We start from the raw sequence: 127,439 nt of genomic DNA on the forward strand, positions 1-127,439 counted from the left end.
TCTTGGCTGTGTAGGGCAATGGAATGGCCTAAAAGACTGGGGACAGGTTTTGAAATTGCTTTTACATTCATACTGTATGTTTTCGCAGAAAGCCAAATCTCCCGCCATTCACCCCTAGAAGTTGACCTGTCCTCAAATGATTGCTGGTGTGGAAATGCATATATTTGTAAGATTATGTCTGTCGTAGACTTCCTGGATTAGTCTGTTTCAGCCATTCCATGACTATTTTGAATACAGGACAAAGCACCTTCTCACGTGATGGTTTCATGGGTTATGAACATAATTGCCATTGTAAATAGACTTGAAGAACAGGAAGTAGATAAAGAAAGTTCTTAGTGGCTGAGACCAGGTCATTGCTAACCAACCCCTGTCCTCTCACTAACCATTCCCTGGGGACTATTACTTACAGAGAGTAGCAGCACGTGATTGGTTCATGCTGATGTGTGTGGGGCAATGTGTCGTTTCTGCATCCAAGCTTTAGGAAACAAACACGCCCTTCCTGCCCCCTTCTGTACCTGAGAGTGGTGCCCATGTGACCCTGAGGCAGATGTGGTGGTTGGCCTTGATGTTCTACTTGATGGGACTTAGAATCACCATGGAAACACATCTGAGCATGCTGGTGAGGGATTGTCTAGATTATGATAAACGTGGTGGGAAGAAACCACCGACGTATGGGTGGAACCATCTCACAGCTGGGACCTCAGATCCAGTACAAAAGGGGAAAGTGCACTGAGACCACTAGCAATCTGCTCCCTGACTGTGGATGCCAAGAAACCAGACCCCTCAGCTGCTGCCAACTAACTTCCCTGCGTCCTCACCGGGATGAACTGTGTACCCTTGAACTGAACTAACATAGGACTTTCTCCCGGCGGCTTTGGTCAGGGTGTTTTATCACTGGAAGAACAAAAGGCAGCAGGGCAGCAGGAGCAAGGACACATCTCTTGAGACTGAGTTCACAGAAGGAAATCTCACAAGGGGGGAACACCAGCCCTTCTGTTGTGTTAGACCACTAGGGTTGTGTGTGTTACAGCGGTTAGCCCTCGCAACTAGTAAAACGTGGGAAGGTAGTTTTGAAAGACCTGTATCTATGAAATCTTTTATTAGGATTCAACCCTCATGCTTGAAATCTTGGGTTCAACCTCCAGCACAAATTTTTTAAAAAGTTAATTATTTATTTAACGACTTCATTTTTGAGACAAGGTCTCCCTGTGAGCCCTAGCTGACCTGGAACTCAAAAATGTAGATCAGATTGACCTTGAACTCTTAGAGATCCACCTGCCTCTGCCTCCCCTAAAGGTGGGCGCCATCACTGCCCGGCAGTTATATTTCTAACAATGCATATAGTAAGGTACCTAGTGGCTCACAACAGTTAACCCAGCACTCTGGAGACAAGAGCAGGAAGACTGTTGAGTTCCAACTCCACAACAGGGCTGTGCCTCAAAAGAACAAAAAAATAAAAAAATAAAAAAATACACTAAAAATATTTAAAGATAAGATCAAGCAACTTCTCGATTTTGTTTTAAAATGTTCCCGCCTACTAAAAAAGAAGACATGGAGGTTGTCTTCATTAGTTTTTTATGGCTGTGATAAACATCATGACCCAAAAAACTTGGAGAGGAAAGGGTTTATTTCAGCTTGAAGTTGTAGTCCATCACGATAAACAGGTCAAGAACTCAGGGTGGGAACCTGCAGACAGGAGCTGATGCAGAGGCCATGGAGGGACTCTACTTACTGGCTTGCTCCCAGAGCTTTCTTAGCTATCTTTGTATAACATCCTAGGCCCACATGACTAGGGATGGCATGACCCACAGGGCTAGAACCCTTCCACATCAATCATCAATCAGTAAAATACCCACACAAACCTGTCTACTGGCCAATCTATGGAGGCGTTTTCTCCATAATGGCTCCTTGTCCAGATAACTCTAGCTTATGTCAAGTTTACAAAATCTAGCCAGGACAGAGGTGGAGGGATAGAGAAGTAGGGCTGACTCTGGGAGGAGTTGGGGTGAGCGGTGGAAAGAGAATATGCTCAAAATACATTGTATGACTTTTCAAAGAATTAAAATGTTGTACTGAAAAAGAAAAGCAAATGTGCCCATTTAAAAAAAATAGGTGCAGGAAAAGTAAAAACATGGGGCAACATTGACGATTGTTGAGTGCTGTACTCATGATTTAAAATTTTCATAGGAATTTAAAATGGAGAGGCAGGTAGTAAAACTATTGGAGTGGCATTGTTCAGGGATGAGATAAATAGCTGCCACGTGCTCACACAGTTTGCCCTTTCTTGAGGCCTGTATTCTTGAATTTTGGCTTGGTTGCTTCCTTCTCCTCCTTCTCCCTCGTTCTCCCTCCTCCTTCTCCTCCCTCCCCCTCCTTTTCCTCCTCCTCCTTCTGCCTTCTCCCCCTTCCTCTTCTTCCCTCCTTCTTGTTCTTTTCTTATGAAGAACAAACTCAGTATCTGAATTAAACCAGCTAGACTAGATTCTCAGGATATTTAATTGTTTAAGGCTGGGCTAACTGTCTTGAAAAGCTAAATTCATCTGTGTAAATATATTTGTGGCAACTTTTCTTTTGCTTGAGCTATACTAAAATAACACAGAGGAACCTTGTGCAAACATTCATGGGGCACTATCATGGATCATGAAAAATAAGAAATGGTGCCTCAAAGAAACAAAAGAGGAAAATTGAATTCAGACAACCAGGATTTGACATCGACACTTCTCAGCTAAAACAAACTGGTCTAATTAACCTCTATGAATACCTCTGTTAAGCAAAACATGTTTGCATGAGCTCCAGGAAGTGCTTTGTCAACTCTAATGCATCTGTCATACCAAGATGAAATAGCAAAGCGAGTGAGCAGTAGGGAAGTGTGGCATGCACATCTGTAATCCTCCAACTCAGGAGATGGAAGGAGGACAGTGGAGTTGAGGCCGGCCTGGGATACATCACAGGAACATCTTGTCTCAGAAATAAGTAAATGAATAGAGAAAGAACACGTAACAAAGTTGCCAGAATGACTCATGCACTGAAGGGTGGAGAAAATAAGAATGGCCACTCTGACATCAGTGAGGAGGTCCTGGGAATATAATAGTGACTTCATGGACACCTCTGTGGTGTGAGCTTCAGGAAGCATGCCCCTCAGGCTCTCACAAAGGTATCAAAATTTGCCACAAAGGAGATGGGCGCTTCAGATATGTGTATTGATAACAGGTGTGACAAAGCTGTTTGGGTCAAACAATGTGGACTGCTCCATGTCTTTTCTGAGAGCATTTGTCTCACAAACATCATGGTGATGATTTAACAAACAAGTTCTGTGCTTTAGGAACCTATGTACCTGTCCCCCATGTTCAAAACTGAACAGTCGATGGGATGAGAACTCCTTAATGTCAACTAAAACCACAAAACACCAAACAACAATGACAAAACAAACAAAGCTAAAGCCACCCTGAATGAATGTTGGAAAGGTGACAAAATTTCATTTCATACAGGTAAAGAATTGTTCACATTTGATTTTTTAAAAAAATCTTTTAGATTCACTTGTTTTATGTGTATGAGTGTTTGCCTGATGACATGTATGAATATGCGCCACACGTATTCCTGGTGCCTGTGGAAGTCAGAAGAAGATGTAGGACCTCTAGAAGTGGAGGTATTGATGATTGACATCTACTGTGTGAGTGCTAGGACCACCCCACGGGCCTCTGCAAGAACATCAAGTGCTCTTAACAACTCACTCCACTGTCCATGTAGTTTAGACACAAAATTTCTGTTAAAATAATTTGAGGATTTTGAAAATTACTCTTTGCTGCCTGATTCTTTCTTGTTTGTCCTGGTCTCTAGCAACCCAGGCTGGCCTGGTACTCACTGTGTAACCAAGCATGGCCTTGGACTTCTGATCCTCCCACCTCTACCTCCCAGGTGTTAGAATTATGAATTATGGTGCTGGAAGTCCCTTATTCTTAATATAACAAGTTAGTTTCTTTGCTGACTTTTTTTTTTTGAGGCAATGTTTCTTTTTGTAACAGCCCTGGCTGTCCTGGAACTCACTTTGTAGCCCAGGCTGGCATCATAGAGATCCACCTGTCCCTGCCTCCCAAGTACTGGGATTTAAGGTAAGTACCACCACAACCGGCTCTCTTTGTTTACTTTAATTTTGTTGGGGAAGTCTTATGCTAATAAAGCACTGTCTGGCCAATAGGAATCTAGATAGGTGGGGCTAGGAGTCGAGGAGGATTCTGGGAAGGGGAAACACAAGAGAGTTCGAGATGTAACCGCCATTGGGGTAGGAAGCCTGGAACCTCCCCGGTAAGAAACATACTTAGATTAACAATTATGGGGTAATTACTTAAGGCAGAGCTAGCCAGTAAGAGACAAACAAGGCCAACAGCTTCGTAATTAATATAGCCTCCTGTGTGTTTATTTGGGACTCATGCGGATCTAGAACCAGGCTGGCGCGGCAGAGCCCAGGCGACTGGCGGGGGGATAAACCAAAGCGGCTAGCAAAAGAAAAAGCTTCTCTTAACAAATTTTAGCACAAAATACAGTTTTATGTCTTAAAAAAATTGAAGATAAATTGAGTCCCACACTGAGAAGCCCTAGGTCATGTTAACTGTTCTATGAACTGCTTTGTATTGTAATTTAAGAAAAGTGGCATGTGGCGATCCCAGTCAGGTGAGCTTGGGTCTCGGGGGGGGGGGGGGGTACACTCCCCATCCTCTGCCCCACATCCATCCCCTCGATCTTCTGGGGCCTCTCCTGGCATCCAGAAGACCCGCCCACACAGGAAAGACATAAGCATTTCCAGGCCCCAAACTCCAGCGATCCCAGCTTCAGGTGAACTTGGGTCTCCGGGGGGACACTCCCCATCCTCTGCCCCTACACCCATCCCCTCGATCTTCCGGGGCGCTCCTGGCATCCAGAAGACCCGCCCACACAGGAAAGACATCAGCCCTTCCAGGCCCCAAATTCCTGCAATCCCAGCTTCAGAACCCAAACTCCGGCAATCCCAGCTTTAGCCCTTCCAGGCCCCAACCTCTGGCGACCCCAGCTTCAGCTTAAGCTTCAGTGTCAGCATTTCCAGCTTCAGTGTCAGGAAGGAAGGAGACCAGTGGAGAAAGAAAGACCCCATCAGCACCCACTGGAAGAAGAGATGGGAAGAAGACAGAATAAGAGCTCATTCAGCAATCAAAAGACCAACATGACTCCACCAAAATCTAGGGAACCAACGCCAGCAAGACCTGAAAAGCACCACATAGATGAAGCAGAGGAGACAGACCTTAAAAATCATTTTATGAAGATGATAGAGACCCTCAAAGAAGAAACGAGGAAATCCCTTAAAGAAATAGAAGAAAAAACAAAAAAAAAATCCATGAAATGGGGGAAAATTCAAGAAATAAACAAATATCTCAAGGAATCTAAAGAGTACCAAGAAAAAACAACCAAACAAATGAAGGAAACAACTCAAACAGTTGAAGGATTGAAAGCTGAACGAGGGGATGCTGGAAATGGAAAAGCTGGGTAAACGATCAGGAACTACAGATGCAAGTATCACCAATAGAATACAAGAGATAGAAGAGATAATCTCAGGTTTTGAAGACTCATTAGAGGATATACAGTCGTCAACCAAAGAAAATCTCAAAACCAACAAATCCCTAACACAAAATATCCAGGAAATATGGGACACTGTGAAGAAGCCAAACATAAAAATAGGTATAGAAGAAAGTGAAGAAATACAGCTCAAAGGTACAGAAAACATATTCAACAAAATCATAGAAGAAAACTTCCCTAACCTAAAGAAGGATATACCTATGAAAATACAAGAATCTTACATAACACCAAATAGGCTGGACTAGAAAAAGAAGTCACCTCGCCATATAATAATCAAAACATCAAACCTACAGAATAAAGAGAAAATATTAAGAGCAGCTAAAGAAAAAGGCCAAGTAACATATAAAGGCAGACCTATCCGAATTACACCTGAATTCTCAGTGGAAACAATGAAAGCCAGAAGATCCTGGACAGATGTCCTACAAACGCTAAGGGAACAAGGATGCCAGCACAGACTACTATATCCAGCAAAGCTTTCAATTACTATAGATGGAGAAAACAAAATATTCCATGACAAAGCCAGATTTAAACAATACGTATCCATGAATCCAGCTCTACAGAAAGTGCTAGAAGGAAAACCTAGATCCAAGGAAGATAACTACATTCACAAAGACACAGGCAATATATAATTCCACTTTACAAAACACCAAAAGTAAAAGGGGGGAGAAACTACACAAAATAACTTCACTAACAATAAATCAAGCACAAACAAGAATCATCAATCAATGGTCATTGATATCCCTCAATGTCAACGGCCTCAACTTTCCTATAAAAAGACACAGACTAGCAGAATGGATACGAAGACAGAACCCATCCTTCTGCTACATACAAGAAACAGATCTCAACATCAAAGACAGACAGATCTCAGAGTAAAGGGTTGGGAAAAGATTTTCCAATTAAATGGACCCAAGAAACAAGCAGGTGTAGCAATCCTAATATCTAACAAACTAGACTTCAAATTAAAATCAATCAAAAGAGATGAAGAAGGACATTTCATAATCATCAAAGGAAAAGTCCAACAAGATGAAGTCTCAATTTTAAACATCTATGTCCCAAATACAAAGGCACCTACATTTGTGAAAGAAACATTACTAAAGCTCAAATAGCACATAAAATCTCACACACTAATAGTAGGAGACTTCAACACTCCACTCTCACTGCTAGACAGGACCTCCAGACAGAAACTTAACACAGAAACAAAGAACTAATAGAAGTTATGACCCAACTGGGTTTAACAGACATCTATAGAACATTCCACCCAAACACAAAGGGATATACCTTCTTCTTGGCACCACATGGAACCTTCTCTAAAATTGACCACATAATAGGAAACATTGCTAATCTCCACAGATACAAAAAAATTGGAATAACCCCCTGTATCTTATCAGACCACCATACATTAAAATTAGAATTCAACAATAACACAAATCGCAGAAACCCTACAAACTCATGGAAATTTAACAATGCACAATTGCACCATCCCTGGGTAAAGGAAGAAATAAAAAAAGAAATTAAAGACTTCCTGGAATTCAATGAGAATGAAGACACAACATACACAAACTTATGGGACACTTTGAAAGCAGTGCTGAGAGGAAAGTTTATAGCACTAAGTGCCCACATGAAGAAACTGGAGAACAGTCATACTAGAGAATTAATAGCACAGCTGAATGTTCTAGAACAAAAAGAAGCAAACTCACCCAGGAGGATCAGATGCCAGGAAATAATCAAATTGCAGGCTGAAATCAATCAATTAGAAACCAGGAAAACATTGAGAAGAATCAATGAAACAGAGTTGGTTCTTTGAGAAAATCAACAAAATAGACAAACCTCTGTCCAAACTAACCAAAAGACAGAGAACACGCTAATTGACAAAATCAGAAATGAAAAAGGGGACATAACAATGGACTCTGAGGAAATCCAGAGAATCATCAGGGCATACTTTGAAAATCTGTACTCCACAAAATTTGAAAATTTAAAGGAAATGGACAATTTCCTGGATAGATATCACTTGCCAAAACTAAATCAAGAGCAGATAAATAATCTAAACAGATCTATAACCCTTAATGAATTAGAAGCAGTCATCAAAAGTTTCCCAAACAAGAAAAGCCCAGGCCTAGATGGCTTCAGTGCTGAATTCTACCAGAAATTCAAAGAAGAGCTAATTCCAATACTCCTCAAAGTATTCCACACAATTGAAGCAGGAGGCTCACTGCCAAACTCTTTTTACAAGGCTAAAATTACCTTGATACCCAAGCCACACAAAGACACAACTAAGAAAGAGTACTATAGACCAATTTCCCCTTATGAACATCGATGCAAAAATACTCAATAAAATACTAGCAAACTGGATTCAAGAACACATCAGAAAAATCATCCACCATGATCAAGTAGGCTTCATCCCAGGAATGCAGGGATGGTTCAACATTAGAAAATCTATCAATGTAATCCACCATATAAACAAACCACATGATCATCTCACTAGATGCTGAAAAAGCCTTTGACAAAATCCAGCACCCCTTCATGATAAAGGTCCTAGAGAGATCAGGGATAACAGGAACATACCTGAATATAATAAAAGCAATATACAGTAAACCAATAGCTAACATCAAACTAAATGGAGAGAAACTATATGCCACTCCTTTAAAATCAGGAACAAGCTGGGCGTTGGTGGCGCACGCCTTTAATCCCAGCACTCGGGAGGCAGAGGCAGACGGATCTCTGTAAGTTCGAGACCAGCCTGGACTACCAAGCAAGTTCCAGGACAGCCTCCAAAGCCACAGAGAAACCCTATCTCAAAAAAACCAAATAAAATAAAATAAAATAAATAAAATCAGGAACAAGACAAGGCTGTCCACTCTCTCCATATCTCTTCAATATTGTACTTGAAGTTCTAGCTACAGCAATAAGACAACAAAAGGAGATCAAGGGGATACAAATAGGAAAAGAAGAAATCAAGCTTTCACTATTTGCAGATGATATGATAGTTTACATAAGTGACTCCAAAAACTCTGCAAGGGAGCTCCTAGAGCTGATAAACACCTTCAGCAAAGTGGCAGGTAAACTCAAAAAAATCAGTGGCCCTATTATATACAGACGATGAAGTGACTGAGAAAGAAATCAGAGAAACCTCACCCTTTACAATAGCCATAAACAGCATCAAATACCTGGGGATAATGTTAACCAAGGAAGTGAAAGACCTGTATATCAAGAACTTTGAGTCTTTAAAGAAAGAAATCAAAGAGGATACCAGAAAACGGAAAGATCTCCCATGCTCTTGGATTGGTAGGATCAACATAATAAAAATGTCAATCTTGCCAAAAGCAGTCTACAGATTCAATGCAATCCCTATCAAAATTCCGGCACAATTCTTCACAGACCTGGAAAGAACATTAATCAACTTTATATGGAAAAACAAAAGTCCCAGGATAGCCAAAACAACCCTATACAATAAAGGAACTTCAGGAGGCATCACCATACCTGACTTCAAGCTCTATTATAGAGCTATAGTCCTGAAAACAGCTTGGTATTAGCACAAAAATAGGCAGGTAGACCAATGGAACCGAGTTGAAAACCCTGATTTTAACCCACACACCTATGAACACTTGATTTTTGACAAAGAAGCTAAAATTATACAATGGAAAAAGAAAGCATCTTCAATAAATGGTGCTGGCATAACTGGGTACTGGTATGCAGAAGATTAGAGATAGATCCATGTTTATCGCCTTGTACAAAACTTAAGTCCAAATGGATCAAAGATCTCAACATAAATCCAGCCACACTGAAACTTTTAGAAGAGAAAGTGGGAGATACTCTTCAATGAGTTGGTACAGGAGACCACTTCCTGAACATAACACCAGTGGCACAGACACTGAGATCGACAATTAACAAATGAGACCTCCTGAAACTAAAAAGCTTCTGTAAGGCAAAGGACACAGTCAAAAAGACAAAAAGGCAGGCCACAGAATGGGAAAAGATATTCACTGACCCCACACCTGACAGAGGGCTAATCTCCAAAATTTACAAAGAACTCAAGAAACAAGTCTCCAAAACACCAAGGGATCCAATCAAAAGATGGGGTACAGAACTAAACAGAGAATTCTCAATAGAGGAGGCTAAAATGGCCAAGAGACACTTAAGAAAGTGCTCAACATCCTTAGCCATCAGGGAAATGCAAATCAAAACAACTCTGAGATATCATCTTACTCCTGTCAGAATGGCTAAAATCAAAAACACCGAAGACAATTTATGCTGGAGAGGATGTGGAGAGAGGGGAACACTCCTCCACTGCTGGTGGGAGTGCCAACTCATACAGCCACTTTGGAAAGCAGTATGGAGATTCCTCAGGAAAATGGGAATCAATCTACCACAAGACCCAGCAATTCCACTCTTAGGCATATATCCAAAAGAGGCATCTGCTCCACTATGTTCATAGCAGCATTATTTGTAATAGCCAGAACCTGGAAGCAACCTAGATGCCCCTCAACTGAACAGTGGATAGAGAAAATGTGGTACATTTACACAATGGAGTATTACTCAGCAGAAAAAACAATGGAATCTTGAAATTCACAGGTAAATGGATAGCACAGGAAGAAACCATCCTGAGTGAGGTAATCCAGTCACAAAAAGACAAACATGGTATGTATTCACTCATATATGGATTTTAGATGTGGATCAGGATAGTGCCAGTCTGCACTTCCACTGACAGAGAGTCTGTGAAACAGGAAAGAACCTAAAAGATATGCATGGTACCCAAGAGAAGAGAAATGAAGCAAGATCCTCTGAACAGATGGGGAACATGGCGAGGGGTGGGGGGGGGGGGAGTGGGAGCTGGGAAATAGAGAGGTGGAGAAGAGGAAGAGAGAGTAGGTCATGGGGGAACAGGAAGGTTGGGGGGGTAGGATAGCGGGGAAGAGGGAATCATAGGTTAGAAGACAGATCAAGCACTATTGTGAGCTCTAGTGATCTAAAGGGATGACACCAATTGGCAAGCTAAGCAATAGTGAAGAGACCACCTCGAATGCCCATTCCTGATAACGAACTTGATGTCTATAACCATCCGGGAGCCTTCATCCAGTGACTGATGGAAGCAGAGGAAAACACCCACAGTTAGACACTGAGCTGAACCCAAGGAACCCAGCGACAGAGAGAGAGGAGCGATGAGCAAATTGGCAAAGAATGGGCTGGCAAAACCACCAGAGACAGCTGATCAGCTCTGTCCCTCATCCTCCCTTGCACTCCCTCTCCAGAGCTGCATCAACTACATGGTCTCAGGGTGGACCACCTTCCTCCTTAGAGCAGCACAGTGGCCTTTTTTTATTTTTTAATCCAGATGCATAAATACAAAAGTGACCTTGTTGCCCAGGCTAGTCATTGTAGTTCACAGCACCTCACTTCTAAAATGAGAGAAGTGGGCCTAAATTAGCTCCAAGATAATTGCTAACTCTTAAAGTCAACATCATGGAGAGGGGAGTATTTTATCTCCTAAAAACATAGTTTTAAAGCCATGTCTCTGTCAATTATAAAATACTTTATATTGAAAATGTCTAATGAGGAACTAGCCAGAAATGAGATCTAATCATAAGACACCCACAGGGCTCTAAGAATATAAGGTGTGGCTTCCCCTCCGCAGGTACTGCATCTAAATGCTAGGCACTGAGTCCAGTAACTAATTAGCATTTGAAGTGGGCTGCTGGGATTCCCCAGAAGGTAATTTCCCAGTGCTCAGTGTCTGGCCAATTAGAAGACGGCACTCCAAAGGACACGTGACCCCTGCTGGGTACAGTACTTCAGAGACCAGGACTACCTCCACAGTTGACTGGAGGAAACTGGCCAATGAGTCAAGCAGGGTGGTGTATACCTGCAGTCCTGTACTAGGGGGATGGAGGCTGAAAATTTACTATACCGAGGAGAGGCTGGGCTGCATATTAAGACACTGTCTCAGAGAAAGGGAAAGTCACATATGAAATAGAATTTGGTCTTTATTTTTGAATTCTTTTATTTATTGTGCATGTGTACATGCCTGCATGGTGCAGGGATGGAGCCAGAGGACAACTCTTGAGAACCAATTCTGTCCTTTTACCTCGTGGGTCCTAACTCATGTGGTCATATTTGGGTAGCCTTCACCACTGAAGTATATTTCTGGCTCTGTTTGTTTGTTTATGTGTTTCTTTGCGCATGTGTGCACAAGAGCAGGTGTGTGGAGGCCTGAGTTCACCCGGGCTGTAGTCCTTCCTTCAGCGCTGCATGTTTTCCTTGTTTGCTTATGCAGCTCTTTTTCTCTAGCCTGGAGAGGCTAGGCTGGCTGGTCATTGAGTCTTAGGGACCAATCTGTCTCCTTCCCCTCAGCACCAGGATTACAAGCATGGTGCCACTATACCAGACTTAAAAAGAAAAATTTAAACATGGCACTCGGCGATCAAACTCTGGCAACAAAGCTGTGTCTCCTGAACCCTGGCTTACCCTTTCCAAGGGGCTTTCTAACCTGTGTGGTTATTGGGAGGAGATGGTGGGAGTGACCAACTGCTGGAATTTCAGTTGTGCAAGACAAGTAAGCTGTAGAGATGTGCTGTATGACATCCTATCTACAGTCAAACAATAGCGTATTGTACAGTTAAGATTTTGTTCAGAGAGTAGAACACATATTAAGAGTTCTTCCAACAATAAAATATGCTTTTCAAAAATTATTAATTTGAGAGTTAAGTATGGTGGCACAGGCCTACAAGCCCAGCCCCGGAGAGGTAGCTGCAAGACCATCTTTGGCTATGTAGTAAGCTTGAGGCCAGCCTGGACTACATGACACCCTGTCTTAAGTAAGTAAAGTAAGACAAAGCCAAGAGAAGGGAAGAAAGGAGCTGAACATGGTAGAGACACATGCATCACCTCCATTATTTTCCCAGATACTGTGTGGTGCTGTTGTGTTGTCATCGCCAGCAGCAGTTTAGGAATGAAGAGACACAGCCTCCCAAAATTTCCACCACCACAGGGTACCAAAGGCTGGATAACAAGCCTTTAACACATGGGCTCCAGGTGGTCCTTTTAGATCCAAAGTGTAGCAGGACTTTCTCGGTAGAGCCAGTAATGAGTAAGACCACTCTTCAGGAGCTGGAGAGATGGCGAAGTAGTTAAGAGGGCACTCTGCTCTTCTACAGGACCTGAATTCATTTCCAAGCACCTGTGTCAAGTGGCTCACAGTTGCCTGTAACTCTAGCTCCAGAGGATCCAATGTCCTCTGCTGTGGAATATTAGTTGAAGATATGTATTGTTTATGCTGTGGAATAGTTGTTTAATGATGCAAAGATGTGTTACATTCCTTTATATTGCATTTGTTTAACTCTGTGAAGCTGTGTTACTTTGTCTGTCTAAAACACTTGAAGGTCTAGTAAAGAGCTGAAGAGTCACTATAGGTAGGCAGGAGAGATAAATAGGTAGGGTTGCCAGGCAGAGAGAAGAAATAGGAGGAGAAGGGGGAGAGCAAGAAAAAGGGAAAGTATTCTTAATTATTAACCCATTTCTGTTAAACTATGCATTGCCATGAGGCTGTGGTTTACCCATAAGCTGGCATGTTACTCCTTCGGCAGCTACATGGCTTCTCTCTCAGGGTCAATCTTGTTATATGTATATTTCTACTCTTGTTTAGGTATTGTGTTTATACAGCTCATTTAAAAATGTAATATATAATCAAATACAGATTATATAGTCACTTATAATAGTCAAAACTTATAATTATGTTAATTAGATTTTCTAGATATACAGAGGTATACTTCAAATGGATAAGTATTCTTCAAAACCTTTCAAAGACCTACAGAAACTCTGGCTACAGAAAAGAGAGGAGGACATCAGGGGCCAGCCACCTAGCCACACAACCAGCCATGGAGTAAGAAGGAAAGAAAGGTATAAAGAATAGAGAAAGATAAAAGTCCAGAGGCAAAAAGTAGATGGGATAATTTAAGTTAAGAAAAGCTGGCTAGAAATAAACCAAGCCTTATAAGGCTGGGCATTCATAACTAAGAAAAAGTCTCTGTGCATTTAATTCGGAGCTGGGTGGCAGGCCCCCCAAAAAGCAAAGAGTTAAGGAAAAACCAAAACCAAACTAAAGAAACTACAGCCCTCTTCTGGACTGTAGTCCATAAATGGCATGCTTACAAAGAGACACATGCCTCGGGAGGCAGAGGCAGGCGGATCACTGTGAGTTCAAGACCAGCCTGGTCTACCGAGCGAGTTCCAGGACAGCCTCCAAAGCCACAGGGAAACCCTGTCTCGAGAAAACAAACAAACAAACAAACAAACAAAACAACAACAACAAAAACAAAACAAAACAAAAAAACAAAGAGACACACGCTTAAATCTTAAAAAAACAAAAAACCACATTTTCAGAGATTGTCCTAGTTGCTTTCTGTTCTGTGATAAAACATTGATCAAAGCTGACTTGGAAGGAAAGAGTTTATTTCAAATCTGTAGATTACTGTCTATCATCAAGAGAAGCCAGAGCAGAGGAAGAACTCAAGCAGGAACCTGGAGGCAGGAACCACAGAGGACCACTGCTCGCTGGATTGTTCAACCTCCTTTCTTATCTAGCCCAGATCCATTTGCCTCCTATATCAACAAGCAGCTAAGAAAATGCCTCTCTGACTTGATCACAGGCCAATTTGAGCTTGGGCAATTCATTACCTGAGTTTCCCACTTCCCTGGTGACTCTAGATGGGGCAGAGGCATGGGGGTCTCTCCGGAACATGAAACAGGCTCTTGGCATTGCCGTTGACATTAGAGAATGCAACTGAGCGGCTTTGAAAATAACACAAATGAAACAAAACCAATAATGATTGTTTATCAAGAGGGCAGGGGGAAAAGGCTACAGAAGCTTATGGCATAGCCTGTGCGATGTAAGCTCATTAGTTTTGTATACTGAGGATGGACACCTCTTTGGTCGTCAATCACACCTCACAAGGTGATTTGTAAAAGCCAGAACATCCTTGAAAGCAGCAGGGCTGTGATTCTCACTTGCCTCTGCTTTGAAGGGCTTTTTCCCAGCTCTGGAGTTGTTGAAATTCTTAAGAAGTTAGTTGATGTTTAAAGTTATCCCATGGCAAATTTCACACAGATCCCTTGGCATCTGCTGATACTTTGAACAAAACAATGGTGTAATGAGGAGTTTATCATCTGCAAGGTTCCATTGCAAACAGAGTATCAAGACTGCAGATCATTTGTCACCATGATTTATAAACCTTTCTCTAAACATCCCCCAGCTTCTTCCCCAGCCCAGGAGCATTCTTCCTTCTCGGGAGGGAGGCACGTTTAGAGGACCTGCTAGCTGTCTGTGCCTTGACATATGCAGTCCCTGCTGCCTAGAATGTCATTTCATTGTTCAAGTATGCTGAGATCTCCCCTCCACCTGATTTCTAAGCACTCTGTCTAGTAGATGGTGATGGGCATTCATGGATTTGTCCTCTAATCTCTGTTGGCTTTTATCATCTGTAACAGGGACTCTGCCTTAGTCTGTTTTCTGTTGCTATAACAGAACTCCAGAAAGCAGTTTATAAAGACAAGAGGTTTACTTTTGACTCTCCAGGTTCTGAAAGACTGCAAAGTGTGTGACCAGGCAACCATGTCTGGTGAGAGCTGTGTGTTATTTTTATCATAGCCCCTTTCACTTTGTAACTAATCCAATCCTGTGAGAACAAGAACTCACTTTTAGGAGAAAAGTAGCAATCCCTTTAAATGACCTCCACTCGATACTGTTGCTTTGTGGCCTAAGTCTTGACATGAATTTTGGTGGAGAACCCGCCTTCAAGCTACTGCAGAGCCAACAGTCTGCTTTGTAAAGGCAGCTTGTTAGAGCTGAGCCTCCGGCCTCCAGAGTGCCCAAGTATCATTATCCGGTAATAACTGAGACCATACGAAGCCTCAAGAATTTGCTGTTTTTCTAGCTTCTGAGCTATAACAAATCTCTCTTCTCACGCACTGGAAATCCTGATCAGGCCTGGGATGACACACCTGTGGAGTGCTTGCCCAGCAAGCACAAGGCTCTGGGCGTGACGCCTGTTGTTTGCTTTCTATGGTTGTAATAAAGCATTGACTACAAAGGTTATTTATTTATCTTTCAGTTTACAGGTTAGAGACCGTCACTGAGGGAAGTCAAAGCAGAAATCTTGAGGCAAGAACTAACCCAGAAGCCGGGCTTTGGTGGTGCACGCCTTTAATCCCAGCACTCCGGAAGCCGAGGCAGGCGGATCTCTGTGAGTTCGAGGTCAGCCTGGTCTACAGAGTGAGTTCCAGGACAGCCTCCAAAACAATACAGAGAAACCCTGTCTCGAAAAACCAAAAAAAAAAAAAAAAAAAAAAAGGACTAACCCAGAGCCGGCCAGGGGTGTGGCATGCCATCTGCAAAGTGGCCTAAGATGGTGGATGCTATTTTCTGAGCCATAAAGGCTATGGCCTACATACAACCATCAAGGACATTTTTGTAAGGGACAGTGTTACTTTATAACATTTAAGGCTGAACCTACACACTTGGTTCTGTCCTTTTATATATAGTCCTTTTGGAGAATAATCTCAAAATTAGATTTTTCTCGTGGAACCAAGCATAACCATATTGATTAAAGAGGCACACATATAATATATATATAATATAAAATATATTATAAAAACAAAAATATATGCTTTACTGAGCATTTCATACACGCATATGGTGTGTTTTGATCACATCCAACCCCCATTCTTTCCTCTAGTTCCTTGTTGTCCTCTTGAGCATTTTCCCCCTTCCAACTCCAACTTCATGTTTGTCCCCCTCCCCCTGAGCCACCACCCCTGCAGCACTCTGAGTCCACTTAGCTCTGTCTGTGCATAGATTAAAGCCATCTACTGAAGTGTAGGAGCCTTTCAGGGGCATCCTTGAAGAAAGCTGACTCTCTCTTCCCCAGCTGCCATTCATTGCCAATAGTTTTCAGGTGGGGATGGGACTTCATGAGACCTTCCCTTGTTCATGCCTGGATTTTGTATGGCTTGTGAATGCTGTCATTGTGAGTTTGTGTGTACAATGGCCCTATGGTGTCCAGTCAATATTGTTTCACCACAGATATTCACTCCTTCTGATTCTTTTTTTTTTTTTTTTTTTTTTTGGTTTTTTGAGACAGGGTTTCTCTGTGGCTTTGGAGGCTGTCCTGGAACTAGCTCTTGTAGACCAGGCTGGCCTCGAACTCACAGAGATCCGCCTGCCTCTGCCTCCCAAGTGCTGGGATTAAAGGTGTGCGCCACCAACGCCCGGCCCTTCTGACTCTTATAACTTTTTTACTACCTCCTCCTCAATGATCCCTGAGCCTTGAGAAGGGTATGATATAGACGTTCCATTTAGAGATGAACACTTGGGAAGAAAGGTATGATGTAGACATCCCATTTAGAGATGAATGCTCCACAGAGGCTTACTCTCTGCACCTTGACCAATGTCATCTACTACAAAAAGAGGGTTCTCTGATCAAGTTTGAGAGCTGCTCTAATCTTTTCCTATCCTTTTACCCTAAAGTGGTGTCTGTTTTTGATGGTGAGGTGTGTTTTTTGAAGGCGTCAATGAGGTGAATCCAGTCTTCTGGTCTTGTCTCTTTATTGGGTGGGATTGAGACCATTAATATTAAGAGTATTGAACAATGTGAATTAATGTCTGTTGTTTTCTTTTTTTGGTGCTCTTCTATATCTGTTTTGATTAATTGTATAATTTTCACTTATTTCTGTGAACAATTGGATGTTTTTAATCCTTCTCTTCAAACTGAAGTGTCGCTTCCAGTATTCTCTATAGAGCTGTCTTAGTGGTCATAAAATTCCTTAATCTGTTTTCATCGTGGAAAGTTTGATTTTTTTCCTTAAATTTTAATATTTGAGGACATGTGGAAGGTGGGATATAGCATGAATAATATAAGCCCAGATATTGGGGTTCAAGCTGAAGTTCAGAAAAGCAAAGCAGCCAAGCCACCAAAAGCTCTCACCTCTACCAATGCTCAGACAGAAGGGGTAATCCTCTGAAACTCTGTTTTTGCATCTCCAGACTGCTCTGCTCTCCACCAAGCCTCAGAATCGTAAACTGTTCCCAACTTCACTACTCCTCAGATCCACTCAGACTGCCCTGAGTTCCTGTCTTCTCCCAACTTACATTCCTCTCTCTGCCTGTCTCCTAGTGCTGGGATTAAAGGCCTGGGCCTGTTACTCTTTTAGATTGGTTCACTCTCATGTAGCCCTGGGTGGCTTTGTACTCACAGAGATCCATCTGCCTTTATCTCCTGAGTCCTGGGATTAAAGGTGTGTGCCACCAACCCCGACTTCTACAGCTAACTAGTATGGCTGCTGGAATTAAAAGTGTGTATCACCACTGCCTGTCTCTATGGCTGTGCCTAGCTTTGCATTTTGATCTCCAGTGGGTTTATTAAATCATAAACAATGTATCACCACAGTGGGGTAGATGTTATTCTAGGAGTTTCTTTTCTGGTCATATTTGGATTTTTGTAGGCCTCTTATACCTTTAGGTTTAGAAATTTTTCTCCTAGGAAAATATTCTCTGTGCCTTCATTATGTTTCTCTCTCTCTCTCTGTCTGTCTGTCTCCCCCTCCCCTCCCTCCCTCCCTCTCTCAACTTCAACGTTAGTTCTCTTCATGGTTTCACAGAGCTCTCTCACATTCTATACATCTATATTTTCAAAATGTTGTCATTTTGTTGACCTTTACTGAGTGAACCAATGACTTTACTTTGTCTTCCATCCCCACTGGACATTACCTGTTTTGTTTTTGTTTTTGTTTTTTTGGTTTTTACGAGACAGGGTTTCTCTGTATTGTTTCGGAGGCTATGGGTCCAGCCCTGCCTCGAACTCACAGAGACCCGCCTGCCTCTGCCTCCCAAGTGCTGGGATTAAAGGCGTGCGCCACCACCGCCCGGCGCGCATTACCTGTTTTCTACATTATCCATTCTCTTGGCTTATTGACACTTTCATTTCTAGCATCATTTCACTTTGGGCTTTCTTTAGCAAGTCTATCTCTTTGTTCATTTCTTTTTTTCACATCTTGAATTGGCTTCCTGATTTTATTCAGCTATTTTCTTTTGTTCTCAGAGTGCATTCATGTCTTATTTGAATTGTTTGAACATACTTATCAGTCTTTTGTGTTGTTTGTCTAGAAGTTCTCCTATGCCATTTTTTTGGGGGGTGGTTCTAGGCGGGGTTTCTCTGACTTTGGAGGCTGCCCTGGAACTAGCTCTGTAGACCAGGCTGGTCTCGAACTCACAGAGATCCATCTGCCTCTGCCTCCTGAATGCTGGGATTAAAGGCGTGCACTCCACTGCCCAGCTTCTCCCATGTTATTTTCATTAGGTGCCATTACTATAGGATTAGTGTTGTCTAATTTAAAAAAAAAAAAAGGATTAGTGTTGTGGTAGAGTCATGTTGTTTCAAACCCTTCTCTGGGACTTGCCCAGCTGGCGTTAGTTTCTTGGTTAAATTATTATCTTTCTCCTTTTAATCAAGCCTCTCTCCTTTTTAAAAAAATAATTTTATATTTATATATTTTGCATATCTAGGTGTTTTGCTTACATGCATGCCTGGTGCACACATCGATCAGAAAATGGCATCGGATTACCTGAATGATCTGCTGTAAGAACAAGTGCTCTTAACCACTGAGCCATCTCCCCAGCCCTCCCCACCCCCATCTCTGTTTTTCTTTCAGTGGTGGTGTTTTCAAGGTTTGGTAAAGGATAAGGACTTAGTAGAGTTGACTATTGGTTTTCCTCTGGGAGACAGGTATTTAGGGATGGAGGCATTATCTGAGGTCTCCATCCAAGGGTGAGTTACAATCCTGCATCAGCTCAGGTCTCCTACCTGGGTCTGCAGCTCTTGGTGTGGTTTGTGGAACTTTCCACATGTCTGTGGGCCTGCATGTTTTACCCACAGTTAAATCTTGTCCATACCCCAGGTCTGCAGATTTGGCTGAGATTACTGTGAGATATAGAACTGTCCATCTACGATGGGCCTCGCCCAAAGTCAAACCCACCCTATCATTGGCTCTGCACTTCTTCAGTATGTGGAACTCTGTAAGCACCAACAGACCTTACCCTTGTTTAGGACTGGTCCCCTAATTACAAACAATTCTTCAAATGTTACAAAATAACTATTTTAAAATCACATTGATTTATTTTCTTATTGTGTGTGGGTGTATATGTTTGTATACATGCTGGAGTGCCACACTGTACCTGTAGAGGTGAAAGGACTATTTACAGGAGTTGGCTCTACCTTTGTGGGCTTGGGATCAATAATTTTTTAAAAATTAATTTTTGTTTTTGTTTTTCGAGACAGGGTTTCTCTGTGGCTTTGGAGGCTGTCCTGGAACTAGCTCTTGTAGACCAGGCTGACCTCGAACTCACAGAGATCCGCCTGCCTCTGCCTCCCAAGTGCTGGGATTAAAGGCGTGCGCCACCAACGCCCGGCAATTTTTGTTATTTTTTTTTTTAAAAGATTTATTTATTATGAACACAACACCCTGCCCCCGTGTACGTCTACACGCCAGCAGAGGGCACCAGATCTCATTACAGATGGTTGTGAGCCACCATGTGGTTGCTGGGAATTGAACTCATGACCTCTGGAAGAGCAGTCAGTGCTCTTAACCTCTGAGCCATCTCTCCAGCTCCAATTTTGTTATTTTTAAGTGTGTATGTATATTTATTGTGACTCATTGAACACTTTTTGAAATATTTAAAACCTTTGATAGATAATTCAAATTAATTTTTCAAAGTGAAATGTCTTCGTGCATTTTGGTAAATAACTTTTGCTGCTTCCTCCACCACACTCAAACATTAAATTATGTCTTCAAAACTTTGAAAGTCCAAATGAGTTAAGCATTTGTGCTTATGGAGAGTTTAATTTTCAGTTACGGGAAAAGATCATTTCTTTCATACCTTGATAACCATCAATTTATTTCTCAGAAAAAGAAACAATCTTAATAAAAGCTTATTTCAAATTGAAGGGGTTTTCATGTTTGTGGTATGTAGGTGTACAGAGGCTAAGATCAACACTGGGTGTTTTCCTCTATTGTTCTCCATAGTATCATCATCATGTTATTATTATTTTACAGTTTATCAACTTTATGGAGATATGAGCGGTTCTGAGGCTTACTGACTACCAGTCCCCAGCTCCTGTGACATATCTGGTTTCAGAGGAATAAGGCAGAGAGTGAGAGAACATGTATGTGTGCATACACTGTACACACACGCACGCGCACACACACACGGGGCGGAAGGAGAGAAGGGAAACAGAAAATGTTGGTTATGACATAATTAATTGGCAGTCAAAATGGACAGTGCTGAAATTGATGGATTTGGGGATTAAAAGCAAAATATGTAGGCATTTTCTCATAAAATATGGAGAGAAATGTTGCTATTGCAGAGATCTTAACACGCTGAGTGACCCTTTCTGGCAACACCTCTGAGGAGCGCACAGAATGTTGCAGTCCTGTCAGAGAGCTCACGCCGCCGCCAATCTGAAGCTTGGCTTGGGGCTGGAGGAGCAGGGACAGCTGGCTTGTGATGGCTTGGTCGCTCTTTAGAATCTTTACAAGCAGAGTGATTGAAAAGGGGGCGGGGTCTCCAGGGCAACCAATGACTTCGTTAAAGTCTGTGTGGAAAGAACATCTTGCTCCTTCGATAGGATCACTGACAAGGCCGTTGCTTCTAGAGTTGTTTTCCAGCTCTGCTTTGCAGAGATGCTCAAAGAATCAAATGAGGCTGTATAAGAAAGAGCTTTGAGAACTCCAGCCCCTATCAGGGTGAGCTGGGAAAGAGAGTTGCTATCTGCAGACACCAGGTCTTAAATTCCAGTGTCTACTATGGAGTGATGGGCTCTTTCTACACTCTATTTGTTAAACAATGGAACCTATGCTGCACATGGGCTTGCGCCTTTGATCCCAGCACTTGGGAGGCAGAGACAGACCAATGTTTGCGTTTGAAGCTAACCTGGATTACATCGTGAGTTTCAGGCAAGGCATTGCTACATAATGAAACCCTGCCTTAAACAAACAAACAAGAGTGTAACCTATGTTGTGCAAATTTTCTCTGATGCGCTCCAAGAAAGCACATTTTAGTTAACAAAAAGATGTATTCTATAAATGATCTTTTCTGAAGCACACTGGTCATCTTTACATCCTGCACCAGACCTGTGGGGATAGTGAATGTAGTCTGTCCCAGCCACACTGAATATTGGTAACTAAAAGTTCTAATGTAACCTAGGAGTTAGCCACTGTCATTTCTTCATACTCACTAGTATTTCACCACCTTTGCAGGTTTGACAACTGCCAAAGGATACTTTGTTTATTTCTGCCTCTATGGTATCTAGAATGCAGGGCAGTATTCTAACCCATGCTATGAGTAATATAGGGACAATAATTTCTTTTCTCCCAGCCCTAACTTTCTGTTAATGTCTTATGCTCTTATTAAATAATTAAGCCAAAATCTTGACTCCTTTTAAAAAGAGGAACAGATGGTTGAGGTGTGTTTACCCTTTGCCCATTCCATTTCTCTCTAACAGCTTTGAAAGATTCAACTGCACGGATTCAATCTATTTCTTGTAGATTTTGCCCTGTCAGATGCAAAAGTGGAAAAAGAAAATATCACTGCCCGCGAATTCCCATTTCATAGGAAACTGCAGCTTTCAGCTTTCTCTCTCTTCCGCTTGCTTTAAATGCAACCAAGAAGAGCACTCCTGCACCCCCTGGTGTTAGCTTTGCCTGTCCCCCAGCTAGCTTGAGCTGGTTTCTGTATCAGAACACTCAAAGCAGCTTCAGCTAGAACACATTAACCTAACTGGGCCTCACCTTACTTCACACATTCTCGACTTGCAGGCAGGGGGCCAGCATAAGGAATTCTCTCAAATGAAGAAGTCTAGAAACTTAGCAGGGACTAGTAGAGAGGGGAAACAGCTCCTTCACTATGAGCCGCCTGTCTGTAGAGTGTGGAGGAAGCACTGTTTAATGTGTGTGGAAGGACTGTTTCAGGAAAGGAAGGGCAGTGAAGAGAATGACCTAGCCCAGCACTTGGGTTACCGATGAAGGTTAACTGAAAACAACCCGATTCTGCCGTGCTTGCATCTTCCTTTGGGTGTGTCACAGTTTTCTTTGACTTTGGTTTCTCCTCACAGCTATTCATGAGTCAGGAGAAATTGGGGCTGGAGAGATGGCTCTTGTTGCACTTGCCAAGTGTCCAAGTTCAGTTCCCGGCACCCATACAATGGCTCATATTGTGACTACAGACCCAGGGTAGCCCATGCCCTCTTTTGACCTCCACAGGCACCCGGCATACACATGGGGTACAGACATGCACTCTGGCAAAACATCCATGCACATAAAAGAGAAACACATACATTTTAAAAATTGCTTTAAGGACTCAGGAGAAAGTGAACAGTAGAAGTCTATGGTCTTAGAGTTCAAAACAGTCAACCAAGTGTGAGATGGGTGGATTCCTTTGGGAGGGTGAGGGGAAAGTTTGATTCAGGCCTCTACTCTGGACTTGAAGATGCCATCTTTTCTGTGTCTACATTTCATCTTCTCTTTATAAATGTCACTGTGTCCAAATTTATTCTTTTTGTAAAGATACCAGTTACACTGGATTTGGGCCCATCCTAATAATCTTATTTTAACTTTATTACCTCTGTAAAGAACCTATTCCCAAATAAGGTTACATTCAGAGGTACTTGACATTCGGACTTCAACATATGAATCTGGGGGAAGGGTGATACCATTAATCCGTTCCTCTAATCTCATGGGTGATCTAAAACGATGAGTGTGCAGTAGTTGCGCCCAGAAAACTGCAGACAGTCCTATTGGCTGCATTGGCTTCTTATCTGGGGAAAAAGCAGTGGCAAGTACCAAGATGACAGCATCCCCAAATGTGGGCAGACCTGAGACCTCCTAACTTCGTCAAGGACAAAATTATAGCAGTGTCTTTCTAGGGTAGGGCAACACTTTATTCCACAAACAAGAGAACATATTCTGTGGGCCTGGCAGGAGTTGGTTTATAGCCAGGGAAAGGCTGGAGGAAGCAGGAAAAAAATACAAGCGGACAAAGAGCAAACAGGCCATTGTAAAGCTGAATTCCTTCTAAGGCAACAGGAGCACACTGACTGATTGACAATGGGTTCTACTCTCAGTGAGGAGTAAGCAGAGGAATGTTCTTGATTGATGCCAAGGCCTTCTGGGAAATTGGGCTGTTAGCTCTCTAATCCTGGTGTCTAGGGAGCCGGGGTGAACAATTTAGAATGTGAGTGAGTGACACTGTTTGGGTTTTCTGTCTGGTCTGCTTGGACCCAGTATGGGAAGCCCATCCCCAAACAACAGCTCTTTTAATATTCATTGAACAATACACAGTCTAATCTGGAACCCACTATGTAGCCACTGGAGAGGAGGATTTCTGATCCTTCTGCTTCTACCTCCCAAATGTTGGGACACAGACCTGTTCCACTACATCCACAAATATGATAGAATTTAATTCTACTAATTTCTCTGGGTTTTCCTGTGTTTATAGGAAACCACATATTAAAATCACATATAAAATCTTGCCATATGAATAAAATCTCAAAACTCATTTTATGAAAAACTGTGTTTAAATTGTATTATTATTATGAATTATTTTGGTGAGACTGGCTCTCCCTATACAGCTCAGGCTGACTTGATGATTGTCCTGTCTCAACCTTCTTCTAGGGTCTCGGTCAGACACTGCATTCAAGGATCCTTTATAGTCTTAGTGTCTTCATATTCCTTATTAACATTCCTTTTTGCATTTTAGCAAATCATACAGACACACCTAACAAGTTTAGCAAGTTACACCCATATTTCTATCATAGCCTAGACTAGTTATGGGGGTGCTTATTCTCTGTGGTCCTCCTTAGCCCCTGGTGGAGCCGGGGTCACTGTATGGCAGTGCAGGCCCTGCAGGATGTGTGTGAGCAACCACATGATGGCAGCCTGTGGAAAGAAGAAAGGGTTAGGAAGGCTTTTGAGAACATTGTTTTAGAAACCTGCATGAATGAAGAAGAAAGCCCAATACCCAAACCCCTGGCTCAAGACAACTATTTTGTGTTTTGTTTTGGGGGACAGCGTCTCACGTAGCTCAGGCTGGCCTCAAATTTGCAATGTAGATGAGGCTGGCTTTGGTTCTTGACCCTGCTGCTTCCACCTCCAAGTGCCGAGATGACAGAATTGTGCCACAAAGTACAACAGCTCTTCCAGAAGCAGGAGACAGAGGTTAAGCAACCAGGTCTCAGGTGTTTTTACATCTTTAATTGAGAATCAAATGATTGGACTGATAGTTATTTCAAGTGGAATGGTTTTGGTAATCAGTATGGGCATATCTGGTGAACTATAAGGAAAATTCATGAAAACGTAAGATGTCCTCTGATATTAATATGCAGCAGCTATGCATCATGATCTGATTGCACTCTGACGACACAAAGTGTCCTAGGTGCATTTAGATACGTGCTATGGGTTTTGAACTAATTAAGATATTACAATAATGAGTTTTATACAAGCTCTTTGCTTTATGTCATCTTTGGCTGAAGATTTTTGTTTGTTTCAGACAGGGTCTCACATATTCCCATGCTGGCAACAAACTTGCTATGCAGCTCAGGAAAACTTTGAACTTCTTTCTGCCCTTCTTCTGCCTCCCAAGTGCTGGGATTACAGGAGGGTGTGAAGCATGTTCTTTGACAGAACGGAGCCTTTCTTGGCTCTTGATAAGCGTAACTCAGGGGGTTGGGGTGCCAGTGATCAGTCACCAAGGCCATCCAGAGGCTGTGGCTTCCCAGCTTCACACCCCAAAATGAGAAAGCACAGACATGGAGTGATCAGAGAAACTGATGTATTAAGGGAAAGAGAGGAAAGTGTCTGAAAACGGGAGGAATTAGGGATGGAGAGATGCTGCTCTGCCCAGCACCTTTTATGGGTCTTCTGGCTGGAATTGGATGAGGAGACGGAGGAAATCTTTACTGGGATTGTTCATTTGGGGGGGACATGGAAGCTCAGCCAGGGAGGTATCTATACATGCTCCCTAGGCCTGAGGGGTCTAACGGTGAGTGGTCACTTTGGATCCTCCATGGGCCTTACTGCTTAAGAGGAGCTAGCTCATCACCACCTGATGTATGTAGAACTGGATACCCAACCCAGGACTTTGTACAAACTAGGCAAGCACTCTATCAACTGTGTCTGAGCCCAGGTCTGTCTGTCTGTCTGTCTCCCTCCTTCCCTCCCTCTCCTCTCCTTTTTCAGTTATCAAGCAACTTAGCCTAGTGCTCAGGAGGCTAAGGTAGGAAGTTGGAGAACTCTGCTATGAGTTATGAAGTGACATGGGAGGGAGGGAGGGAGGGAGGGAGGGAGGGAGGAATGAAAGGGGGGGTGGGAGATTTGGGGTCTGGTTTCTATTGGTGAACCTCTTTCGTTCCCCTCAACAACAGACTGAGAATTGATGACCAGGTTTTCAAAGGGAAGACCAGTGTGCTTAAGGAGAGAAGGAACACCAGGCAGTTAGGAACTATAGCTACCCAGTGATGAAGTTTAAAAACTGCAAGCCCATCAGGAACCAGTATTCCACAAACTTTCCCAATCTTGTGACATGCCCATTTTCCCTGCCCCTAGACTTTCCAGGTCAGTGAGTATCCAAGTGGATTGTTTTTCATTGTAAATACCTTAAAAATTAAAACTTACTTAGGAAAGGCTATAGGTGAGCTTCCTTTGTCTCCAGACAAGGAAATCAACTTCCTCCAATCAGCATTGATGCTTTTCAAAATACTAATTTTTTGATGACTATTTCATTTAGGGACATGGTCGTGAAAGGGAATGGGCATCCATGATTAAAACGGCCTCAGTTACATTTGATTGTGTGGGCACCAGAGCACAGAATTCAATTTTGGAGTCCTGAGGCATATTTCATGTCTTGTTTTATAGCAGTTATGGATACTTGCTGTCTCTCTGTGTGGGCCCTGGATATGTCATCATTAGCACCCTAAGAAGCAAGTGACAGTGTGCCCATTTTATAAACGAAGAAAGCAGAACATAAATGCATTCTAGAACTCACCCCAGACGGGTAGTTCCGTAACTTTCTGTGCTAAAGTATCCCCACTAGAACGCTTTTGTTAATATGTAAATTCTGACCAGTAAACAAAGTATGGAGATAGCCGTTCTACTTTTACTTTTAAAAACCTTTGAGACGGGATCTCTTGTAGCCCAACCTAGCATCACAACCTCTGTTAGCTGAGGGTGGCTTGAACTCATAATCCTCCTGCCTTCATCTCTTTACTGCTAGGACTGTAGGTATCACATCCAATGTAGGATGAGTGCCAGTGTTTGAAGTGGCCAGAGGCATTAGATCTCCTGGAGCTGTAGTTACAGGCAGTTCTGAATCACCTGACATGGTGCTAAGAACCCACCGTGGGCCCTCTGCACTGCTGACCCATCTCTCTGGCCCCTGATGCTGTGTTTTAATCAGCTCCTATGTAAAAGTCAACACTATTGTTGCGTGGACCACACATTGAATAGAAAGGTCCTATATCATGTGTCCTAGGGTCTCAATTCTACCTTATTTTATAGATGTGTGTGTATTTTCAATAGCATTAATATAATACTTCACTAATATAATTCATGTTTTTTTATAAAGCTTAAAGTACATATGCATTTAATTTTATCCAATTCTGTCTCATTTTTCTTGGTATTTACAGGTTATGTTGATTCATCTTTTGTTGTTGGTTTTAACTGTTCGTTTCAGATGGGCTTTCATATAGCCCAGGCTGGTCTTAAATTTGCTGTATAGTTGAGGCTGGCTTTAAATTAACTCCTGATCCTCCTGCCTCTGCTTCCAAATATTGGGATTCCAGATGTATGCCACAATACTCTGATTTATCTATGCTCCAAATACTTCCTTCGGTAGTGTTTTAGTTAAACATTTACTAAAAAAGAAAGAGCTAGGTATGGAGGCTCACATCAGTAATCCCAGCACTGAGAAGGCAGGTGAGGTCATCATGAGTTCAATGCCCTGCTGGTCTAAATTGTGAATTTGAGGCCATGATGTTGGGCCTAAGAAAGGCTTGGATGCGAGGCCCAGTGTAAGCTCCTGAGCCTGACTTGAGTTTTGGGCTCGGGTGTGAGGCCCAGTGTAACCTCTTGAGCCTGGCTAGAGTTTAGCGACCTGTCTCTAACCTGTAACCTCCACGTGGGGTGACTCAGCCAGATCTGATGCAAGATTGCCCCATGCCTAGCTACCTGCCTACTTGGTGGAATACTATTGGCCCTTAACTCCTCACGTCACCTTACCCCATCCCCTACCTCAGTCCTATATGAGTTCCTGTGTGTTGGAATAAATCGAGATCCTGCTTCGACAGACTCCCGACTCAGTGTGGTTTTTTCTCCCTGGTAACTAATGGGGGGAGGGTCTGAGTCGTCGACACTCACCATCCTGCTCAGCCCCCGGGAAGAGGCCTGCTGGACCGGCCCTTCCCCCTGCTCTACCTGCAGAGAGGACCCTACACCATCCTGGACTACCCAGTCAGACCCTGTTTCAAAGATCGAAAACAAACAAAACCTTACAAGACTTCCACACACCTCAAAGAACAGCCAATTAACCACGTTTCATCCTGTATTGTTGTCTTCGTTCGAGTTTCTATTGCTGCAATGAAAGACAAAAGAGAGTTGTTGAGGAAAGGGTTTGTTTGACTTACACTTCCACATCATAGTCAGTCCATCACCGTGAAGGAAGTCAGGACAGGACCTCAAACAGGGCAGGTTCCTGGAGTGCAGGAGATGATGCAGAGGTCATGCAGGGGTGCTGCTTACTGGCTTGCTTCACATGTTTTGCTCAGTCTGATTTCTTATAGAGCCCAGGACCACCAGTCTAGGGACAGCTCCACCTACAATGGGCTGGGCCCTCCTCAGCCCCTCCCACATCAAATCACTAATTAAGAAAGTGTCTTACAAGGAGTGCTCATGGAGGCATTTTTTTTTAAATTGAAGTTACCTGCTTTCAGATAACTCTAGTTTGTGCGTCAAATTGACATAAGGCTAGTCAACACAATTACGTTGATTAAAATAGCCTGGGGCCAACCAAGACTGCCTTTCACTGTTCAGGTGAGGTAGCTTGCTCGACCTGTTTCTGTCAAGGTCAGGGACAAAAAATTGGAACTGTGACTGGTGTTCAGCATAAAAACTGCTAATAACAAAGTTAGATTTAGGGAAAGGGCTTCGTTGTCTTTCCTACGTTTCCCTTGGTGTCTGTTTCCTATTTTTCTGGGCCTCATCATTGAAGCACGGCTGCTCTGCCTCAGCCATAAATTAAAGGAGCAGAAATCAGGTTAGCCAGTGAAACCTGGGCCCCTGGAGCAGCTGGAAGGAGCCTGAACTGTAGAAAGGACTCCTGGAGGGGCATGCCAGGCCAGAAACAGTCACTGTTCCGGAATAAAGACTGGTGCAGAGTCTAACTACACAGAATGATGTCCTGTGTTCTCGAGGCTTCGGAGAGCAAGATTTCAGGTAAATGACACCCTCCACCTGGTCTCAGCCAAAAGGCCGAGAATCGATGCAAATAGCACACTCAACGTTGACACAGGTCTGCCCTGGAAATTTAGGATTGTGGTTCTCGACCTAAGGATTGAATGGAGGTAAGTGTTTACCTCCAGGACATGTGACAAACCTGGGCCAGGTCTAGGAATGCCATCGATTGTAAACCGCAGGCACACAGAGCCACATTGTTTCCTACAGTGCTCCTGAATGGAGCTTATAGATGGGTATCCGTAAATCTCTGGGAGATGTATTGAAGACAGATTCATTCGAGGTTTTAATAATTACAGAAAGGACCTTCTCAAATATTTTGAAAAATGTTTATATTGGCAGGTTAGTTATTCATAGTAGTGTTTCATTTTGGTATTTTCATACATGTATATAATGTATTTCTAGTATATTCATTGCCTACCCCTTCTTGTCCTCTCCTACTCCCATAATTTGTCTTCCTTTTCCCAACTAACAGTTTCCTTCTGCGTTTGTGTAATGTATGACCCGCAGCTTTTCATTAGATTTGTCTACCAGTGCATGGGTGGGAATGTGCTTGCAGGTAGCTCTGTGCCCTAACCATGACTGAAGAAAATGTTTCTCTCCGATCAAGTTGAGCTGTAATCTTCAGGAAGGGGTGGGACCGTGTGAACCTCTTCCCCTTCCAAGAGAGAGTGTTGACAGGCTGAATTTTTAAAAAACAATCTGTTTTTTTTTATTTTGCATACCAATTCCCATTCCCCCTCCTCTCCTCCTCCCGCTTCCCCCACCCCATCCCCCCATCTACTCCTCAGAGAAGGTGAGGCCTCCTGTGGGTAGGCAACAAACTCTGTCAGACCACTTTGAGACAGGACCAAGGAAGGGCTCCCTTCCCCCCTCCCCTATCTAGGCTGAGCAAGGTATCCCTCCATAGGAAATGGACTCCAAAAAGCCAGTTCGTGCACTAGGGATAAATCCTGGTACCACTGCTAATGACCCCCAAAACTGCCCAAGCCCCTCAACTGTCACCCACATTCAGAAGGCCTAGTTTGGTCTTATGCAGGTCCCCTCACTGTCAGTCCAGAGTCAGAGAGCTCCCACTAGCTTGGGTCAGCAGTTCCTGTGGGTTTCCCCAACATGGTCTTAACCCCTTTGCTCATACTATCATTCTTCCCTCTCTTCGACTGGCCTCCGGGAGCTGGGCCCAGTGTTTAGCTGTGGATCTCTGCGTATGCGTCCATCAGTTGCCGGATGAAGGTTGTATGATGACAATTAATGTAGTCGTACATCTGATGACAGGGGAAGGCCAGCTCAGCCCCCTCCCCACTGTTGCTTACAGTCTCAGCTGGGGTCATCCTTGTGGATTCCTGGAAATTTCCCCAGTGCCAGATTTCTTGAAAATCCCAAGAATGGCTCCTCTATCAAGATAATGCTTTCCTTGCTCTCTGTCCTTCCCCAACTCAACCATCCTGTTGTCTCATGTTTTCCTTCCCCTCCCCTCCCCTCCCCGTCCCCCCTCCCTCCCCACCACACACCAGATTTACTCTGGAGATCTTGTCTATCTCCCCTTCCCAGGGGATCCATGCATGTCTCTCTTAGGGTCCTCCTTGTTACATTGTTTCTCTGTGGTTGTTGACTGTAGGCTGGGTATCTTTTGCTTTATGTCCAATATCCACTTATGAGTGAGTACATACTGTGCTTGTCTTTCTGGGTCTGGATTACCTCACTTAGGATGATTTTTTTTTTCTAGTTCCATTCTCTTGCCTGCAAATTTTAAGATGCTGTTTTTTTTTACTGATAAGTAGTACTCCACTGTGTAAATGTACCACATGTAGAAGACTGCAAATAGATCCATATCCATACATGAAACTCAAGTCCAAATGGATCAAAGGCCTCAACATAAATCTAGCCACACTGAACCTCATAGAAGAGAAAGTAGGAAGTAGCCTTTAATACATTGGCACAGGAGACCACTTCCTAACTATAACACCAGTATCACAGATGCTGACAGGTTGAAATTTTATTTCTATGCTTGTTTATCCATGTAGTTAAAGCTGGCCTCAAACTTGTCATTCTCATGTCTCAGCCTGTGGCTTATTAAGGTAACAGGAATGCCTCAATAGGCTTGGCTTGTGTCAGTATTGTATATAAACACAAATTTGGATTTCCCTAATCAGCCAATTAATGTATTTAAGGTAAACATTAAATTTAGGGAACAAACAAGCAAGTGAAAACTCCTTAAAACTCAGTTAGAATAAGTGACAGCAGACATGTCTTGTTACATTTTTTTCAGTTGTTGGTTGGTTACCAGCAATCACATCTGACACATCAACTTGGCTGAATAGTTATAGGACTATCTTTTGTAGAATTACTGTGTGCTTGGTATTAACGGTCTAGAACTCTCTTAAACTTGGGGCTGGAAAGATGGCTCAGCAATTATGAGAACTGGCTGCTCTTCTAAGGTATTCAGGCTTGATCCCAACCACACACACACACACACACACACACACACACACATACACACACGGTGCCCCATAATTGTCTGTAACTCCACTTCCAGGGGATCTGATGTCCTCTTCTGGCTTCCCTGGATACCAGGCACAGATACACATGCAGACAAAATAAGCACATACACAAAATAAATACCTAGAATTAATCTTTTAAAACTCTTAAAGACTTAATCTAAAAATTACATTATCAACATATCTCTTTACTTATTTTAACTTGCTCATCCTAAAGTATTAAACGTCAAATCTTTAAATATAGTAAAGGCTACCGAGACAGCTCAAAGGGTGAGGCTGCTTGCCACAGAGGCCTCAGATAGTCCTTGATAGCATTTTCTCATGTCTAGAAAAAGCCATCTTTACTTGACCATAGCAGAAATCTTACCTACTCACCTATAGTTATCTATTTATTTGTCTTCATTTTTAAACATTTTACATGTATTTATTTATGGTATATGTCTGGTTGTGGGTTGTCTGTAGAGATCAGAGGACAACTTCGGAAGTCGATTATCCCCTTTTTCTATGTGGGTCCTGGGACTTGATTGCAAGCACCAAGATTTCTGGCGATCAAGTCAAGATGCCATTTTCTCAACAGATGGGAAAATGTAAGTTAGGTCTATCTGAAGCCTCTGTGGTGGCTAGAAATACACTACCAGGACCTTTAAAGATGCCGGTCCAGATTTACAGTGTTCTTCGTGGTTCCATTCCTCTCTCTGAATTTCCCTTCTCTGATCAAATGGCTAGTGGTCACTGTATATCTGATATCCCCCGAAGAAATGAAACCAGGAGGGATTTCAGTGTGTATTTAAAAATTAGGTCTTACCTAATTTTTACACACGCACACAGACACACACACACACACACACACACAGACACACACACCACTACAAGTACCACACAAACATCACCCCCACACCCCCACACTATACTTACATTACAAACAGCACACATACACACAATATACAAAAAAACTCCCAAACAAACAAAAAGCAAAAACGAAAATGACTGCTAAGGTGCTAGAGATGTAGCTCAGTTGGTAGGGCTCCTGCCTAGACTTCTCAAAGCCCTGGGCGCAAACCCCAGCACAATATAAATCAGACATGGCGGTGTGCGCCTGTAATTTCAGTACTTGGCAGGCTGAGTCCAGAGCGGCATGAAAAGCTCAAGGTCATCCTCAGCTATACAGAATTCAAGTCCAGTCTAGGGATGTGTACAGCCCTATCTCAGCAAGACTGCTGAGCAATTCAGGTGACAAGAGCTCTGTCTAAATGAGGTCTGTGACAGACGGGAGGAAGTCTGAACATCTGAGAGACATTTAGGAATTGGGACTTGGAATCGATTGAATGTGGGGGAAGTAAGGAGGGGCTCTGTCAGGAGGGAAAAGATGGCCAACTTAATTTAGGAAATTTTGAGTTTGAGAGGGACGTCAAGGAAGGGTTTGAACTGAATACCCAGAAGGGACATGTTTCTGAAATAGGTACTTCATGTTGTCATCCATTTATGACTAGAGATCCTGGGAGGAAAACATACCAACTCAACAAGAAGGAGGTCAGAGAAGTTTGATGTTGGAAACACTGAGGCTAACAGACATCAGGAGAAGAATGAGGGAAACTGGCGTGAGCTGGAGAGAAGTCCCCATCTGGGATTTGAACGGTACTTTGTGACACTTGTAGTTTTGCGCATATATACACTTTTTATTTAGTGCCTTTTCTTGGCTTCGAGGGGGCATTCGGATGTTATCTGTTGACTAATCATTTACAGTACTGAAGACACAGAAATCAGTGGCGGCTTCCCTGCAGGGGTGACCATGTGGGTTCTGAGAGTCCAACTCAGGTCCCCAGACTTGGTGGCAGTCCATCAGGGTTGTTCCTTCCAAGGAAGGAACGCCCAGCCTGTTATCTGGCCAGAAGGCTGGGAGCAGATGTGATTAATAGCCTGGTGACTTTGGCAGTATCGGTGTTGTGGAGACAACACTGTCGTCTGTCCTGTTGTGTGTGCCCACCGAGGCCCCCCACCCCACCCCCGGTGCCCACCATGGTAAGCTTGTTTTTCCCAGTCAGTCTATAGAACCCATCTTTATAGATGGTGTCATATGCGCTTAACAGAGAGTTTCAATGCAGTCACGGTCCAATCTTTATTTAGCTTACCTTTTTCCTTTATGCATGCTTTGTTGTGCACATAGGATTGAGTTAATTATCACCAGGGATGTTTTCACCAAATTGTGCTGTGCTTAAATATGCCTAAAATAAACTACCGGTGGGGGGGGGGGTCAGACTCCTGAACTTTGAACCAACACTGGTTACTTAGTTGTGTTGAGACAAACTGCCTTCTGCCTCCCACGGATCATTACTCGGCCGGCTGGGGAGGTGGCAGAGACTGCCACAGTTAATGAAATAAAACCTCAAAGGAAACAGAGAAGGAAACACGGTCTCCCCTTCTCTCACACCCCACACTCAACCAGCAGAGATGTCGGTAGTTCAGAATCTGACTCTTGTTCCACAGCTGACACAGCTGCATCATCTCTGCCCTGTGACCCGCATTGTTAACGGCAGTTTCCTAATGGTCGTCCCAATCTCTTCCCGTCTGCCTCTCCTGTGCTCCTACAGAGATGAGAATACTACTGACAAAGCTGGCTGCATTCTGTCAGGTTAGGGATCTGGGCCCCCGTCCCCCATGAGCTTGCAGCCCGTGCGTTTACAGGAGCTGTTTCTTCTCTAGGTCTGAATGAGGGATGGCTTGACTCCAGGCTGCGGGCTGCAGGCAGGCAAGGGACTCTGCTGACTGGAGACAGAGACATCAGTTATTTATCGTGTGGTCTGGCTCAGAACAACACGGTAGTGAGAGTGTGTTGTGTACGTGCGTGTGCGTGTGGGGGTGTGTGCTTGCATGTTTGTGAATGTGAGATTCCCTGTTGCCTTTGGATTCTTTAAACTTCACTAGGAAATTTGTTACTATTCGGAATGTTATGCATGATTTGTTTTCTTTCCTGGTGCTGGGGACTAAACACCGGCCCTTTGGCTGGCTTGGAAAGTGCTCTCCGATGGAGGGAAAGCCCCAGCTCTGCACTTTTTAAAAAACATATTATTGCCCTAATTTCTCCATTCCAATTATAATATAAGACACAATGGGATAGGGAATTGTGTTTATTTTGTTCCTTGTTATATCTGCAATCATTAGCCAACCTGAGCTATACGAGACCTTAACAAACAAACAAATAAATAAATAAATACAAGTTTAAAAATAAACCAGAGTCGAGGAGTTTTAAGAACAGAAATCTAAGGCCAAGGATGGTGACACGTATCTATAATCCCAGCACTTGGAGACTGAGGCAGAAGGATGGTCACAAGCTTGAGGTCACAGCCTAGGCCAAGTAAGATAGGGTGCATGAGGCAATCATGGGCTTCAGAGCGAGACACTGTATCAAACAAAACAAGAAGATGGGCCGGGCGTTGGTGGCGCACGCCTTTAATCCCAGCACTCGGGAGGCAGAGGCAGGCGGATCTCTGTGAGTTCGAGGCCGGGCTGGACCGATAGCCTCCGAAACAATACAGAGAAACCCTGTCTCGAAAAAACCAAAAAAAAAAAAAAAAAAAAAAAACAAGAAGATGTAGCTTAGCATGTGGGGAGATCTGGGTCAATTCTGGGTTCCACATAAAAACCTGATTGGGATGATACAAGGCTGGAGGATCAGAGTTCAAAGCTAGCTTGGGCTACAAGAGACCCTATCTCTAAACAAAAGCAACACTCCCACCCAAACGACCAGATCCATAATAAAAATGAGACATCTATTGTCTGTATAACCCTGAAACACACAGACATACTGTAAAAGCCTGTAGTCTGTTCTTGAAGCAGACTAAGGGGATGGGGGTGGATTATGGGCCACCTCCACTAAACAAACTAATACTGATAGCAACAACGTGCAGAGAGTGTCATGACTGCCTCACACACTCAGACAAGCAGACGGACACAAAATGGCAACATGCTTATATAAATAACCATCAATTTTCAACCGCATCTTTGGGTCCTAGAGTCGGGAGCAGCGCCAATGAGCTGTGTTTTCAGCATAGAAGTGACATCCTTATCTTTCCTGGTAGTGGACCCACACCTGAGAGGGAAGGGGACTGCCTTAGTTACTCTTCTGTTGCTGTGACCAAACACCATGACCAAGGCAACTTATAAAGAAAGCATTTAATTTGGCTCACTGTTTCAGAGGGTTAGAGTCTGTGATGATGGAGCAAAGTTACAGCAGCAGGAGCAGCTGAGAGCTCACATCTTGACCAAATAGGAGGCAGTGAGAGGCTCACTGAAACTGGCAATTCTTTTGAAATCTTAAAGCCTGATACCCTTCCCCTCAACATACCGCCTCCAATAAGGCCATACCGCGAATCCTTCCCAAACAGTTCCACCAGCTGGAGATCAAGTATTCAGACGTTCTCATTCAAACACTATAGTGGTAGAATGGAAGATGGACTCCTTCTCAGAAAGCCAGTTTGGCCCAAGCAGAGTGACTGGCTTGTGAGCTGCCTGCGCTGTGGGAGTGGTCTGAGGACTTGCTGCATTTCCAGGCTGTCCCACAAGATGTATTGCCCAGTATGAACTGACATCATAGAAATGTTTTTCTGCTTCTCTGAAAATAGTAATGGCCTTGCTGATTTGGCTGCTGGACAATGTGACCTTGTAGTCCACTGAGGGGCTTACTTCTCGTGATGGTAAAGGGTCTCTGGGACGTACGGGGTGGCATGTTCAAAATGCTGAATGTCACAGCTGGTGGGGAGTGGAGGGAGTCCTGAGTGAATGCAGTCATAGGCAAACACGTTGAGTGGGCATGGCCATGTCAAGGACCCTAGCCTCAGACCCATGTAAAAGTGGCATAGCCTTCCTCCACCCAGGGGTGAGGCTCAGTGAGGTGGCACAGCCCTCCTCTGGCCCATATGCAGATGTTAATATTATAAAAAATATTCACTACGGTCCCCCTCGCCACTCCCTGCCCCAGGATGTTTATGGCCTGAAGACTGCTTCTCTACAGAGACTGCACTTACTAAGATTATCTAAATCTATTTGCCTCCTTGTTCAGCTGGATATAATAAATGTGCTGAGTTTGGGACATGGGGGGAGGGTGCTGCAGCTTCTCCATCAGAGAGCCCAGTCCACCTGATCCCAGCTTTTCTGTTTGGTATATGTCTGTCCGACCTCAGTCAGGTCTAAGTCTCAAGGATGTTTCAAGAGCTCAAGATTTTAGCACCCCCAATCAAGCCCCTGCTCAAACAAGCACATGAACTCCCTGTTGCTTTTCTTCTTTTGCTTCTGCCTCAATGTTGATCCTATTAGTCAACATCCAAAATTTAGCCGCCCAATCCAGTTACATCATCAAGGAAGAGTGCATGCCAAAGTGACCAAAACTAAGCTAAAAGACTAGAGACCCTGAATGTTTTCCCCCAAAGCCACCTACATAGGAAGTTTGCATTCTTAAATCATAAGCATCTGCTTCCATAGATGGTGCATGCCTGCAATCCCAGCAGCACTTGGGAGGTAGAGGCAGGAGCATAGGAGTTCAAGGTTATCTTTGACTACATAGTAATTCTAGGCCAACCTGGTCTATGTGAGACCCTGTCACCAACCCACCGACCACCCATCTTTGACTGCTTCTTTCAAAGAATGCACTAGTGTGTATCTGAGCTGTATCAATGGTATTTTCCTCCTCCCCTCATTTTGCAGCTCCTGGCCCAGGAGACACTGGTTTCTCTCCTTTTTCCCTGACTGTGTTTCCAGAACTCCTGGTTGCACAGTTCAGCTCAACTTGGATATCACAGTGCCTGGCATTGTGTGTTCTTCTGGTGTCATTCTCCAGGGGCAGATGTAGAGTAAAGGGACCTGCTGCTAAGACACCAACATCTATAGGGTTATAGGTCATTGCAGTAAGCATTCCCCCTTTTAGATAACCAAGACTAATATTCTATTGAAAAGGGTTTACGTTTGAACATTTCTTGGTTGTAGCTCCTTGTTTTTTCAGGGCGTGGTTCCTACCCCTCTAGGGACTAAGGAGAAATGTTATGCAATGACAGGCTCACTTCTGGCTCATAAGGGAAGGAGTCATACTATTTATTTCCTGATTGAGTCTGGTGGAATTATTCCTCAGAGGGAGAATGTGCGTATTCTGAAATGAGACGTGCTGGCAACTTAGAACGAGGCCATCAGATTCAGTACCACGAGGCATATCTAGCATATCTACCTTATGAGCAATTTACATTAACCACATTGTACATGATATTTCTAAAATACATTTGGTTATTACACCTAATTTCACCTGTTTCTTTTAATTTTTTAAGCTGTGTGTGCTAGAGAATTTCAGATCACAAAACAAATAAAAATAAGAACAAAGACCAACGCTCAACCAAACAATGACAGAAAGTAGTTCCTTTTTCAGTGGAGCCTGCTTTCCCTGGGGTCTCTTTTGGAGTCACCCAGGGGCCTGTGTGGTGAAAGGTGAAGAGAAGGCAATGCAGTGGTTTATGTAAGACAGCATCAGGAATTGCTGAGACAGAAAGTCTTATGTGGTAGGGCTGGAGAGATGGAAGGATGGTTTCTTGCAGAAGACATGAGCTTGGGTTGTCTCATGGAGAACAGGCTGGGATCCAACTCATTATGTAGCTGAAGATGACCTTGAACTCCTGATCTTCCGGCCTCCACCTCCCAAATGCTGGAATTTTAAGTGTCTCACCAAGCTTAACAGATTTTGTGGTGTTTTTGCTGGAACCAAACTAATGATCTGAACTTGGAACTTCTCTACTTAGTGGTGAGTTAGGATTGGGAGAAGAGAGGTGAGGTAATGGGACCAGTACCCTTTAACACAGAGAACATGCTGTGTTCTAAGTTAAGACACAGACATCAAGAATTTTATTGAGCTATACAGCATAACACATGTCTTCAGATACTACTACTTGCAGGTTAAGGCAATACAATAGCTTGAGCACAGAAGTTTGAGCCATCCGGTTCACCATAGCAAGACCTTGTCTCTAACAACAGTTGTAATTATCTTCGCAATTCATGTTTAGAACTCTTACTGATAAAATATTCATTAATTTCCAACTTACAAGCAAAGCTATGTTTTAGGGTTCCTGGAAAACTTGAAAAATTGACTTAATTGATCAAAGAAAGATCCCCAGTTGACCAGGATAGGAAGCCAGTTCATGCCACTCTCTAGAAGTCAACCTAAGTAAACACCAGCCAGCAGAGAAAGCCATTTCAGGAACGTGTTCCAGCACAAAGGGAAGTTTAAAGGGAGACTCTAATAAAGTGTCAGCAGCAGAAGCACCTTTGAGAGCGGAGGGAGTGTGTGGTCCAGAGAAGCCCACTGTGGGTGTGGGTTAGCTACACTTGGCTGAGGTCGTAACGGCGGGGCTGTAGGCCTTGCCACTGTAGCTTCTGCACTAATAGGTGAGTCTCTGTTTTAAATGTGACTCTAACAGACCTGTGACAGCATCGTATTCATTGCAACATGAATGAAGACTAGTACGTGCATTCAAGTTTCAGAATCATTGCCCTAGACATTTTGTAATTCCAGTACCTCTCTGGCGAGATAAGGTTAAGAACCAGTTTGAAGATTATTTTCATCTTTCATAGATGCCTGCCACTATCAGTGGTGCAAAAAAACATTTTGGAAGAAAGAGTTCCTTCTGTGTGTTTTAAAAACAGAATTTGTAGTTTCTTTTGACCTCCAAGATAATTTATACAGAGGAGGAACACAGCAAAACATGAGAAACAAAACCCAACCATATCACATCTGTAATCCCAGCTCTTTAGAAGAGGCAAGGGGGGTGTCCCCAGTTCCAAGTCAACCTGCATTACAGTTAGATGCTGCCTTAAAAACCCAAGGGAATGGGGACTGGAGAGATGGCTCAGTGGTTGAGAGCACTTACTGCTCTTGCAGATGACCTTGGTTGGGTTCCCTACCCACACTTGGCAGGTCACAACTGCTTCTCACTCCAGTTTCAGGGAATCCAATGCTTCCTTCTGACTGCTGAGGGTGCTAGGCTCAGGCATGCAGCCAAACACTTATACACATGCCATACAAATAAATCTTTAAAAATTTCCAAGAAAAAAAAAGTGTCATAATGGGAGATGTCATTCTGTAAATCTGTCTGTTGAATAAGGCACTTTTGGCCAATAGGGAAGCAAGATAGGTGGGACTAGGAGTCAAGGAGGATTCTGGGAAAGAGAGGCAGAGACAGACACCATGTAGGCCACTAGAGTAAGAGGTCCGGACCCTTTTCTCTGGTAAGAGAAATATTTAGATTAACAATTATGGGTTAAATACTTAAGTCAGAGCTAGCCAGTAAGAAACCAAGAAGATGGCCAACAGCTTCATAATGAATATAGTGTCCTGTGTGTTATTTGGGGACTGCAACTGTGGCAGGGCCCAGGTGGCTGGTGGGAAAGACTACACTTTAGAGTGTCATCTGTGCACTGGACTTGAAGCTCAATAGGTAGAGTGCTTGCCTGCATGAATGAAACCTTGGTTTTGCTTTTCAGCAATGTATAAACTGGGCTTGGCAATGCCTGCCAGGAGTTACCGGCCCTCAGGAGGTAAAGGCAGGAGGATCAGAAGTTTAAGGTCATCCTTGGCTACATACTGAGTTCGAGGTCAGTCTAGAATATGCAAGACCCTGTCTCCAACAACAACCAGCTTCAGTTTTTTACTGTGACAGGCCATAGTAAAAGCTTTCTGATGTTCTGCTTCTCTCCAAACAATAAAGCTCTGTTTTACAGCTTTTCTGTCCTAGTTTGCTTTCTGTTGGTGTGATAAAACATTCTAACCAAGATCAACTTGCATAGGACAGTGTTTGATACCTTCCTTAATCATAGCACATCATGAAGTTGGCGCAGGAGCTCCAGGCAGGAACCAAAGCAGAGTCCATGAAGGGAGCTGCTTACTGGCTTGTTCAGCTTGCTTTCTTATAGAACCCAGGGCCACCATCTCAGGAGTGGCACTGCCACAGTGGCCTAGCCACCCCACCAACACTCCATCAAGAAAATGCACCACAGTCTTGCCTACAGGCCAGACTTATGGAAGTGTTTTTGCAACTTAGGTTCCCTCTTCCCAGATGATGCCATCTTGTGTCAAGCTGACAAAGAAACCAACAAGCACATTGTCTTTCTATTAGCAGAAACCGATGGTGTCATAAGCCTGTCACATACAGCTTTTAGTCCCCCTATTTTCTCATAGAAAGCACTGAAAATGAAACAGTGCGATCAAAGCAGAGTTGCTCTTCGCCATGGAGGTAGCTCACTGGAAGACATATTCGAAGCACTCACAGGCTTTGTTCCAATTTTTAATGCACACAGAGAGAAAGCCCTGGGGGCAGAGGGTGGGGAGGTAAGATAGAAGAGTCTTTTGTGCTGACTATGCTGCCTTATGCCTGCAATCCAGTGTCTGGGAGATAAAGGATCAGGAGCTCAAGGTTATCTCTAGTTACATGGAGTTTGAGGCCAGCCTGAGCTACATGTGTCCCTAGATTCCTTTGGGAATCTCTGAAAACTCAAGTACTCATTTTACATCATTTGTGAAACTCAACTGTTTTCTGTTTTTCTTGATAATTTTTACTTCTTCTTAAGCCAACTGCTTGTGCATTCAATCCACCCATCAATGTATTTTTTAAAGAAAGCATCTTGCTATTTAGCCCTAGTGGCCTGGAATATTCTATGTGCTTTCCCTGCTTCTGTCTCTCAAGTCCTGGATTGCAGGTATGAGCCATCTTGCTTTCATACTTTCTTTTATATTTTATTTATTTGTGTGTACATGTGGGAGCACCTGTGCTATGGTGCACCTGTGGAGGTCAGAGGGAAATTTTCTGAAGTTAAGCCTCTTTATTCACCATATGGCTCCCCAGGCATCAAACTCAGGTCATTAAGGTAGATGTCTTTACCCAGTGAGCCTGTACTTTTCTCTCTTTCTGTCTGTCTGTCTGTCTGTCTGTCTGTCTTTCTCTCTCTCTCTCTCTTTCTTTCTCTCTTTTAATGTAAATTAGAAACAAGCTTGCTTCACATGTCAATCCCAGCTCTCTCTCCCTCCCCTCCTCCGCCAGTCCCCACCAACCCCCCACCTCTCACCCCATTCCTCCTCTCCTATCCAGGGAGGTTGGGGCCCTCAATGGGGGATCTCCAAAGTCTGTCATATTCAGGGCAGGGGCTAGGCCCTCCTGCATGTGCCCAGAGCCTGTACTTTTCTTGAGTTGGAAGTTTTGTTTCTTGGTGATAGTAAAATTTTATTCATTTATCTTTATTTCTAACACCTTTTTTCTAATTAGTCACAATGAATGTGGATATAATTGCAAAATAGCTAATAAGTAAGTAGCTTGTGCAGTGTTGGCTACTTAACTACGCATGGTTATAAGAATTTTAAATGAACTGCCTAGTATAGTGGTGTACACCTATAATTCCAGCACTTGAGGCAGTGAGAGGCAGGAGGTTTGCTGCATGTTCAAAGGCAATCTTGTCTACATATTGAGTTCAAGGTGAGTGAGTGAAATTAGGTCCACATTTCAACAGCTTCCTAAGCTCAGCACCAGGGCCTATTCTGTTGGACGGTGTAGGTAGATGTCATGAGGTCATTTTCGCCTTAGGTGAAGGTCCTTTTGGACAGACCTGGCACATAAGACCCACATTCAGCAGCCAGAAATAGTGCTGAAGGGTCAGGTTACAAGTAAGTCTCTGACATTCCTAGATGATCCTTCCTGTGTTTCTATTTCCTGTGTTCTTTGAAGAGACTAATGATATTAATATCTGGAAAAGCTGAAGAGTGATTTTAAGACAAATAGGTGATTCATTTCTTAAAAAGTGCTTGTTATAACTCAGAAAAAAAATTTTGGATAGGTTTTTATTATGTAGTTCAAACTGGCTTCCAACCCCGATCCTCCTGGATGGAGCTCCCAAGTACTGGAGTTTATGGGTATGTACCACCATGCCTGGCCATTTGAGAGCGGTTGGTTGTCTAAATATGAGATAATATGGGAGTCATGTTTGCCTGCATTGGGTGTGTATTTTTACTGGCTCTGTGCTGGGTTTTGCTAAGGGATTTTTTTTTCGTGGTGCACACCATTGGGGGGTAATGTTTTTGTACACTGTGAAGATGTGTCTCTGTTTTACCTTATCGCCTAAGGTGTCTTCTGATTGGCTTAATAAAGAGCTGAACGGCCAATAGCTAGGCAGGAGAGGATAGGCTGGACTTCTAGGCAAAGATAGGAACTCTGGGAAGGCATCTGAGAGGTGGGAGATTTACCAGCAAGACTCTGGAATTGGATGTAAGGTACTGAGGACAGGTAATGATCCACATGGGGGAGCACAAATGAACATAAATAGGTTATTTTAAGTTTTAAGAGCTACTTGGGAACAAGTCCAAGCTAATGCCAAACTTTCATACTTATTAAGAAATCTCTGTGTTGTTACTTGGGGGCTGGCGGTCCAAAGAAAGACTACTCACAGGGCACTTTCTGTGTTCCCGCCCTCCTTGGCACCAGTCTCTTTTCTGAGTTGTTTTTTCTTTTCAGACAAGCTTCACAGCATGACTACCCAAGGTTGCCTTTAGCACACGTGTAGGAAAATGGAAAAGTACCACTAATCCCTGAAAGTAGGACAGTGACACCCCCTTCACCCCAGCCTGCCCCCATGTACTCTTGGCAAGTGACTTTCCTGTGTGGTTTATTTCCTGCTCCTTTCCTTCTGTACCCAGTGGAGTTACAATAGTCACAAAGCAGGGGACTCAAGGTTCATAAGTGTGCATACAACCACTGACCATGTTCTGAAGGCATTCCATGAGCCAGAGATGAATAGGATGATGACTTTTTTGTCATGGCAGTGGTTCCTCGTTGAGGCTGCTGCAGCCCGGGTCTTTTCAGAGACCACCAGGCATTGCTGAAAAGAAAGAATTCTGAGATGAGTCAGTAGGAAGCAAAGTTGGAGTTCCTCAGCTGTCGGGGACCTCCGCCATAACCCGGCCATAGCATTATCACGCCCTCCTCATAGAGAAGACGTGACTCCAGGCCACACCTCTTAAGACAGTTCTTAAGCAAGTTCTGAGAAAACAGACTCGCAGCTTATACACCAGTTAAAGGTTAAGCCTAGTGAAAACTACCAAGTCACTCAGGCGTAGGCTTGAGCAATAGAGGATAAGATTGTGAAAGATAGAATTAAAACCTACAGTTGGGTTACCAGGTGACACAGGATGGCCTACCCCTTCCACTGACCTGTGCTCCGCCAGGCTCATCACAACTGCAGTTAACACCCCCATTCCCCCCCCTCACTTCCCACCTATGGTCTTATATGGATCCCTTTGGGATGAAGAAAGGTTGTTGGCTTGACCAGAATCTTGTCTTGCCGTCCGTTTCTGTACCCCCATCCTTCATTTTCTCCTAGGTGTCCCCAGTCTTATGTAGACGGTCCCCTGCCGGCACGGTCACTCAGCAAACAGTTTTAATATAGATTTAATCACAGGCATTAAAGGAGAGAGTGCTGCCTAAGGATAGGGGACATTATTCAGTGTGGGTGCTCGCTTCCCAAGAGTCGCATACTAGTATCATGTCTTGGCACTAGTCATATTATGTCTTGGTGGCTTCATTGCTTAAGGTGATTTTAGGAAACACTTTCCACTTCTGTTTTTTGTTGTTGTTGTTGTTTTGAGGCAGAATCTCTCTTCACTGTGGGCTAAACTGGCCTCACAGGTCCTTCTACCTTAGTCTCTCAAATCCTGGGATTTCAGGAATGAAATTCTTGTCCCTCCTTTCCTCCCTCCCTCCCTCCCTCTCTCCCTCCCTCCCTTTCTTCCACTCTCCCCTTCTTTTTCCTCAGGTGCACTGAATAGGAGTGCAGGGTGGTAGGTTAAAACTACAGGAACGGAAGCAACCCTTGCTAGAGGAGGCCACAAGACACTTAAGACCTCTGTTCAGATTATAAACAAAGGTCGTCATCTTGTAAGTCTTGGGAAATTGTAGGTTTGGCTGGAAAAGGAAGAAGGTTAAACTAAGAATAGGTGTCCGCTCTAGCCGTAAGCACAGTTTATTGCGTCTCATTTTATGTATCTCTACGTAAAGGGTACTGAAAACCAGAGAGATGGCTCAGCAGGCAAAGGCTCTTTTTACCTAGCCTGGAGGCCCGAGTCCAGCTCCTGAATTCACATGGTAGGAGAGAACTGCAGAAAGTAGTCCTCTGATGTCCACATGGACTCTGCGGCACATGCCAGCCCCTACACAGAGAATAAATACACACACAGATGTACAAATTAAAGATTGTCCAGACATGGTGACATGTGCCTATATGTTCAACAACTAGGAAATAGAATTGGGAAGCTTGAAATCTAAGCAGGTGATTGGCTGCTGAGCCATGTCCCCAGCCCAGATTATTTGACTAATGAAGATTTGAAATTACCATCTAGAGGCAACTATGTCAAAATGGTGACATCACCAACATACACTCTTCTGCATTAGCAAGAGAGGCAGGTTTGAGATCTATGGAACTTGTAAAAAAAAGTTCTAGGATTTACTTCAGAGAGAAAAGAGCATCAGGTATTAACATAAGATTCTAGGCTTGAGGGTAGGTGAGACTCTCTGGGTAAGGATGTTTACTGCCAAGTCTGATGGCCTGAATTCAATCCCCAGGTCCTGCAGGGTGGAAAGAGATAATTGACTCCTGATTTCCTTGATTGTACGCTGGCCTCTATATGTGTACCATGGTAGGTATTTGCCCAAACACATATGTGTGTATGTGCACGTGCGTGCATGCACGCACGCCTACACACACACACACTAAAAAAGAATTACAGGTGTGAAATCTATGAAGTTGAGTATGGTAAGCACGCCAGCGTTTTGGAGGAGGTGGAGGCAGAAGGATCAGGCTCACCATTGGCTACTTATGGAATTCAAAGTCAGCCTTGGCTTTCTGTGAGCCTGGTTCAAACAAAACAAAACAAAACAAAACAAAACAAAACAAAACAAAAACCAACCAACTGACCAAACAAGAAACCTAGTAAGAGGTCTCTGTGCTTTTACTATGAAGGCTCTCATGTTGACTCCCAGGTGGGATGGCACATGCTCCCCTTGGTCCTTAGAATGAGTTTAACTAGGTATCTACTTGGTTCTGACACCAACCTTTGGGCTTTTGCCACTCATCACGGTCCATATCAGTGTCCAATTGTTTTAAATGGGTCCTTTTTTTCCCCAAAGGGAAGAACTGGCAAAACGAATTCTGTTGTTTCAAGGTGTGTCAAGGGCAGACTGCTAATCTTCCAGTTCTCTGTTGGCTTCGGGATGAAAACTCATGGGTCCGGGAGGTTGATGTAGCAGGCCTGTTGAGAAACTAGAAATCTCGAACCACCTGTTTTCTTTCTTTCTTGGGCTGTAGATTCGATGACACCAAGGGCAGGAAAACTGATTTAGGAGATCTCACTCAAACTGGCTTAGGTAGGCTCCCATGGTCTCAGTTCCAGTTTTTCTCTGCTCCATGCATCTCACCAAATGTTCTGACAGCTGCTGAACTTTATTCTTTTCCTGCAACCAAACACAAACACTCCCTCGACCCCAAATTAGGGTCTTTTCTACTGTCTAGTACATGGATGTCTCCATTTGACCCGAGCAAAAGTTGCTCAAGTTCCATCATGCCAGAATCTGTCTGAAGCAGATTGCTCACTGGAATTCACATTTTAAAAATTTTTAAATGAGGAGTGTATTATTTGATGAGTCATGTGGGGACTGGGGACATTCTATGGTATTCTAGTCTATTCACTTTTTCTATTACAAAATGTCCTTTGTAGGAGAAAGAAATAGTTGCGATCATTACTGAAAGTGAAAAGAAAGGGATGGAGAGGTGGATAGGCATCGAAGAGAGAATATTGAACATATTGCTCTTGTAGAAGACCTGAGTTTTGCTCCCAGTGCCCACAGCAGGCTGTTCACAACCACTTGTAACTACAGCTCCAGGGGATCCAGTGCCTTCTTCTGTCCTCCAAGGATACCTGCACATACCCCCACACAGACACACATACCACACACAGACATAGATACAGACAGACAAGTTTTAAAATGATAAAAAACAATTCTAAAAGGAGGAAAATAATGAAGCACAAGAGTTAATATTTACTAGACTCCACATGTGGAATATTTTCCTAACCACTTTGTAAGTATTTTAGCCCAGGGTGGTGGGCCACACCTGTGACCTCAGTTCTTTGGAGGGTCAGGAGTTCAGGATCACTCTCAGCTATATAGCTCATTTGAGGCCTGGCCACTCTATGAGACACCAACTGAACACCGATATTTTATCATCTTCTAGTTAAAAAGTCTTATGAGGTAGGTGGTATTATCACCCCCATTTACAGACCTGTGGGCAGGTGTGCAGAGTCACATGATATGCACAAGGCCACAAAACCAGTGGCAAATCAGATCTCACAGTGTAGTCCAGGCCCATGTTTATTTACTTATTTATGTTCTGAGACAGGATTTCATTGTGTAGTCCTGGCTGGCCTGGAGCTTCTGTGTAGACCAGGTTAGCCTCGATTTATAGAGATAGCTTTCTTCTACCTCCTGAGTGGTGAGATTAAGGTATGAGCCATCATGTCCAATCCTTTGTTCTTTGTTCTTGTTTTAAAACATAGGGTCTTACTATATAGTCTTGACTGGTCTAGAAGTCACTATGTATTTGAGGCTGGTCTCAGTTTTGCAGAATCCACTTACCTCTGCTTTATAAATGCTGGGATTACAGGTGTACGTCAGCAAGTCTGGCCCCATGTCTGCCTTTTAGTGTTGACTTAATTGTATGGGGTGCTAATATATCTTTCCTATCAGTTCTGTGTTGCTTAAATAAAGCAATAAAACAACTGAAGGACTTGAAAAGCTTAGGTATAGTCAGACTAAATACATACTCATCTATGACAGTTCTTCACTTTTGTTTTTTTGAGACAGGGTCTCATGTAGCACAGGATGATTTTCAGCTCACTACATACTGGGGATGGTCTTGAATTGATGCCCCTCTTGCCTCTTGCCTCCTAGGTGTGCCCAACCATATCCAATTTTGTGCCATGTATTGTCTTGAATGTTAGACAATTACTCTAACAATGGAGCTACATCCTCAGCCTGGGACATTGACTTTTGACTTTCATAAGATAGTACTTGGTCACAAAACTCGGCATGACTCACCAGTTCATTAGGATTGAAACAGAACTCTTCTTTACTTGCCAGCAGGTGGTGGATTGAGGTCCTATTGTATCTGAAGTCCTTCCCTTCCCTTTGATATAGCTAGAAACAAATTCAAAATGGGAGGAAAGCATGCCATCGGTGAGAATAGCCTGGTAAGCATTTGGTTGGTTCAGAGACACCCCAGGTTCTGTTGCTGCTCTTTGTCCTTGCCCCTTCCTCTAGGCTCCTCCAAGACCATGGTGGCAGAGACTCTGCTTGCATCTGGATGTCCCCAGGCTCCCGTTTAGCTCTTCTGATGCTTTGATCCCTTTTGTCATCAAGGCTTATCTGCCAATGCCTTGAAGAGTAAATCTTTGGTGATTGACTTATGCAAATTATCTGATGACTCCACCTTGTAGCTCAGGGTTCAATTCATTGCTAGGAAGTATGACACAGCATGTTTGTTCTATTCTACATGAGACTTCAGTATCTAATGTTTGCTTTCTCTGGCAATGTGGGGGATGGAACACAAGGCCTCACCCCCACTAAAGAAGTACTCTTCCACCAAGCAGCCTCATCCCTTCCACACAAGCTTCCATGTCAAAGAAAGGACAGAAAAGTTTTCTTGCTCTTTCTCTGCCCTAAACTTACTCTGTTTTCTCAAGGCTGCAGGAGAGCACACTTGCCTGCACCAGCTAAGGGTTAACACACACACACATACACACACATACACACACACACAGTACAGTCTTTCACACAAAGGCTTCACACTGAAGGCCGTTCATGCGAATGTTGTCTGCATGAGAAAGCAGTTGCTTCTAATCAGAGGCAGACTCACAGAAAAGTAAATAAATCAAGTTTAAACTTTACTGACATTTAACTCTCACAGGCAGAGGCCCTTTGGAAGCATATTCAAAATAAGGTATTTTAGTTCCAGTTGGCTGGGATTATTCCCATTTTGACTTCTTCCCAGTCTTACTTGTTCCCACGTCAACTGTCACTGAAAGACTGTGTGTGGGAAGCTGGGCTGGGAAGACATTTAATTAGAATTTATCAGGCACATTGATTTTCTTATCTCTTGACTATAGGATGCCACTGTAACTCTAGCTGATGGACATGCTTCCCCCCCCCCAAACCCCAGGGTCACCATGGCAACTCACGATCTATACTTGACTCAGACTTTTGCCCTGAGCTGCTGTCTCAGTGTTACATATAGTCTAGAATACTCAGACTGCCCAGTGTCAGAAACATGCCCAAGCTGTGGGCTGTATTTAGCAATCAGCATCAGCAATACTGGGACCAAGACAGCTCAGAAAGTAATGAGCCTAGGGACTGGAGTCTGAGTGCCAGAACTCACGTGGTCAAAGGGGAGAACTGACTGCCTCATGTTGTTCTTTGAGAGCCACAGCTTTGCCGAGATATGAGCATTCTCCACAACTACCACAAATAATAATGAAAGAAGTATGTGGGCTGATGGAGAAGTGGTCTGACGTGTGCTTTAGATACAGCTAGTAAAACTCCTTCCCAACGCTGTGTCCGCTGAGCAGCCTGTATCCGAGAATGTGGCGAGTGTCCCAACATTGCCTGTAGCCCTAAAATGTTGTATGAAATTAACTCTAATCACCCACAAAGCTGGAAGGAATGTTTCTTTCCTTTCCTTTTAAGAGGTTTTGGTTTTGATTCGTGTGGATGTGCATGTGTGAGTGCATGGCACATGCGTGCACTTGCTGAGGAAGTCAGAGAGGGCATTGGATTCCCTGGAGCCAGAGTTCCAGGTTCTTGTGAGCTGCGGGACATTGGTACCGAGGGATGGAATCAGGTCCTCTGGAAGACGGGCGTGTGCTTCTCTCTGCTGACTCATCTTCCCTCATCAGAACCTGCCCTCACCTCATCCTTCCCTCATCAGAACCTGCCCTCACCTCATCCTTCCCTCATCAGAACCTGCCCTCACCTCATCTTTCCCTCCACCTTTGTGTGGAGGTCAGAGAGCCACTGGGAGGACTTAGTTTCCCACTTGTATTATGTGGGTTCTAGGAACTGAGGTTAGGTGGCCAGGCTTAGCCACCAGTGCCTTTGCTTGAGGAATCATCTTGGCAGACCACAGCAGGTTTCTTAGAAGTCTCTCTGTACCTCCCTTTAATGAGTTTATTTCAGCATGCCAGTTGTTGTGTCTGCATTGCTGAAGGAGAAAACGGGCTTGTTTTTATTGTTGGGATGTGGGTCTCATTTAGGCCAGGCTGCCCTTGAACTTCTGATGCTTCTGCCTCCACCTCCCGACAGCTGGGATTGTAGGCACGTGACAACATGCCTCCTGTAAATAGGGCCTCCTCGTTGCATTCCTTTCCAGTGTACTATACATAATCAGGGAGTTCACTTTAAATTCATGGGTTCCTTACCATGTCCAATGAAATGTCAAACCAAGTACCAGGTAAAGGGAACAGGTACTGGTATTAATTATTTGCTGTGGACTACAGTAGGAACATTATGTTACTTTATCTATTAAGAAGACAGAGGCACAGGGAGACCCAGCTGATTCATCCAGTGGTTGTTGTTAAGTCTGTCCACTGGATCCACTCAATTGCCGCTACCTCAGTAAACAATTCCTTCAAAACCACAAAAGAAGAAAGATTTGCCATAAATACACTCAGATATTGATGTTTCCTTGGCAACAGGCTAAATTAAAACCAAGTAGTGACTGGATGTGTTAGTTTTGTTCAAGAATAATTGTGGGCTCCGCAGCGCTATCCTAGAAGCCCTTTTCATCCTGTGTGGATTGAAGAGAGGCTCCGTCTATTCTCAGGTGCTGTTGTGTAGCATGGGTCACAGAAAAGCTCCCTTTAAGGCAGAGAAACAGGTGCTCCTTCCTTTATTCCCTCCGCTTTGGCCTCTGGTGCCTGCTCACAGGAAACCAGGCCTAGTGCTCAACCTAGTGCCTGCTTAGTGATTAACACTCAGGCCACCATGACCTAATCAGGGCCTGTTGGGACTGAAGTCCTCGGTTACAGTTTCCCCCAGATTAAATACAGCCTAGAAAGTGCCCCCAGAGCATCGTTAATGGGACAGCAGCAGTGCTCTAGAACCTTCCTATCCTTCGGTGAGGTCAGACCATCACACGACTGCATTCTTGCACAGTCTACTTCTCTGCTTGGTTGCTTGGGCGTGGAAACAAGGTCTCATTCTGTAGCCTGCACTGCCCTTGAACTTCTGTCAGTGCTCTTACTTTAGCCCGCAGCTCAGTGAGATTATAGATGCAAGCCACTCTGGTCAGGTTTTTCTTTTTCTAAAAGGAGTTCTGTGGCTCAGTAGGTAGCGGTGCTGTATGTAGGCGCAATGACCTGAGTTCCATCCCACAAGGCAGGAGAAAACTGACTCCTGAGAGTTGTCTTTTGACCTCCTCTGGCTGGCAGTGGTATGTGTGCACCTACACACACACACACACACACACACACCCCTGGGGTGAATCATAAAGATGAAAGTGGAGCTGGGGACATAAGAATCGGTGGAAGGCTTGCCTAGCACGCAAGGGCAGGCCCTAGGTTCTACCCACAGTACCACTTAGACAATTATGGCACATACTATAACCCAACACTCCGGGTGGAGGGCTTGGCTCCCACTTCCTTTGTGGGAAACTATAACACAGAACTCACAGCTACTGGGATATTACTCATTACAGCTTTACTAATCACGATGCCATCAAGGACAGACATGTCATCTAGGAGCTACTTGGTAGGTAATGTGTAATATAAGTTCCCACCAGTTGAAAATGCACCATTCCACGCTATGAGTGTCGTTGAAAGAGAAAACCACAGCACAGGTAGTTTTCCAGATTTTATTTGCTGTTCTGGAATCAGGCACCAGTATGACCCCAGAATGATCCAGAATGTTCTGCCCCACCACGTAGGCTATATGAAACAAGGAAGTAGACTAAAGGGATAGATGGGCCCTCCCCCCAGATTTTAAAAGATAAAGTTTTTATCTTTTTAAAAAGATATCAGTTTTATCAGTTTTTAAAGATATTTTACCTATGTGTATGTTTGTGGGATAAGTTATTTTACCTATGTGTACGTGTGTGGGTGTGTGCGTGTGCGTGCAGTTGCCTGAGGAGGTCAGAACATCAGATCCTGGAGCTTCAAAAGGCTGTGAGTTGCCTGATATATGTCCTGGGAACTGAACTGTGGTCCCCTGCAAGAGGTATATGAGCTCTTAGCTTCTAAACCTCCTCTCTAGCGTGGAGCATGGCTGTGCTTTTTAAATTCTTACATAAAGAATTAAATTTTGGCTGAATATTTGATAATTTTGCCTATGTGCATGTATCTGCATGTGGATGTGTGCACATGAAAGAAGGTGAAAAAGGAGGCCAGAGGGGTTGGATCCCCTGGAACTGGAGTTACATAGAGCTGTTTGTGAGCTGCCCAACGTGGGTGCAGAGGAATCAAACTTAGGTCTTCTAGAAGCGCCCTTAACTGATAAGCCCTGATTTTATGATTTTGACATTAATACTCAAAATCTCAATTTCATATAAAGGCAGAGTACAAAATGATAAAAGAACATTCAGGGCCATTCTCTTCTGATCCCACACTAAAATTTATGTAAGGATTTGTGTGTGTGTGTGTGTGTGTGTGTGGGTGGGTGAACCCAAGTCAACAAGTCAAATAGAAAAATTTAAAAATGAACAATCTAACACAATTCAATCCCCAGATTTACTAATTTGATACTTGTATGTCTATGAATGATAGGAATGACAGTAAGAAAATGTCTTTATTTGGGGGCTGGTGATTAGGTTTAGTGGGTGAAGGCGCCTGCTGCCAAGCCTGACAGCATGAGTTCAGTCCTTGAGACCAACATGGTAGGAGACAACTGATGCCTGAAAGGAGTCTTCTAACTGCACCTCCCCACCACATGCCGTAGCACACGGCCATAAATACACACACACACCAAATTTACTGGTATCCAATTCTATTTGAGTCACTTATTAACTGTGTGATTTTAGGAATATTACTTATCTTCCCATGAGTGTTGCCACTTCTGCAAAACAAGAAAAGTAGGGTCTTATTTTGCTATAAGGTGTAGAATGTGTCTTTTTTAGCATACTATCTAGAGACCTTGGTAACTGTATCTCTTTTTCAAAATCATTCAATGGCCTTCTATCAAATTAGCAGGATACAGGATGTCAGCCTAGGGCTGTGACCCCCGCCCCCTTCTGTCATTTTGAGAGCTCCTCTTGCCTTCTCAGCTCCCCTGGCTGATGGGAGCTGCTACGGCGGTATCCACAGCCGACTCCTAAGGATGTTGCTGGGATTCAGTACTGTCCAGGTTTTCTGATTCATCAGTGACGAGGACAGGGAGAAAGATGTTCTCTTGCCCAGGGATCATCACACAGGACAGCTTCTAGCCTTCCCTTTTGGTTTTCTTTCTGTCCCTCTTTTTATTTTTTCTTGATAGTGTTATTTCTCCTTTCCACCTCCCCCACCAGAATATATTATAACTACTTGAATAACTCCTTATTTCTAAGGAGTTCTACAGAGGTTTCTTCTGTGTGGGAATCTTTAAAAGAATATCTGACTTCTGCCTACAGGCAGGTTTCAGGTTTCTGAAAAGTAATATGCACAAGAATCAACTAAAAAATGTCTTGAGTGCTCCTTTTGCTGGGGGAGGGTCTCATGTACCTCAGGCTGCCTTTGACTGACATATGTAGCTGAGGATGACCCTCAAGTGCTCCTCCTGCCCAATACCAGGATCAGACGTGTGTACCACCACGCTCAGTTTAACTGATGTAGGAGACTGGGCCTGTGACTTTGTGTATGCCAGGCAATTACTCTACCAACTGAGCTAAATGCCCAGCTAATAAAAGGAACTAGTTAATCTGACATCTGTCATAAAACAGTATTCATCATTATCACCTGGCATGTCTTTCCTGTCCACAAAACAGCTAGAAACAAAAGCATAATAAAAAAACCTAACCTGCATTTTCAGTAATTTAAAATGGGAATTTGTGTTAAAGAAAAGTGCATTAAACACACATGCTGTCTCGCTGGGACAGCATGCTCCTCCCGGACCAGGGTGGGTCTCTATTCTGTGATATCTAGAGAGACAATCGTGATCAAACCTGACAGTCTTGCTTCTGTCTGAAATCTCACTGGCTCCTTCCTGCTTACGGAGCCCAGTAGGAAGGCTTTGTCCAATCTGACTCCTCACCCTTCTCCCACTCCAGCTTCACCCATGCAGCCCAGGATCCAGCATCTCCTACATCCATGGCCTTTGTACCTCACTGCACACCAGACACCCTTTCCTGCAGGGATCTGCACAGGTGCTTTCTCCACGTCCTATCAGGCCTAACTAGCCTTCACCTCTGACCCAGCCCTAGATCTCTCCAGACAACCACTCTTTCCTTTGGAGTTTCATAACTATTTGCGTGTAACAATCACATAGCACTTATTGTACTGGATAATTACATCTTCATGTCGGGCCAGGCATGGAGTTCACACTTGTAAAGCCAGCACAGGAAAGGCTGAGGAAGGAGGATGGTCATGAGTTCAAAGCCAATCGGGGCTATGTACACTGTGAAAGCCTGTCTCAAAAAACAACAAAATCAAAACAAAGCAGAAAGAGACAGAGACAGATAAACAGACACATACACACACAAAGACAGAGACAGAGATACAGAGACAGACAGACAGACACACACACACACACACACATACACATACACACACACACAGACACACACACTGGGATGGGGAGGCAGACAGATTTCCGATTGGCTTTTGAGTGATTTGAAGATGAGGTTATTTGGGAGGCAGAGGCAGGCAGATCTCTGTGAGTTCGAGGCCAGCCTGGTCTACAGAGTGAGTTCCAGGACAGCCTCCAAAACAATGCAGAGAAACCCTGTCTCGAAAAACCAAAAAAAAAAAAAAAAAAAGATGAGGTTATTATATCACCTATGACATCTACAGCCATTGTATCTACCACATAGAAAGTACTGAATGTAGGGCAGCTACATACATGCTTTTGTCTGCATTTTATGTGTTTTTAGACCATATTTTAAGACTATTTTAGACTATACTTTTATTTCTTTATTTTAGTTTTTCTAATTTTTAAAAATTGATGCGCAAAAGTGCGTGCGTGCATGCGTGCGTGTGTGCGTGTGCGTGTGTGTGTGTGTGTGTGTGTGTGTGTGTGTGGTATGCTTGCTTGTGTATATCCATGCATATATGTTGGAGCTTGTAAGTATATGTAAATACATGTGTGGAGGTCTGGATATACCTGGAGAATTTCTTGATTACTATTATATTCATTGGGTCAGATTCTCTGGATTGAATCCAGAGCTTGCTGATATGACTAGTCTAGTCACTGACTTCAGAGACCTCCTAAGATTATAAGGGGCATCCTGACCACTTAGCATTTCTGGGGATCCTGAATCCATGTTTATGTGGTAATTGGTTTATCTACTAGTCCTAATTCTTATAATCTTAAACTTAATTTTTTTTGTTTCTCTGTGTAGCTGTAGCTGTCCTAGAACTAGCTCTTGTGGACCAGGCTGGTCTCAAACTCACAGAGATCCACCTGCCTCTACCTCCTAAGTGCTGGGATTAAAGGAGTGCGCCACCACTGCCCAGCAAATTTAATGTAAATTATGCTTCTCTACATACAATATTATATCTTTTCAAAGATACTTTTAAATTTTAAAATTTCATTTGTTTATTTGTTATATACGTGTGTAGCTATGCAGGTCCATGTGTCATAGCCTGTATGTAGAGGTGAGAGCAATTTTCTTTTCTTCTTTCAACATGTGGGGCCCAGGAGTCAGCCTTGGCAGCAAGTGCCTTTTCCTGCTGAGTCATCTTGCAGGCCCAGTATTTGCATTTTTGAATTAGTTTTTTTTTGGGGGGGGGTGGTTTTGAGACTGGGTTTCTCTGTGGCTTTGGAGGCTGTCCTGGAACTAGCTCTTGTAGACCAGGCTGGTCTTGAACTCACAGAGTTCTGCCTGCCTCTGTTGAATGAATTTTTAAGGTAAGTTCAAGTTCACACTGCGTTTTCTAATTTTGCACATTGGAGAACACATTTAAAATGATCGTTCTCAGTGTACGTCTGTCATCTGAAAGGACAAGGGTCAAGGCTTCTCGGGCCACAGCAAGCCTCTCTGTGGCTGTCAGCTGGTCAGTGGAGCAGCAGTTCACTGTCCCTGCTGGACTCTCAACTGATCTTTTGGACTTGTGAGGGCTCAAGACGTCTAACAGAATGGCTGTAACTATGGTGATGAGATGTGCTGTTTTAACTTCCCAACCAGAAAGATAAGATGCCCTCGCAGTTCTGAGTCTGTGTTTCCCAGTGGAGTGTCTGAGGGGCCAGCCGGGCATTTAAGCTGTAGAGTCAGGCCTTGGGCAGATAATGCCTTTTTCCTTTATCCTGGTGCTTTTAAACGAGAGACAGTGACTGACAGCACATTCAGTAGAACTGCTATCAAGACCATGTAAATGTGTGATGGGGTAAAGCTATTATGGGGCTGCTTGTGAATCTTGAGTGAACTAGTGTGTGTTTGGATTGTATTTTTGTACAAACACGTTAGACATGGTTAGAACAGGTACCTTGAAGATCCAGGGAGCACAGAGAAGGTGTGATGGCCAATGTGTCCCCATCCCTCCCTCTGAAAATTCAACTTGCTGCAGGTTTTCTTTGCAAACACTACAGAAATATTTCTAGAGGGCAAGGCACAGGGGTGGACCTGAAATAAAGCATATATACATGTAATAGCTAACCTTTGATCATAAGGAAACGTTATAAAAAAGTTTACATGCTCTATTACCTTCAAATAACAGTGGAGGGACTATCAAAGTAGCTCGGGAGGAGAGGTGCTTATCACCAAACCTGGAGATTTGAATTCTATCTCCGGAATCCAGTCCGTGGAAGGAGAGAACCAATTCTTGTGACCTGTCCTCTGCCTCCACATGTGTATATGATGCCTGCGCACGAATGCACATACAAATAATAAATGAATGAATGAATAAATAAATAAATGAGTGAATGAATAGATATAAGTAAAAAAAAACAAAAACAAAACAAAAACACCAGGCTTGTCAGGGCTGGTGAGCTGGTTCGGCAGGTAAGGGCACTGTGGCCAAGCCTGATAATGTGGTTCTATCCCCAGAATTCACATGGTGGAAGAAGAGAACTAACTGTAGTAAGTTTTCCTCTGACCTCTACATATACACTGTGGCACGGGTGAACACACACATGAATGAATGAATAAATAAATATAACAAAATTTATAGCAGAGGATGTGGGGAAATCAAATCTTATAAGCCTAGAGATAGCTGCTGTCCATCTCTGAAGGATAAATTCTCTCTAACTTGTTTGTGCCGCTACCCTCTTGCCATGATCTCAAATGTACCCCCTTAGCTCCTCTTCACTCATTTTTGTTGTTGCTTCTAGAGACAGAATCTGCTATCGCCAAGGCTGGCCTCTAATCTGCTAAGTAACCAAGGATGACCTTGATGTCCTGATACTGCATCTCCCAGATGCTAGATTACAGGTGTATACCAGCATGTACCTTCCGTGCTCACTCACTCTCCAGGCTCCTGTGGAGGAACACAGTAGCTTTGTAATTTTGACAACTCTGAGGTTGATGGTAGGGCAGTGGCTTCATGTTCAGCCTGGGTTTGCTTCATCTCTAAGATGTCAAGAAGACAACTGAGACTTTCTCATGCTTTTTTCCTCTTTGCTATTCTTCCTCCCATTTTCCTCCTGGGACACTCAACACACCAAAGAAAACACCCAGAGTAGGCATCTCTAACACACACCTTTTCAAGTGTTTATCAAAAGCTTGACCACATGTTTTTCTAGTACAAATGCTACATGTATCCACATATGGATGTGCTAAAGAAATCCTCCTCTTATTTGAGGTTGTCTTGACCTGAATCTTCGCAATCCCCAGGTTGATGGGTATGACCTCAAGGGAGGATTCCTTTGTGACTGGGCTGGAACAACATAGCAGAATCAAGAAGGCATGAAACTTATTCCATCAGCATAGTCCATGTGGGAAAGGATTGAATAATGCATTCCCAAACCTCTCTCCAAGAGAGACATTATTCAGTTAAGACTTTTCCACGGTGCCATGGACTTGGGAGAGCAAGAGAAGGACAAAAGTGTTATGTTGAGTAGACACAATGGACACAGAGCAGTAGGAGAAGCTTCCAGACTAGGAAGGGATGTATGGGGGAGTCCTTCCTTCTCAGAAAGTTTTTGAGTCTTGGGTTATATTAGACTCTTCTAATTTCCTCTTTCTCTAAATCTTTCAAGCATTCAATGATTTTTGAATTTTTTGCATTTGTATGTGTACATACATTTGTGCAGTTGCATGGGCATACATGTGTGCTTGTGTGTAGAGACAAGAGGCTAATGTTGGATGACTTGCACAATCTTTCTCCACCTGATTTTTCTTTTGGGACATGGTTTTGCCCTGACCCTGGAGCTCTTTGATTCAGATAGGCTGAATGGCCAGCAAACTCCTGGAATCCTCCTGTTTTTCTGCCTTCCTAGCACTAGGAATACAGGCACTCAGGGTGTAGGTCTATTCTAATTATTGAGGTCTAACTAAGCTCCCCATGCTTGCACTGCAAGAGATTAACAAACTGAGCCATCTCCCCAGCCCTGAGTCTTTAAATATTTCAAGTTGTTTATTGTATAATTTGTAATAAAGCTTAATGCAGAGTTGTGTGCCAGAAAATCAAGAAGCCAATTCCTTTGACAACAGCTACTCCCTGAACAACAAAATGTCAAGGAATAAATTGAATCTGAGAGGTGAAAAACTTTGAAAAATGTAGAATATTGATGAAAGAAATTGTAGAGGACACACAAAGTCATCCTGTGTTCATTACCAGAAGAACCAATATTGGAATAATAGATTTTTAAAAAATCTATAGTGCTGGGGATACAAGTAGTTTTAGTACATAGAGTGCTTGCCTAGTGTATGGAAAGTTTTAGATTTAATCCCTGGTGTATCACACACACACATATAGACATAAATAATCATTAAAAAACAACTCTGATGAGGAGTGCGCGTGCGCGCGCGCGCGCACACACACACACACACACACACACACACACACACACACACACAGAGGCTCCAGAGGAGTGTGTCTGGTATCCTTTTTCATCACTCTCTGCCTGATTTCTCCGAGGCAGGGTCTTCACCTCTACAGGAACCTGCAGCTCACATTATTTGGCGAGCCTGGCCACCAGTGAGCCCCAGCAGTCCACCTGCTACAGTGTTGGGGTTGTAGGGATAGGCAAGTCCACGCGTGCGGCATTACATGAGTGCTGGGGTCCAAACTGAGGTCCTCGTGGCTGCACAGCAAGCACTCAACTACTGAGACATCTCTCCTGCTCTATTTGAACATTAAAAAAGCATGAATTGGATGTTTGTGGGCTGGGAAGATGGCTCAGTGGTTAAGAATTGGTAATTCACTCCTCCTGCAGAGGATCTGAATTTGGCTGCCAGCATCCACATTGTGTAGCTCGCCAGTACCCTCTTCTGAACTTCACAGGACGGGAGCATCATACGTGCGCGCACACACACACACACACACACACACACACACACACACACACACACACACACACAGAGGATTGGAGCATCACACATGCACACACACATACACAGTGTACTGGAGCATCACACATGCACACACACACACACAATCGAAAAATCTTTAAAAAGTACTCAACACAACATTGCCGTCAAATAGATGAGTAGAAAACAAAGCTACAGCCGGGCGTTGGTGGCGCACGCCTTTAATCCCAGCACTTGGGAGGTAGAGGCAGGCGGATCTCTGTGAGATCAGAGCAAGTTCCAGGACAGCCCCCAAAGCCACAGAGAAACCCTGTCTCAACCCCCCCCCAAAAAAAGAAAACAAAGCTACAGTGAGATATCCCTGTGCTCCAATAAAGAGACCACAGGACCAAAGATGATAGGTACTGGTGAGAATGTGCATTGAAGTGAACCCTCACATAGTGCCATGGAAGGTAAATCAGTCTGGGCATTATGGAAAAGAGTGTGGAGGTTCTCTAGACATTATCAGAACTACACAGAGTTCCACTCCTGGGTATTTACAGGCAATGGGATGGGATCTGTGGATGGAAGAGGCATCTGCCCTCCCATACTCATTAAAACCTTTCACAATGGAAACACCCTGTCTGTTGAATGAGAAATGCATTTTAAAAAATACATGTAAACCACTGGATACTGTTCCACTATAAGAAGAATGAATTGCTGTTGTCATGACAACATGTATGGCGTTGGAAACCATTTTGCCAAGTGAAATAAGCCAGACACAGAAAGCCGAGCACTGATGACCTCATCGTGTGGAAACTCTGCACAGGCCAAATGGGTAGACATTAAGAGTAGAATGGTGTTCACCAGAGGCTGGAGTGTAGGAAGGAGGGAGACTTGGGAATATGATGCTTGAGTAGAGGGCTGTAGGGTACTGTGATCAAGAAAGGTCAGTGTGTCCTGTTGCACTGGATAGCTTAAAAACCTATCAGGAAGGTTGAGTGCTTTTGCCACAAAATAGTATTAAATCTTTGATAGATGTTTATTCTGACTGATATCAGCAGGTACTGGAGTTTTGCGGGTGCATCTGGAGGGGCTCTGGGTTCTTATGAACTGGAGCAGGGAATTAGACAGGAACAGGAATGGTATTAGAAGGAGGGGCAGTTTATTAGAAAAAGACTTTTCCAAAGGAGGAAGCAGTGTGGAGCAAGGGAGAGTGTTGGAAACTAAGGGACCACACCCAAACAAAGGATGGGGGCAGGGTGACACCCCTTGGTGAAGACTTCTGGGCCATTTGCATAGTGCAGTCTTGCTGGGTCCTGCTCTGTCACATGTGGTTCTACACACACATGCATCACATGTCTCATTAGCATATTAAAGTCTCTACCCAGACTCACACGTTAGTAGACACTCTGTAATGCCAGGGGCTGGATTTAGTTGGCCCCAGTGTGGCTCAGGTCTGGGTTGTGTGTGATTCCAGCCTCCCATTTCCATTAGCATATGCCTTTCATATGATAATTGGGCAGCTTTTGCGCTGGGCCTCCCAGACTCTAAACTGTACTCTTTGCCTCACGAAGACTGTTGTACTGAATCAGGCTCATTCTGTACGTCCCTCAATATGCTAATTACAGAAACAATGGGTTTTGCAAAAGAGAGAGTTAATTCATGAGGGGGCCTTAGAGCTGGGAGAAAGGGTCCCAAACCTGCCAGGAGGAGAGAGTTTAGGGGTGCATAGGGATGATGAAGCAGAACAGATCTCAGCTCTGAGGAGGCTGAGGTGGGAGCATCATGTGGTTGAAGGCAGCCCAGGGAGAAGCCATAGTGAGAAAGAAATCGAATGGCCCAGGACTGGAGGGAAAGTAATAGGATAACAGGAAATGTGAGTCAGGTTTGTAATTAAACTTCAGGGTGCCCCTTGGCCTTTAAGAAATGTCATCAGCATGTTCTGAGGAGAGAGCTTTTGCCATCTGGTGTCAAAAGTCATCCGTGGCAAACTTATGCAAGCTCAGATAAAAGGTGGGTGATTTCAGCTGGCTTCAGTTACCTCCAAGCTTATGAAAAGCGTCTTAGGCAACTGTTACCATGGTGACCCACATTGCACAGATGTTATTGATAGCAAAGCTAATGGAACAATATCACTTAGCCATGTGACCACTGAAATTGAAACTAAAAGCCAGCAACTAAAAGCAAGTGAAGCTATAGCTTTTATTCATGCTTTCCTTTGGTTTTGGCTACATAATCCGTGTCTTGATACATCTCCCACTACTCCAATAACATATAAAAAATTTTAAGATTTTTTTTTAGTTTTTTTGTCTTTAATGTGTATCAGTATTTGGTCTGCATGTGTATGTGTGCAGAGTGCATAGGTCCCGCGTGGAGGTCAGAAGACACCATCTGATCTCCTCAGACAGGAGTCGGCAATGGTTGGGAGCCACTGTGTGGATACTGGGAATTAACCTTCTCTGGAAGAGCAGTTGCTCCCTTTGCTCTAGACTTCTTAGCCTCCTTTTGCAGCACGTTCATCGTGCTGCACCATACAGTCTCTTTGTTGTCACAGGATGGTAAGAAACAGGAGTAGACAGGGTGTGCATGAGCCTTCCTGTCACTCAAGGAAAACCTCACCATCGTCACAGGGCTGTAAGGAAAACTTCACAGTGTGGTAAGAAACAGAAATAGACAGGGTTGTGCATGAAGTCTTCCTGTCACTCAGGGCATTCTTCACCTAGAAAGCATGTGTTCTACAGCAATAGCTTGAATGGTGACTACTGGTGACAAAATTAAGTCAGCTTGCAGAACAGGGTTGTACATGTACTTTAAACCGAAAGCCATGCTTATCAAAATGGCAGGTGTGATTCGGGAACTTAGTCAGCAGAACAAAGTTAATTTTGCATGAAACTGATGCCAGAAATGTGACTTTATTGTGTTTTGTTTGGAATTGAAGTTGTAAGTTCCATAATGCAGTTTTATTGTATAAACTATATAAGCTCAGGGATATCTCTCCCCCTCCTTCTGACAAGTCCAGGGCCTTGCTCAGACCAGGCAGCTCTCCATCAGTGAGCAGCGCGCCAGCCCCAGACTCAGTTTCGTGTACACTAAGACCAGCACGTGCCTACTTCCAGCGTTTATTCTGTTTCTTCCCTGAGCAGACAACACGGCTGCCCACTTAGTTCATCGCAGTTCCTGCTCTTCACCACACAGGGGCTGCTCCTGAGTGACTACCTGCAAGGCACACCACGCCCGACAAAGCAACTGGAGGAGGCAGGGCTCATTTCGGCTAACGGTTTGAGATGCAGCACCATGTGCTGGGAGAAGTCATGGCCCCTGGAACTTGAGACAAGCAGACAGCCATAACTGTATCCTCAGTCAGGCAGCAGAGAGTGGAGGAGGGAGGGAGGGGAGCTGGTGGTTCCCCCCATTAGCCCTTACCCCCAAATAATAAACCTCTTTATTGTATTTCATTATGTTGGCTTTCTCCTCTTTATTGATGTGGGAGCCCAGATGGCATTCACGGTAGGTATTAACCTAATTTAGCCATTTCCTCACAGACATGCCCAGGGATTCACTTCCTAGGTGATTGACTCTACACCCTGTCAAGCGGACAATGTTAACCATCACAGTGAGTAACACCCAGCCAATTTGGGGGACATGGCATATGCCAAGAGTTCAAACTTGATAGTGGAACCTTCTTGTTCCTTAACAAGGTGTTTTACCGTGGGCTACAAACTCCCCAGTCATTCAGGGGTCTTCAACAGGATCACCAAGATGAGGAGAGGAAGGATTTAAAGGTTGACAAGCAAAAAATTATACTTAGGAGCAGCAAAGAAAGAAAACCAGGAGTTTGGGGTACGACATATGATATGAATGTTAACTTGACACAATGTAGGGTCACCCAGGAAGAAAGTCTAGATGAAAGACTATCTAGACGAGAACAGCTGATAGGCATGCCTGGGAAGGACTGTCTAGACCACCTTAACGGTTCCAGGAAGACTCAGGCTACAGTGAGCAGCAACCTTCCCTGGGCTTGGGTCTTGCACTGTCTAAAAAGGAGACAGCAACCTGAGTGCCTTTAAGCATGTATATGTGCATTCTCTCTCTCTCTCCATTTTAATTTTTTGAAATTCTGTGTATTCTGTCTGTTTGTGTGTGTGTGTGTGTGTGTGTGTGAGAGAGAGAGAGAGAGAGAGAGAGAGAGAGAAAGACAGAGAAAGAGAGAGAGGGAGGGAGGGAGGGGGAGAGAGAGGGAGAGAGGGAGAGAGAGAGAGGGAGAGAGGGAGAGAGGGGGAAAGAGAGAGGGAGAGAGGGAGAGAGGGGGAGAGAGAGAGGGAGAGAGGGAGAGCACAGTGCTAGCAGAGGTCAGAGTTGCCAAATCTCTCAGGAATTGTAGTGATGGACAACCTGCTGTGTCAGTGTGGTTCTAGAACTGGGAACTGGACTCAGATCCTCTGGGCTAGCAGGAAGAGCTCTTAACCACTGGGCCATCTCTCCATCCCTTCTTTCTGCCCCCCTCCCCTTAAAAATCTTTTTGATGTTGTTTTGTTTAGTTCTTTTCCAGACAGGGTGTCTCTGTCATCCTGGCTGTCATGGAACCCTCTATGTAGATCAGGCTGGTCTTGAATTCATAGAGATCTCCCTGCCTCTGCCTCCCTATTGCAGGGATTAAAGGTGTGTGCCAGCACACCAGGCTCTCTGTCTTGACTGTGGACATGTTCTAAGTCCCTGCTGCCATGACTTCCTTTCGGTAATAGTTTCCAGCTAAAATGAGCCCCTTCTTCCTTAAGTTGCTTTGACAAGGTTTTTGTTTTGTTTTGTTTTGTTTTGTTTTGATCACAGCAACAAGAAAGCAGGGCAGGGTGGAAAGGCAGTTCTGCAGGGTTTGGGTAATCAAGTGTGGAGTAGTTTTCGAACCCTGGAGAGTTTGCATGCTTGAAGTTATGAGTAAGATTCCCTCCGTGTCCTTCCAGGCTGGGAGGAAAAGACTGGGCTGGTTTCCCGGTGCCACTGTACTTTGAGAAGACTATTTCCCCTTGTTTAGGACAGTTGGGAGTCCTCAAGGTTGGTCTTTGAGAGACATTATTGTGAGCTGTTCCGTCAGTTAGCGAGCCGCTAAGCACGAGGAACTCTCTCAAAGACAGACATTAAATCGGGAGGTACTGGTGCGACCCCTCTTGAGACAGTAACTATTCAATGAGAATGGCACCCCACCCCACCCCACACTGCTTTGATGGTCTGCACTGGAATGTTAGTATCCCAGTCTTTTGTGCATTTCCGGGAGGACTGAGAAGAGCAAAGGAGTTTCTTCTGTCTTTAGTAGCTTGGATTCCTAAGGTCTTCAGTGTGAGGATTTCCCCATTACCTTAGCTAGGAGGGATTGTATAGTAATGCTGTCCTGTAGGAAGAAACCCAGGGCGGGGACGCTATCTAGCCGCCAGGTAGGTTTCAGTTGTGGGCATATAAAATATCACCGACATCTGGTTTACATGGCCGAGAGCTCTGTGGCTTCGCATTCCTCACCCAGCCCTTCCACACGTGCCTCATGTGTGGGACTACTCTCTCCACCTGTCTGAGTGCTTCTCTGGACTGCTCACCGCCTTGGGTACCACACAGCTGTGCGTGGGGGCTGATGACTGATCCCATTGCTGAAGAGGATGAGGCAAGATTGTGAGTTCCAAGGCAGCCTAGGCTACTTCACAAGACAGAGCACCACAGAGGTTAAAGGGGCCAGAGATGCTCAGTGAGTGATCATGCAAATGACAGGTGGCTTCAAAGATCCACCCAAGAAGACAGGCAGGGCTGGGAGTCCAGAGAAAGGCCCCCTGAGGAGCTCTGAAGGCTTCAGTCTGAGGTCTGAGGGTGGAGTGGGGATTCACCCTACAAAGGGTAAAATGACAGGAATGTTCCCTCCCGTTTCAGAAAGGTGGACCTTTGCCCCCCCCCCCCAGCCGAAGGAAGGACATGGTTTTGAAAGGATGCTATACTTGGGCAGGGAAGACCTCCTGTGAGGTCTCTTGCAGTCTCAAGTCTAGAAGGACTGGGGAATCTAGGGAATTTTGTGTGGGGCTTTATTCTAAAAGTGGTTGGAAGCAGTTAGAGGTTTTCATTTCAGTCAAAGTGGTTTCTTCTTTTCTTTTCTTTTTTTTAGCATGCCATATGATCATGCCTTTTTTATTTTTAATTTTTAATTTTTTTTTTTTTGGTTTTTACAAGGCAGGGTTTCTCTGTATTGTTTTGGAGGCTGTCGGTCCAGCCTGGCCTTGAACTCACAGAGATCTGCTTGCCTTTGCCTCCCGCGTGCTGGGATTAAAGGCGTGAGCCACCACCGCCCGGCATGATCATGCCATTCTAAGATGTTTAATAATCCACATGGTCAGAATGGTACCTAAACTTTCTGTTTTCTGTTTTAGGTTTAACTCCTGGCACAGGGTGGCACCTATTTGGCTTTTGGGAAGAGTTCTGATCAGTCTATGGGGAGAATAGAAAAGCAAATGGCCGTGCAATGAAGGCATGGCATGTAAACTTTTAAAAAAATCAATGATTTTTAATTTACCCTGTGTGTGTGTGTGTGTGTGTGTGTGAGAGAGAGAGAGAGAGAGAGAGAGAGAGAGAGAGAGAGAGAGAGAGAGAGGGCGCGCACGCACTCTATGGTGCTTGATAGTTCCCTAGCTTTCCTTGTGGACTATGGGAGTGGTTTCTGACATATTCTAAGGGCCACATCCCATTCTCTTTCGTAGGCATTTTGGCCATCTGCACATGTGGATGGCAAAGATGCCCGGTTGCCTTGAATAAACATGGTCTGCCTAAGTCAGGCCAAGACACTCTCTCTTTCCACCTCCTGTCTCTCTACGGCTGCCGGTAAATAGTCTAACAGCGGTCACGTGTAGGTGAAAGGACAAGTCGCAAGTTCTCTCCTTTTACCGTGCGGGGCCTGGACGTCAAACTCAGGTTGTCAGGCTTGGTGACAAGAGCCTTTACCTGCTGAGCCATAGAGATGGTCACAAATCTAAAATTTCAAAACAAGTTTTGTATGACCACTCTTAAACTATTGCTGCCTTTCAGGGCCCCTTCCCTTAAAAAAATTTACTTTTGGGACAGGGTCTCACGTATCCAGACTGACCTTAAATTTAATATCTAGCTGAAGATGACTTGGAAAGTTTGAACTTCTGGTTTTCTTGCCACCAGACCTCCCTAGGGCTGGGTTATGAGTGTGTGTCAGCATGCCTGGCTTGTGCAGTGCTGGCGGTGAACTCAGGGCTTTGTACGTGCTAGCAGAGCTGTACCCCCCGGCCTGGTTTTACCTTTAGAGACCATCTCGCCCAGGCTACTTCCAAATCCAGGGATTATTCCAAGCCCATTTGACTCACACTTCCTTCTCTAGCACGGTTCTGCTCCCACCACATTTCAAGGCACAGGCCTAGGGCCTTTTCTAACTTTTTTCCCTTCAACCCAGTAAACAACTCTCAGCAGCGACCTATCCTGCGATTCCGTGCATGCATCTACAGCAGGGATGGGGAATGGGGGTGGGTGGGGGTGGGTTCTGGTATCTTCCCCTTGTCCTTAGAAATGTACTTTCACAATTACCAAGTCAAGGTCGCTCCTCACGGGGCCGAACACCTGGGCTTTTGCGAGCCCTTGTCCTGGTCTGTTTCAGGGTACGAAGGTGGGGGCGGGGTGTGGTGCGGGAGGCTCCTGCTGCATCATCTTAACTTTAAACGGTCTCGGGAGCCTTTGCAGCAGCCCCAGACTGGGTTCAAGCTCTCTTTTCCAAGATCCTGTATCACATTCTACCTGCCAGTCCTTCCGCCTTTCTCGCCTTCTACCCCGCCCCACAAATCTAAGCTGCAAGCCCACTGTGTGCTAGTCAGTGTTCTAGAGGCAGTGGGGCAGGGCTGGCCGCATGAGGACCTGCACTTGAACTCCTAGACTTGCTTTAATACTCTGCTCCTACTGCAGTGAATGTCTTTTCTTTCTTTGTATTTGTTATTTTAGACACGCATGGAGAGCCTGTGTTTTCATTTTTGACTGTGCCCCACTAATTATGTAGTTATTCTGGCACCCGGGGTCGTGAAGAAAACAGGCCTAAATTCCCACTGTTGCAAAAACTCACATTCTTTTTTGGGGGATGGGAGTTTGAGACGAAGTTTCACTCTGTAGCCCAGGCTAGCCCCACACCCACACTTTCTTTGTAGCTCAGTCTAGCTAGCGTCTACTCCTGGCAACCTCCTGTCTCGGTTTCTGGGGTGCTGAGATTACAGGTGTAGCTTCAGTAGTTGGCCCTGTGTGATAGTTGCGTATTTACTCTTCTGTCATTCCTTCTAGGCTGCCGGCTGACAGAAGGAAAGCAAGCCTGCTTACCCCACCGCTGGCTGCCCTCCTACTATCCTCCCCAAGCAGCAGGATTGTGGGCAGGCATTTCCATGCTCCGTTCAGAAATTACTTCTAACCAAAGAACTCTAGAATTTAGGGTTTGTGTAGGCTATGTCTGTTTCCAGAATTAAACTCCGGCATGTGGCTCACCTGGTAGAGTGCTTGCCCGGCATGCACAAAGCCCTGGGTTCAATCCCCAGCAACACATAAACTAAGCTGGTGGTATCATGCCTGTAACCTACTCAGGGGTATCCAAGTGGTACCCAAGAGGGTCTGACTTCAAGGTTATCCTCCGCTGTGCGGTTTATTCCAAGCCAGTCTTGGGCAAATGAGACTGTGTCTCAAAACACGAAAGCAACCAAAAGTTGATAGAATGCACGGCTAATCCTTATCTCTTACCTTGTACTGCCATCCTGTGGCCATTTCATTTTCTAGCTGGAAAAAGAAAGAAAACCATTTCTACACACTCCATAGCCTCAGTTAGCAACATACTTGACCTATTGATCTTGCAGAGGAAGACAGATGCCCTTCTCTTCTGCCTTCAGCATACTCTTCGTGATCCTCAAACTACAGAGCGAGGGACCTCGGGCACCTGTGGCTCCTGGCTCAAGTTAGCTGTAGAAAGAATGCCTGTGCCCCATGGGAGTGGACCCTCAGCAAATGTACTGCTTAGCTCTGGTTGCGTTTGATCATAGACAGAGTACAGGAATATGGGAATTTGTGTTTTTTATCACTTGTTTTTCCTGTTCTTTGAGATTCCTTTTTATAGACTACATTCAGTTGTTTGTCTGTTTGTCTTATTATGACGCCATGACTGATCTGTAGCTCACTGTGTAGGCTGGGCATGTCTCATAAACATGTCTCAATTACTCTCAACAGTTAGCTGTATATAACACCAAAAGTATGACAATTATATAATTCACTATTATTATTATTTTGGTTTTTTGAGACAGGGTTTCTCTGTGGCTTTGGAGGCTGTCCTGGAACTAGCTCTTGTAGACCAAGCTGGTCTTGAGCTCACAGAGATCTGCCTGTCTCTACCTCCCAAGTACTGGGATTAAAGGTGTACGTCACCACTGCCCGGCTTAATTTACCATTATTAGAGAAATGTTTTGCCTTGGGTCTCCCCTAGGTTTACTCTCATGGGCAATATTTCTCTGAATGTGACTTCTTGTGCATTTTCTTTTCTTTTTTAATTAATTAATTAATTAATTTTGCATCCTGGACATAGCCTCCCCTCCCTCCTCTCCTCCCACTCCCTCCATCCTCCTCTCCTTCCCCCCTCAATCCGTTCCTCCTCCATATTCAGTCAGAAAGGGGCAGGCCTCCTAGGGGCATCAGCAAAGCATAGCATATCAAGCTGCCATAAGACTAGGCACCTCCCCCTGTATTCAGGCTGGGCAAGGCAATCCAATCCAGCTTGTGGAAGAGGTTCTCAAGAGCCTGTCAAAGTACCAGGAACCACCCTGCTTCCATTGCCAGGAGTCCCACAAATAGACCACGCTACTCAACTGTCACATATATGCAGAAAGCTTAGGTCAGTCCCATGCAGGCTTCCTGGTTATTGGTTCAGACACTTGAGTTTTCATGAGCCAGACTAGTGGTTTCTGTGGATTTTCCTGCAATGTCCCTGACCCCCCAAGTTCCTACAATCCTTCTTCCTTCTCCTCAGCAGGACTCCCCGAGCTCTGCCCAATGTTGGGTCCATGGCATTTTCTAATACATGTATCTCAGTGAGAGTGGGATAGTACATGTCCACTTTATTAGACGCTGTCACACTGTGTTCCAAAGGCAGTGTATTGATGTGTACCATTCTTCCTGCTACTAAAAATGGATGTGAGAAAGATATTTTGGCAACAGATATTTTAATATTTATGAAACCAGGAAGGCATAAAATGCAACTTTTGGAGATGTGTCTCTCATATGTGTGTGTGAGTATGGTATATGTGTAACTCAGACCCCTGAGTGTTGGGATTAAAGATGAGTCACCATGCTCAGCGGAAGGGAGCCATTTGATTTTGTCCCAATTGCCCCCTTAAATGCTAATGAGACTGGATGTTGTTTTCATGTTTATAGACAATAAATATGCATTTTATAAAATGTTTATTTATGGGTTGGGGATTTAGTTAATAGCAGTGCTTATATGATATGCATTTGGATTCAATCCCTGATACCAAAAAAAATCTATTCATGTATTTTGTCTGCCTTTGTCCTCCCCTCCGCTTCTTTCTTTCTAACAGTTGAAGAAAGGCCTTTATCAGGGGTAAGGCAGCAGACACCTAGACCATGACCCTAGGCAAAGCAGAAGGGGGTCTTGGGAATACAGAAATCCTTCGTCCTTTTTCTTAATAGGACTGTTTCATAAATCATCTGTCTTACAAATATTGTCTTCCAGTTTGACCAGTTTGAGCCATTTTTGCCCTGCCATTGCTCCGTTTCACTTGTCTCTTTATTGATTCCTGACCTATTTCCACATACCAGTGTCTCATCTGTATTGGTCTTGGCTCCCTAGAGGAACAGAGACAATAGAACACATATATTTGTCATAAAAGGGATTGATTGGATCAGTTTACGTAGCACAATGGGAACTGGCTAGTCTGATAATGGCGGTTTGCACGTCAGAGAGGCTGAGAGTCCGGTAGTGGCTCAGTCTATGAGGTTGAAGGCCTTGGAGGCCCCATTTGGTACTCACTGAAGGCCTTAAGGATTCCTGGGTAGGGGTGGTCTCCAGTCCACATGGTAAGGCCGAAGGAGTTGGGTGCTGATGGCAGTAAAGGTTGCAGCCTCCATCATCTGTTACACAGAGTAGACACACCCACCAGCAAGGAGTGGACACGGCAGGCAGGAGCTGCACTGTTTCCCTGGGACCTCGTTATAGCTCCACTACCGATGCACAGTGGGGCCCACCCTGGGGCAGAGCCTTCCCTGCTCAGAGAATCCTTCTAGGAGATACTGTCACAGAGCCACCGAGAGGCATGTCTCTTAGTTGGTTCCAGATTCAGCTAAGATTAACCATCACTTCATCCTGTTTGTTGTTTGTTTCTCTGAGGCAGAGTTTTATGGAACCCAAGCTAACCCTGAGTATGCCGTGCAGCTGAAGATGGTTTTGAACATCTGATTCCCCCTGCCTCTACTTTCCAAATGCTGGGATTACAGGTATGCATCACTGCACCCAGAGTGTAATAGTCTTCATAGTGCCTTTGGATAAAAAGAAGGCCCAACATTTAGTGCACTCAAATGTGACATTTTTCTCTTGTTATGGTAACCTTGAATCTTATATAAAGGATCCATATTTTCTTTCAGGACGTAAAGGTATACAATTTCCTTCTAAAACTATGTTGGTTTTGCCTTTTACATTGAAATCTTTAGTCCTTACTGTGAGTTGAAAGTTTGTCGAGTCTAAAACTCATTATGAAGCTCAGTTGGCATTGCGATAGCATGAAGGAGTAGGACTTCAAAAAACATGTGTACATCACAAGAACTCCACCCTCATGGGCAGGATCTGTGCTACTGTAAAAGGACCAGCTTGGTCCCCTCTTGCCTTCTCCCTTTGCTTCCAACTGGTGTGATGATGGTTTCTACCACAGTATGCTGCAGCAAAAAGGCCCTTGCTAGACACCGACTCTCTGATCTTGTACTTCCCAGCCTCCAGAACTGTGAGCCAATACCTTTTTATTCATTACAAATTACCTAGCCTCGGGTGTTCTGTTATAGCAACCCAAGATGGATGAAAATAGCTCTTAGTGTTCACAAACATGTAACTCATACTCATTTATAAATGAACTCCTTTGTAGTCACAGGATTTTTTTTTTTTTACCTCCAATGAGTTCCATTGGTCCTAATATTTGCAATAACAAGAGTACTGGTGAATATTGATTTTTACTGGATCAAATTCAGAATCTTTTGGAGACAAGCCTCTGTGTATAAAAATGAGGGATTATATGGATCAGGTTAGCCTTCAGCCATGCCTTAGAAGAGTTATTATAGTCCAATCAAGAGAGTGACAGACCATGCATATAAGGCCAAATAAGATTTCTTTGTTAGCTGGCAACCGAGAGAAGGCTCTTGTCCAAAATCACCCTTGGCACTGAAGCTCAGGGTTGCAGCACTTAAAAAGGCAAAACAACAATGGCATTACTGTGAGATTTTGATCAGGGGAACCTGGTAACATTTGTTTTGGTTATATAGTCAGCGGATATTTTAGTTATGCATCTGAGTCACGGTCAAGGTTATAAAAAGTCGCCACCTGGGATGTAACTGCCCATGGTGCTGGGGATGATGTTACTGCCCAGAGAGTTAGAGACTGGTAAGCACCTGCAGACACGAAGCAGAGTTAGGGCAAGATCAGGACAGGATGGTATTGTCTCAGTCACTTCCGAATCTTCTCTATTAGGTCCATTGAAATGGGAAGACCCATGCTAAACGTGGGCAGCACCATTCTCTGGGCGTAAAGAGAAGGGAGCTGGCTGGGCACAGAATGCATTGCTTGCTTTTCCTGGTGGTGGACGCAGCATGACCAGCTGCTTCGAGTCCTGCTGCCTTGCACCTCTACCCTCAACCCCAGTGAGGACGGACTGTCCTCAAACTCTGAGCAAAAATAACAGTTCCTTTCTGAAGTTTCTTAGCCTGGGGATTTTATCATAGCAACTGTAGCTGTCACTGATGCAACATGTATTTCCATCCTTTCCTTCTCTGGATCTGTCTTTTTCTTTCATTGAAATATAGATTTTCTTTTCCAGCTGGGTGTGGTGGCTCATATCTTTAATCCCAGCACTTGGGAGGCAGAGGCAGGTGGCTGTCTGTGAGTTCATGTTCAGCCTGGTCTACAGAGAGAGTTCTAAGGCAGTCAGGACTACATAGAGAAATCCTGTAAAGGGAAGCCTTACTGTTAGCCTGTTCCAAAGCTGCATCAGTCCCAAATGAACACACAGGAGGCTATATTAATTATGAAGCTGTTGGCCTTTCTTGTTTCTTACTGGCTAGCTCTGACTTAAGTATTTATCCCATAACTGTTAATCTAAGTATTTCTCTTACTGGAGCAAAGTTTCCGGGCTTCTTATCCCTATGGCAGTTACATCTTGACTCCCTGTGTTTCTCCTACCCAGAGTCCTCCTGGACTCCTAGTCCCACCTATCTTGCTTTCCTATTGGCCAACAGTGCTTTATTGACATATACACAGGACGTCTCCATCAAAACCCTATGTCAAAAATACCAAAAGATTAAAAGAGGAAAGAAGAAGAGACTTTTTTTCATACGATATATCCTGATTATGGCTCCCCCCCACTCCTCTCAGTTCCTCCGCATCTCCCCTCCCATCTGAATCCATACTCTTCGTTTCCGTCATCAGAAAACTGACAAGTATCTAAGGGATAATGATAAAATATGACAACACATAATATAATAAGATAAAACAAAGTGACCACATCAGAATAGGACAAAATAATCAAAAGGATAAGAGCCCAAGAAAGGAACAAACAAACAAAGGAACAAGAAAGAGACACCGACATGGAGACCCATTAGAAATCCCATAAAAGCACAAAACTGGAAGCCATGATATGTATGCGAAGGAGTTGTAGGCTTAAATTAAAAAAAAAGAGAAAAAAAGAGAAAATTAGAATGAAAGAGAGAGGAAGAAAGAAAGTCATGATACAGCATTATGAAACAAGGAACCTCCAAAGAAGCCATTGAGTTTGTTTTCTATTGGCCATCTACTTCTGGGCATTTGGCTCTGTCTCAGTATGTTAAAAATACATTGTGTGTGTGTGCAATTTCCAGGAGTTGATTTTTTTCTATTGTATGGGTTCTGGCAATCAAACTCAGGACATCAGGCTGGGTGCCAAGTACTTTACCCAATGACCTGCCTTGCTAGTTCCTTAATTTTGCATTTTTTTAAACTTTCTTTTTAATTTATTCTTTATGTTTTTCACATTATGCCTCGTAATCCCACCCACCTCTCCCCTACCAAAAAAAAAAGCACAAAATAAAATTTAAAAGAAAAAAAAGGAAGGTGAAAATCCTGTCACGGAAGCTGCAGTGTAACACAATGAGTCACACAGTAAACTCCTTTATCCGTATGTTTTTGCATGCGGGTGTTCATCACAAAGAATCACTGGACTGTTTCAAGCCCCCCCTGGTCTCTGCTACACCGTCCACCCTGGGCCCTCACTAGGCTTCTTCCTGTATATTCCATTGTTGCTGCCCTGTGTCTCTGGGTTTGCAGGAGTGACTGTCCCCATCCCCATGGTCCAGCAGATGGTGTGGATGTCAGGGTGGCCAACACATAACCCTGGTTCTGGGCCTGTGGTTTCAGGGCTGGTCAGCCCACCAGTTCTCTGTCTTCACCACCAGAGTGAGTTCTCCAGCGTTGCTCTGACCAGTTCACCCGTTGCAGCAATTAGCAAGGGGCAGGGCCAGGACTCAGGCTCTCCTGTCCTCAGGGTCAGTTCTCTGGAGAGCTGTAGCTGATGAGGGACAGGGGCATCTCTCCCACTGCCTCAGGCACTGATGAGGAGGGAGGGTATCTCTTCCCAACCCATGCTGCCATACGGCAAATGAGACGTGAGGCTTGGTCTCCTAAGCTCACGATCTTGGGGTTGGCTCACCAGTGCCCTCCTGAACAGGGTCAGCTCTGCTGTGCTGCCCAGATGAGGTGCAGGGACTGCCCATTTTCCTGAGTGTTGCAGCTGGTGTGTGTGTGTGTGTGTGTGGATGGTCAGCTCCCTCGCCAGCTGGAGGTGGTAGGGGAAATGGGGGAGGGCATCTTTCTCTCATTCCCACCACCATACCTCAGACAAGGGAGGCAGTATCAGCTATGCCCCTCTCATGCCCTGGGGGCAGGCTCACGGCACCCCTGTCTACAGGGTCAACTCTATTGTGCGGCCCAGGTGAGGCAGAGGGCCTGTTCTCCCAAGTGCTGTAGCTGATGAGGGGTTGGGTCATGCCCCCCACCTGCTACAGGTGTCGAGAGGCAAGAGGAGTAGGGAATCTTTCCCTCACCTACGCCACCACATGGTGTCCAAGAGGGACAGGGCCTACTCTCTCATTCTCATGCTCTCCAGGCCGACTTGCCCATGCCCTGTGAACACAGCTCTATTGTGAGGCCTATGTGAGGTGTAGGACCCTCTCTCCTGAGTGCTTCAGCTGGTGATGGGCAGGACCAGTTCTCCCCAGTGTTACAGTCAGTGAGGGTGCGGGGCCAACTCTGTACAGCCCTGTCCTCTTGGCCTTTGGTGGTATCAGGAGCCATGGATATCAACAAGAACTGAGAGACTGATACTGCCTCAGAGCCTGAACCCAGACGCGAGCCCCAGCAGAAGCCCAGGCCCACACATCACCATGGCCCTGGGTGGCATCATGCCACCTATCTCTGTAGTAAGAATAATAAAAACGCAGAGACAGATATTGGGGGCTCAAGTTGAAGATCAGAAAAGCAAACCAACCAAGACACCAGAGAGTTCTTACCTCCACCAAGGCTGGGACGATCCTGTCCTCAGCATGGCTGCAGACTGAATGTCGCATGAAACCCTGAGCTCCTGTCTTATATTCCTCTCCAGTGCTGGGACTAAAGGCGTGCACCACTGCCCAGCTTCTCTGACTAGCTAGTGTGGCTCCTGGGATTAAAGGTGTGTACCGCCACTGCCTGGCCTCTGTGGTTGTAGCTAGCTTTGCATTCTGGTCTCCAGGCAAGCTTTATTAGACCATAAACAATAGATCAGCACACACTTCAGCCCACTCCTCATCTCTTTGACCTCTGAGATGTGCCCTTGTCCACAGGACATGAACCATTCTGTTTGTCCCTCTCATACCACATATACATTTGCTCATCATAGCAATGTCTGTATGCCTGGTGCTGCGAGGTGCAGTACAGGCCAGTGTTTTCTCCTCAGAGTTTGGGGCAGAGTGTCCCAGGCCCAAGTGTGGGTCTCCTTGTCCTGTTTAGACAATCATCATGACTCAAGGCAGAACCGTGGTTCCTCATCCCAAAGAGCTCATGAGAGTGCCCACCTGCCCAGTGCCAGGGGCGGGCTCCTGGTTGGTGCAGAGGTGTTGCTGGAGTCCTCTCGAGAGCCTGGGCTAGAAAGCCATGGCTGAGATCTGTTGAGTTCTGCCTGCCCCAGCTGCCTACTTTGGCATTTTTAAGATAGTCTCATACTTGGTATGTAGCCAAGGATCACCCGGGACTCATGATTATCCTGCCCCTGCCTCCCTAGTCCTAGATTTCAGTTGTGCTATGCTATACCTGGCTTGGCCCCTTTATAAGAAAAACCATTTGCATTACTCCATGCATTTTAGAATTAAATTGTTAAGCTCCTCCTAAAACGTTTAGTGATTTTGATTATAGCCGAGGAACTACTGAATATTTTATACCGTTGATTTGTTCTTACAAAATCTGTCCTTCCGACTCATGACCTCTGGCCACCACCTGAAGATTCTGTCATTCCTCTTATCAGCTGATTGTGGCCGTGTGGTAGAGTCCTTGAAGACGGGCTGCGCTCCATCAAGGCTTTTTTGGTGCTGCGGCTGTGTTGCTTTTCCTTGTGATGGGCACCACGGATCTCACCCCACACGAGTCTGAGCCTGCTTTGTGAACTGCATTGCCTGCAAGAATGCACAGGTGGGCAGCACTGTGTCAATTCTGCTTCTCCATCTCAATTAACTTTTTACTATTGTTTTCTCTTGGAATTTTACTGTTGCCTGTGAATGAGCTTGGGTAAGCCCGTTGCATGGTATGAGATGTGGTTTATCTCTTCATCCAGCAGTTTCTGGGTTTCCACTGACCAAAGAGGCAGAATGCCTTCTACCAGACCTGAGCTGAGATTGATGTCTACCACCCAGCCTTAAGATAATGAACTGAACACAAGATTGCTGCTTTAATCTACTAACCTCTGGGAATGGGTTTCAGTCAGTGAAGACCAAGTAACCAAGTTCTTGCCAGCACGATGTAAGTACAAGTCACACATGGCCTTTCTTCCATCGCCAGACTGATAAGAACATCACTTAACTTGGACTTTGCAATTACAGACAGAGCTAGAGGACATGCGGTCCCAAGAATACTGTCCAGATTCCAAGAGTGAGGGGTGATCTATTTACGTAATGCTAAGCTGTATTAGTTACTATTTTCACTGCTTTTCTAAGTTGCAAACGCAGATTAAGGAAGGAAGCGTTTATTTTGGCTCACAGTTTCAAGATGCAGTCCATCAGGGCAGGGAAGTAATGGCGGCGGGAGCCCTAGGCAGCTGGCCACAACATGGCCACGGTTAGGCAGCAGATAGGGGTGCTGCTTCTCACATTCTTGTCTTCACGGAGGGCAGGATCCCAGGCCCTGGGATGCTACTCACATTCAGCGTGGGCCTTCTTTCATCTTCAGTTAAACCCTTCTAGAAACATTCTCCAAGACACACTCAGAGGTGTTTCCATGGACAGTCTACATTTAGTAAGCTGACAAGGAAGACAAGCTATCACAACAATTAGTTGCTCTTTTCACTGTATTGGCATGCCTCTATGAGCCAAAACTAATTGTAGCAAGACAGTTGCTACTGTACCAGCATGTTAGGCTGTTCGCTGCATCGCGTGAATAGTCATTTACTCCACTATCATTCGCTAGTAAAAAAGTGCAGCTTTGACCTAAGGTTATACTTTATAAAGCAGTAAAATTATTAAGTATATTAAATCTTGGTATTTGAATATATGTGTTACTTTTAATTGTCAACTGGACACAACAGAGTCACCTGGAAAGAGAGGGCCTCAACTGAAGTATTGCCTAGATCAAATTGGTCTGTGCCCATGTCTGTGAGAATGCCTTAGTTGGTGATTGATGTGGGAGAGGCCAGCCTATTGTGGGCAGCAATGCCTTTAGGCATGATTCAGAGAGTAGACGTTGGTTTTATGTCAAGCTCTTGCCTTGAGTTCCTTCCGTAACTTCCCCCAATGATGGATTGTGATCTAGAAGTGGAAGATGAAATAGGCCCTTTCCTCTCTAAGTAGCTTTTGTTTATGGTGTTTATCAGAGCAAACTAGGTAGGCGGGGTTTTCTGTCCTGCCAGCCAGCTTCCAAATGACCACACAGAGACTTATTATTAATTATAAATGATCAGCTGGTAGCTTAGGCTTGTTACTAACTAGCTCTTTCAATTTACATTAACCCATGTTTCTTATCTACACTCCACCATGTGGCGGTACCTTTTTTCAGCAAGGCATATTCATCTCCTGCTTCCTCTGCATCTGGTTGGTGACTCAGGCCTTCTTCTTCCCAGCATCCTCCCAGTCTGACTCTCCCACTCTTCCTGCCCAGGGATTGACCAGTTGGCTCTTTATTAAACCAATGAGAGTGATGCCCATTCATAGCATATAAAAGGATTATTTCACAGCAAAACTAGGACATTATATTTATAATATCCTGTGGCAAAATGTCAAATATGTACACTTAGATGTGATATTTGAATCAAAACCTGTTGTGAAGTTTTCCAAATGGCTAAACTTGTAGTTTGATTTTTTGGGGAGCAGGTCACTGTTTTCATTTAAATGAGTAGACAGAAAAATTATGGTTATCTTGATGTTGAGATTTTGACTTGACAGTTTTTGGAAAATGAGCAAAGTCAGCCAATATAAAATTCTGAGGAGTCAGTGAATGTTCTAGAAAACACGTGTCTGCTACAATGACCTTGAGATCTTCTTAATATTTATAAAGCCTTTTCTTTTTCTATTGACATTGGTAGTTTGTTATTTAGCATATATAAAGCATGCTTCATAAAAAAAGTATGCCAACATTTGGAAAGCTGCATTAACTTTGCAAACCAGTGATTTTCAATGACTAATGCAACCTGTCACAGAATCATGCATAGTCAAAGACCCACTCACATTTCAGGGTGAACCAATGTGTCTTACTGTAGCTGAATTCAGAAAGCTCTTCAGTGTCCTATTTCAGATTCTGCCTTGTAGTTATCCCATAAGAAACTAAACTCTGTAGTGCGCCATTCTTGTGGGGTCCACCAGCTTCCAAAGACTTATTATTAATTATGAAAGCTTGGTCTTTGGTCTTGTTCCCAATTAGTTCTTATAAGTTAAATTAACCTGTTTCTATTAATACATGTTCTGTCCCATTTTTTCCCTCTCTTCCATTCTGTATGTTCAACTCCCTCTGTGTGTCAATGGCATCTTCTGTGAGCCTTGATTCTAACCCTGAGCTAGTCTCTCAGAAGTCCTACCTATTCTCTCCTGCCTAGACATTAGCCATTCATTATTAAGTCAATCACGTGCCTTAGGCATGTGAGGCAAAACACAGGCACATCTTTACGAATGTCATCAAATATCCTTCAACAGAACCCTGTCTAGTTTTGTTATAATGGAAAGCAAGAGCAGTCATGATAATCTGGAATAACTATTAAAACAGCCCTGGTCTTTCCAACAACCATTCCAGGACAAGTGCTGTCCCACTCACAAATCACTGGTCACTTACATTAACTCTTTTAAATTGTTGTTCAATGTTTTTCTTTAAACATGGTGGGGGGAGGCAATGAGTTTAGTTTGGATTTCTTGGCTTTGAATGACCTGACTAAGAACAGATGGGCTGGTGAGTTTACAGGTGGTCTTAGAACACTGTTGAAGAGATGAGAATTGTATGTGCCAGCTTTCATTGTAATTACTTTATTTTGGATCTAAACATTTGATACAATCTTTATTCCCCTGCTGTTCTTAGACCCGATGGTGGGTTATACCTGATAACTTACAGAAGAAAAAAAGAAAAAGCCAAGAAACAGTGACTCTTTCTGTCTACATAGAATTCATTTCCAGTTTCTTTTCCCTCTTCGGCTTGATGCTTTGTGTACCATGTGAGACTTCCCATTCTGTCACATCTGCTTCTCGGCCTGTGTCCGAGAACGTGCAGAGGGTGTCGGGGATTGACAACACAGAGACTCGTTCAACGATATAAAGAAAACTTTAAACAGGCTCCAAAAAGGTTCAAGAAAAACTTCCTAAGAAAGGCTCCCACCAGAGAAGCTTCTGCTCTCTCCTCTCCCCTGGCTGGTTCTGCTCTGACACCAGAGGTGGATGTGTGTGGGTTTTGAAGGTGTGGTTAGTCTTTGGACAAGGTCGAGGTCAGGGCGGTTCCCGTGGGAAGGCCTTTTCCAGGAACTTATTGTATCGTTTTTAGTAAACATGTTTTTACTAAACATTGACTTACAGCTGCCTACTCCCAGGCAGAAGGGGAAGTGGGTCTCTGCTCAAGGTCTGGTGTTCCCACACCATTCTGCCTGTATTCTGAGTGCTACAGATGTTAATCAGTGCTTAGATACAATTCCAACAATTGCACAAGTTTTCTTCACAGTAAATTATAATCTAGTTGAATTTGTCTTAAGTATGCTTTGATGGTAATACCACTACATTATGTAATTGGTAACTTTATTAGCTTAATATACTCCAACTGTGGTAGTTCTTCAGATGAGAGAAAATTTAGATGCCTTAAAAATACTTCATGTTTTACTGTTGCTAAATGAATCAGAAATACCAAGTGACTAAAACTGTCCTTATCTTAATTTAATTTGTATTAATGGAGCTTTAGTTTTGGATAATATTTTCCCAGTTTGAATGGATTCTTTATAAATAGGCTGGGAAAGAAAGGCAAATAATTTTGGCAGATTACTTTTATTGGCAAATTTTTATATAGAATAAATTTTGAGTAATTATATAACTAAAGAATTCAGGGGTCTGAAATTCCAATCTTGAATAAAAAAGCAAAACAAAACAAAACAAAACACAAAAACTGCTTTTGGCTTAATTGACCCATATTGCTTCATAAGGTCACCACAGGTTAATCTGTCATTACAAGCTATGAGCTATCTATAGGGGGAAATAATCTTTTCTAATTTTGTGACAGCAGTTTTCCTGAGCTGCCAGAAGCACTGAACAAAACAAGGTTAAAATTTTAAGTTATTCACTTATTCAACACAGCGCACATGTATGTGTGCAGTGTTTATGACAGGTGAGGAGCTGTCAGGGGACTGGCTCGTTACAGAGCGGAAGAAAAGGAACCTTCAGCAGTGTAAACAGATAAAAACTGCGCCAGTCAGCAAATCAATACTGATTTCCAGAGGATTCTAGTGCTGGGAAGAAAATACTAACAGGCGGTGCAACACCCAGCAACTTCCTCATTGCTAAAACAAGGGCTTTTCTTTCTATTGCAACATACCTGTAACTCTGTCACTATCATCGGTCTTGGCTTAGTAATAACTCACTGATATGATTAGTTATGTCATTTGTGCTCAGTTCCCTGTTTTTCTCTGCATTATCTCCTTCCATCTTTGTCCCATTCCAGGGAGCAGGGTTATGTGTCTGTACTTTACACATTTGGACACTGAAGCTCAGAGAAGTTTATGGCCATCACTTCTTGAGTTTCTGGCTAAGATCAAGCGTGGAGAGGTTTATGGTCTTAGTTCAGGCCACATGGCCTGTAAAAGCATGCTGGCATTCAATCATAATTCGCTATAACCTGGAATTGTGCCCTTTGATGTGGTAATGATTACAGCAAATGTGGGAATTTGCATGAAGATTTATAAGAACTGTCACGTCTGCTGCGCGGCCTGTGTCCGAGAACGTGCGGAGGGTGTCGGGTATTGAAAACACAGAGACTCGTTCAATGATATAAAGAGAACTTTAAACAGGCTCCAAAAAGGTTCAAGAAAAACTTCCTAAGAAAAGCTCCCACCAGAGAAGCTTCTGCTCCCTCCTCTACCCTGGCTGGTTCTGCTCTGACACCAGAGGTGGATGTGTGTGGGTTTTTGAAGGTGCGGTTAGTCTCTCGACAAGGTCGAGGTCAGGGCGGTTTCCGTGGGAAGGCCTTTCCCAGGAACTTATTGTATCATTTTTAGTAAACAGGTTTTTACTAAACATTGTCTTACAGCTGCCTACTCCCAGGCAGAAGGGGAAGTGGCCAGGAACTTATTGTATCGTTTTTAGTAAACATGTTTTTACTAAACATTGTCTTATAGCTGCCTACTCCCAGGCAGAAGGGGAAGTGGGTCTCTGCTCAAGGTCTGGTGTTCCCACAATTCACCCCTTTTTATTTTCAAATGAGGCACTCCTGGCTTAGGTCAAGTAGGGTCACCCTCCCTTTCCCGTCTTTGGGGGACCTTGAACCCCTGTTTTAGGTGGGAGGGGTCTTCCCCACAAGTTGCCCGTCATCGGAGATACCCCAACCTTAAATCATCTGTAACCAACCTTCATGGCTATCGGGATTGCCATGGGCTAAGCTAAGCAATACTTGGTTACGGATCTCTTGTCTCTGGAACAAGGCACGTTTGAGCTTGGCATAAAGCCAGCATGCCTACCGCCACTGCCACCATTTCCAGGACCCCCATTGACATAGCGCCTCTCCATCACCATACCCATCACCAGATCTGGGCCATAACATTCTACCAGCCTTCATCTGTTACAAGGGTAACCCGCATGTGATTTACATTTACAATTTGATAAAGTTTCCAATCGTTTTAAGATCTGCTCAGGAAAGCATTTAGAGAGTGCACTTGCACAGATACATTGGGCACAATCATTGATGTTACACATGTAGCATTATGAAAAATATGAACAATAGTTGTCACATTAGGACAAGTTGCATTTCTCCAGAAAAATACACTGGCCTAGTCGTGATTCCAGAAACAGGAACCATCAAGTCTGGTATTTCAAGTGACCATGTCCTGTTCAAATACTGAAAAGAGGCTTTTGCCACTTATAGTCCATATCAATGTCCAAATATTTTAAATGGGTCCTTTTTTCTCTGTTGGCTTCACGATGAAAACTCACGGGTCCGGAAGGTTAATGCAGCAGGTCTGTTGAGAAACTGGAAATCTCGAACTGACTGTTTTCTTTCTTTCTTGGGCTGTAGATTCGATGACATCAAGGGTCAGGAACACTGATTTAGGAGATCTCACTCAAACTGGCTTAGGTAGGCTCCCATGGTCTCAGGTCCAGTTTTTCTCTGCTCCATGCATCTCACTAATTGGTCTGACAGCTGCCGAAGCTTTATTCTTTTCCTGCAAGAAAACACAAACATGCCCTCGACCCCAAATTAGGGTCTTCTCCACTGTCTAGTGCATGGATGTCTCCATTTGACCTGAGCAATGGTTGCTCAAGTTCCATCATGCCAGAATCTGTCTGAAGCTCACTGGCATTCACATTATAAAATTTTTAAATGAGGAGTGTATTATTTGATGAGTCATGTGGGGACTGGGGCATTATTCCCCCTTTTTTATTTTCTAAAAAAGTTTTCTTTTTTGAACTGTTGAAGCTGGACCATAACAGTAGAAGGATTTGTCTACCCTCCTTGGTTAACTATCTAGGTAAATTGGGCTTACTAAATAACTTTTGAAAATTATTTGAAGTCTGTGAGCAGTCTTTCCCAATCTAACCTGTAGAACTCTCACTAGCTGACAAGGCCTCATTTGTATCTTAAATTTTTCTGTTAAAACATTAACAGACTGGCTGGATGTTCCTTTTGGCTATATTTAACACAATCTAGGTAGCTTCTTCACTATTTTTGAAGGGATTTAAGTATCCTTTTAATCATATAAGCAGTTCACGCTCACACATTCGCAATCACATTTCATACATACCGGTGTGGCCACAGCATACATTCAGAACATACATGCATCTTTCAGTCATCCTTTTTCCCTAGGTCATGATTAGTCTGTTGCAATGAAGCTTCCTTAATTGAAATCTATGTAAAAGAACAACTCCAGCCAATCCTTGAACTAAAAAGGTTAAAAAGTCCTATATGTTTTTATCATTCCTCCATTTGAGCTACAGTCATGGGGTACAGCCGTACCTACTCCTTGTAACTCTGTAGATGCAAGGTAGAGAGGCCAGGCTTTTGGCCAAAAGTTTTTAGAGATGACTCACAAAATAGAACTTAAATGTAAACAAAATTTTCCATTCCATATACCTTTGTCTTTGTCTTTTTCTTTAATTAATACCAGTACCAATTTTTTTTTGAGTCAGGGTTTCTCTGTATTGTTTGGAGGCTGTCCTGGGACTTGCATAAAGGTGTGTTGGGATTAAAAGCGTATGCCGCTGGGAATCTCTTGGATTCCCCTACTTCCTGACCCTGGTATCAGGCTTAGGAGGGGAAACTCAGAATGTCTAGTTTCTGACTTTTTAATCTCATTGGCAGCAGCCGCTCCCAATGTATTATTGGTGTTATAAAAATTGATGAACAGGGAGCTGGAATGACTAACTGGCATCAACATGGGGGGGAATCCTCACCAACGCCCATATTTCCCTTACCTGAGTGTTCAGCAATGGTTGGATCATCTTTAGCATGGTGAGCATTACTAGTATCCGGAGTAGTATTGGTGTCGACATGCCTGATGCACCGTTCGGGGACCCAAATGGGCTTCTCACTTCCTGGAGGGAAAACACAAACAGCCCCTCGGACCCTAGCTAGTAGGGGAGTGGGTGGCTGCCATTTTCCTGTAATCAAATCCTTCCATCTGACCCATCCCAAGGACTGGGAGGGTTTGTTCCAATGTCTCTCCATAGCAGACAAATTATTACGGTCTACGGTCAAAAAATTTAAAATGTAAAGTATGGTGGATAACTGAATATTGGGGAGGTAACATACTCCCCCTTTTTTATTTTCTTAAAATACTGTTTGAGAGTGGCATGGGTGCGCTCCACAATAGCCTGTCCCGTGGGGTTGTGAGGAATACCAAAAGAATGGACAATGTGATGTTCCCTGCAAAAGGCAGCAAAGCGATTGCTGGCATAGGCAGGGCCATTGTCCGTTTTCAGGGCATCGGGTACGCCCATGTAGGCAAAGGCCTGCAGGCAATGAGAAATAACATCTTTAATCTTCTCTCCTGAGTGGAGAGAGGCAAAAATCAGTTTAGAATACGTATCCACAGAGACATGCATATATTTTAATTTCCCTGCCTGCGGCAGGTGAGTGACATCCATTTGCCAGAGATGGTTGGCCCTGAGGCCCCGGGGATTTACCCCCTCATTGGGAGAATTATGATAAGGGGCACAATCAGGGCACTGAGAGGTAATCTGTGTAGCTATGGATAAGGGGCACCCAGTGTGAAATTTAATGGAGCGGGCATTTAGATGATACCTCTCATGGAGCTGGTGGGCCAGCTGCTCCTGAGTAAATAAGACCCTAGGGCGGGTCAAGGAGTCAGCAATTTCATTGCCCTGGGCAAGGGGTCCTGGAAGGTTAGTATGTGCACGAATAAATCCCACATAAGCAGGGTGGATGCGCTGCCAAATAAGATGTTGGAGCTGAACTAATAAGGAACGAACCTGGGAGGTTGGAAGAACATATGGAGAAGTTTCTAAAGGTCTAACAATGTTGGCAACATAAACACTATCCGTATATAAATTAAAGGGCTCTCCCTCAAACATTTGGAAAGCCATCAAGCAAGCAAACAACTCGGCGGCTTGTGCTGACATCTGTCCTGTGGGTACCCTCTTCTGCACCTGAGAAGAAACCACCACCGCAAAACCCTTGGAGGAGCCGTCTGTAAAGACTGAGCGAGCTCCAACTAGAGGGTTCTCCTTTAAAATCTTGGGAAAGATCACAGGGTGTTGTTTGAAAAAAGACATCAAGGGGCTGTTGGGATATTGATTATCAAACTGTGCGCCTGTAGATGTAATAAACAGGGTCCACCCATCATGGAAGATCTGTAGATGTTCCACCTCCTCCTTACCATAAGGAAGGATAATTTTATCAGGACTCTTTCCAAAGGTTTGAATGCTAAACTTGTGTGCCTTCCACAACAATTGTAAAATGAGATCATAGTAAGGGGTCACTACCTTCTTAGGGGAGGCTGACAAATGTACCCAATAAATAGGACCAGTCTGCCAAAACACGGCAGTGGGCGAAAAGCTAGATGAAAGTACAACCAGAACAAGGGGCTGCCCATAATCTATACGCCAAAGGTGGGCTTGCTCTATACTTCTTAACAGCAATTGTAGGGCCTCCCTGGCCTCTGGGGTAATCTGTCTAGGGGAAGTTGGAGCAGGATCTCCAGGAAGAATATCATAAAGCACTTTAAGAGCCCCTGTTTTAATAGAAAGAGAAGGGCGAAACCATTGCACCTCTCCCAAGAATCTCTGCCAATCATGAAGTGTTTTTAAATTTGAACAATCGATTTGGAGTCTTTGTGGCCGGAGGCCAGTTTGTTGAATTTGATGACCCAAATAAGTATAAGGGGGTCTCTTTTGGATCTTTTCAGGAGCCAAAATAAATCCTCGGGCCTCCAGAAGCTCCTGTAGCTCTGCAAAGGCTATGTAACATTGTCTTTCTTCGGCCGCGGCCAAAAGAATATCATCCATGTAGTGGATAATGTAAAGATCAGGAAACTTACGTCTGAGGGGATCTAAACAGGCAGCTACATAAATCTGGCATATAGTTGGACTATTAGCCATCCCTTGGGGAGCACCACCCATTGGAAGCGAAGGGCAGGCTCCCTAAAGTTAATCGCAGGAAGGCTAAATGCAAACCGAGGACTATCTTGAGAATGCAAGGGAATAGAAAAGAAGCAATCCTTCAAGTCAATGACAATCAAATGCCAGTCTTTAGGAATGGCCACAGGCACGGGCAAGCCAGGCTGCAGAGCCCCCATAGGCTGCATGGTCGCATTCACGGCCCTCAAGTCTTGTAGTAACCTCCATTTCCCTGAAGATTTTTTTTATTACAAATATAGGGGTATTCCAAGGGGACGTGGAAGGAACCAAATGACCTGCCTCCAATTGTTCTTGAACTAGCTGGTGAGCCGCCCTTAGTTTCTCCGCTGGTAAGGGCCACTGTTCCACCCATACCGGATCATCTGATAGCCATGTGATGGGTATGGGGGCTGGCGCGCAACAGTGACCCTCATCAAAAATGGCCAAAACCCTTCCTATCCCCTGGGGCCCTGGTCTCCAAAGGGAGGGATGCCACAGGGCAAACCTCTCCCTGTTCTAGTTTACCTAGTTCCCTCCCCGGGCTCCAGCCCCTCCCTTGCATCATCTGGGGGCCCCTGCTTTTGGACTTGGGTGCCTGAGTGGTGAGGACCACTCCCATTTCTTGCATGAGGTCCCGTCCCCAAAGGTTAATAGGGAGGCCAGGCAAAACATATGGCTGGAAAAGCCCTGTGTGGCCCTCAGAGTCTTGCCACTTTAGGATTCTGAGGCTTTTTTGGGGTACAGCCTGTCCTATTCCCTGGAGGGTCACTGTCCCTTCCTCTTTCGGCCAGGCGGGGGCCAGAATTTATCTGAGAGGACAGAGAAATCTGCCCCAGAATCTAAGACGCCCCTAAAGGACTTGCCTTCTATCTTTAATGTAAGCTGGGGGCGGTTCTCCATAGTGGCTACCCAAAATGCTGCCGGGCCGGTACTTCCAAAACCTTGGTTGCCCCTTTTCTCTTTAATTTTTCTAGCCTCACAAGGAGCTGTAGGGAGAAGGAGTAACTGAGCAATCCGTTCTCCTGCAGGGATGGCAACAACCCCACTGCCCACTGATGTCATTATTTTAATCTCCCCTCACTATCCTGGTCTATAACACCGGGGTGTACCTGGATGCCTCGAAGAATAGTACTGGACCGTCCCAAAAGTAGTCCGACCGTGCCTGGGGGCAATGGCCCATGCACCCCAGTAGGGAGGGCCTGGATCCCCATTTCCGGTGTTAGGATTGCCCGGGCAGAGGGAGCGAGGTCCAATCCTGCACTCCCGAGGTGGCTCTAAGGAGGTCTGAGATATGAAGGGGTTGCTCTGGGGAGAAAATGAGTCCTGCCACTGCCCAGAGCAGGGGTCATTGCCCCGTACACATTGGTTTTGGGGCCCTGGGGCGGGGCCCTCCTCCCGTTTCCCTGATTATTATTAGCAGAAAGGAAATTTCCCTCCCTGTCAGTTTTAGAGTAGCAGTTATTGGCCCAATGATATCCCCTTCGACAACGGGGGCATAAACCAGGTCTCTTGAGACCCGTAGTACTATTTTGAGGGCACTCTCTACGGAAGTGTCCCTCCCTACCGCAGCTAAAACATGTTTTTCTCCTTCCCAGAGTAGGTCTTTCTTTCCCCACTTGGGGCCGAATAGCAGCAGCTAACACTTGGCCCTGGATGAAGTTCCCATCAATGTCCCTACAAATCCGGATATAGTCACTTAGACTTTTATTGCGATAGGGGCGAAGGGCTTCCTTACAATACTTATTTGCATTTTCAAATGCCATCTGCTTTATGACTGGCATCGCAGGCCCAATGCCCCCAAATATTCTTTCTGCTACCTGACTGAGACGGTCTACGAAGTCTTGAAAAGGTTCGGAAGGTCCTTGAAGGACTTTGGACAGATGATCCCCTCCTTCCTTGGAAGGCAATGGTTTCCAAGCCCCTTGGGCCGCTGCTGCCACTTGGGCATAGACTGCGATGTCATATTGCATTTGTTGCTGAATGGTGGCATATTGACCACTTCCTGTAAGCATCTCCACATTTCTCTGGGGCTGTCCGGCCTGTGCATTTCTTTGGGCTGTCTGGCTGCATCTTTCCTGAAACTCACCTCTCCAAATCAAATAATCTCCCCCCGACAGAGCTGCTCTGCAAAGCTGCTGCCAATCGCCAGGTGTCAAATTAAGAGACGCAAAAGATTCCATTAAGGAAAGTGTAAAGGGAGCCTGTGCTCCATAATTTAAAGTTGCCTCTTTCAGTTGTTTTATATCTTTGAAACTTAAAGGGTCATGGCGCCGAATGACCTGTCGAGAATTGTTCGGGTCTGGAACTTCCATTACCGGGGCCACCACCGGGCAGCATTGGACCCCTCCTCTGGGTCTTCCCTCCAGGTCCAAGAAGGACTGGGTTATCTCATAGGAGGAGTCCCTTTTTTCAGAGTATGGGGAAGGGTTTCTCTCCCTGTCCTGTCTTTCCTTAATTAGAATCTTTTTAGTTCTTTTTTAAGGGCCGCGATCTCAGCAAGTAACCGTTCCTTTTCAGACTGTGACGAGTCTGAGTCTGAGCTACTTCCATTTTCTAGGTCTGATAGAGAAGGATATAACCGATTCTGACCGGAGTCCTTCTTTTGGGTCGCGCCCGGAGATGTCTACCCGTTTTTTTGTTGTTACTAAGAGACTCCTCCTCATCCTCACTAACAATGGAGCCTCTAGTTTCAATCACGGTTTCTTCATCATCACTCTCTGCCCCTGAACTCAAGGAGGCTTGAGTCTCAGTCTCTTGTAACTCTAAAAAGCCTCTTTTGTGTCCTGAACTACCTGGCGGTGACGAACCTTATCTGTCAAAAGTGCTCCCCTCACTAATCTCCATAAGGAGAATGTCGTAGGGGGCAAGGACTCAGATCCCTCTTTTCGTAAAAGTCTATGAAGATCACGGCGAACCTCCTCCCAATCTGGAATATTTAAGCTTCCCCCAGTAATGAACCATGGACTGGCTCGTTCGATCGATTTTAGAAAGCCTTCTAGGGTTTTAGACTTGACTGCAGTCCCATGTTCTTTAAGTAACTTTTTTAGTTGATACTGCAATGATTCTAGCTTCCCGGAACTATTCCCCATAGTTTCTTAACCCCGTCCACTTACCTCACTTTCACGATCTCAGTGGGACCTCCAATTGTCACGTCTGCTGCGCGGCCTGTGTCCGAGAACGTGCGGAGGGTGTCGGGTATTGAAAACACAGAGACTCGTTCAATGATATAAAGAGAACTTTAAACAGGCTCCAAAAAGGTTCAAGAAAAACTTCCTAAGAAAAGCTCCCACCAGAGAAGCTTCTGCTCCCTCCTCTACCCTGGCTGGTTCTGCTCTGACACCAGAGGTGGATGTGTGTGGGTTTTTGAAGGTGCGGTTAGTCTCTCGACAAGGTCGAGGTCAGGGCGGTTTCCGTGGGAAGGCCTTTCCCAGGAACTTATTGTATCATTTTTAGTAAACAGGTTTTTACTAAACATTGTCTTACAGCTGCCTACTCCCAGGCAGAAGGGGAAGTGGCCAGGAACTTATTGTATCGTTTTTAGTAAACATGTTTTTACTAAACATTGTCTTATAGCTGCCTACTCCCAGGCAGAAGGGGAAGTGGGTCTCTGCTCAAGGTCTGGTGTTCCCACAAAGAACTGAAAACGTGAGAACTGGAAAAACAGCTCAGTGGTCAAGAGCATTTGCTGCTCTTCCAGGGGACCTGGGTTGGGTTCCTGGCACTCATATGGCAGGCAGCTCATCACATCTGTAACTCCAGTTCCAGAATCAGACTTCCTTTTTCTGCATTCTGTGTGTACCACACACTCACATGGTACACATACAAAAGTACATACATACACTTAGACACATAAAAGAAATCTTTAAAGATATTAAAAATTTCTAACATTTACTTACTGTGTGTGTGTGTTGCTAGTGCCCCATAAAAGTTACTCTTTTTTTTAAGTGATCCCCTCAGTCTGAAAAGAACCCTAGCTCCACCCGCCCCCCTCCCCCACCTCCAGAGTACAAACCCAGAAGAGCCTATGCTTTAGGGAAGAAGGGAACACACAGCTTCATGGCGAGACTTGTCTACATAAATAGATAGGATGGCTCTGATGCTGGAAGCCTGTAGTTCCAGCACTGGGAAGACTGAGGCCGGAGGACTTCCATGAGTTCTAAGACAGCTCGGGTTACGAGTGAGTCAGGCCAACCTGTCTTAAAATGTGAGGCCCTATTTAAAGACAAAACCAAGAGGAAAAGGGCTGATGAGATGGCTGAGTGACTGAAGGTGCCAGAGAACAGTGCTCAACACATACACCTCCTTTGTCATTGACTGTGACAGTCACTGTGCCTATTATACACAACGCTGTCTGCATTTGAAGCAGAAACAGACTTGCGCTGGCTATCTTTATGTCAACTTGACACAGGCAACTAGAGTCATCTGAAAAGAGCAATCTCCAATTGGAAAAACAAATCCCTCCATGAGACTGGGCTGTATACAGTCCTATGGAGTATTTTCTTAACTAGTGATCGATGTGGGAGGACCCAGCCTATTGTGGGTGGTGCCATCCCTGGGCTGGTGGTCCTGAGTTCTGTAAGAAACCAGGCGGAGCAAGCCAGTAAGCAGCAGCTCCATGGCCTCTGGACCAGCTCCTGCCTCCAGGTCTTTCCCGACTTGAGTTCCTGATGATGAACTCTGATGTGGAAGTTTAAGTAAAAAAAAACAACAAAAAAAAAACAACCTTTACTCCCCAAATTGTTTTGGTCATGGTGTTCCTCACCGCAATAGTAACCCTGATTAAGACAGAACTGAAGGCATAAGTCTCACTGCTTTGAGTTACAGATGAATCTATAGCACATCTGTAACATACTATGCTGAGTGTTACAACTAGGAACACCGACGGGCTCTGGGATTTAGAGAAATGAGATAGGTTATTCCAAATTTGCTGGGCAGGAGCTGCAGGTCCGACACAGAGAAGAACATGGCTGGAGGCCTTAGACAAGAGAGAAAGCATACACGAATGGGAATAAAATTGAGCAGTATGAACATTTTTGTTTCCTCCTTCTGCGGTTGTATTATGGAGAGTGTTGTTGCCTCCTTCTGCGGTTGTATTATGGAGAGTGTTGTTGCCTCCTTCTGCGGTTGTATTATGGAGAGTGTTGTTGCCTCCGTCTGTGGTTGTATTATGGAGAGTGTCACAGAGCCAGGTAAGATGCATCAAGCCTCAGGGCTCTGGGTTTATTGTCAGGGCATCAGATCTTAGCTAGTGAGCATTCGGGAAGGAAAGGCTCTCGAGGAATAAACAGGTGAGAGTAGTTTGTGTTAGTCATCTGAAATCCAAGTGAGGAAAGAAGGGACCCATGGTAGTATTCATTGCATGTGAGGGGGAGTACTCAAGAAAGAAGCATATAGGTTATGCCAACCACTGTGTGCAGAGGCTTGCACACGCCCTATGCACATATGTAGTGCCAGACGTCAGTTCTTCCAGAAGATGCTCTGCTATGTTTAGTTTAGAACATTAGATCAACCTACTGCACCCTAATGCTTCAGTCTTGACTGCTCTGCAGGGCACATCATAAGCCCCCCCCCCCCGTACTGACTTGCTGGTGTATCATGCCGTCAGTATCAAGGACAATATGATTGAGTCAAAGTAGTTGAAGAACGGAACCAAGTAGAAGGGTACAGCTGGAGAACAGCATGGTCACAGTCAGCTCTCCACATTTCCTTCCGCCCACAGTCATTGCATTATTCATGGCTGTTTCTACCCCAGGGGTAGGGAAAGGTGGGACTCAGCCTTGTAGGGAGATTGGTGCTGGCAACTGTGCAGTTATGAGTCCCTAAACAGTCTGATTCCGCCTCTCTCCCAAGCAGCCTGTGCTGGTGAACTGCACTCCAGGGGACCGTTCGGTAAAGCTTCACAAAGACTATTCAAGTGAAGGACAGAAATTGTTTGCATTGCTAGAACTAGATCACATTGGCTGGGATTTTTAAGCAAAACTGCTACCCTGACTCCAGCATCTAAGAAACGTGTTCCAGGGTGAGGTGGCGAGAGAATTGGAAGGTAGCGCCAAGCGACTGCAGAGGGTGATGAGAGCTGGGGCCGGAAGTTGTCATGAAGAGTGAAACTGCAAGAGAAGTGTCCTGATTGTCCCAGCTCCAAGTCCACTAACACTAGCATCCCCCTCCCACCCGAGCCTTCACCCTGATACCCAGATTACAGAGAGGAACCATTTTAATTTAACTGTGAAAAATTATAACTTATGCAGATATAAAGAAGGAAAAGGTTTCTAAATTTTCATGTGTATTTACCACAAATTAGACGTTTAAGAAGGCAATTTTGCAATGTGTTTGTGAAGCACAAGTTTAAGCGGTATTACCCTGTTTAATTCATATTTAATGGGCATTTCCTGAGCACTGAATACAGCTGTGAATAAAAGATGAACACGAAAGCAAGGAGATAGACAGATATTAATCAAGCAACCAGACTAATAACTGTTAAAACATGGACTGGCTAAGGCAGGTAGATTACAAGTTCAAGGTCAGGCTGGGCTTTATGGAGTGAGAATAAGTTCGGTTGGGGCAGCTTACCAAGACCCTGTAAAATTATAAAGTGCAAAAGGGTGCTGCAGACACAGCTCAGGGATAGACTGCTGGGCCAACACACACAAGGTCCTAGGTTCAATCCCCAATATCACAGAGGAAAACATAAAAAAAAAAACACCGTTCACAGTGCCAAGTACTGAAGATGGGCTTTGTTTTGATCGGACAGTGTTTGATCGGACAGTGCTTGATCGGACAGTGTTTGATTGGACAGTGTTTGATCGGACAGTGTTTGATCAGACAGTGCTTTATCGGACAGTGTTTTTGCCACCCCCCATCCCCCCACCTGTTACTTGTGGGGCATCTGATGCATTTGGGGTCTCAGAAGTTTAGCACCATCCTGGCTAAACCCACAGAGCTTTCAGTTGAGCTTGCCCTTTGTGAATGGGTGCACCAGGGAGAGAAGGCCAGTTATCACTTGTCCTTGGTTGCCCGAGCTCTGAGCAATGGCTTTCAGGTTTTCTCTCAGCCGTGGAACTTTCTTATGCCAACAACACTGGGAAGGCATCATGGGAAAAGCTGGAGGCTTTCTGGTTTGCAGAGGGATCAGGGACCAAGTGTCTCCTCAAATCTTTCCTCTCTAGTCGTGGCTGCTGCATGGATTTGTGGACCACCTGAAGGCTCCAGGGAACACAGTTTGGAATAATATTAAGGATCTTAAAATTTGGAGAGCCATAATACAAAATAGTGCTTTTCTGGCTATGACTTCTGGAAAAAGTCTACTTCTGCTGGTCCACCCACCTTGCTGACCACACTGCAAGCCCCCCCCCTGTTTCTAGATAGCATCAGCTACAATGTCACATAAGATATCTTCCATCTTCATGGGGTCCAAAATTATCACCTTCTACTATGTTTCATCACATGTCTATGTGTGACATATTTATTCATAGACCTTTAGATTTATACCTCTTCAGATGAATGTCCTAGAGTTACCTTTCAAGACAGTCATAGAGTGGGTAGCTTAAAAGCAACAGGAATATTCCCCACCTTTAATCCCCACATCCAGGAGGCAGAGGCAGACAGATCTTCAAGAACTCAAGGCCAGCCTGAAATAAGCCTCCCCCTTTCTCTGTAATATTCTCATTTAGTTCTTTCTTAGTAATATTAGTCCGGGAGGTCAGAAACATGCAATTGAAGTATTGGACTATTTTCCCTATCAAGGCTTTAGAAGAAGAAAATTATGTCTTGTCTCTTCCCACTTTTAGTGGCTGCAGATATTTCGTGGTGTGTGGCTACATAATTCCTGGACGTCTCATATCTTTGTGTCACCTTTTAGCCTCCTCTCTATTTCACCGTGACTTTTATAGGGAGATTTGTTTTTGAGTATAGAGTTTATGTGGACAATCTAGAATAACTGAATATACAGATATTTAGCTTAGTTATCTACACAGATTTCCCCCTCTGTAAACATATTTACATTCACAAGTTCCAGGGGCTGGGGCTGGACCTGTCTTTTGAGGCATTTAGTGAACCCACCCCATCTATAGCAAACACACCTGAGGGATGGTCCAGTGTGAAGCTAATGAGTCCTTGATCACCTGTGTTGTGTGATATTTCTCTTTCCTGTTTTGGCTATCTGAGTCCACATTTACAGTCACTGCCAGTGTCAAAAGTGATGTCTGTGCCTTCATTGACCTGGGAAGACAGATATCAAGGGCATCAAGACACATTTCAGGCAAATTAAAGTTACAGAGTGCATTTGATCAAGAAACAGTTCACAGATAAGGCTACACTCAGAACTGGTAAAGAATTAGAGAGTGTCGGGCGGTGGTTACGCACTCCTTTATACCAGCACTCAAGAGGCAGAGGCAAGCGGATCTCTGGTCTACAGAGTGAGTTCCAGGACAGCCAGGGCTATTACACAGAGAAACCCTGTCTCAAAAAACAAAACAAAAAAGGAACTAGAGAGTGTCACTCAGCAGTAAGTCAAGAGGGCTGGAGAGATGGCCCAGTGGTTAAGGGAGCTTGCTGCTCTTTTGGGGTACCCAGATTTGCTTCCTGGAACCCTTAAAACAGCTCACAATCTTTCCTAACTCAGTTCTAGTGTCAGGGGATCTGGCGCCCTCTTTCGGCCTCTGTAGGCATTGCACACATTTGGTGCACTAATATAATCAGGCAAAATGTTCATACACGTGAATAAATGAAAGTACTTTAAAACTTTAAATAAAAAGGATACGTCTAGAGAAACCTGATTGTTTTAATGAGTCCTCTGCTCCACTGAGGCATTGCCTGATTGGAGGGTGCGCTGGTGGGTTTTGTTTCACTGACACAATCGCAGATGTGCTTAGGAAGAGAAATTCTCAGTTAAGGAACATCTCCGCTAGATTGGCCTATGGGTGAGACTGTGAGCATTTTCTGTATTAGTGATTGGTGTAGGAGGACCTACCTTGCTGTGGGCTGTTCCGTCACTGGGCAGGTGGTCCTGGGTTGTATAAGCAAGCAGGCTGAATAAGCCCTGAGAGCAAGCCAGTAAACAGTGTTCCGCCCTGTCCCTGCATCAGCGCGTATCTACAAGTTACTGCCCTGACCTCCCACCATGATGAGCTGTAGGTGGTAAGTTTTCCTTCCCAAGTTGTTTTTTGGTGGGTGTTTTATCAGAGCAACAGAAAGCAACCCAGAACAGGCAATTGCCTATAACAGGTGAAGGGTGAGACTGTTTATCTTCTGTAACAAAATATACACTCTTCGTGGACATGGTGGCTTATGCATGAAATCCGAGCTCCCAGGAAGCAGATGGCAGGAGGACAGGGAGTTCAAGGCCAGACTGGGCCACAGAGGACCGGGCTTGTTTCAAAATAAACGGACAAATTAATACTTGTAAGTTAGATGTCAGTTTATTGACTTTTAAGTGGTAGTTTGCAACAGGAGCTCAAAGTTCAGAGACAGGCTTCCTGCTTTCTTAATCTAACCTTGCCAGGTTACATTTCTGGGGTATGTGTGCCCGTGCGTGAGTGTGTGTGTGGTTCTGGCGTGTGTGTTGGGGTGAATGCTGCCTCCCCTGAAACCACCATGCCTCCCTGCTGGTACTCTTCCTTCTCTAGACTGCTGAAGGAAGGCAGTGTGCGCAAACCGTTTGTCTTCTTCAGACCTGCCTGCCGTCGAGCCCGGATCATTTATTATTTATTCCTCATGACGGGAGAGCTTTCCTGCTTGTTTTCGGCATGGTTCATCAAATAGGTCCAGGAAGCAGAACCGCAGGAGTTCTAACTGCCTGCCATTTGTTGGTGAGCAAGGCTATCCTAGACTCCTTGGTCCCTCCGCTGTCTGGAGTCGATGGGATGGATCTAAGACACGACTCTCATATGCAGCAGTATCCGGGCTGTCTCCACAAGGAGCTGACACATGGAGGACAGTCCAATGCTCCTTCCTCAGCTGCCTTCTGCTTTCTTTGTGAAGATTGTTGGGAACATTTCAGAATCCACTCCAAATACTCAAGTCCTTACCACTTCCCAAACTTGAGGTTTGCTCGGGTCTCCCACAACGCAGTGCCAATACTCTCACTCTTACCAACGTCTTCCTGTGATGGTGCTGGGGACCCCTCTGAACACTGGGAAGAGAGGAGGACAAAAGTCATCAAAACCCAGTATTCATGTCGAAGCTCCGGCTTTGTTTTCTTAGAGAAGCCTATGTTGGATGTGGGCCACTAGGGGGAGCCAGCGGGCTACGTTGGTGCTGGAGAGGCTCTGCACTCCGGCATCCACGCCCACCCCCAATCATTCCCATACACACACGGGGGTGGGTGGGGGGCAAAAACAACCCGGGGCGCTGACGTCAGCCAGCCGGAGGCGCCTGCCGCTGTACCCATAGGTATAGTTAATCCCCCAGGAGTGGGGCCTGTGCTTTCCCTGGTAGCCCAATTTTCAGCTTAAATCATTGCCCTAATGTTGTTTTAATGTGCTTTGGGGCCCCGGGGGCTGGAGTGGGTGGCAGGGGAGAGAGCAGTGCTTGATTTCCTTTGGAGTTTGGAGTGTGCCCGACACTTCTCAAGCTCTTGGGTGGGATAGAGAGACAATGTAATCTCGCAGCTGCAGTCACCCTCAGTAGCCTTGCCCTTATTTGGCAAACAATGGCAACGTTAATTTCGGGGGGAGGGGGATGGGCTGGGGCTGGGGTTGAAGAGAAGGAAAGGAACACGTATAAAGCAGCTCATATGTGCCACACATCTTGTCGTATCACTTACTTTCCAACAGTCACTGTATGAAGTTGTTGGAAATGCTCGGTTTAGCAGAGACGTTGAGCAGCTGGCCTTCTGTCACAAGAGCTGGCAAACGGCCCAAGGAGCCCGCCACTGGCCAGCCCCACAGTCGCACATCTGGGGATCTGTGCATTTCCTCACTTTCCAGTTTTACTGTGAGGACTCTCACCGAGTGAGTCTCCTCATAGCTTTCCAGGAGACAAGGATGGACTAGACCCTGCAACTCTAAAGGTGGGATAGCCTTTGCAGGACAGCAGGACAAAGCCTAAAGTTAACCCTACAGATGCTTGCCCATCACCTTTTGTCCACCATGCTTAACTTGGGTTGAGTTGAGAGCCCTGTGTGCTTACAACAGGATAACAGGAAAGCGCCAGTTCGAGAAAGGGTGGTGTCTGACTGGGGTGACATCCATGGGCTGTATTCACATCAAGTAAACAAAGAGAGAAGAACAGTTTATCTGATGACATAGTTTATCATCACAACCCCCAAAGGGGTAGCCTGACTCGGGATGTGTGTGTGTGTGTGTGTATGTGTATGTAAGTGTGCATGTATATGTATATGTGAATGTGTGAGTGTGTGTGTGTATGTGTATGTGTGTGTGTATGAATGTGAGTGTGCATGTATATGTATATGTGAATGTGAGTGTGTGTGTGTGTTTGCATGTACATGTGCGAGCACACCAGAGCCCAGAACAGAGCAGCCTGTTTGTCCATAAATGGTGAGTCCGAGTTAACCAATGCTTTCTGATGGTGGCAGGCCCACAGCTTGATCCCAGACCTCTTCAGCAGAAGCCCACATCCAGGCTGAGTGAATGAAGTCGATTCTCCAAATTTCAGTATGAGACAAAAAACCAAACTGTAGACACTCCCCAGACCAAGTGCCTTCTGACAATGGAGGACTGACTCCAAGGTCAGTCAGAGAGGCGCCCCGTCCCAGGAGACATCGATAACCTGTTTGTGCAGGCTTTGTTTTGCTGTTCTGAAAGGGGTCGTTTCACCTTTAGAGACATGGATTTTGTTCCCTTCTTGAGAAGCTTCCTGGGAAACTGTAAATCGATCACTTGGTGAGAGTCCCCAAGTGGAACTGGAAAGCGGGGCACACGGCACAGCTCACGGAGCCCAGGGGGAGCTGAATTAGAACGAGAAGGAACAATGGCTGAAATATGTACTCTGTGGTTTTTAGTCACTAGCCTGTAAGTAAATCTTAACTGTGGTGATGGCTTGTCGCCACTGTCAACTGGGCTGGCTTTAGAGTCGCCATGGAAACACACCTCTGGGTACATCTGTGAGGGTGTTTCAGAGAGGCTTCATGGAGGAGGGAAGGTGTACCTACCCGGAGTGGGTTGAACCCGGTCCTGGGCTGGGATCTGACTGAGTGAAAAGGAGAAAGCTGGGGATGGAGGGACAGACGGCTCAGCAGCAAAGGACGGGATCCGCGTCCCAGCGCCCGCGTGGCAGCTCACGGTCACAGTGACTCCAGTAACACGTGGGTTAGTGCCACCTTCTAGCTTCCCAAGGCGACAGGTACGTGAGTGGTGCACATGCATACATGCAGGCAAAACACTCACGCACATAAAATAGCAACAACAACAACAGAAACTTAAAAAGAAAAGGAGGAAACTAACCGAGAGGATCTATCCTCTTTCTCCGCTTCCTTCACACAGGCACAACATGAGCAGCCACCTCACGCCCTCCCTGACACGACACTTGCCTGCCGTGAGGGACTGTCCTTCAGTTGTGAGCCAAAACTAGCCCTTCCTTCCTTCCGTTCCTTCCCCTCCCCACTCCCCTCCCTCCCTCCCTTCCCCTCCCTCTCTCCCTCCCTCCCTCCCCCTCCCTCCCCTCCCTCCCCCTCCCTGCCTCTCTCCCTCCCTCTCTCCCTCCCTCCCTCCCCCTCCCTGCCTTTCTCCCTCCCCCTCCCTCCCCCTCCCTTCCCCCTCCCTCCCCCCTCCTTGCCTCCCTCCCTCCCTTACCTTCCTTCCCTTCTTCTGTAAGTTGCCTTTGTCAGAACAATAAGTGAGGACCGCAGTGGTCATCAGAGGAGAAATGATGGGAATGCAGTCAGCGTAGTTATGTAGCCTCCTGACCTAAAGTAAGTAATGCCATTAAGTAACTGAGCTCTTGGTAGTACCTCCTGAGACAGGTAAGCAGTGGGACCTCTGTAGAAGCAGCACTGTCCCTTTGGCTGGGGGTAAAGGAAGCACAGGAAGGGAAATGAGGGTCTGGAAGGGAACATTTAAAGGCACAGTTTTCACTTCTGAGCTCTGGGCTGACAGGAGTGACCATGTTTAGCGACCTGACATTTGCAAATTCCCAATCTTGATGAGAATAACGCCACTTAACTCTCACTTCAAATTCACGCAAGAGGCATGCCAAGGACAACGTCTGAAACTTGCTGGGTGGTTGTTATTTACACACCCGGTCCAATCTCTAATTTCTACTAGAGCTTACCCATTTGACGTTATTATACTTATGTGTCTGAGGAACACACTTAGGGATGCTGATGTCTTTTGCCTCTGGATCTGTAGCTGCTGGGCTGTTGGAAAGATGTGGAAACAGTGGTAGTCACATTGTGTTTTCCCTTTGGGGTATGTGGCCATGTGTTAAATAGTAGTGACATGGGTTTAATGTTAACAAAAGCAGTAATACGAACCAGTTTCTTCAGATGCCTCCCTCCTCTGACTTTTTACATGGCCACCCAAGTGCTCTGACTTTCACACGTGCTTTCTGATAGGGTCTGGCTTACTTTGAACTCACACCTGCCCTCCCTGACCTCCTGAGTGTTGAGACTACAGCACTGTACCTCCACGCTCACCTGTGTCATCACTTAATTTCCATCGAGCTTTCTGAAAGCAAGGTCTCATTTTCTTCCCCTCCTCGCCACACACACAGAGGAGGGAGCTCTCATAATCTTGCCGCGAAGTGATGCCGCCAGGTGTCCAGGACTGTGTGTATAGGCCCCAAGCCCACGCCCTCTGCATCTTCTAGGCTAGGTCCTGGGGAAGGACCTCCTAGAGGTGGTTGTGTCTGTACACAACCCACCTTGCTTCGTGGAGTTGGAATCGCCACTAGGGCCCTTGCACGAGCCAGTCTGTCTGGGTTTCGAGAGAGTCAGTGGGTCCTTGCTTCATACTTCCTCTGGCTTCTTCCACCCTGTGCCAGAGAGCCTAAATATGCATCTTCTGTCTGTGACTCAGCCTGTTTTTCTGTTTTGCTCATTATTAATAAAAATAGCTAACAAAACAAACAGTAAGACAACCCACAAAATATGAATGAGCAGCACATACCCACAGCTTCTCCTGGTTTTGTTTTCTTTCCCATTTTAGACACTCTGGGTGGTTTGTAAAATCTAGCAGAATACATCTCATTTTTAGGCTCTGGCAGAAAATTGTCATGTTGTCCTGGGTCTTGAACTGTTGCCTAGCCCATGTCGTTGCTTGGAATGAGGTGAGCTTGGACCAAGGGAGGAACCAGGTGCCCGTATAACAAGGCCATGGGGAGGAACTTATTACCAGATACCCTGTTGGAGAAGCTCTTCTCCATGATGAGTGATGATACCAAGGCTGTCTTGGTAGGCCTGGAACCTCCAGTCTGCATTTCTCACTGCCTTAATGTTATGCTTCCCACACCCCCACTGTTCTGAGTTTCTTTGCATTTTTCTAATTATGCTGCACCTTTCCTGCTGGTGATTATATTTTTTAGATGTTTCTATTTCTTGTAGCACTTGCTTTTTAACCGAGGATAGTGCAAAATATTATGACAAATAATTTTGTTCATAGGGCACAGGGGAGGATATTAGGAGGAGGAAGAGAATGGATTAGAAGGTAGTACAATGACCCCACACGTGTGAAAATACCATGGTGACACCCATTACATTTTATGTTAACAGGAAATACATTAAAAATAGAAATGAAGGCTAGATTGTTATTAATTCAAGTTCGTGGCAAGGAATTTGGATTTTTATCTTACAGTCTTGTTTCTCCTATCCCAGCTCGAAGTGGGCCAGGAATATTTTCAACAGGACTTAGTCTGATCTTGAGTGTGTGTGTGTGTGTGTGTGTGTGTGTGTGTGTGTGTGTGTGTGTTTGCATTGGAGGTGGGTAGAAGGTCAGGCATGAGCAAGTTCCGTGGTTAGAATCTCCAACGAGAGGTGCCTAACTTTTCTGGAAGACTGTTGGTGACTTGTGAGAACTTATAGGGACATTGGAGACACTGAAGAGTTATGGCCATTGAGTGGGAACACAGGGAAAGGAAGAAATGGTTTGTGAATGGCTTTGTTCGGGAGAATTCTTGTCACCTTAAGTCACGGTGGCTGTCAAGTCTGTTGGTAGACACATGCAGAGCTTCTGCTATTCCTCACTCATCCAGTCTTTCATTTCATCCTGCTGACCCAAGTCACATCAGAAGCCTGGAAAGAGGGCAGGGTCACCGACTGGAACAGAGGGAGGCTAAATACTGCTATCACTACCCCAAAGAGATGGCTGACCTCACTTGCCACCCCATTTTTTTTTCTTGAGACAGGATCTCAGGTAGCCCAGGCTGACCTGGAATTTACTTTATAGCCCGTGTACACCTGACCTCCACCTTCACCTCCCGAGTGCTGGGATCACAGGTGTGTACCCTCATCCCCGTTTTGAGCTGCTGGGAATTGAACTTTGAGCCTTCTAGGCAAGCATTCTACCAGCAGAATGACATCTTCAGTTCAAGCTCCCTTTTGCACACACAATCCCATCTTTGCACACAGTCTACCAGAATCTCTGATTTGCACAGATTATCCTGGCTGTTGTAACTTAAGAGGTGGCACAAGAGAGAAAGACACCATGCAGCAGAGCTCACGTGGAGGTTTTTTTTTTAAATTAAGGGAAAGGGAAAGGGGAAAAGGAGAGGGAGAGGGGAGACTGGCCTATGGGGCAGGATCAGCAGAAGAGAAAAGAGAGGCAGAGAGAGAGAGAGAGAGAGAGAGAGAGAGAGAGAGAGAGAGAGAGAGAGAGAGAGAGAGAGAGGAGAGGTGGGTAGGACCCTTTTAAAAGGGAACATCATGAATGTGCATAGGTGGTGCTCTTAGAGGCTGCAGCTGAGGGCGTATCCTGTCAGAACCCCAAGGGCAGACCAGCACAGATGCTTGAATACCAATAGTGGCTCTAGGTCATGGAGGAGATCCACTCTCCCTGATGTATTGAGAGAGGTGGCTGCCTGCAAGACCTTGTTTGAACATGCAAGGTGATCTCAAGCCTAGTCTGGAACACTGAATGAATGTTGGTATAGAAATCAATAGGCTGTTGTTAGTTACTATTTAGATTAATGCTTCAAAGTGGTCTGAGGAAAAACAGTAACAGAAACAAAACATAATTAATAATAATGATAATGATGATAGTAATAATGTTAATAATAATAATAATAACTGTGGGGATACCAGACCTTGAGCAGAAACCCACTTCCCCTTCGGCCTGGGAGCAGGCAGCTGTGTAATGTTTACTGAAAACAATTCAGTGCTTTAAAGCTCTTGATAGGGCTCAGATAAGGGCTCGCTCACTGAGATACCATGACTTTCACACCCCCTACGGCTAGATGCCTCTTCCTGTCCTCCCTGCGGTGTCTCCCCGATTCTGGGGCCGGAGATTAAACCACCAGCCAGGAGGGTGAGAAGTCTGGAAAGAATTGTATGTAGATGGATGGCAGAAGTCCTTAAAAAGGGAAGTTCTTTTTTCTTGGAGAGACTTCTCCTGAGAGCTCTCTCCTAAGTGGACTGGGGTCTCCTCCTAAGCTGACTGGGGAAGCATAAAGTTTTCTTAAAGCAACCGACTGGTCTCTGTGTCATCTATCCTGACCACCTCGCTACATTCTTGGATGCAGGCCGCACAGCAGGTGCGACAAATAACAATCCCTGAAACAACATGGATAATAGTTTTTCATGGAAAATCTGTCAGTTTTGCTCTTTAATTTGAAATACCTTATCTAATTTTAACCCAAGAACTGGTTATGTCATTGTATGTCAAAGCTTACTGAAGATAAGGTGAATCCCTTCACTCAAGGCTCTTAGTGATCTGACAACTTTCTTTGAGAACAAAAGAAGCTGACAGGCATCTTAATGACTTCTCATAGATGCCTTAGTCACCCACATATTCACACGCTGGGTGTTACATTGTACTGCAGTTAAAGGCCAGCTCATGAGTAGTACCTTTCTCTCAGTGGTAAGTGCAGTTCCCCACTGTAAAGAAGACCTCAGAATCAGTGCTGTCTGTCTGTCATCTATCTTCTATCTATCTGCGTATCTACATATCTATCTATCAAGATTTATCATCTATCTATCTATCACCTATCTATGTATCTATCTATCTACATATCTAGGTCTACCTATTATTTACCTCTCTATAGTTAATAATCCATCTTATTAATAATATGAGGCTTAGGCTGGCTCAAACTTGCTGTGTAGCTGAGGCTGGCTTTGAACTCTGGATCCTCCTGCCTCTACCTCCCAAGTACTGAGATTATCAGCATGAGCCACCATGCTTGACCTCTAGTTCCTTTTACTTCACCTGGTGTGTTTAAGATGGGAGTTGAGACATCTCGTGGGTTGTAGAGGTTGAGGCCGTGGTGAATGTGTGGAACACTAATTGGATCTTGCCTACATGCCCCTTGGGAACAGCTGCACTGGAAAGGAAGACCCCACAGCCTACATGCTGCTTTGAGGTTATGACCCTGGTTGCTGCCATGGGCAGAGCAGAAGGCAAAGTGCTCGACTAGTGATGGTCGGGGTGTACAGCTGCTGACAGCACAGAGCTTCTGGGGGAGGGAAATGTCAACTCCACACACTTAGTCCAGGTTTGTTCTTTATCTTCTCTACAAGCAGTCAAGTCCTCTGGAGGAGAACCAGCCGTCTGTATAAACATAAGGAAAGCACTTGGTCTCTAGTTAGGCTTTCATGAATAACTTCATACATGAGTCTGACACAATCTGGGAGAAAGCAATTCAGGAATCTCGGTTTGAGAGTCCAGCCAGGTGGTGGCGCATGTCTTTAGTCCCAGCACCTGGGAGGCAAAGGCAGGTAGATCTCTGAGTTCAAGGCCAGCCTGGTCCACAAAGTGAGTTCTAGGACAGTCAGAGGTGTTATACAGAGAAATTCTGTCTTGAAATAACAACAACAACAAAACAAGCAAACGAAAATACCAGAAGGTCCTAGCTATAATAGAGTATCATGGACACTTCATGTGTATGTGTTTTTGTTTGCATTCATCTGTATATGTGTGGAGGCCAGAGGTTCACAGGGAGTGTCTTCCTCCATTGTTCTCCACCTTATATATTGAGTAAAGACCTCTTGGCGGATCTGGAACTCACCAGTTCAGTTAACAGTTACCCAACTTGTTTCAGAGGTGCCTCTCCAAGTCCTGTGTGCGGGGCTTGCAGGCAGGCCACCACACCTGCCGAGTTTTTATGTGGGTTCCAGGGATCTGAACTCTTGTGTTTGCATGAAAAGGGTTGTTGTGCTTGCATGGCAAGTAATTTTCCTTCTGAGCCATCTCCCAGCCCAGACACTGCATCTTAATAAAATATCACATTGTATGGAGAGATGTAAGGTAGTGTGCCTGGATACAAAATATTTTTTCAATAAAGTTGTTTTGCTCAGTAAAAGAAATGCACATGTTAGAATCATGGTTGGAAACAAGTTCATATATGCTCTCAAGTACCTGTGGTAAAATCATTGGCAGCATACCAGAACTTTTGACCTGTAGAACAGATACATTAAGAGCGATCTGATGAGGTGTGGTGGACATAGAATAATGTCTAGCACATATTGCACAAGGAAGGGACCTGGGGTGGTTTAATTTTCTAGATAGTAAATTAAATACATCTTGTTTTAAAACTAAAAATCAACTAATTGTGGTCACTGTATCAGTAGCATTTAAAGAAAATACAGAATGTTATTTTTGATGGTGACTTATTTCTGTGGGCTAGTGAAATAGACTTACATTTCCTATTAAATTCATTACATTTTAAAATTTCTTTATTTATTTACTTATTTGAGACAAGGTCTCCTCTGTAGCCTAGTATGGCCTGAATCCTATTATATAGCTCTGGTGGCTTCAAACTCTCTGTATTTCTTGCTTCTGTCTCCTGAGTACTGAGATTATATGTATGAGCTACTATGCCCAGCTAACAGCGTTTCTTGACTAGCTCTTCATGATAGGATAAAAGTCATGTCAAGACATAAAGGATAAAGGAACTTTCCAAGGATTATACATACACCTCAAATTACCAAGGTAGCCAACTATGTCAACAAATACTTATAATCCTAGTACTTGGGAAGTGGAGGCAAGAGTGTCAGGAGTTCAAGGACAGCCTCAACCATATAGCAAGTTCAAAACCTGTTTGAGCTATATGAGGCCATATCTCAAAAGCATTAATAATGTATGAAACAGTAGGAGGAGATTCCAGATTAAATAAAAAGTGGAATGAGTGTTCTCAAGTTTTCTATCCTTCCTACACCTCAAAGGTAAACTACAGGCTGAGCCTGGTGTGCATACTTGTAACCTCAGCTGTTCATGTGGCCTAACCAGGAGAATCCCAAATGTGAGACTGACCTGCTTAGGCTACAGAGTGAATAAGAGCTGGATATGCAACTTAGAATCAAAGTGCTTCTCCCACATGTGTAAGGCCAAGGTTCAATCCCCAGGACTGGAAAATAAAAACAAACAAATACGAAAAGCTGACTTCATTTTGAGAGCATCACTGCCCATCACAGGGAAACAGGTAAACTATTAATAACGCGTGAAGGACATTGCACAGTGTGGGGAGGGACAGAGCCCTCATGCCCCAGCTTGCCACACTGTGGGTCATGACCGTGTGAATAACAGGGAGTGGTAAAAATTTGGCAATTGCAAAATGCGTCTGAGTGTTCAGTGGTTTGCATGTCTCTGTGCACGGGTCAGGAGGCGACTTGGTAGAGTTGGTTCTTTATTTCTACCTGTCCATGGGATCAGGGATCAAACTGTTATTTCACCATCTCACCAATTCCTTCTTGGTGGCTCTTCCTTCCAGTTCATACATCTGAAGATGCCAAGAAGAACAAGCAAGTGGCAGGCTGCACATCTCAGGGAAAAACTTCTGGTTTGGGGAACAGTTGTACATTGGGTAGGGCTTCTGCTCCAGATTTCCACAGGAATATCTACGATGTATCCACTTTTCATTTGACAGGGTTCCTGCATGTTGACAGACTAGTCCTTAGAAGAACTGATTAAGCATCTGTATGCTTTATGTCACATATACGTCACCAAAACAAGAACTGTGTCTTCTGGAATTTATTGTCGTGAGATTGACCTGGGGAGGTGTCATGGAATTGCGTATTTTTGTATGCTCTTGAAATTCAGTGCAGGGCCACCTGTGTACATCCATATTGATCTGCTTGGCTACCCTGGACCTTTGTGGTCTTCAGGCCCTGCAGGATTGCCTGATTCAAACCTTCTGTTTCCTAGATGGACACTGGTCGGCGTTAGCTGCTTTCACAGGCCACTTGAGTCACCAGGGTTGAGGGTGGTGAGAGATACACACTTGCTGACGTCACCTGGCATTCGTCCATACTTCCCCTTCTACAGCAAGGGTATAGAACAGGACCAGCAGGACGAGTGCTTCAAGAGCAGCCCTCATCCACGCTGTGTCTCCACAGATGAAGCAGCGGCTATCTCAGTTCATGAAACACAGAATGCTTTTGCCTCTGTGCTTGCCCCTGGTGCCCTCCAGCCTTCTTGGCTCACTATGCTGGACTTTGATTACAACTGTGGTGGGCCAGCTGGGACTGCCCTCTCTCTCAGTGTTAAGTGTGGTTTAAGATTTTATTATTATGGTGCAGAAGAAATAATATCATGTTTAAAATTTTCAGCCAAGCTGGAGAGCTTAATCATTTTTTTATTTTTATAGCACTTTTTGCTTTTCGAAACCCATCCTTGTTATTTAACCAGCAGCACACTGTCTTTCGGACAGAGAAGACTGCTCTAAGCTAGGGTTTAAGATTTCTCCTAAGGCTAAGCATGGATTTCAGAAGAGCTCCCACCTTAAGGTTGTAAGATTTGTGAGTGGCAGAAATGCAATCTTCTGGTTTGTATTCAAGAATTTCTTTAGAACATTTTTTTAAGTGAGCATACAAAGTGGGTCTCACTGTGGTGTTTTCATACCTGCTGTAGTTACCCTTTATTCTCATTCATCCCCCGTCTCCTTTGCCCTTCCCCATCTACTTCCTATTGGCCACTTCCTCTCCCCATATAGCCCCCAGCCTTCTCTTCCCCACTCCCCTGTGTTTTTGAGACAGGGCCTCATGTAGCTCAGGTTGGCCTGGAACTCACTGGATAGCTGAACTTGGCTTTGAACTCCGGATCTTTGTGCCCCTACCTCTCCAGTTCTGGGATTAAAAGTATGCGTACCACTATGCCCAGCAATCTCTCTACTTCCAGGTCACACAAGCTCCCATACTCCCCGTATTCTTGTCCCCCCCCCATTCTCCCAGTAAAATCTCTTCCTCCCTGACATGATCTCTTTTCTACTTTCAAGATTTCCCCACTTCTGAATGGCGCAGTAAACACTTCTGTTTGTTTTCATTTATAAATAAAGTTGTTTATTGTATCATAAAGGCTCAAGAAAGTGAAAGAAGATAAATGCAGACCTGGGGAGGTCTTTCTTATACCATGAAGCCAGAAACATTTCTTGGTCACTATACAGTGCCAGTGTTTTCACTGCTCTTGTGGCACTGAAGCTGGATTCTCTGGGATGCTGGGAGTGGTAAACTTCTTGGCACCGGGGGACCAGCAGCCGATCCATACAAGATTTGTCCTCTTAGTTTATGAGAGCAAGGACCCTGAAGCACATTTGAAGCTGCCAAGGCCCAGGAACCAGTTCAGGGAGTATCACCCATTAGATCTCTCAGAACCTGGGACCATTTTGGTTCTTACCGCCCTACCCCTGAGGGTAAAAGGGAAGCCTATCACCTCCAGAGCCCCAGCATTGCCTGAGGTTCATAAGAAGAGCTGAAACACATCCTGTCGGTGGTTCCAGGGCATTGGGTATGATATAAAGACATTGAATGTGTGTGCAGTCAGGCTGGTCCTGAGGTGACAGATTGGTAGAGATGCTTCCTCTGAAAGGAAAGCATCTTTGAATACACCAAAGCTCTTCTTTCTACTTTCTTCCATCCCCTTATTGTCAGTGAGGCTTTTATACTTACCCACTGAAGCTGGGATTGTTTGTTGGTTCATGTTTGTATTCCCAGTACTTGGGAGGGAGAAGCAGGCAGATGGCTGCCAATTCCTAGGCCATTTCTGTCTACACAGTGAATTCTAGTCCAGCCAGAGCGATGTGGTAGCTCTTGAGGATCAACCAAAACCAAAGCCAATTAACTAACACCCCCTCCCTCCATCCCCACCCTTGAAGCCAGCCAAGATCTTTGGACTAAATTTGTTGTAACCTTGTTGTTTGGCATGGGTTTGAAGAATGTTTTTGCACCCAGATTATGGTGTATGTATGTTCTGCATCCTTTATGTTCTTGGAAGTAAGGTTTCATCATGCTGTCATTCAGTTTATGGAGACACTGATTGCTAAGTGAAGGAAATCTGTCTTTTGAGAGGTTGTCTCACTGATGACTCATATCTTCAGGCTTATTATATCATCTATTATGTGTTAAAATGAGGGGAATTTTAAAGCTATTTTTAAAGATCTTTTAAAAGAGAAAATAGCTTATAAGGAAGTCATATTATTAATAACTGTTATCTACTTTTTACCTTTATTACTTTTATTTATACAGACTCAGAGACACACTTTGTGTGTGTCTATACCATAACAACAAGTGGGCGTTGGTTCTTTCCTTCCACCATATGGTTCCAGGGATTAAGTTCAGGCTGTCAGACTTGGTGGGCAAGTGTTTTCCCCATGGAGCCATCTCTTGGACCTCATGGCCATTGCTTGTTAGGTTCCTATTATAATTTGAATGTAAAATGCCTACCACAAGCTCAAGCATTTCCAAATTTGGCTCCTGTGTGAGGAGCTGTTGTGTCAAGAGGTAGTGCAGCCTCTGAGGGTGCTGTCTACTTCTACTTCCGGCCTGAGCTTCCTGCTTCCTGATCCACCGAGGTGTGAGAAGCAGAAACTTCCTGCTCCTCCTGCCATGACTCCAGAGCCACGATGGACTGAAACTTCGAGCCCAATCAAAGCCTCCCTCCTTGAGCTGTGTCTGCCAAGTATTTTGCCACAGTAACAAGGCAACTACTGGTTTTTTTTTTTTTTTTTGAGATAGGGTTTCTCTGTGTAGCCCTGGCTATCCTGGAACCCGCTCTGTAGACCTAGAACTCACAGAGATCCACCTGCCTCTGCCTCCCAAGTACTAGGATTAAAGGCATCCGCCACCAGCGCCTGGCAACAGGACAAATCATTAATACAGCACCTATTTTGTTTTTAACTCTTAACGATCTGTATTCCAAGCATACCCCTGTGTATGAACAGAAGTCAAACTAAGGGTCAGGAAGGTTGTGTACATTGTTTTGCTGTAGGAAGTTTATGATGGAGCTGCTGCTTGGTCTGTGCTGTGTCTAATCCCCCCAAGTCCTTCTTCAACCGGAGACATTCTGACAACCTATAACTAATTCCAGGGGATTCAATCCAATGCTCTTGTCTGGTCTCTGTAGGCAGGAACTCATGGGAGTGTGAGCACATGCATGCATGCACGCACGTACACACATGCACATGCACATGCACACACACAGGGACAGGAGAGTTAGTTTAACAATTGTGTGAATGCTGCCCTTGTAGAGGACCTGAGTTTGGTTGCCAGTACTCATCCAGGAGGCTCATAGGCCCTCTAACTCAGCTCCAGAGACATGTCTGAGGTATCTGGGACTTCAGTGGGCACCTACACTTGTATGCACATAACCCCCACATAGGCACACATCTGTGTAATTTAAAGCAATAAAAATAAAACAGAAAATATATCAAGATGGGGTTTTCTCTAAGTTTGGTGTATGGAGAGCCTATATGGATATTATGTAACACACAGATTTAAAATGTGCAAGGAGATTGGAACCTAATGCTTTGTGGTTCTGAACACACTCTCTGGGCCTTTTTCATCAAATAGGATTGAAGAACCACATTAGTTATCTTTTTGATGACAGAGGCATATTTTATTTGTTGTTGTTTTGGAGGAGTCATTAAATGTTTCTGGAGAAAAAAAACAAAATCTGTGAACTAGTTTGTAGTTGCTCAATAAATCCTGATCCATCTCTGTACCATTGGGAACTCGGAAAGTGACATAAAGTTTAAAATGAGTGAATGGCAATGAGTTGGAAGAGATAGTCTACTTATGTTCATTATGTACTGAGCCTGTGAACCAATAAATACTCCCAGAAGCCAGGCAGTGGTGGCGCATGCCCAGGAGGCAGAGTTGGAGGCCAGCCTGGTCTATAGAAAGAGTTCTAGGATAGCCAAGGCTAAGAGAAATGCTGTCTCGAAAAACCAACACCAAACCAAACCAAAACCAAAACGAATAAAGCTCCCCAGAACCTAAATGTCCACATTAAATAAATAGGATAAGACTCAACCGTATATTTCACTGTTCATTGTGAGTCAGGAGCCCTTAAATGAAATTACATGTATGGAGCACTCCAAGGAATGCCTGGCACAGGGCAACTGCTGTTGTGATGAGTGGCAGCCATTGCGATGCTAGTAACCCCGAGTAAGAACTGTAGAGGACCGCCAGCGGGCGATCATTCTCATTATGTATTTAACGAAGCAGGTTGTGCAGACAATTGCGCTTGGTTTGCTGATTAGATAGGTGGTTTCCAGGAAGATGGGTAGGAGGCTAGGAGGCGTGGGTGTGAAAGGGGTCCAGAGGAGGCAAGGCGAGGTGAAGCCTCCACTTTCTCACTTTCTGTGTGGTCCAGCGAGGCCTCCCTGTGCACAGCTGACTCACCACAGAGGTGCTGGGGCTGGCCCTGGACGGAGCCCCTGGCGTCTGGGCAGCGCTTCCTGCTGGCTGAAGGTGCTCTCCACCCGCTTCTCGCCCATAGTGAAAATAAAATTGATATTTCACAAGTGAAGAAATAAATTTCAAGCTCGTGCTTTTAAAGACTCTCTCTCTCTCTCTCTCTCTCTCTCTCTCTCTCTCTCTCTCTCTCTCTCTCTCTCTCTCTCTCTCTCTCTCTCTCTCTCTCTCTCTCTCTCTCTCTCTCTCTCTCTCTCTCTCTCTCTCTCTCTCTCTCTCTCTCTCTCTCTCTCTCTCTCTCTCTCTCTCTCTCTCTCTCTCTCTCTCTCTCTCTCTCTCTCTCTCTCTCTCTCTCTCTCTCTCTCTCTCTCTCTCTCTGTGTGTGTGTGTGTGTGTGCGCCAGTTTAGGGATTTTATCACTGGTCCACTGACATCACATTTTGAAGCACATCAAGGGGCTTTGAAGTAACAAATAATCAGGGCTTATGGGAGCCCATGTGCCTGCCACAGCCTAGCAAATCTGTTAGCCTGCAGCAAAGGTTTCAAGACTAATTGGCCTTTGTGCCTTTGAAGTAGGCTCCATGGTTCGAGGCTAGCATTTGGAACTTTTGGAAGAGGACAAACTGAAGGATTGAATTGTCAGGACAAATTTCAACTGTAAGTAAAATCACTTGAGCAGCTATTTCTCAAAATTAGTGAGGACAAACGTTCATCTGAAAGGGTGAAATTTTAGCAAAATTCTATAAATCATGCAGCATATCTGTCAAAGCATATATTCATTCACCGATACACCAAATAAATGGCAGATCACCCACCCAGTGTCTTAGGGAAATTTACCTTATAGAAACTGAAGTTTCTGGTTATTTTCTGTAGCTAATGATCATGTGTTACAGGCCAAGTTATAACTGGAGTAGGACTAGCTATCTTGCTTGGGAATGATCTTCTGCTATAGGTGTGGCCTGGCTTACAGAGATGAGCTAGCCAATCACATCATCACGTTTGTAGATGATATTAGGCAAGTCAGGGTTTCTCAGTCTCATTAACAAAATAATTTAAGAATGGACTCAAGGGCTTTTTTTTTTTAGTTTTAAGTTTTCTGTGGTCTTTTTTTTGCCCTTTTTTATTTTGAAATTTAAATTTCAATTAGAAACAAGGCTGCTCCACATGTCCATCCCAGTCCCTCTCCGTTTCCCTCCCCTCTTCCCACACCCTCCCACCAACCCCTCAATATCCCCTCATTTCCCCAGGGAGGGTGAGGCCCTCCATGGGGGGTGTACATAGTCTGTCATTTCATCCAGGGCAGGGCCTGCACCCTCCCCCAAGAGTCCAGGGTGAGAGTGCATCCCTCATTGTGGGATGGGCACCCAAAGTCCATTTGTATACCCGGAATAAATACTGATCTACTACCCAAGGCCCCATAGATTGCGGAGGCCTCCTCACTGTCACCCACATTCAGGGGGTCTTGATCAGTCCCATGCTGGATTCCCAGCCATCAGTCTGGGATTCAAGAGCTACCCTCAAGGGCTATTTTTATTAGCATTTGGAAGAAATGGTGCTGGGGTGGATTCTCGAATGAAGAGCTTGGTAGCTGCGAAAGTGCATATGCAGGGAGTCCATCCCTGGATGGTAAGGTCTATGCCACAGGTGCAAAGGAAGGTCCCGGTTGGTGGCCTAGGACCCCAAGGGAATATCTCTCTTTTTCTGTTACATAGGGGGAGAAGGGATGTGTTACGTCTGGGAGCTGTAGTGTTGGGGCCCGGAGGGGTGCCTGTCGGAACTTCTGAAAGGGCTTGGTAATGGGAGTGAGAAGGGGTTCATGTGATGGGCCCAGGACTGCTAATCTGAAGAGAGAAACAGGAAAATGGGAGAGGGCTGCTTACCTAGGGAGGGGGAGACAGCTAAATACAGAAGAGGGTAAAATAACAGTAAGGATGTCTGAAAACATCACCAGGAACCAGAATATTAAGCATCTATCTGAAAATGCCCACAATACATGTTAAGTTGGTTTGTACATACACATGTGTATTATAATTAAATGAAAATGCTCCATCTGGGCTGACAATACTCCTCCCAAGAGCCACAAGCTATCTAACAAAAACTCCAGCATCAGACATGAGAAGCCCCCTTTGAGTTATTGTTGGTCAGGTCCATCTGAGAGACTCAAAATGTTAGAGGCTTTTGCCATTGTGATTGCCCTTGGTTGTCCTCCAAAGAAGGAAGGTAAGTCCCTACTCTTGAAGACATCATGCACTTTGGACATAGGACCCAAGGCCCCTGAGTACCCCTTCCCTGAGAACTAGCTCTCATGGTACCAGAAAGTGCCATGAAAGCTTCCAAAGGAGGGAAGCAACCAGAGGTCCTACCCAACTCCACAACAGCATCCAGCATGACACAATAACCCTAGCTGTGCAGTAGTGGCTCCCATGTGGTGGCGGCAACCAACAGCTCTCTATTTGGACTTAAGGCCTGCTCAACAAGAGGGAAATCATGTCTGGCATTGGGAATCTAGGCAACTACCCAGGGCTAGTGAAGTCACACATCTTGGAGGAGCTGCGACCACTACTTAACACCCATGTAATCCCAGTCTAAATATTTGTCTTTATACTCATAGACAGTGTAGTCTTCACCCCTTATCAAGGGGTGCAGCACAGATAGGAGACCATTACAGAAAACTACAACCAATCAAAATGCAGTTATGGAAGCCAGTTCCAATGGTTAACTCCACAAAACAACTCCAACATCTAAGGCTTAGGAAACATCAGGGAGGAGGAGGTAGAAAGGTTGTAAGAGGAACAGGAAGTTTCCTGTGAGACAGTGTCACCTAGAAGTGCCACAGCTGTCTCAACATGACCTGAACGAGGACAACACTAACAGACATGCTAATACAGAACAGGGAAAGCTCATGACACCTCAACCCTTTACAAAAAACTACAGGGAACTAGGGAATGCTCAGAGTGGGAGAAATAGTCTTTTCCAGGGCAGAGCATATTAATTGGTTTGCCAATATCAAATGATCAGCCCCCAAAACATATGTATATGCACGTAATATTATATAGACTGGCCAGGTTGTATTTTTATACTTAGGAACACACACACACACACACACCTATACCACATGCAGCAACAGTTAAAGAAAAAGGGGCCTTGAATTTGAAGGAGAAGGTAGGGATAAGTGTAAGAGTTTGGAGCAAGGAAAGGGAAGGGGAAATGATGTAATTACATTGTAATCCTAACAAATATAATAAATAAAGCAAAAATTTAAAAAGCATTTTAAAAAGAGAAAGAAAAGCTCGTAGGGCAGGCAAGCTATGACCTCAGCAGCTGTCCGGAAGAGAACAGAGATAGAAGTTGGGAAGCTCATGCTGTGTACCCTGGCATGGAGGACAGGCACATGGAGCTCAAGCTCCCCTTGGCTGGGAGGGAGGTTTTAGAGAAAGAGTAAGAACCATGATGATGTTGGGGAAGTCCAGAGTGTTAGAGAAGTCATGCTTAGAGACAGAGTGGAAGAGGAGGGAAAGTTGTACTTCCTGAGTAATTCAGCAAAGTGTGCAAACTTGCAAGCCAGCATGGCTGCACCCCATGAGACTGAATTTAAGAGGCAGGAGTTTTGGAAAGAAAAGTACAGTGTCTCATTGAAGGGAGAATTATTCTGCCCATCTCCTCAGCATGACTTAAGGCGAGGCCTTCTTCTGTGTTTGTTGACCAGGTTAGTTATCTGCCTCACTTGGAATGTTAGGTCTCTACCCAGAGTGGGGATTTCATTCTCTTGACTAGAAGTTTTTCTTAATAGGCCTTTGTTATTCCTCTAACGGAAATGTATAAATAGGTGTAATGGATAATTTATCATAGTAAGTAAAACTCAGTATGATGGCTTGTATGTTGAGACTATCATAGACCCATGTAAACTAAGCAGGCCTGCTGCAAGGTGAGCTTGGGCTCTATATACAGGGGAGTCACAGTGCCTGAAAGATGCAGAACCCCAGGAAGTTGCTTTTATCACTAGACTTCTCTCAGATACCTGTATCAAAATGCATTTGCTTGCTAGGGTGAATTCCTTTTAGTCAATGGGTGTCCAGTCTTTCTCCCCTCCCTAACTTTATTTTATATGCCTTGACCTCGAACTCTGACCTTCATGCCTGGAACTAGATAAGTTTAGTCTTTCTGCTCTCTCTCTCTCTCTCTCTCTCTCTCTCTCTCCCCCCCCCATACCTGGAGATGTTCTTCTCCCAGGTCTCTGTGTATCTGGCTCATTCTTACTCTTGGCATCTCAGGGTTACCGTCCTCAGCCACGTTTTATCATCCCCTCATAGCCCCAGGTGCCATTGGTTCCCGTTAGTTGTTTCTGGCTCTTACTAAGGTATGAGTGCCATGCAGGTAGGTTGCTTGCTTGTTTTGTTCACTGCAACTCTCAGTGCCTGTCAGAGTTCAGTAAAGATAAGTTTGATGAATGGGGTCTGGACAAGATTTTTATTTTGGGCACTGATGAGGATAGACCTAACACCTGGATCCTGGCTACTATGGGATTCTTTTGTGCCCTTGTAGTGAGCTTTATTTCATTAGATTGGAGATAAGGTTTCAAGGTGTATCACAGCCTTGGCCATGAGCTCATAATGGTAGCCCAGGTTGGCCTTGGATTCCTGACAAGCCTTCTACCTAAACCTCATTAGAGATGTGTACTACCAGCTTCACTGAACAGCCTTGTTGTTTTTAATTTGTGCAAGTTTGAATGTGAGCTCTGTCAAAGAAAAGTGTGTTTTGATAACTAGAACACACCCCTTCAGGTTTATATATAATCACTGTAGAAACATTTATGCAACACTTACAAAAGCATTTTCTCAAACACTGTTGCATGCAAAGGTGGTATGGTGAGCAGCTGGAGGCAAACAGCCTTCTACAGAGGAATACACAGTTGCTCATTGGGCAATGTGCAGCAGCCAGGATTTGGCGTATGATAGGGATCTGGGGAGTGGTGTTTCAAAGTTGTTTGTTTGAATATTTTTTGTTCAAATCCCCACATCTTCAAGGCTTTATGTGTCAAGCTAACCTGATACAGCCCTATTTTATTTGCACCAATGCTGTGTTTCATTTTTCTCTAGATTTTTGTAGAAAACATCCTATGTTGATGTACTGAAAAGCTGTGTGGACTGAGATGTCTAGGTTTATCGTTGACACATTTTTTCTTTGCTTATGAATTCAGTCCCCCCCCCCCCAGATACTCTTAGTATGTAATTATAACTGGCCTGGAACTCACTGTACAGTTCAGATTGGCCTTGAACTGGGCCTGCATTTTTCTGCTTCCCAGTGCTGGGATTGAAGGCAGGCACTACCATGCCCATCCAATTCACTTTTTCCCCCATTTTTAAAAAAAAATTTAAATTAGAAACAAGCTTGATTTACATGTCAATCCCAGTTCCCTCTCCCTCTTCTCCTCCCCTGCCCCCCCCCCCACTAACCCTCTATTCCATCCCCTTTCTGCTCCCCAGGGAGGGTGAGGCTTTACATGGGGGATCTTCAAAGTCTGTCTTATCATTTGGAGTAGGGCATAGACCCTGCCTGGTGTGTCTTGGCTGAGAGAGTATCCATCTATGTGGAGTGGGCTCCCAAAGTCCATTCGGGCACTGGGAATAAATACGGATCTACTACCAGAGGCCCCATAGATTGTCCAGACCTCCAAACTGACATCCACGTTCAGGGGATCTAGAACAGTCCTATCCTTATTTCCCAGCTATTAGTCTGGGGCCCAAGAACTCCCTCTTGTTCAGGTCAGTTGTATCTGTGGGTCTCTCCAACCTGGTCTTGACCCCTTTGTTCATCACTCCTTCCTTTCTGCAACTGGATTCCAGGAGTTCAGGTCAGTGTTTAGCTGTGAGTGTCTGCTTCTGCTTCCATCAACTACTGGATGAAGATTCTATGGTGGCATATAAGGTAGTCATCAGTCTCATTACCAGAGAAGGGCATTTAAGGCAGCCTCTCCACTATTGCTTAGAGCGTTTGTTGGGGTCATCCTTATCGATCTCTGGGCATTTCCCTACTGCCAGATTTCTCTTTAAATCTATAATGGCTCCCTCTATTATGGTATCTCTTTTCTTGCTCTCCTCTATTCTTCCCCTGACTCAATCTTCCTACTCCCTCTTCTCTTCCTCTCCCCTCCTCTTCTCCCCTTCTCTTTCTCCTAACTCCCTCTCCCCTCACCACCATGCTCCCAATTAGCTCAGGAGATCTTGCCCCTTTTCCCTTCTCTGGGGGTCCATGTCTTAGGGTCCTCCTTGTTTCCTAGCTTCTCTGGCAGTGTGGATTGTAGGCTGGTAATCCTTTGCTCTATGTCTAAATCCATATATGAGTAAGTACATACCATGTTTGTCTTTTTGTGACTGGGTTACCTCACTCAGGATGATTTCTTCTAGTTCCATCCATTTGCCTGTGAGTAGTACTCCATTGTGTAGATATACCACATTTTCTCTATCCATTCTTCAGTTGAGGGGCATCTAGGTTGCTTCCAGGTTCTGGCTATTACAAATAATGCTACTATGAACATAATTGAACAGATGTCCTTGTTGTATGAAGTATCTTTTGGGTATATGCCTAAGAGTGGAATTGCTGGATCTTGTGGTAGACTGATTCCCATTTCCCTGAGGAACCACCATACTGATTTCCAAAGTGGCTGTATAAATCTGCACTCTGAACCAGCAGTGGAGGAGTGTTCCCCTTTCTCCACATCCTCTTCAGCATAAACTGTCATTGGTGTTTTTGCTTTTAGCCATTCTGACAGGAACAAGATGGTATTTCAGAGTTGTTTTGATTTGCATTTCCCTGATGACTAAGGAAGCTGAGCACTTTCTTATGTGTATTTCAAACATTTAGATTCCTCATTGAGAATTCTCTATTTAGTTCTGTACCCCACTTTTTAACTGGATTATTTGGTGTTTTGGTGACTAGCTTCTTGAGTTCTTTGTATATTTTGGAGATCAGTCCTTTGCCGGATGTGGGGTTAATGGATGTGAATATTTTTCCCATTCTGTGGGTTTTTTTGACTGTGTCCTTTGCCTTGTAGAAGCTTTTCAGTTTCAGGAGGTCCCATTTATTAATTGTTGACCTCAGTGTCTGTGATAATGGTGTTATGTTCAGGAAGCATTCTCTTGTACCAATTCGTTCAAGGGTACCACCTACTTTATCTTCTAAGAGGTTCAGTGTGACTGGATTTATATTGAGGTCTTTAATCCATTTGGACTTAAGTTTTGTGCTTGGTGACAGATATGGATCTATCTGCAGTCTTTTACACACCAGCATCCAGTTATGCCAGCACCATTTGTTGAAGATGCTTTCTTTTTTTCCATTGTATAATTTTAGCTTCTTTGTCAAAAACCAGGTGTTTGTAGGTGTGTGGGTCTATATCAGGGTTTTCAATTTGATTCCATTGGTCTACCTGTCTACTTTTGTGCCAATACCAAGCTGTTTTCAGGACTATAGCTCTATATAGAGCTTGAAGTCAGGGATGGTGATGGCTCTGGAAGTTCCTTTATTGTACAGGGTTGTTTTGGCTATCCTGAGTCTTTTGTTTTTCCATATAAAGTTGAGTATTGTTCTTTCAAGGTCCGTGAAGAATTGTGCTGGCATTTTGATAGGGATTGCATTGAATCTGTAGATTGCTTTTGGCAAGATTGCCATTTTTAGTATGTTGATTCCACCTATCCAAGAGCATGGGAGATCTTTCCATTTTCTGGTATCTTCTTTAATTTCTTTCTTTAAAGACTCAAAGTTCTTGTTATACAGGTCTTTCACCTCTTCAGTTAACATTATCCCCAGATATTTGATGCTGTTTATGGTTACTGTGAAGGGTGATGTTTCTCTGATTCTTTCTCAGGCCATTTATGGTCTTTATATAGTAGGGCTAATGATTTTTTGGTTAATCTTGTATCCTGCCAGTTTGCTGAAGGTGTTTATAAGTTGTAGGAGTTCTCTGGTAGATTTTTTTTTGGGTCACTTATGTAAACTATCATATCATCTGCAAATAGTGAAAGTTTGACTTCTTCTTTTTCAATTTGTATCCCCTTGATCTCCTTTTGTTGTCTTATTGCTCTGGCTAGAACTTCAAGTACAATATTGAAGAGGTATGGAGAGAAGGGCCAGCCTTGTCTTATTCCTGATTTTAGAGGAATCGCCTTGAGTTTCTCTCCATTTAGTTTGATGTTGGCTATTGGTTTTCTGTATATTGCTTTTATTATGTTTAGGTATGTTCCTGTTATCCCTGATCTCTGCAAGACCTTTATCATAAAGGGGTGTTGGATTTTGTCAAAGGTTTTTTTCAGCATCTAGTAAGATGATCATGTGATTTTTCTTTTTTAATTTGTTTATATGGTGGATTACATTGATAGATTTTCATATGTTGAATCATCCCGCATTCCTGGGATGAAGCCTACTTGATCATGGTGGATGATGTTTCTCCATCTAATTAATTTTATCTTGAATATAAGATACACAAAGCAATTTTGCCATCCATTCCTTAACAATTGCTTCTCATTTTTAAAAATCTTTAAAAAATTGGGAAGTCTATTTGACAAGATGTTAAATGCTCTTCAAAGGCTTACATGTGTCAGTAGCATATGCTGGTAGGAGAGATGCTATTTAATTTATTATGTAATAAAAACTATTCAAAATACGCAAAGAAACCCTAGGACTGGTGGCATAGGCCTATGATGGAGGCATTTTCTTTAATGAGGTTCCTCTTCCCTTTTGATTTTAGCTTGTGTCAGCTTGACAAAAATCTAGCCAGGACACAACTCTTGGGATCATTTGCTGTCCTATTAGGGTCCTTTTCAGAGTGTCCTTACCTATGCCTATGTCTTGAGTGTTGTGTCTGCTTCTTTCTAGTAGTTGTAAGGGTTCAGGCCTGACAATATGTTTTTGTCCATTTTGGATCGATTTTTCTTAAATGGAGAGATATATGGATCTAGTTACACACTTCTAAAGATGGCTGTCAGGTCTCCTGGCACCACTGTTTGAAGAGGCCATCTCTCTTCCTTACAATTTTGAAACTTTAATGAATGTTCAGATTGCTGTAGTTGAGAAAGTTTATATTGAGGTCTATGATAGTGCATTGGCCTATGTGTCTGTTTTTGTTACTGTGGCTCTATAATTTAAAAGTGCTTTTGTTGTTGCATTGTTTTTGTTTTTTCCCCACTAGTCTTATGAAGAAATTTTGTTGAGAATTATGTTGTATCTGTAGACCATTTCTGATACTATAATATAGTTATTTTTTTGTTTTACAATACTGACCCTGCCAATCCCTGAACTTGTAAAGTCTTTTTATCTTTTAGTGTCTTCATTGTAAAAGCTTTTCACCCAGCTGGTTATGTTTATTCTTGGATATTTTACCTTCTTGAAGCTATTGTGGATAAATTTTTCTTCTTTTGGTTTTTGTATGTTGATTTGCATGTAATTTTGTAGATTTTATTTTCAGCTCCTGGCTCAGCACACTTTGAAATGTGTTTACATACCCTACATAGTCCACGGAGCTCCACTTCTCAAATCCAGGCTGTGAGGACTTACTTCAGGAGCCTTGGTCTTTGTCAGTACGTTAGTCCTCATGGAAGAGTTTCCCACTAAGGGAGGCAAAAAAAAGCTGGTTCTTCATCTGCTCATTGCTCACCTTCCTGTGGCAGCAAAAGAGCAGCTCACTACATCACAACAGCAATCCCACAATACGATTAGATGTAATTATCAAATTATTATTTACTTCTATAACAACTATGGACAGAGATTTGAGAGGGAAAATGCGTGTAGTTAAAAAATTTAGTTACATTTTTATTTGATTATCTATTTGGTGTATGTGTTTGGGTGCTACATGCATAGAGGTCAGAGTCTCCTTGTGGGATTTGTTTTTCCCACCACTGGGGTTCTGGGGATTGAACTCAGGCTGTCAGGTTTGGTGGCAGACACTTTTACCCATGGAACCATTCCATGAACCCTATGCGTTTTCAAGAACTCTACTTTCCACACTGTATAGGCTCATAGGACATTATGAACTCAAGTGCCCATGTAGGTTTTGAAATATTCCAGACTGTACAGCTGCTCATTCGTCTGTTTCTGACCAGGGTGATGTCTCATTTTGTTCCGTTTGTTTACTCACCTGACCCCTTGCCTCAATTCCCAGTGGTGCAGACTTGAGCAGCAGAGCGCCTTCCAGCTGAGACGGCGGGCATAGTATTGGTGTTCACTGTCAACAGTAGCGATTATACACAGATGGCAAATTGTGGCCATCTTGCAGTATACTTCTATAATCGTCTTTACAGATGGGAAACATAGTGATGAAAATGGAGGGACTCTAGAGCGCAGGAAAATATGTTCCAACAGCTGCTTTTCCCAAGCAAGCTGGACCGAGTTCGGCCTCCGTGACTGGCAGGAGCTTTGTACCTCTCACTGCGAGGAAGCGTCTGCTTTTCAGGTTTTCCGCGTCTCTGTACCAACTAACTTTCTTCTTCGGATTTGTCAATTCTTACTGCTTTCAGACTTAGTTAAAACAAAACAACCCCTCCCCCCAATCTTCCAGATAAGGGGCTGAAGATTGGTGGTAGAGTGCTTGCCTATCATGTTTGAAGTTCTGGGTTTGATCCCCAGCGCTGCATTAATGTACAAAAAAAAAAATCATGAATTAGCTAGTAACGCTAATCAGGTTGCAGGTGACATGGTTGTTTGTAGGCAGTGTGCACCTGTCCCTACAGAGTCTTCATTTCTTCCCTCTTTCCTGGCTCCATGGGCCATCAAAGTGTTAAAAGGAAGGGGCTTCTTTGGAAGATTCTCAGATGTACCTCATAAGGAAATGTTTAGTTCACATCTTAAGAGCCCCAATTTGAGGCTTTAAAAACTCCATTTGTCTACTGTCATTTGTTTGCTAATTGAATGACATTAAACAATAGCAATGAAGATGATCACTGGAACTTCATCCTTTGTTGGGGAAGTCTTGTGTCAATAAAGCACTGTCTGGCCTATAGGGAATCTAGATGGGAGGGACTAGGAGTCCAGGAGAACTCTGGGAAGGAGAAACACAAGAGAGTCGAGATGTAACGCCATTGGGGTAGGAAGCCCGGAAACCTCTCCGGTAAGAGACATACTTAGATTAACAATTATGGGGTAATTACTTAAGTCAGAGCTAGCCAGTAAGAAACAAGCAAGGCCAACAGCTTCATAATTAATATAGCCTCCTGTGTGTTTATTTGGGACTGATGCGGGTCTAGAAGCAGGCTGGCAGAAAGGCTTCTCTCAAGGAAAAGACTTCTCTTAACAGAATGGTGTCAGGAGTGGGATCATGAATTTCCACACAAAATAACAAAAGCTTTAAAGGAATTTTAGAAACAGAAGAACGGAGAGAAGCACAGATTTTTGGTAGCAGCATTTTTCTCAGGTGTGCTCTGTTTTGCTAGCCACAAGCCGAGATTCACGCGGCTCGCTTACTGGAGTCTTTCTGACTCGGCATAAAAAGAAAAAAACAAAAACAAAAACAAAAACAACAAGGTTGTTTTAAGAGATTCTACTAACGATTGAAAGGTGTGTATGTACAGCTGGAAGTGGCAGCTTTTGCTGGATGTCAGCATGGACTGAGGCGGTAAGCTGGAATCATGCTTACGCCCGCCATCTTGAAACGGCAGTTTAAAACAGCCGCGGTTTTACATATAAGACACGTGGCCAGAAAAACGTAAAGATTTATAGTAAAGTCAGACTTTGATGAGCAAAACCTCTAAAGGTTTACAGTGTGTTTAAAAATATACGTGAGATTGAGAGAGAAAATGAAACAACAAAGTGGTAAATAAATACAAAAGCTGGCGTTGTGGTGGTGCATGCTGGCAGGATTTGCTGCAGAGGCAGAGGCAGGCGGATTTCCAAAGAGAAACCCTGTCTCAGAAAAAAATAAATAAAAGTAAAAGAAATAAAGTAATAATAGATAAATAAATAAGCCACGTAAAGATGGAAAATACACAGAGAGTCTGGATACTGTATGCTATTGTGTTTTTCAGTTTTTTGATTACTCAGGAAGGAACTGCTAAAGTACGCTTGATTATAAATGCTGCTAAATTAATCCAACTTCTACCTTTTGAAAATGCCTTGACTTCAAAATTTAAGTATAAGGATATGTTACTTGGAAAAGGAGATTTTACTTATGTTTCTACAGAAAATGAAAAGCTGAGGATTCCTTCCAGGCTTCTGTGGTTTGACGAACCAAGACCCCCGGAAGCAGTGGACCAGGTGCTCCAACTATTGAGACAGCTAAGATGATGCAGCTTTACAGATCCCGAAAATACAGACTTATACAGGTTTCTGAGTTTTGTCATGATCCCCATGGTATGAACAGCGCCCCCTTCCAGCAGGAAGCAGTTTGGAATGAGCGATGTCCTAATTCCCATCTTGTTTATAAATCTTTGTTTTCATTTAAATGGGATTGTTTATAATTGGCTAATGATCACAGCCAATCTTTTTTAATGGTAAAAAAGGGAATTATGGTATGGGTATTGTTTTCCATTTATTGATACAAATTCAAGGTCAATTTTATGATGTGTATATTTCTCCTCTTGATTAAGTATTGTGCTTATACTGATCTTTTACAACGTAATGCATAATTGAATACAGATTATAGATAGTTACTTATAATAGTCAGAATTTATAGTTAGGTTTTCTAGATATACAGAAATATATTTGAGATAGATAATCAGTCTTCAAACCTCTCAAAGACCTTCAGAAAATGGCATTTAAAATGGTTTAGGGTTTTTCTTGACAATGAGAAATGTCTGCTCCTGGCAGCACTAATTACGTCTGAGAGGAAGATGGGCATCGAAGAAACTCGTTATGGAGTTTGCTTTCAACATGGCAAGATTAGCCATTTGGGCAAGAAACTGCTCTTGCCTAGATGACTGTTGTTGTATAATCTGGACATGCAGGACCCACAGGAAAGTGACTGCTGAACTCAGTCTTACAGGGTTCCTGCTTCATGGAAGAGTCTACGGGACTTTCTGCAGGACACAGAAAAATGACTGACAGACTGCTGATGCAGATGGACAGTTTGAAATTTCCTGCTTTGCTGAGAAGTGTTCCAGACACACTGTGGCCTATGGGCTAAAGATGGATGCCCCAACGTTAAAGAGGAACTTCGGGTGACTGTCCAGGCAGTAGGATATCTCTGTCAATCCTAGTGTTTATATATTATCCTTCTGTGGTCTTTGATAGAGTTGAAGACAGATAGCTATAATTATAGTTTTCCTTAGTTATGATAAGAGATAAGCTACATATAGAACTTTGGACTCACAAGAATGAGATAGATGATATTTTCTTTAAATCTTGCTAAAATATTGTAACTATGTTCTTACTTGATAACTGTTCTGTTATATACAATTTGACTATATTAAAGTTAAGACCTTTCTTTTTGTTTAAACAGAAAAGAGGAGATGTTGGGGAAGTCTTATGTCAATAAAGCACTGTCTGGCCTATAGGGAATCTAGATGGGAGGGACTAGGAGTCCAGGAGAACTCTGGGAAGGAGAAACACAAGAGAGTCGAGATGTAACGCCATTGGGGTAGGAAGCCCGGAAACCTCTCCGGTAAGAGACATACTTAGATTAACAATTATGGGGTAATTACTTAAGTCAGAGCTAGCCAGTAAGAAACAAGCAAGGCCAACAGCTTCATAATTAATATAGCCTCCTGTGTGTTTATTTGGGACTGATGCGGGTCTAGAAGCAGGCTGGCAGAAAGGCTTCTCTCAAGGAAAAGACTTCTCTTAACAATCCTTTCTGCATCTCTTGAATGTTTCTTGTCATTTTATTTGCTATCAGTTGCATTTCTGATAAAAACTGATATGTATATATATATACATATATATGTATACATATTCTCCTTAATTGATTACATATTTTTACAATTAAAACAGCAAAATTAATTTTATCACACAGTGTCCAACAAGGAATCATTAAAAATCCAGAACAATTGTTTCTTGGAGCTTTATCTCCTTTTACTTTCACACACACAAGCTAGCCTTGCTTTCTTTATTCTCTCCCCACCCCAGATAAAAAGTCTCTGCCAAATGTATTTTCCAAAGACCTCAGATCCCATCATGGAAGGATTTTGAGTCATTCCTCTTAGGCTTAAATAAAGTTTGAAATAAAATCTTACAGTGGCTTGAGGGTCTCTTGGCCTCCCTACAATTCCCATCGATGTCACTTCATCACCTCCTGGTGACTTGCTGTGATAGCTCTCAGGTGACAGCTGTTCTAGTCCACCCAAAGGGGGAAAGTTTTTACTCCTGAAATGTTATATAGTAAAACATTAGCCACGTTTGTACACACAGTAACCTCTTAGCATGTATCTCATAGAAACACTAGCAGAAGGGCTGGGGGTATAGTCAAGTGGTGGAGCCCCTGCTGAGGATGGGGAAGGCCCTGAGTTCAAGCCCCAGAAGAACCAAATTAAACACTGGCAGATAGAGATGCTGTGCAGAGATGCTTCTATGAACCCCCATTTTTCTTGAAAGCTTCTATTTGTGGTAACTGAGGCTGGTTTTTTTTTTTTTGCCAAAGTCAAGCCAAAGCATAGAAAACCAAAAACCAAAAGCCCAAGACAGCCTCACTTTATTAAAAATAAAACAAAAAATAATAAAACACCTTTTATTCCAAAATTAAAGCATACTAGAGATACGCTGCAGATTACCAGTTCCAGAAATTGGTGGTTGAACTAGAAATGGAAACTGATTGACAAATCTTTAAGTCACAGGCGGGTCAGCAGATGAATATCCCCAGGCAGAGACATAGGCAGAGTTTGAACTGAAAAGTCATGTTGAGTAGAGATGGGAGAGGTGCTTGGGGCAGGCTGAAGAGGAGGGAGAAAGAGAAGGGTGGAGTAGGTTCGTGGAAAGAGGTAGATGTGAAAAAACCACAGAAGCCAGCAGGGAGAGGTAGCACATGGTCATCTTCCAGTCTTCAAATCCCCAAAGCACCGCTTTGATTTCAACTCCGTGCTGTCCCCACAAACTCGGACCTCTCCATCCATGAACTAGAGAAGAGGTCTGCTCTTGCATGGGGGGGGGGCTGTTTTCCTTTTCTCCACTATCCAAGCAGCAGGGAGGTCTTCTGTGTTCTCTCCGTTCATGGGATCAAGTTTCTAACCTCAGAAATCTAAAAGAAGAAAAAGCCAAGGCTTAACATTTGAGCTACAGACACAAGGCGGAGGCAGTCATTCAGAGAACAAAGCAGTTTGAAGGATTCCAACATCCCTAGACCCCAGAGGGAAGATGAAATTCCGAAAGAATAAGATTGTAAAGCCCAGGCTAAGCCAAGACACTGATACATTTGTCTCTCTTTTACCCAGGAGTGAGTGAATCAAGATGGGTTTTTTCTTTTTTTCCATCAGAGGGAAATCGGGACTTGGAGGAAACAAGAACTCCATTTGTTGAAAAATTTGAATTTAAAATTAGCTTAAACAGCAAAAATTGTATTTTTTATTTACTTGAGTTTATAGTCTCTGAAAATTGTACCTAGAAAACATTGCAATTTCAGGCAGAAAATGTTACAAAAAATAATCCATTTCCTCCTCCAGTGCATAGACTTGATATCATGGGGTATGCATGCTTGCTGAAAGCTCTTCAGAAGTCTCCATCAACCTTAGATTAGAACAATAACTGACTTTTGCTGAGCTAAGCATTTTAACAAATCATCTCATTTCACTTTATCCATAGTAAGAAATTTGTAAGCATTCCCATTTTGTAGAGGAGGAAACTGAGGCCTAATAATTTTACACACACACACACACACACACACACACACACACACACACACACAGAGAGAGAGAGAGAGAGAGAGAGAGAGAGAGAGAGAGAGAGAGAGAGAGAGAGAGAGAGAGAGAGAGAGAGAGAGTGTCTCATGTATCCCAGGCTGGCCTTGAACTTGTTATGTAGCTAAGAATAACTGTGGATGTCTGATCCCCTGCCTCCATTTTCTGAGTGTGGAGTTTACAGGTGTGTACCACCACCACAGCTGGTTTGTATGGTTGTGGTGTTCTGGATAAGAATGTTCCTCCTAGGCTCATAGATTTGAATGCTTGGTCACCAGGGAGTGGCACTACTATATGTGGCCTTGTTGGAGGAAGTGTGTCACTGGGGGGTGGGCTTTGAGGTTTGGAAAGTCCAAGCAAGGTCCAGTGTCTTTTCCTACAGCCTGTGGATCTGAATGTAGAACTCTCAGTTGCCATGTCTGCTTTTGTGCTGCCATGCTCCCTGCCATTAGGATAATGGACTAAACCTCCGAAACTGTAAGCCAGCCCCAATTAAATGCTTTCCTTTACAAGATTTGGAATGGTCATGGTGTCTCTTCACAGCAATAGAATACTAACTAAGACAGAAGTACAGGTATTGAAAAAAAAAGCATGGTGTAAGCTAAGTAAACACTACCAACTGAACTGCATCCTCAGGCCTTGAAGTTTAGTAATCTCAATGCTTGTGCTTTCAAAGCTAGTGCACCAAGTTCTGTCAAAATTCTGAGCTCGTAGCACTCCCCGAGCAGGATTATTGCGCCCTGTGTGGGGTAGTGCTATCCAGACCACGGTTCTCAT

General features: G+C 44.2%; 2 long non-coding RNA genes across 4 annotated transcripts; one reads left to right on the top strand and one right to left on the bottom strand.

Annotated features, from left to right (window-relative positions):
- Nucleotides 1-23,358: 23,358 nt before the first annotated feature.
- On the bottom strand, nt 23,359-28,451 carry LOC110343067. Of its 2 annotated transcripts, none has more exons than XR_002385262.2 (4): nt 28,370-28,451; nt 28,204-28,267; nt 26,314-26,611; nt 23,359-24,579 (listed from the first exon to the last, which is right to left on the bottom strand). It is a non-coding gene; the product is annotated as an uncharacterized LOC110343067 (long non-coding RNA). The 2 variants fall into 2 exon arrangements; XR_002385263.2 differs by having other exon boundaries at nt 28,347-28,447.
- A 408-nt stretch (nt 28,452-28,859) lies between these two features.
- On the top strand, nt 28,860-76,623 carry LOC110343069. Of its 2 annotated transcripts, XR_002385265.2 has the most exons (4): nt 28,860-29,127; nt 70,742-70,844; nt 76,139-76,302; nt 76,445-76,623. It is a non-coding gene; the product is annotated as an uncharacterized LOC110343069 (long non-coding RNA). The 2 variants fall into 2 exon arrangements; XR_002385266.2 differs by lacking the exons at nt 70,742-70,844; nt 76,139-76,302; nt 76,445-76,623 and adding exons at nt 33,134-33,278; nt 34,344-34,870 and having other exon boundaries at nt 28,862-29,127.
- Nucleotides 76,624-127,439: the final 50,816 nt, after the last annotated feature.

This window comes from Mesocricetus auratus, unplaced genomic scaffold, assembly GCF_017639785.1.
Source record: "Mesocricetus auratus isolate SY011 unplaced genomic scaffold, BCM_Maur_2.0 Super-Scaffold_100009, whole genome shotgun sequence".
Taxonomy (NCBI): Eukaryota; Metazoa; Chordata; class Mammalia; order Rodentia; family Cricetidae; genus Mesocricetus; species Mesocricetus auratus.